Below are 137,623 nucleotides of genomic sequence, written 5' to 3' on the forward strand. Positions count from 1 at the left end.
GGATTGTGGCCGTGCACCCCGCTGCCATCTCGCCACCGTGTGTCGGCGTCCTTCTGCCATCCTCGTGCTGAGCGGAAGCCCGTGGGAAACAGTCTGGTCGGCTGCCAGCGCTTACGGCTTCCACTTTGGGACACAGCTCTCCTCTGTCCCTTCAGGACCTCGCATCTCACTGGAGGGACATGGCCACCCTGGAAGCCTCCGAAGCCCCGGACCCCGCCCCCCTGCAGATGGCCCCAGACGTGGACACCAGCCACTTGCCTACAGGGGCCTCTCGCCCAGAGGAAGCCCGACCTGACTCCTGTCTTCATCCTGTTACAAACACAAAATTCAACTGAGGAAACCTTATTGCTTCATTCGACAAGCTGCGAACTGGGAAGCTCCCGGGGGCTACAGAAAAGGAAAGGTTTTCGAAGGCAGCAAGGGAGTAAATGAGATCGTTTCAGGCAAGGTCACGGCCCTCTGCGGGGCGAAAGGGTCTTATTAGGTAGGTCAACCACCGGGCTGACCCGGGCTTCCAGACTGACTGCATCCCTGGGAAGGCTGGCCCTGCAGTTAGGGTGGAGATGAAGCCCTGGCTCGGTGACGAGGGCAGCCCAAGGATGCCCCCTGGGGCCTGCGGTTTTCCTGTGACAGGACCTTCGCTCACACTGTCCTCTGCCCGAGTCTGTCCTTACCCCGTGTTTGCCTGTGGCGGCCACTGAGTGAGAAGGAAAACTCTGCCTTCTGGGTACTGGAGCAGCGTCAAACCCTCCACGAAAAGACCAAGTAGCAGATACCAGGCTTCGATGACACCACGGCCTCGGTCACAATGACTCGGGCTGTCCTCGTGTGCAGAGTAGTGTAGACGGCTCACGGATACGTGTGGCCGTGTTCCAACAAGAGTGTCTACAGATCCTGAAGTCTGGATTGCATAGAAATTCCGTGTGCCTGGAATATTCTTCTTCGTTTGGTCTTTTCAACCATCTCTCAACGTGAGAACGACTTCAGCACGTCCGCGCGGACAGGACGGGGGCAGGAGGGCTCCAGCGGGGGGTGTGCTTTGTCAGCCCCAGGGCTGGAGGAAGGCGCAGTGGAGTGAGGACACAGGACAGGAGTGCGGGTGTCCAGCCACCCAAGACTAGAAGGTGCCCATGAAACTTCTGAAAATGTCCCAGACCCCCAAAATTACCCGTCTAAGTCTTCTGATGCTTTAGGACCCATCTTGCTAACAGATGCACAAAATAAATGGAGACACAGTTCCGGCCTCCGGCGGCTGGACGCTGAGGGGCCGAGTGTGGTTCCCCCAGAAGGAGCCGGTGGGGCCTCTCGCAGGGACTGCCACCGCCACAGCAAGGCAAAACAAACGTCCAACGCTAGTTTGGCTTTTTGCCTTTTTCCATAAAAGTGACAATTCTCTTCAGATTTCTTTTGGTTAATTAAAATGGGTACTAAGGCAGGTCTTTGGTAAAAGCAAAGTGGCCTATTGACAACTTTTATTTATTTATTTATTTTGAAGATATGTTTATTTACTTGACAGAGAGAGCACAGGCAAGGGAAGTGGCTGGCTCTCCGCTGAGCAGGGAGCCCAACGCAGGGGCTCGATCCCAGGACCCTGGGATTGCTGAGGGAGCAGAAGGCAGGCTGAGGACAAATCACAAGCTGACACCCTGTCCCCACCCATCCCCCTCCCACACTCCTGGGTGGCATCAGTGTGATATTCCTCCTGGAATGCCTTGCTATCAATGTCTTGCCAGAGGGAAAAGAACCTGAACTTGACAATGGCACGGCCTCCAGTATACTGCAGTCTTCTTTAACACACACAAATCCTTTTGAAACCTTCCTTTTCTTCACCTCCCGATTCCCAAGTATAGAGTCAGCCACAGCTTACAACCCCGGCCCATCAGCTCTTCCCGCCCGCCGGTCTGTCCTGGATCCTTAATAAAACCATCTTTTCCCACCAAAGACGCCTCAGAACTTCTTCTTGGTCGTCGGCTCCAGACTTCACCCCACCAAGCCTCACATATATTCGAAAACCCCACCCTGTGGTCCGGAACATCCGGCTATCAGTCTTCGCATCTAGACTCTGAGCCTCGGTGGGGACTTGGCGAGAACTTTCTCTCCTCTTCTCTGCTCTCATTCCGGGGGCCCTTCAAGGAGGACAGTCCTACTGCTACGCTTGCGTGTCGATGGCTCAGACCGTAATCCTCTAGTCCTTGGCTACTCTACGGGAAGAAGAAAGCCTTGCCATTTGGCTGGAAGTCAGTACCCTGGCCAGGATGGTAATAAGACCCAGAAACTTGATGCCCTCTTTTTACTCCTGTCAGTATACAAAATTGTCTGTCTTGGGCACGGGACAGCCACCAAAGTCATCAGGACGGCTGCCCATCTTAAGACTCTCGTGTGAGGTTTCCTCCTGATTGATTTAATCTGATGCCCTCCCCATTCCTGGTCTAGCTGCTTCTGGCCGCGGGACCTCCACGGACAGCCGCTAAAACCAGTAGCTGAGGGAACTAAAACCCAGCCAGGGGCTGTTCCCTAGGGAAGTTGGCTACAAGGACTACGTGTGTTGGAATGTCGCTTAGACCATGATGGATTTTTATCTTCACTGGTTTTCATCAGTGTCCTCTGCCAACTACTTAAATTAAAAAATTGGGTAATTTCCCCTTGTAAAACTTTTCTAGTATTCTCCATTAAAAATAGCAGGTTCTTTAAGGCAAGGTAAAATAAGGCGTGACCTTCACGGCATGACCTTCAAGGCCTGGTCGTTCCGTCCATATGGCAGAACCCATCATCATCTAGGAGGCGATGGGTAAGTGGAGATAGAGCAGGCCTCCGTCCTACAGGGGCCTTTAATGGCTGCAGTGATCATAGCGATTTTGTTCAGGGGGATGCCTTGGATCACTTTGATACCAGGAACCTCTGATATATCCTGTGTATGGATCACCACCTGGGAGTCAGGGGGGGTTTTCTAGGTAATGGACTTCCTTTAGCCTTCAGTGCCCAAGGAATCTCCCTTAAGATGCCTTTTAACCTACTGTAAACAATTCAGATTGAAAAATTTAGGAAAGGAATGATCCCCTGTCACACTGCATGGCCTCCGTGGGATCTGTAGTTAGCACTCCTGTGGGAAAGAGGATAAATGGGCCCAGGGTGACTTCATTGCACATACCTAGGCCTTCATTTCTCTATGATGTGGGAAACAAAGGGAGAAGAAAAACGATTGAATTTCTTTACCACCTACAGCCCATTGATAAGTCCTTGAAAGAGGCAGAGTGACCCCACTCTACGGACTCAACTCCTAATACTCTGCTAAAAGCAAAAGACAATCCTAGCCCAAGACTGCCTCCCACCCCCAGGATCTTGTAAGTTTACTTTAACATAAAAATTGCCTTAGAAATGTCCTTTATCTCTAAGTTCCCCAAGATACAATTTGGCAATCACCCCCCGGGCATATGGCCTATGGATATACATCTGAAGGGTCTCATGACTAAGGTTTCATTAGACGGTAATAAATGACCTTTTCCCAGCAATAGCGAACCCCCTCAAGGTCCTGGAAACCTCACTTCCAAAATTCCTTAGAGACTTAGGCTCTACCTAATCCCCTCCCAACTTGAAAGTGTATGACCCCGTGCAGCCCTTTCTGCCTACAGGTCCTGTCCCTGTATTTTTAATAAAACCACCTTCTTGCACCAAAGATGCCTTGAGAATTTTTCTTGACCATCCACTTCAAACCCTAATCCTTTGCCTACATCACTCTATACCAGGAACCCCACTTAAGGGCCTCTTGCACAATGTGCTTGCCTGAAGGTGTCAGTCAAGGTGTGGGCAAGTAAACTCTCCTGAGGTGTTGGGTGATAGTTATCTAAACAGGCCTCCTCCGAGTGAACCCCAGTTGCTGGAGGAAACACAGACCATTCCTGGCAACGGGGACTCTGACTCTCTCGCTGTTCCTCCCAACAGATGGGGGGACTTCTCCCTCATTAATTTCCCAGGTTAAAGGCCACAACTGGAGCCAACTGTGGTTAGTCTTCCTTGGACAGGGACGTCAAGGAATATTCCCAAGCAGCTGTGGAATCTCCCTTTGTGTTGGGGGAAATTTCCTGTCTTCTCCGGCGGACGTGATGCCTGTTCCCCCCTCAACTGGCGGGAAAACATGGCGTCCACTCCTCTGTTGGAGCAGATGAGCTCTAAAACCCAGAACTTTGCCTCTTCTGCCTCCCCCTCCCCCATCTCCTGATTCTGCCCCACCTTGGGTGTGGCCTGCATAACTGGCTTCTAGACAGTCCTGCTTGCCCCCTGCACCCTCCCCTCACCGTCAGGGAACAGGAAGGACCGCCTGAGACAGAAGGCCGCCCACTCCTCACATTTCCCCGCCAGAGTCTCAGGTGAAACAAAACAAAACAAAAAAACACCAATGGGGAACTAATTGATTGGCTTTTAGGTGGGCCCAGATGGAGCTGTTTCAGCATTTAAATTAATTTAAGTTTGTTGGTTTAAGATAGACCTGTCTTCAAAGTTACCAGCCTCAAAGGTGAAGCGTTCATTCTGTTGGCGTTTACTAGTGGGTCGAACCAGCTCCTGTTTTCTCCACTGCAGTTTGTCAGTGAAAAGAGGACTTGGAGTGATGCCTAATCTTGTTTGACTCAAAGTTTTCAGGGGTGATTGTTGAGATAGCTTTCAAAGTCTTTGGTAACCTGAAACGTTAAAGTTTTGCCAGGATAATACGTGTGATTGAATTTGTGGGACATTTAGGTCTTCTCCAAATAGGATAAAGTGTTAAAGCCTTGAGTACTGGACATACGTTTGTGCTCTTGACAGCTTATTGCAATAAACTCAGGATAAAAAAAAAAAAAAAAACACCTCAGGATGTTTGAGTCTGTTGATAAACATGCTTTGTGCTTAACTGACTCACCAAGTTGACTTCTAAGAATCCTGGTGTGACCATTGACAATTCGTTACTACTTAGTTTTCATTGGAGACAGGCTTCTAAGACTGCAAAATTCTGCTAAATGTTATTAAGACCAATGGAAATAAGGGAAACAAGTCTGTAGAAAAGGAAATATGAAAGAAATAAGGAATGGGAGTGCATTTGTGTTGAAGGTAAAAGGAAATAATTGTTTCCTAAATAAGACGGTTGTTTGGAGAGAAATGGCTTGGGACAAAATCTGAATGCAAAAGGGAGTTGTAGAAGGTTTGTGCAGGGCAATCTTTGGAAAGGAATTTTAGGTGTGGCAGAACCGACTAAGATTAGAATAAAAGGATTTTAAAATTACGGAAGCATAAGATTAAAATTCTCTCTCAGTTCAAAAGACGTGGGAATTTTCTAGAGTCTGTTGGTCTGCTTTTTTTTTTTTTTTTTTTTTTTTTTTTTTTTTTTTAGATTTATTTATTTATTTGACAGAGAGAGAGATCACAAGTAGGCAGAGAGGCAGGCAGAGAGAGGAAGGGAAGCAGGCTCCCCGCTGAGCAGAGAGCCCGATGTGGGACTCGATCCCAGGACCCTGAGATCATGACCTGAGCCGAAGGCAGCGGCTTAACCCACTGAGCCACCCAGGCGCCCCTGGTCTGCTCTTGATAAAATGTAAACAAAGGGTTTTTTTCCTCTTTCATCTGCTGGGAAAACCAGTTTCTATGTTTTGTCTTTATCAGGTCTTCAATTACTCAGTTAAAACGTCTCAGTGTTAACAACTATAACCCTATGTATTTGTCCTTGGAATCTCTTCTTGCCACCTTGGTTGAGTAAAAATAAATTTTGAGTTTTGTTAGGATCTGTAATCCTATGTAGGCATGTGCTATAACTTTCCAAAGTTTTAACTAACTTTCCAAGATTTAAATTATAGATGAAGTCTTTGAACTCATTAGGCCTCTATATTTGTAATGTTCGATTAATCTGGAAGGACTGTTTAACAGATGATAAGCCTTAGGTTACATTTGGGTAAGTGCCCTGTTCTAGAGATGATAGGCAGTTCCTAAAGTTTTAATATGTTCCGTATAAGACCATTAATATTCTGATTATTAAAGGGCTGTGCATCACAGAACTGCCCGGATTTCTTTGTCAGTCATGTTGTTACCTCATCAGATCCTAAACCATGTCCATTTTTTAGTCTTTTGCCATTAACAGTTACTGTTCCATCTTCAAGGAAATTTTTTTAAAGATTTTATTTATTTACTTGACACACACAGAGAGAGAAAGAGACGGAAGACAAGCAGAGGGAGTGGGAGAGGGAGAAGCAGGCTCCCCACTGAGCAGGGAGCCCGACACAGGGCTCCATCCCAGGACCCTGAGATCATGATCCAAGCTGAAGGCAGATGCCTAAGGATGGAGCAACCCAGGCGCCCCAAGGAAATTCTTAAAAAGGATTTTTGACAAATGCATTTTCTTAAAATAGTTAAGATCCTAAAACTGAAATGGGTAAGAGCTTCCAGAATGAACCAAAGCTGCATTCAAACTAAACAAGAAATAGTAACATGGGACTATGTGAATTGGGAAAAATGATTATAGTTTTGTGGGTTTTTTTTTTTTTTTTAGAGATTTATTTATTTATTTATTTGACAGACAGAGATCATTTGTAGGCAGAGTGGCAGGCAGAGAAAGAGAAGCAGGCTCCCTGCTGAGCAGAGAGCCCGATGTGGGGCTCTATCCCAGAACATTGGGATCATGACCTGAGCCGAAGGCAGACACCCAGCAGCTGAGCCACTCAGGCACCCCTAAAAGTGGACTTGTTTAGTAAAACTAATTTGTCTTTATTTGGCTATCTTTGGAAATGAGGGCTATTTTAAAGAGAAAAATCATGTTTCAGTAACCCACCTTTGTGGATGTTATATCCCATTTCTGATTGTCCTTAAATGTAAAAGCTAGACAACTTGAGGTAAACTTCAGAGAAATTACCACAATAGCTCATGTATGGACAACCTTCTTACTTGTTATTCTGTGGGGATAATAACAGGACCCTAATGGGCATAGGATTATTTAAACAGATTAAAAAAGTGGATTTGATTCCCCAATAATTGTATACTTCAACTAGTACCTTGACCCATTCTGTGTGGTTGGGATGACAAAAATTTTCCTTAAAAGCCAGGGCATACCCCACTCTATGGAGTTAACTATGGACTTGAGATAATGGATGACCCCACTTTATTTGTGACTGGATTAGATGGTACACTTGGGGGTGCCCTTATCTCTTGAAACAAGTCTTCTCCCACTTGCCAGTGATTCCTTGTAATTAGGATATTGTCAAGGCTAGACCTCAAACAAAGAGGGCTTCTTGATGGTTTTATCTCTCATATATATATATATATATATTTCTTTTTAAAGATATATATATATATATATATATATATATTTCTTTTTAAAGATTTTATTTTTATTTGACAGAGAGAGATCACAAGTAGACGGAGAAGCAGGCAGAGAGAGAGGGAAGCAGGCTCCCTGCTGAGCAGAGAGCCCGATGCGGGGCTCGATCCCAGGGCCCTAAGATCGTGACCTGACCCTAAGGCAGAGCCTTGACCCACTGAGTCACCCAGGTGCCCCCTGAAGCCATCTCTATTGATGTGCAATTGCAAACAAAGGTTTTAGCCAACCATACCATAACCCTCCTAGTAAAAGGATACCACCAATGGATGATAGGAAGCTGACTTTTTTTTGTTTTTTAAGATTTTATTTATTTATTTGACAGAGATCACAAGTAGTCAGAGAGGCAGGCAGGGAGAGAGAGGAGGAAGCAGGCTCTCTGTGGAGCAGAGAGCCCAACGTGGGGCTCGATCCCAGGACCCTGGGATCATGACCCAAGCTGAAGGCAGAGGCTTTAACCCACTGAGCCACCCAGGCACCCAGGGAGGCTGACTTATTAAATGCCAGTCTACACTATAGATACGCCTGAATCAGTACTTAAAACCTGTCGAACTTTAAACCCAGCTGCCTTATGCCCGGACCTGATCATCGTAACTTCTGCAGAGCATCACTCATAGGAGGTGATGATGCTGCTTGTTTTAGTCAACTAGATCTAAAAGATTCCCCTATTGGGGTGCCTCCGGGCTTGGAGGATGATTATGGTCAACTATTAAGTGTGTCTTTCTTGGACTTCTCATTCTTACGGCCATATTAATCTTAACGTATTGTCTTTGATATCTCTCCATGGGGTGCGAGACCCCATCCCTACAGTGACTTCATGACACATGACACTTACCTTGAGAACCTTGGCTTCAGCTCTCTCCCCCTTTCCTAACTCCCTGGTGCATTCCCCTGCTGAGCAGTGCTGACCCATAGGGAGGGACATCTCTATACTCCTACTCAGCAGGAAGAGGTTACAGAAGATAAGACCTTCCACCTTCACAGCCTTAAAGATTTAAGGGCCAAAACTGTTTAAGGGGGACATGATGAGGGAGCAGAAGGCTGGCTGAGGACAAAATACAAGCTGAGGGGTGCCTGGGTGGCTCAGCGGGTTAAAGCCTCTGCCTTCCGCTCGGGTCGTGATCTCAGGGTCCTGGGATCGAGCCCTGCATCAGGCTCTCTGCTCCGCCGGCAGTCTGCTTCCTCCCCTCTCTCTGCCTGCCTCTCTGCCTGCTTGTGATTTCTGTCTGTCAAGTAAATAAATAAAATCTTAAAAAAAAAAAAAAAAAAAACAACACAAGCTGACACCCTGTCAGCCGCCCCCCACACCACTCCTGGGTGGCATCTGTGTGATTCATGCAAGAAGCTCCCAACTATTTCACTGTTAATGCCTTGCTAGAGGGAAAACAACCTGAACCGGACAATGGCAAGGCCTCCAGTATCCCGAGTCTTCTTTAACAAACAAAAATCCTTTCGAAACCTCCCTTTTCCTCTCCCAACTCCCAAGAATATAATCAGCTACGGCTCACAGCCCCTCTTTCTGCCCACAGGTCCATCCCTGGGCTTTAGTAAAATCACCATTTTGCACCAAAGCCATCTCGAGAATTTCTTCTTGGTCGTTGGCTCTGGATCTCATCCCACTGAACCTCAACCGTATTCCAAAACCCCATCAGGAGCATGACCTGAGCCAAAGGCCGACGCTTAGCAGACCGCTTCCCGACTGAGCCTCTGGGCGCCCCCTACTGCAAACTTTCATAAAAGCAGGGACACCTGTATGCAAACTGTCCGCCTGTGAAAGAAGGTGTCCCCAGAGAGAAATAATCAACAGCTGCGACCTTCTTGCCAGCTTTCAGAGTATTTATGGAGCCAAGTGTGTGGGATCAGGCTTCCCTCCCCACCTTCTCTGGACTCCTCCCTGCTGTGCCTCACAGCCCTCAGAGGCCGCCACCCCCGTCGGAGAAGGGGCTCCAGGTCTGCAGAGATCCACCTCCCTTGCCCCTTGCTCAGGGGGCGCCCTCCTGTCCCAGGGGCAGGGAACCCTCCCCCTGCATGCCTCCCTCCCCCTGCACGCTCTGCAGAGAAATGGCATCACACAGGCCTGCTTTCTGGTTTATCTGTTTTCTTCTCTCTGCCAGCGACTCCAGCGAGCCCCTGGGGAGTACAAGGTGGCCAGGGTTGTCCTGCTGACGGCTGCCTGCTCGCACCCAGTGCAAGGCCTGATGTGTGAAGGGAAAGCCCCGGCCGGGCCGCACAGCAGTCCTGGGGAAGGGGCACAGCACCCGGCAGACCCGCGAGGACTGGCAGGCTCTGTGAGCTCAGGAATGGCACGTACGCACCCAGTGTTCTTGTTTCTGCATTTCAAACTGGCACCACATGGTTAAAGATGAACGGTAGCACTCCTACTGTAATTTTAAATCTTCTCTGCTTACAGTGACATTAAAGAGCAAATGAACACAAAGGGGAGCAGGGAAGAAGGAAACTGCTCTCTGTCAGTGCCTCCACATTTTCGTTGCTGCTTGCTGACAGTGGGACCAGGATGACGTAGGAAGCCCCGTCCCTGGGGCAGGAGGATTGAAGTCTGGAAAGTGGCTGCTGGAGGCAACACTTGACCTGGGTCTTGAAATGCATAGGAGTCTCCAGGCAGAGCAGGCCATCTGAAAAGAGCAGAAGGAAAAGCAAAGCTTCTACCTGGGCGTATAGACACGTGTCTTTGCCTGCCCACTGCGCGATCCTGGAATTCGTAAGAAACGCGTGCTTTGTCTTCATCCACAGTGTCTGGCCCACAGCTCCCAAATCTTGGGGTCTCCTGGCCGATAAGAGCATTGGGAGTGTCTTTGTTATAATGTTTGGTCCCCTATCCTCAGTTCCTAGGGTCACTTCAAAGCCATAAAGATGAAATTGTTGGCTAATGAGCCCCTTTCCACCCCGAGTGGGTTCTGTTGACGAGATGACCTTCGGGAGGCACATAAGGATAGGCTGACGCCCCGGGAGCCGACCATGTGATTAGAGGGTTGGAAGTTTCTGTTTGGAGGAGGATGGGGCTGGAGGTTGAATCAGTCACCAATAGCCAATGCACTGATCAATTATGCTTGGGTGAGGGAGCCTCCATAAAAGCCCCCAGAGGAGGTGACTTGGAGAGCTTCTGTGTGGGTGAGCCACAACACATCTGTGTGTCCCTATGCCCAGCCACAGACTCCACGAGGACAGAAGCTCTCCTTACTTCTTATTGCCTATGTCTTCATCTGGCTGTTGCTTTCTATCCTGTAAGATCCTTTGTAACAAACTAGTAATCTAGTGAGTAAATGGGTTTGCCAAGTTTCTGTGAGCTGCTTTAGCAAAATAATCCACCCCAAGGAGGGGGGTGTGGGAAGCTCTGATTTATAGCCCTTTGGTCTGGAGCGCAGGCGAGAGCCTGGACATGTGATGGGCAGCTGAAGGGGGGCCAGTTTTATGGGACTGAGCCCTTGACCTGTGGAGCCTGGGGTGTCTCTGGGTAGACGGTGTCAGAATTGAATTTAATTGTAGGATAGCCCAGTGGTGCAGTTGGAAAACTTCCCCCACAACGCAGCTTTGGAATTGGTACAAGATTATTAGCTGCCGTAACCAAACATTTAACAAAATCTCATAGACCAGGTGGCTTCAGCAACAGAAGTTTATTTCCTCAGAGTTCTGACGGCTAGGAGTTCCAAGATCCAGGTGCCAGCATGGCTGGTATCTGGTGAGAACCCTCTTCCCTTGTAGGTGACCGTGTTTCACTGTATCCTCACGTGGTGGGAAGAGAGAGACAGACAGAGGTCTCTGGTGTATCTTCTCACAGAAGCTCATTCCATCATGAGTCATACTCAAGACCTCATCTAAGCCCAGTTATCTCCCAAATGCCTCCTCTCCAAATACCATCACGCTGGGAGTTAGGGCATCACTATATGAATTCAAGGGCACGATCCAGTCCATAGCAACATGAAGGAAATGTTTGGGGAACAGTGAGTAGGTCTGTAGAGTGAGAATAGGTACTGAGTAGATTGAAGTGAGAACAAAACCAGTGTCAGGTTGTAAGTGTTCGACACTGTGCTAAGATTTAAACTTCATGTAGGAAATTCAAACCCTTGAAGTACAATCAGATGTGTTTTAGAATGAAGCTCTAACAAGTACTACCTGGTGTTCTAAAAACTGATATAATAGTAATGATTGTAAAATAATATTCTGGTAAAAATCAGGAACTGTACCTGCTGGATGGTTTAGTTAGACTGTTACAGCAGCAATCTGAAAACTGGACCTATGATCTATAGGTGCTGGGAAGGTATATCTGGAAAACCCGTGAGGACCACGCTTAATAATCCGGGGAATCCAGGAAGGTCATCATGTACAACATTAACATGTAGGCACTGTAGCTTTCATAATATAAATAACATTTAATACGTGAAACATTCCATTTACAAGAGTGACTAAAAATATAGTATCTAATAGGAAACTTAGCAAAAATGTACAAGACTGTGTAGTAAAGGACGAAGATCAGGAGGCGTGGGGTGTTCGAACCCAGCACATTTCAAAGAAAACAATGGCCCTTGACTGGCTTTTGGCAGACGACAGACCTGCAATCAATTTCCTGGGCACAAGGCTCGAGTGAGTTTTGCCTGCGTTGTCACTTGTCATTACAGGGAGGATTAAGTGCTGTCTCTGGGACTTCTCTGAAACAGAACAACTGGAAACTGCCATCTGTTTTTTCCTGGACTCCCCCTGGGTATTTTTTTTTTTTCTTCGCTGATTTTAATCTGTATTCATTGGCTGTAATAATTTGTAACTGTGATATAACAGTTTCGCTGGGTCCTGTAAGTCCTTTTAGCAAATCATCAGAACCAAGGGTGCTCTCGGGACCCCGTGACACAGTTGGTGTCCTAAGTGGGGTTTGCTGCATTGATCCTGACTTACGGCAATGGGAAGAAAAGGAAGTGGGAAATGGAAGTGCGAGTTTCCTCTCTGGTATTCCGGTAGCTACCGAATCACCCAAGCTGTGAAACAGTAGCTATGCTGTGATCAACTACTAGACGTAAACGTTACCAATGTAATTAAGACTGATAGTCCCAGCTCCTGAGAAGCTGCCTCCCTCGATATGTAAGGGAATCCAGAACACCAAGAAACAAGCTAAATACACAAACTCTTCGGTGGTTGTCAGCATGGAGAGTGGGTGGTCCTTTCTGAAGGCCTGACAAGATGGCAAAAGTGGAGCAGAAGAAGAACTTGCATCTTTTACAAGTTCACCTACCACGGCCTGGACCTCGGCCAGCTGCTGGACGTGAACCCATGCAGGGGATCCAACTGTCGTGCACCCCCAGTGGTGGCAGGGGCTGAGCTGGGGCTTACAGAGGAACCAGCACTCATGCTAAAGCACCTGTCCAAGGCTGAGAAGGTGACTCCCCTCAAGGAGAAGCCTGAGGTGGTTAAGACATACCTGTGGGACATAACCATCCTGCCAGGGATGGTGGTCAGCATGGTGGGTGTCGATAAATACATAAAATCTTTTTTTCAAAATTTTTAAATTTTTTCAAAAGATTTTGTTTTTATTTATTTGACAGACAGAGATCACAAGTAGGCAGAGAGGCAGGCAGAGAGAGAAGGGGAAGCAGGCTCCCCGCTGAGCAGAGAGCCCCATGCAGGGTTCGATCCCAGGACCCTGAGATCATGACCTGAGCTGAAGGCAAAGGCTTTAACCCACTGACCTACCCAGGCGCCTCAATACATAAAATCTTTTTTAAAAATTACTAAGACTTATTTTGTGTCCCTTTGCTGATGCTAATCAGTAGCCTCTTGCTGTAATACACACTACCCAGGTGCGTAACAGTGTTTCCTTCCGAATCCTTGAACTTGAATGTGGTCACGGGGACAGGACAGAACAACACATGAACAAATGGGAAACTACCAAGTTCTTGGACAGGAAGACTCAAAAGAATAAAAATGCCAAGTCCCTCTGAGTTATTTCCTAGGGTAACTCTGCTCTAGTAAATGTGCCATTAGGAATCACTGTTGTTGTTATTATCATTTTAAACCAGCAAAGATGATCTTAAAATCTAAATTGGGGGGGCGCCTGGGTGGCTCAGTGGGTTAAAGCCTCTGCCTTCGGCTCGGGTCATGATCCCAGGGTCCTGGGATCGAGCCCCACATCGGGCTCTCTGCTCAGCGGGGAGCCTGCTTCCTCCTCTCTCTCTCTGTCTGCTTCTCTGCTTACTTGTAATCTCTGCCTGTCAAATAAATAAACAAAATCTTTTAAAAAAAAATCTAAATTGGGGGCTGGAGAGGGGAAGAGAGAGTAGCCAGGATATTTTGAAAACAAAACAAAACAAAACAAAACCAGCAACTGGGGACCTCAGGTATTAAAACGCAGTGTAACGCTTAGTACTGAAAACAGTGTGGAAATGATCTATAAATAGACAGCCACATGGCACAGAATAAAAAGTCAGAAAATAGTCTCAGATACATATAGAATTTACAATGTGATGACGGTTGCATTTCAAATCCATATGCTTCTAGGAAAATGATCCATTTTTAGGAAAAAAAGAGTGAATCCATATATCACACATAGAGGCTACATTATAAATGAATCTAACATTTCAATGAAAAAAAAAATCATAAACCTTACTGGGCTATGACTTGGAGTGGATACAATTTTTCAAACGATGACATAAAGCCCAGAATCTCTGAACAGAAATGCTCGCTACCATTAAAGTGGCTCCATTAAAGTGGAAAACTACTTTGGTAAACATCCCATAAACAAACTCAAAAGACAAATGACAAACTTGGAAAATGTGCAACTTATTTTATAATTAAGGGGCTATATCTTTAATATATAAAGAGTTCCTATAAATCAATGAAGACTAATACCCAACAGAAAACTGGGCAAAGGGCATGGATGTTTTCAGTGCCTGAGTGGTTTGCTTTGCTTGCATTTGCCATGCTGCATGCAACCCGTTGTCCAAGGAGGGTGAGAGAGAGTTTTGAGGCCAACTTGAAACCATTCTGCAGCCTCGTGTCAATCATAGCTGATTTGCATCTGTCTGCTTAGCACAGACGATGTCCACTAAACCACAGGTGATCTTCAAACCTATACGCGAGCAAGGAAGACTTGCTGTGAACCCAGGAGCTGGGGAGGCCTGTTAATCAGCGATACCGCAGCCGGAGCTGACGAACGCACCTGTGAGAACACATTATGAGAATTCATGCAGCATTTTTTGTTTCTTTCTACAAGCAGTAGATCGAAAACTTCAATGTCCACCAAGAAGTGACTGGATTAATTAATTATGACACATCCATAAATGGGCTTGTCTGCAACAAAAAAAGAGTGAAGAAGCTCCATGGTTACTGACACTGAAAGTTCCCCAGGACACCTGCTGATTATCTGTGTGAAAAAGGTAAAGTGGAAATGAAAAATCATATCAATTTGTGTATAGGCTAAGATAATCTCTGGAAAAATAAAGTAATAGCTGGTGTTTCCTGATGGAGGGGATGGAAGCCTGGTGAATAGGGAGATATGAAGACTCAAGTAAATGGAGGTTGAAAAATAAATCTGCTAGTCGACAAACTTATTTGTTAGTAAGTTATGAGAAAATCAGAACTGACAAGACAAAGGAGAATTCTTTCAGAGTGCGCCTTTAAAAAAATTAAAACAGAATTTGAAGCAAATCATCTACTTGATTAATTTTGCAATCTCCATGTACAAATGCCTCTAGCTTTGATAAGTATCTGTTCAGCAAACTCTGGTGTTCAATCAGAATAATATCGTACATGAGTCAAAGCCTATTTATTGAGAAATGACGAAGCAACTTAGTGACAAAGAGTTTGTGCGGGTTTGTTCTTTGTTATCTAGTTTCTCGAGGTGGGAGTTTAGATCACTGATTCCAACGTTTCTTCGTTTCAGACATAAGCAATCAGTGCTATAAATTCACACACGAACGCTGCTTTACCAGCATCCAACATTTTGAGGTGAATTTTTATTTTCTTTCATTTCAAGATGTTTTCTCATTTCCCTTGAGATTTTTTCTTTGACCCATGGATTATTTAGAGGTTGGGTTGTTTTGTTTGAAAGTGTTGGAGACTTTCCATTTATCTTTCTGTTACTGATTTCTAGTTTATTTTCATTGTGGTCTGAGATAATCTTTTGTATTATTTCAAATCTTAAAAAAAGGTCTAAAGGCTTGTTTTGTGACTCAGGGTAAGGTTTATCTTTGTGAATGTTCCGTGTGCACTTGAAAAGATGTGTGTATCTGTTCTGGGGAGGACTGTCCCATAGATGTTGACTGGTTCCAGTTGGTTGATGGTATTGGTTGTTTCCTCCATATCTTTGCTGATCTTCTGATACTAGTTGTATCTATTACTGAGTGAAGAATGCTGGATTCTCCAACTATAATCCTGGATTCGTCTAGTTCTCCTTTCAGTTCCATCATATTTTGGTTCTATATTTTGAAACCCTAGTGTTAAGTCTATGTGCATTTAGGATTGCTACATATTGAAGTGGATTTTTTTTTTAACCTTATGTCTTTATCCTGGTAGTTCTGTTTGCTCTGAAGTCTATTTTTTAATTTTTTTTAAGATTTTATTTATTTATTTGACAGAGAGAGATCACAAGCAGGCAGAGAGGGGAGAGGACTGTCCTGCCTTTTAGGCTCGGGTTGACACAGGGGACGCGTCCTGGAGCTGGACAGTTGCCTGGATGTTTTCAAATGCAGCAGATAAATGTTTGGAACTGACGTATTTCTGCCATTTCTCATGTGCTGTAGGAACACCATGCTGCCCCAACCTCAGCCAAAGACACATTTTCATTGCTGGGGTTGAACAAAAAAGTCAGCTGTGGGTTTAAGGCCCTGGGATGGCGTTACCTGGTGGCACCTGCATGGGGGCGCCTGCTGGGCCGCACTTGGGGCTGACTCCAGGAATTGTGGCTGTGCCAGATTGGGAGGGGGCCTTTCTCTGAGAGGCAGTGGGGTGAGAGTTTTGGATGAAAAGATCTGGATCTGGATGACATGCAGCCACTTTGGGAAGCGCTGGCAGGCTGGTGGTCCTGTCTTCCCGGCCTCTTCCATCACGGCAGCACGGAAAGAAGGGACGCCTGGGTCCCGGGCATCTTTGCAGAGGGGCTCCACGGTCCCCACGGCAGCCTCCTCCCACTCTGCCGCACACCCTGCCCACTAGTTAATGCCACGTGACACACACCCGTCAGTGCTTTGGGAGCTGATGACGCGGCGTTCTTGCTAGACCACAAGCCTGGGTTTCTATCTGCACATTTCCCGGCCCAGGAAAGGCCACATCAGGACATTTGGGGCTGTCTCCAGAGGACAGGACAATGGGTCCAGCATTTCCTGGGCACCAAGAGCCTCACCCTGGCTGTGGTCTCCTATCTCTGTTGCTGCAGGCTTGTCACCACATGTAGGCACGTGTGTATGTGTGTGTCCCTCAATGACCAGTCCAACAGCTGGCCTAGGGTGAGCTCCCCATGTCTAGTAGGGCCCTGTATCTGCCACACACATATCACAGACAGCCTCACACACATGCAGCATCACACACAGCATCACACAACCTCACACACACAGAACATCACACACAAACACACACAGCCTCACACACACAGCCTTATACACAGAAGATCACACACACATATCACACGCACATCACACACTCACCACACACACAGCAGCACACACAACCTCACACACACAGCATCACACACACTCACACACACAGCATCCCTCACACCGCCTGCAAACAAAGACCTCTGGAAGCAGATGTGCGCTCCCTGATAGCTCCCTAGGTCTGTGCCCAGCCTGCACACCACAGAAGGGGGCTCACCATGGTGACAGAGTATTTCAAATGCCCTGTTAGGTCAGGACCTTCTGAAAAGTCTGGAAGTGGGAGTGTGGGGGGCAGAGTGTCGAGACCAATCTGCACCCTCTCCCAGCTGGCCTGGGCTCCTCTTCCACCCATGGCCATCAGGACCCTAGGCTCCGGTCCCAGGGCGCCTGCCGCCTAGCCCAGCCTTGTTGCCATGGGGACGGTGGGCATCCGGGCTGCTCCCCGCCCTCCAGCGGGCTGGGGAGCCTGGGGCTTTGTCGGGGCTAGAGAAGAAAGGGGCTGCCTGCAGGCACCGCCCCGCCTGAGGGAGGTCTGAGCTGGAGGCAGGGCCGGTGTGTCCCGCCCCCGCTGGTGCCACCGGAGGCCTCACCCTGGACTGCCCAGATCAGCGGGGTGGCAGGGGTGGCAGGGTCTCCTCCAGCCCCAGGATCCTGGCTCTGCCTGTTTGCGTGCTTTCCCAGGGAAGCGGTGAGTACGTTGGGGTCTGGAGAAGCCAGGCTTCCCCGGTTCAGGTGGAGCTACAGCCCTGGGGGGTCACTTCCCGGGTTCCTCGGGCACTGTGCGTCCCCGAGGGGGGGAGGGGCGGGCAGGCAGGACAGCACGCCTCTGTGTGATTTCAGGAGGAGGCTTCCCGGTTGCAGGCGGGGTCCCCATCACCCCTCAGCGCCCAGGTCCGCGTCTGCCGGGAGTCGTCCAGGATGTTGGCTGGACTGAGGCGTGGGGTTGGAGCTGTCCCCCGACCTGCGGTGTCTGGGTTTCCCCACACTGCTCTTCCCACACCTTTTGAAACAGGCGGGAGGAGAGCCCGGTGTGGGCTTTAGAAATGCCGTTGCCTGAGGTTGCCTCAGGAACGCAGACCCCATTTCAAATGCTGGATTGTCTTTTTTTAGAACAATTTTGGAGAGCAGTTTTCGGTTCACAGCTCTGGAAGTGGAGGGAAGTACAGATTTCCCATGCGCCCCGGAGCCACGCTGCCGTCTCTGGGGCTGGCAGCACCCTCTTCGGAGGGACACTTGTCACAGGTGGCGAGCCTGCCCCGACCTGCATCATCACCCAGAACCCACACCGTATCGGAGTCACTCCTGTGGGCGTGTCCTGGGCTTGGGACAGAGGCCTCATGACACGCGTCTGTATTTACTTCCCTCGGAGCCCTCATGCCCCGGCAGCCACGAACCCCAGGCTTTCTCCAGAATGTCACACAGTTGGGAGCAAACAGGGTGTCGCCTTGCTGATGTGCATTTAATTTCCCAGCGATTTCCTTTCTCTCTCTCTTGCTTTCATTAGGAAAATCAGCCTAGCGTGGCCAGGGCACCAGAGTAGTGTGCGTTCCCAAGTCCCTGGGGATGCCAGGCTGTCCCTGGCTCTTTGGTGGTACGGATCAGGACACTAGATGACTAGGGCGACATCCCAGGTTGGTGTCGAGTGAACAGAACGAGTGTGCGGACGCGCACTCAGAGTCCATTGCAAACTACCACAGGACACACACCGAGCCTCAGAGTTTGTGCAGAAAGTGGAGCGTGTCTCTGCGGGGGTTCCAGCCGGTGGGGCGGCTGGGGCTGCTGGCTTTGGACACAGGGCCTCCTCTGGGCTGGGCGCAGAGACTCCCTCGGGCAGAGCAGGGCTGGAGCCTGTGTTCTCATCCGCACCACAGTGGTCATGAGGGCTCCTTCTTGGTGGTCTTGCTCTGTGACCTCAGCCTGCCCCTGGTGGGGCCTCGCCCTGCTCTGGGCACAGGGAATAGAGCGGCTCATATATGTCTGGGGGCTCCAGGCAGGACACGGGACCGTGTCCCCAGCTGTCCAGTGGGGCTTGCTGGGGATGAAAGGAGCCAAAGGGTGTCCTCTGTGCTGTGCGTCCCCGTCCGACTGCAGTGGCTGCCGGGGCAACAGGGACACCTCCCAAAGCTCGTGGACACCAGTTCTACCTCAACCCCACAGCTTGGGGCCAGTCTGGGGTCTCCCACTTTCCCCCGGACGTGTGGTGAGGGGCCCCCAGGGTCCTTCACGCTGCATGTGAGAGACCCTTGAACAGACGGGGCTGGGGCACGCCCATAGCTCAGTAGTCCCAGCCCACTCGGGCCTCCTGCCGTCTGTGTATGTTCGTGTGTGCATATGTGTACACGTGAGTGTGCACAGGGGCCAGTGTGACCCATGACCCTCCCTGTCTGTGTCTGTGTGGGTGCATGTGAGTGTGCACAGGGGCCGGTGTGTCCAATGAGAGGCTGGGCACCTGTGTGGGCAGCGATCTGCTCCAGAGGGACTGAGGGTGTCTCATCCCCCGGGCACTGCTGCCAGGCCCCAGACCTAGTGCTGCAGCCCAGGGCGGTGGATCCACCCTCCTGCCTGCTCGCCTGAGGCTCCTGCACCTATAGCCAGAGTTCAAATCCCCAGTCGCACTCCACTAACTGACCAGCCGGCACCGAGCTCTCCTAAACCACCTACTGACCCACTGACTTCCTTTTTATATACCTCGCTCCCTACCTCTTCGCTGCCTTGTTCCAGAAGGGACCTGGTTCAGCTCAAGTATGCAGGAATAGAGAAGCAGGTGAATATAAGGGAGAGCTGTGTATTGCCAGGCAGAACTTGTGGGTGGCTGGTGAAGTCCCCAGGTGGGAGTCTGGGACTGAGGGCCATGGGGGTTCTGGATGTGGGCTGTCTCTTCCCCGTTGTGTTAGAAGAGCCCCCTCCTCAGCTCCAGATCAGCCCTTGTGAGGTGTGGGAGCCTGTGAGCAGAACTGAGGAGCCCGGGGGTGGGGGGAAGGGCAGGGTAGTGTGGTCAGGAACCCCTAAGTGACCTGGGGACAGCTCAAGGACAGAGCTGCCCTGCCCCGCCCTGGGACACGGGAAGGGCGCGTCCATTCCAGGTGGCAGCCGTGGCCGTCAGCCCAGAGTTGCACACCCCAGGCCCAGCCCGGCTCCTGCTCTGCTGGGGCTGCTCAGCCCCTGAAGGGCTATCCTCCAGCCGTCCCTCTGTCCCTTGGGTCCCCTGCAGGAACAGCCTAGCAGGGAGGTGAGCCACAAGGAGGCCTTCGCATTGGAGGGAATCCCCATGGGTTTTTAGAGCTCCAGCTGGGGCTTTTAGAATGAGGTTGCTGCCGACAGACCTGATAAATGAGAGTGGCCTTTTGTTTCCCAGTAATTAATTTCCAGTAAGCCCCTCCCCCTTCCCTTCCCCTCCTCCCCCTTTCTCGCGGTGCTGGGGCTGCAGCAATCAGATTCCCACCCTTCCTGGCCTGGAAGAAGCAGGGCTGTGGAGTCTATACCTCTGATCACTTGGGAGCTAACACTGAGCTAACGCCTAATGGGATAGGGCGGGGCGCATCTTGTACTGCTCCAGGCCGACCTGGGAGAAACCCAGGGTTTGCTTCTGGACGGCTTCCATAAGGGAAGATTGCAGTAGGCGAGTCAAGCGAGCATGCGGAAGTTATGTCTATAGTGCATGTAGCCTGTGAAGTCTGCCGCCAGGTGTGTCTAAAGAAACTTTGTTCAAAAAAGAAAAGAAACAATGTTGGTACTTAAATTAGAAACACTCTGTTGTTGAAAACTACTAACCATCATCTGAGCTTTCGGGGAGTCATGATCTTTTTGCTTGTGGAGGGTCTTGCCTGATGTTGATCTGCGGACCCATCAGGGTGGTACCGGCTGTGGCCATTTCTGAAAATAAGACAACCCTGAAGCTTGCCGCATGGATTGACTCTTCTTTCGAGAATGATTTCTCTGTAGCCTGTGAAGCCGTTTGATAGCATTTTACCAACAGTAGAACTTCATTTTTTTTTTTTTTGAAGATTTTATTTTTTTATTTGACACAAAAGAGAGAGAGAGAGTGGAAGGGGCAGAGGGAGAAGCAGACTCCCCTCCGAGCAGGGAGACCGATGCAGGGCTCGATTCCAGGACTCTGGGATCATGACCTCAGCTGAAAGCAGACGTGTAACCGACTGAGCCACCAGGCGCCCAGTAGAACTTCTTTCAAAACTGGAGTCCATCCTCTCTAACCCTGCTGCTGCATTACAGCTACGTGCCTGTGATATTCTAAATCCTCTGCTGTCATTTCCACAGTCTTCATGGCATCTTCACCAGGTGTAGATTCCATCTCAAGAAACCACTTTCTTTTCTCATCCATAAGAAGCAAGTCCTCGTCTGTTCAAGTCTGATCACGGGATTCTAGCAGTTCAGTCCTGTCTTCAGGCCGCACTTCTGATCCTGCTTCTCCTGCTGTTTCCCCACATCTGCAGTGACTTCCTCCACCGCAATCTTGAACCCCTCAAAGCCACCCATGAGGGCTGGTATCAACTTCTTCCAAATTCCTGTTGAGTTTGATAGTTTGAGCTCTTCCCATGAGTCATGAATATTAATGGTGAATCCTTTCCTGAATGTTTTTGACTGATTCTGCCCAGATCCATCTGAGAATTCAGTATCTATGGCCGCTAGAGTCTTACTAAAGGTATTTCTGAAAGAACAAGACTTGCAAGTCAGCATTACCTCTTGATTCATGGACTGCAGGGTGAATGTTGTGTTAGCAGGCATGAAAGCAGCATTAATCTTTTTTTTAAAAAATATTTTATTTATTTATTTATTTGACAGACAGAGATCACAAATAGGCAGAGAGGCAGGCAGAGAGAGAGGGGGAAGCAGGCTCCCCACTGAGCAGAGAGCCCGATGCGGGACTCGATCCCAGGACCCTGGAGCATGACCTGAGCCGAAGGCAGCCACCCAGGTGCCCCTAAAACAACATTAATCTTATTCCTCTCCATCAGAACCTTGGGTGACCAGGTGCAATGCCATGTAGCAGTAATATTTTGCAAGCAATCTTTTTTTTCCTGAGCAGTAAGTCTCAAGAGTGGGCTTAAAATATTCCATCAACCGTATGGTAAATAGCTGTGCTGTCCGCCAGGCTCTGTTGTTCCGTTGAAAGAGCATAGGCGGAGGAGATTAGCATGGTTGCTAAGGGCTGCTTTTCAGAATGAGCAATGGGCACTGGCTTCCGCTTCAAGTCACCAGCTGCGTCAGCCTCTCTGGAGAAAGTCAGCCTGTCCTTGGAACTTTTGAAGCCAGGTGTTGATGTCTTTCTCACCATGAAAGTCCTAGGTGGCATCTTCCAATGGAAGACTGCTGCGTCCGTATTGAAAACCTGTTGCTTTGTGTGAGCACCTTTGTGAATTGTCTCAGCCGGATGCTCGGGATCCCTTGCTACGGCTTCTCCATCGGCGCTCGCCGCTTCACCTTGCGCTTGTATGTTACAGAGACGCTTCTTGCCTCCCCCCGCTGACTTCCGCCAGCTCCCAACTTGACTTCCACAGCTTCCTCAGCTCCTCAGCCTGCACAGAACTGAAGAGTCGGGGCCTTGCTCCGGGGGAGGCTTTGGGCGAAGGGAATGTCGTGGCTGGTTTGAGCTTCCCTCCAGACCGGTCAGACTCACAGCATGTCAGCAGGGAGGCTGTTTCATTCTCTTATGTGTTCACTGGGGTAGCACTGGCGATGTCCTTCGAGAACGTTTCCTTTGCAGTCATAACGGGGCCTACTTTTTGGCACAAGAGGCCTAGCTTTTGGCCTGTCTTGGGTGTCAACAAGGCCTTCCTCACGCAGCTGAATCATTTCTAGTTTCGATGGAAAGTGAGACATGTGCGACTCTTACTTTCACGTGAACACTTAGAGGCCCTGGTAGGGTTATCAGCTGGGAATAGGGAGGCCCGAGGAGAAGGAGAGAGATGGGGGAAGGGCCCGTCCGTGGAGCGGTCAGAGCACACACGACATCGGTTGAGTTCCCCGTCTTATATGGCACAGCTGCGGTGGCCCCAGATTACAGCGGTGATATGGAAGATCACCGATCACAGATCACCGTAACAAATGTGATAATAACAATCACGTTTGAAATATTTTAAGAGTTCCCAAAAAGCGACACAGAGACATGATGTGAGCAAATGCTGTTGGAAAAATGGCGCCAGCAGACTGGGTCCAGGCAGGATTGCTACAAACCTTGCATTTGTAAGCAATGCTGTCCTTAAAACAAGGTGGACCACAGTGAATTTTTTCTTACAGGGTGGAAAAAAAGCCACAGACCCAGCATCCCCCTCTGTGGCTGGCGTCAGAGTGGTTACAGGTCAGGGATCACTTCCACTTGAGGCCGATGTCCGGTTCCCAAGGTCCCCTGTAACTGTCCTACTCCGTGGGCAAAGCTGTCAGACACCACCCTGTCTCAGGGTCAGAGGTCACTGGGGCTCTGCCAAGGCAAACCCAAAAGGCTGCTTTCAGGTGCTGTGACTAAGCCATCAAGTATTTTTAGAGAAGTTCTGCTTTTGTTTTGCTTAAATAAGGAGGTACCGTGAGTGCTCCCCCGTGGGACCCTCCCTGCTCTCACGCTGGCATCTGACACACCCCAAGCCAGGTGTGGCACGGACGGCTGTCTGCGGTCATCTGGGTCACCCGGCCGTCCTCGGAGCTGCTTGACCCACGGCAACATTCAAGGCGGTGCCCAACCTAGGGAAGGTTTTCGGTCTTTGAACAGAATCCAGTTTCAGTTTAAAGGAAACTAGAGAACTTTTTGCAAAAGTGTGTTTTCAGAAAGCAAAATTACACTCCGTGTCCTTTCCTTTTGGGTTTCTTAACCACATTTCCCCCCTCAGAGAAATGTAGGACAGCTAAGTAGAAATTAAATTTTCCATATATAAACAGACATGGAGACAGCTGGCTCTGAGGCAGTTGCGAGAGGCTTGGAATCTCAGATGAGCTATGGAGGAGATGTTATCCTCTTATTTTAAAATAAGTCGACTTTTCTCCCAATTGCAAATATAATAAATGTTCTTTGTAAAAATGTGTATAGTACCGAGAAGCATGGAGAGGAAAGCGAACACCCCCAGAAGCTCAGGGCCCAGAGCTGGAAGGTCATGGGTCTGAGGCTGTGCGCAGCGGGTCCCTGCTCCTTCCCTGGCTCTTGTCTGGGGCTGGCAGTCCAGGGGCAGTCCCGGGGCCCCCATCCAAAGCCCGTGGGGTCCCACCCTGCCTCCTGCCCGGCTCTTGCCCAGCTTGTGGAGAAGATGTCAGCACTGGACACTGTCCCACCCTGACCTGCCCAGTGCCCCCAGTACCCCACTGACCTGAGAGCCAGGAGCAGGCAGCTCCTTGGTCCTCATGTGCCACGTGCTTTCAGAGCCAGTGCGGCATGGCCGCTGACCAACTGCATGAGGCTCTGGCACCTCTGAACCCTGGTGTCCTCGTCGGTAACAGGACTCTCACGGCCAGGGCTCCCACTGGCCCTCCAGGCTCTGCACCCCCCTTGCCCCGTGCCCCTCCTTACTCTGAACCCCCTGCTGCCTACTCACCTCTCGCTGCCCTGCGCCCCTGCCCCCCCACCGCTGCCCTGTGCCCCCCTCACTGCCAGCTCACCTCCTGCCGCCCTGTGCACCCCCGCCAGCTACCCGAGCCCCTTCCAGCTGCCGTGTGCCCCCCGCCCTGCGCACCGCCCTCCCCTGCTGCACTGCGCACTGTGCCAGTGGCCACCGTCCTGGTGGCGTCCTCTGCCGGGTCCTGCTTCACCTCCTTAGACACACCTTCCCCTTCTGGAAATGGGGCAAAGGAATGGTCCTGAGGCTGTTCCTCATTTTCTCTGTTTCTGTGTGGACATGGGGGCAGCGAGGCCAGGTCCAGATGGCGCAGGGAGGGGAGCAGAGGGCGCCGGAGGGCGGGGACGGCCAGCCTGCGCCCCAGAGCCGGGTGTGCCCAGTGAGGGAACAGAGAGAGGCGGGCGGGTCTTGTGGGGGAGCTCCGCGGCCTGGGGTCTCTGCTGCTTCCGCTTCTGGTTGTGGGGAGGATCCCAGAACTGCTGGTTCCCCGGGGAAGTTCACTGCTTCTCGTAAGAGTCAAGGGACTCTGTCGGCCTTTTATTTATTTATTTATTTAATGAAGCTTTTGCCTTTGCAGCAACTAACTGTAGGCTCACACGCAGCTCTGAGAACCCCGCGGAGATGGTGTACCTCTGCCCAGCCTTCTCCGGCGGGGACACGGTGAGGGTGGCATAGTGCAGAACTGTAGCGCCCCGGCCAGGGCGGGGAGGTCTGCAGGGGGCAGGGCAGGGTCCCCTCCCGTGCCCCTGCGGGCGGCGGACCTGCACCCTGTGAGTACACTTGGGTCATTTCAAGAAAGCTCAGCATGTGGAATTCGGAACGTTTTCAAACTGGCTTTTCCAGTCGGTGTTCATCTTAGGCGACTCACCCAGACGGTGGTGTCCGTCTCCTTCCTCTCCAGCGCCGACTGTGTCTGGGATGTGGCCGTGCCACGGTGGGTCCTGCACCCCTCGAAGGCCATCGGGTTGTTTGCCCTGCATGTCTGTGTGCGGGTCTCTGTGTGAACGCAGGCTGTACTTCTGGGGGACACACGCCAGGTCCCCTGTGCGTCCGGGGGTGGTCCAGCGTGTCCTAAAAGTACTCGCCCAGCTCCTCCCAGGGAGGCTGTCCCACCTGAGTGCTGGGTCTGAGTGGCCCCATTTCAGTGCATCCTGGAGGAGGCCGGTGGGTAGCCCTTCTTCCTGTCTGCCCACCCGGCAGGTGTGAGGGGAGCTCCTCACTGCGAGACTGGCTCGCGTCTGTCAACTGTCTTGTGAGTGGCTCTTGCTCTTGGTGTCCTATCTAAAAACCCTACCCCACAGATCCCACAAGTTGTTTCCTAATTTTTTCTTGTTGAAGTTTCCTGGTTTACATTTTACATTTAAATCTATGATCCGTTTTGAGCTGGTATCCGTGTTGGGCATGTGGTCTAGGTCGGGCTCCTTGGCTGCCTGGGGATGTCCCATTGCCCCAATGCCATCCGTGGAAAGGCTGTTTTTCCTCTCTTTGCACCTTTGGTAACCACTCCTGCCCTTGGTGGGCTCCTGCTGGGTCCCCATTGTGTCCTGTTCACCTCTGGATCTGTCCCCTCAGCACCACCCCATGCCCTTTGCTGGGGCGACAGAGGCATGGTCCCTCCTGGTCAGGCTGCCTCCCTTCCCCAGGGACCTCTGTTCTTCACATACATTCAGGAATGAGCTTGTCTGAGATCCACAAAAAGCCTTGCTGGGGCTTTGACAGAAATGGTATTAAGCTCATAGATCATTTGTGAGAGAAAGGACATCTTTCTGTCATTTCTCTCAAATCTTTCCATCACATCGTCAGTCTATAAACATGAACACAATATATTTTTCTTGGACCTTTATTTCCTCAGTGTGTTGAAGTTTTCAGCATGTGAACTTAATAAATGTTTTGTTGGATTTACATTTGAGGCTCCTTTTTAAAAATTTTTTTTAAAATTTTCTAGCGTGAATGGCATTGTGTTTCTTAGTTTTTGGTGTCTGCATTTTAACCATTCAAGCAGTTTTGATCTTATATCTGAACTGCCAGATTCACTTGTTAACTCTAGTGGTGTTTTTGTGGATTCTCGGGATTTACTTTGTAGACAGTCGTGTCATCTGCAAATACGGACACTTCTCTTCCTTCCGTTTGCTCTGCGTGCATTTTCATTCCTCGCTTTGCCTTACTGCATAGCTGGAACATCCGGCACTCTGATGAGCGAGGACAAGGATGTTACGGGATAAATTGCATCTCCCCAAAATTCGTATGCTGAAATCCTAAACCTCAGTGCCCCAGAACGTGACCTCATTTAGAGACGGAACTCTTAAAGAGGTAAATTAGTTAAAATGAGGTCATAGGTGTGGGCTCTGATCCAGTGGGACTGGCGTCCTTCTAAGAAGAGGAGGTGAGGGGGCGCCTGGGTGGCTCAGTGGGTTAAGCCTCTGCCTTCGGCTCAGGTCATGATCTCAGGTTCCTGGGATCAAGCCCCGCATCAGGCTCTCTGCTCAGCGGGGAGCCTGCTCCCCCCCCCCTCTCTCTGCCTGCCTCTCTGCCTACTTGTGATCTCTGTCTCTCTCTCTGTCAAAAAAAAAAAAAAAATCTTAAAAAAAAAAAAAAAAGAAGAGGAGGTGAGGACAGACACACACCGAGGGACGCCCACATGAGGACCTGGGGAGAAGGTGGCCTGTTGCCCAGGTCAGGTGAGAGGCCTTGAAGGAAACCTGCCCTGCCCACTCCTGGATCTCAGACTTCTGGCCTTGAGGATGGGGCCAGGATGCATTTCTGCTATTGTTTCTATGGAGTTTTGTTACAGCAGCCGGAGCAAACCGATACTCCCGCCCCCAGGGCCACAGAGGTTGTGCTATTCCAACTTCCCGTGCTAGTTCTGCCCATTCTTTAACCCCATCTAGAGCAACCTGTTGCACCTGGCTTCCCTTGTGAGCTTCACCCACGTCCCTGGTACATCGGTCGCTGAGTAACCTTCTGTAGGACGAACATGGTTGCACACTTTGCTCAATCACTCTCCAGTTGGAGGATATCTGGGTCATTTTCAGTTTTGTGTTATGATGAGTCGGGTTGCTACAGACTGATGACCAGGTTTCTATGTGGACAGATGTTTTCTCTTCTCCTGGGGAGAACCCACAGGTGTGGAATTGCTGGTTCGCAGGCAGGTGTGTGCTTAACTTCATGAGGAAATGTCAGGTGGTTTTCTAAATCAGTTGTACAATTTTGCACCTGTCAGCACTGGGTCACTGACCCCTGCGTGCCCCATGTCCTTGTTGGCGCGCGATAGGCGTGGTGGTGTCTCAAGGTTGTACCTTACATCTCCCTCATGCGGGGGCTCGGGAGCACTTCCCTTGGAGCTCACTATCCCTTAAGAGAACTTTTGAAGTCCCTGGTCTAGTCTGTTCCTCCATTTATTTTTATTGGATTGTCTTTTTCTTTATTGAGTTGTAGGAATTTTTATATATTCTGTGCACACGTCCTTTGTCAGAGAGATGTCTTACAAACATTTCCTTCCCGTCCGCGGCTCTGGCTTTCATCTTTTTCACGGGGCCCCTGGATGAGCACGCGATTCTCCTGCTGATGAAGGGTGGTTTATCAAGTGTTTTTCTGTGGCTTTTAGGCCCGAGACATCTGCCTGCCTCGAGGGCGTGGGCGTTCCACCTGTGCATTTCTGGAAGCTCTAGAGTCCTGCTCACAGTTAAGACCTGGCTTCATTCCAAGTATGTTCGTGTGTGTGTGTGTGTGTGTGTGTGTGTGTTGAGTGATAGTTAAGGCTCACCTGTCTGGGTCATGTCCAGGTGCTACAGCACAGTCATGAAGGACTTTCCTCTCCCAGTGCCAAGTGCCGCTGCCTTTGTAAAATCCCGACCAGCCACACGCATGTGATCACACATCTGGACCCCCCCCCCCATTCTGTTCCACTGATGCATCTCTCTAACCCTGTGTGACACCACCTGTCTTGTTTGAACTTAATATGCTTTCATTATTATAGTAATTATCTTACTTAATAAATGAAATCATTTTACTTATTATAGAAACCCTGCCTGTGCTATCCTCCATTGTCAGACACTCATATCTCAGATCTTCCACTTTGCAAATACAGCTGTACTGTGGGACTAAGGATGGATGAGTGGAGGGGCGGCAGGGGCAAGGGTGTGAGCATCTCGTGTCTGCTCTGTTTCCGTCCAGCCTCCAGGTCGCTGTCCACAAGGTGCAGGGAGAGGGGTGCTCCTCAGCCACTGTCAGCTCCTTTTCACTCCTTTCTTCTTCTGGGAGTAGCAGTGCTCCCACCCCGTACTCCCACCCCGTGCCCCTCTGCTCCTTGTGCTCCCTTCTGTCTTCATCCTCCCCTGTGCTTGCTCGTGCTCCCTCCTGTCCTCACTCTGCCCCATGCTCCCTCTGCTCCTCTGTGTTGTGCCTGTGGAGCCCCAGCCTATATCTTGGCTCTGTGCTGGCTTTGCCATGGGGCAAAGCCATGAGAAGAAGTGGAATTTTAAAATTTGTGTCTTCATCATGGTCATATAAAAATTATTAAATTTAGGGGCCCCTGGGTGGCTCAGGGGGTTAAAGCCTCTGCCTTCGGCTCAGGTCATGATCCCAGGTCCTGGGATTGAGCCCCACTTTGGGCTCTGCTCAGCAGGGAGCCTGCTTCCCTCCACCCCCGCCTGCCTCTCTGCCTGCTTGTGATCTCTGTCTGTCAAATAAATAAATAAAAATCTTAAAAAAAATTATTAAATTTAAAAGTAGACAATATAGTTACATGGTTAAAAAAACAAAAAGATCCAAGAGGGCTCTCACTCCCACCCTGGCTCCATCCATAAGATAGCCATTTTAAACAGTTTTTAAATCTTTCAAACTTATGGAAAAGATGCAGGAATTCATTTATCAAGCGTCAATAATTTGCCCTGTTTGTGCTTCCCCCACGTAGAGAGGGAGGCACGTTTTCCCAGAAGAGCTGGCAGAGCTCAGAACTAGAACGTCTGGCGGCCCGGTGCTTCATCCGATTCTAGTGACTGGCTGTGTCTGCCCATGAGGAGGTCTGGCCACTCTGCCCATTAGGTGCTTCTCTGTGCTGAGCGGGAACCACGTGGTAGACCCACTGGCTCCCTCCAGGTGGGCCTTGGTTGTTTCCAGCCTTGCTCCTACCTGCCCTGGTGCAGGAACCACCTGGCACCTTGCTGTTGTGCACCTGGGCAAGTATGACCAGCACCAGTTTCCAGAGTGATGAGTGCTGGGTCAAAGGGCAGATGTCCCCTTCTTTCCCATCGCCATCCTGTGGAAGGGTCTTTGCTAACCTGGTGGGGAGAGAGGGCACTTGGGTGTGGACTGTAGCTGTCTCATCACGTGTGTGTGGCCACTTAGATTTCCTTTCCTGCGAGCTAGCTCTTCCTGACCTTGGCCCTGAGCTATCAGTTTCCGGATCGTTCCTCAACCCACTCATCCCTCACTCTGCAACCAGACTCAATGACAGAGGGGACTCATCCAATGGGGGCCAGCCATCGGAATCTTAAAAACACAAAACCAAGCCATTTTGCAACAAAACCAAGTGTGGGTTGAGTCGAGGCAGCCCCACGCATGTAAACATCAGACAGACTGCTCTGTGTCTGGGGACTGTCTTTACCACCCTCTGTTCCTTGCGCCGCCTCAGTGGTCACCGAGGAGACAGGGCGCTTTCCAGGACGTGAAATGCTGGAAGAAACAAGATTCTGAGAGAAGCAACGTGGCTCATGGTCCCACACAGGATTACTCCATCCATGGAAACACCAAGTGTTGGACTTAAAAGCCTTTGATTCTGGAATAATTCTACATGTGCAGACAAGTTGCGGAGACGGTGCAGAGGGTCCCTTCTCCCCATGTCGGCACCCACATAACTGGCTCCACTGGCCCAGAAGCAAGCTGGCAGAATACCACAGACTACAGACCATCGGCACCCGATCTGGGATACAACAATGTGTTCAGTAAACATGGAATTTTATTGGTGTTTATGCCTAGAACGCTACCAAAAGGCAGAAGAGAGAATTTGGTTATCTTGATATGTTCTGTTTCCAAAGAAATAAACACTTTAATTCTCTATGTGTTTAAGGAGGGGCCAGGCTGGAAGGAGCACATGGCTCCTGTGGCTCCTGTGGTGCGGGGCTGGGTCCTGTGGCCCTGCCTGCTGCTGGGGAGGCCAGGGGCCGGCACACGTGGTCATGCCGTTCTCCAGGAGCAAGTGGGAGCCATATCACTGTCCCAGGGTCTTGCGCTCAAAGGAGTGCCGAGGAAACAGTGACGAGGGACCATGTTATGCTGCTTAATATTCTATATGATGGAAACGCTTGTTCTTGGCAAGTGTGTTCCTTGTTGGACAGCGCCACTGCCCAGGTGGACTTGTCCCCTGCCCGATGCGGTCCAGCCGGGCTGCACCCCACTCCACTTTTAGTCCATCACCTTTTGGGTCATGACATCTGAGCTGCCGCCTCCTGAGGCCATTTCTGCGCAACGGGACTCTGGGCCCGGGACCTCAGGTCTCGGTGGGGTCTCGTCGCCAGTCTCCTGGCTCAGGGATGTCAGCGGGCAAGGGCCATGCTGGGGAAAGGTGTCAGGTGCGGCTCTTGCCCACTGGAGCGGGAGGCTCCTGGAGGGGCCACCACCTGCCACAGGCCAGGCCCTTGTTCCTTGCATCCTGTCTCCTTTCCATTTTATGACAGAGGACTGCGGCCCTGAGGGTTCTCAGCTCAAGAGCCCGGATGTGAGCCCAGGTACCTGGGACACCAGCCACCATCCTGTCACCTGCCAGTGGGGCAGTTTGGAGTCCTCTGCGGTGGCTGGAGGCCAGAGGGTAGGCGCTGTGCATGCTCACCGGGGTCCTCACGTCCCCGGAGGGAGGTGCACCTATGTCCGTGCACACGGCGCTACGCCTGTGACCTGTCCGTCCCCGACTTCCTCATAGACTTCCTCAAATCTGGGGTTAAGAGGAGGACTATCTGGAGGTGAAGTGAGTAGTGTCAACAGCCTGATCCCCTCGCCCCCAGAGAGCCGAGCACAGGAGCATCTTTGCTGTGCGGACACCCCCGGCGAGCGCGTGGAGAAGCCTCCACTGTGTGCCCTGGGGTGGGGTGGGGGGGATACGGACTCTGGTACGGACTTCCTCATACTTGTGTGTTCCTTGTGTGTGAGGCGCTGCCCTGGGGGGACTCTATGGGGACCCCCTGCCAGCAACAAGGCCACCAAGGTCCAAAGAAATCCCTTGTTTCTAAAGAAGCGTGCAGGTCGGGACCAAGTGGCCGCTGCTGGAACCAATGCAAGAGCTCACGCTCTGAGCTTTGTAGGGTTCGGCGTCTTTGTGCATTTATCTTCCTGGGGGTCGCGGAGCTGCCCCGTGACAACGGTGCTCTTCTGACCATGCGTGGGCCCCCTCTCAGCTAGGGGACCCCGCTGCTCAGGCCTGCTGGGCCCCCTGAGGGTCTCAGTGTTGTGTGCCCACAGGTCTGTGCAGCCCACGAGGCGAGGTGGAGGGGGCCGGCAGCGGCCTCCATCGCCTCCACCCCCAGACAGGAGCCGTTAAACCACCACAGGCCGTGGTGCAGAGGCTCACGGGGGCCTGGACGGCTCTCCAGCCAGTCTGGCTGCATTTTCACAGAAGAGGCAGCTGGGGAACCAGTGAACTTGGGCGTGTGACGATGCGGAAATGTGAAGCCGCCGTCTTTGGTGACCTGTGTTGCAAAACCAGCAAAAGGAAGTCGTGTTTTGCTGTTGCCTGAAGTCAGCCCCGGGCAGAAGCGCACGCTTCCAGGGAAGGCAGGTGAGTGGTGCTAGCTCCGGGGTCTTTGCCAGCCACCAGAGCCTGTGTTGATCCTCCAGGGGCCACTTTTGGGGACAAGGATGCTCTGAGCAGGACCGGCTTGGGGTGGTGGCTCCAAGGCTGGAAGCCATGCAGTGGTGGGTGAGTGGCACGTCCATGCTCCTTTGGCTCTCGGGTGCCCCTGGCTTGATTTGTGAAGAGCCAGCAGCAAGCATGCCATCGGCCGGGACAGCACTGGCTGTCGTCTGGGGTGCCTGGGACTCCTGCTAAGATGACCTGAGCCCCGGAGGGGCCGGGGTCTGAGGCTGACCCACATCAGGGTGACCCCCATGTGGGCCCAGCCTGTGCACCTGTCACCGAGGCCCTGGGCAATGTGGGTCTTCCATTACCTGGGCTGAGGAAGGGTGAGTGGTCCACATGGTAGCTAGGGGGCTAGGCCTTTCCACAAAATGTGTGTTTTTGGAAGGTTCCTCTGCAGTCAGATACGGTCGAGACACTGATGGGGCTTGGCTGCAGTGGTTACCGGGAAGGAGGACACCTTGGGATGCTGATGACACCGACTCCGGGGCATGGGGGCGTCCTGGGTGGCAGCGGGGCGGAGCCAGATACCACTGTGTTCTGTAGAGTCGGGGGGTGTGCTCAGGGGCACAGCTGTACCCAGAGCACTTGGCTCCTGGGACCCTTGGGGCTTGCAGGCAACTGGCTGAGTGCTTGGCCACTCCTGAAGGAGAGAAGACAGAGAGAGCTCTGGGCCTTGGCCTGCACACTGCCCAGCTGGGCTCCACTCAGACCCTCAGAGCCTGACAGTTCGCTGGGGCCAGGCGGGGCGGGGCGGGGCCAGTGCTCAGGGAGGAAGTGGTTTGGCTCCAGCTGGGTGTTTACAGGAGGCCAGAGGCCCTGGTTCCGCTCCTTGGGTTTGACGTCAGTCTCCCCACAAAGGCCAGCACCTCCGAAAGTTCAGGGGCCCCAGAGCTGGACAGGACTGTGTGCTCTGACACACAGAGGCCTGATCCTTGGTTAGTCTGCGAAGGCCAGAGCTCAGATGGGGGGCTAACGGAGGCCTTGAGGACACATGGGGCTTTGGTGTCCTGAGCCCAAGAGCCCAGGGACTCAGAACAGTGACGGGGTGCAGCTGCTGGTCTCAGCTGGGAGCCTAGGAGCACCGGCCTCTCCACATCCTTCTAGGTGGGCTCTCATGACCCCCACTGACAGATGAGCAGAATGAGGCACCTCAGTAAAGGGGGTGATGTGGAAGTCAGACTGTGGGACAGATGTGAAACCAGCCCTGAATGGAGCATCACTCACTTGCACGGTCCCCTGGGCCCACAGCTGGGAGACCCATCCTGGCTCCAACCCCCGCGTTCTACCTCCTCCGTCTCCAGGTCCATGTCTCCATTCGGCTGGGCTGATTCTCCTTTGCCCTGCGTCCTCTCTCTGTCTGGGACGCTGTTCCCTCTGCCTGGGACGGTGTTCCCCCCTGCCTGAGACACTGCTCCATCCGTCTGGGACGCTATTCCCTCCATCTGGGGTCGCACGTATGGTGGTGATGGTTGGTCACCAGATAGGCATGCAATGAGGAGGGCGGGATTAACCTTCCAGTTGGCTCTGGGGGTTCCGATGGGCCCCCATGAAACCCATGCATGCCCAGGACCTGTGGCTATAGCCCCTACAAGTGTGCGGGTTTGGGAGCTTGCACCTGCGGCCTGGTCTCCCTTTCCTGCAATAACCTAGTAGGTCACTGTGCAGTCCAATGAGACCTATACTCGCGGGGAGGCATCCCCCAGGGCGGCAGTGAGAGTGACCCCAGGAGGGGGTCAGGGGGCAGCAGTGGAAGTGTACGGGCGGAGCTCCCCACAACCCCCTGGCACTGACCCCTGGGGTGGGCAGCGCCAGGCTGCATGCACACAGGCCAGCCCTGGGAGCAGGGTCAGGATCTCTGTGCAACTGGGAACTTTTGGAAGGTTCTTGTCTGGTCATTTCACTCGGTCTTCTGGTGAACATCTTAGACTTAAGCAAAGGTGAAGTTGTGGGGGGAGCCCGGGGCACCAGCAGTCAGCCTGGGACCCCTGCCTGAGGCCGAACAGTAGGTCCCCCAGCAGGTCTCCAGGGCTTCGCGGGCCCACCCAGAAGCAGCTGGGGCTGCGGCACAGCTGGTTATCGTGCGGGGACCTGCGTGTCCACAGCAGACAGTGATGCCGTGCCTATATTTACAGTCCAGGTGATGGCGAAATAAACGCAGAATCGGAAATACAAATAAAGCACACGAGAATGCGAGTGCTCACCGTAGAAAATAAAATTAGGAAGAAAAGAAGAGCATTAAGTAAATGTAAACGTGAAAAGATTAAGTGGAAGCAGCTCAGGCGGTCAGTTTTGCAGGCCCACCGGGTCCGTGCACGTGCTGTCCTGCGTGCTGTGAACCCTCATGCCATGCAGCCTGCGTGCGGTGCAGCACTGCGCGGTACGTCCTTTGCGCTGTGCACCTGTGCGCCGTGCAGCCCCATGCGCATGCGTCCTGCGTGCCGTGCAGTCCTGTGCACATGCATCCTGCGTGGCCTGTGGCCCTGTGTTGTCCTGTGCGCCTGTGGCAGCTCTTCTGTCATAGCTTCTTGAGGAGACGCAGTGCATTTCCAGGCTTGCTGTCTGGGAGCCTCTGGTAAGCTAGCGTTGAGCACACAGAGTAAGTACTGTGCCCTGGCGCGGCCTCACCAGGTCCTGCAGGATGGAGCCAGTGACAGGGACCTGGGAGCTTTCGGCTGTGTCAGTGGCTGAAGCCCACCAGCCTGGCAAGCTGTCCTGGCGGTGTAGGTCTGCTGGGCGGCCAAACACGTAGGATGTGGGCAGTTCGGGACCAGGACTGTGCCTGCCTCAGGCTCTGGGAACATTTGCAGGGCAGTTATGTCCGTTTTAGGCAGGAGAAAACTGAGGCTCAGCAAGTACAACTTGTCCCTGTGGCCTGGCTGGTGAGTGGTAGCAGCCCATCACTCTGGGGCAAAGCCTCAGGCCAGCTGCTCGACCACCTCCTACATCCACACAGGAGGACCCATGATGCCCCTGTTCGCTCTGGGGAGGGGGGCACGTGGCGGTGCCACATGGAGCACGGGCTGCAGTCTGTCTCCTTGGAGTCTGTGTCAGGTCGGCAACCCCCTGGGGTCTGTGTCAGCGCCCCTCCCCACCCCAGTCCCTGCTCTGTTCGAGCCCCACCCCCTCAAGGGCCTGGTCCTCGTCAGAACGTGTGTCTCAGGGGGGCACCAGGGGTTTCCAGGGTGTGCAGAGGAACGGCCAGGGCCCAGGCAGGCAGTAAGTTCTAGGCATTTCAATCACCGCTGTCTTAGCCGTCAATCACACAATTTCTGATGAGAATTTTCTAAAACACACTCTTTTTTTAAGCTGTTTATTGATGGTAGAGTACATGTAACGTAAAATTTGTCATCCAAACAACTTTTAAGTGTCCACTGGCGGTAAGTGTTTGCACGTGGTGCCGCCGTCCTCACTGTCTGTCTCCAGAATGTTCTATCTCCACAAACTGAGACTGCGTCATTAAACACTACTGCCCCCCAGCCCCCGGCGCCGCCATCCACTCTCTGTCTCTGTGATTTGATGACTCCAGGGACCTCACACGGTGTCTGTCCTTCTGGGACGGGCACTCAGCCTCGTGTCCTCAAGGCCCGTCCATGCTGTGGCAGGTGTCAGGATGTCTTCCGTCTTGAGGGCTGAGGAATGTTCCATCACCAGTATGTCCGCGAGCTGTATATGCGTCCCCTGCCCCGGCTGCTGGGGCTGCATCCCCCACTAAGCCCCCCACCCACTGCTGTGAGGACAGCTGCTGCAGTCGGGGGGGGGGTGCGTTGTGCATGTATCTATTCAAGTCTCTGCTTTCAGTTCTTTTGCGAGAAGAGCATTCTTGAGGACCGGGTGTTGGGATTCAGTATTGGAAAGACAGCCGCATCTCTAAGAAAAGGTGCAGCCCCCCCAGGAGCCCCCACCAGGGCCATCCCGCCCACAGGCTGCTGCCCACATGGGCATCCCAGCGCCACAGGGGTCGGGAGCGTTTATATCCTTTTTGGTTTTCTATAACTTCTAAGTTTACTAAAATGGACGGCTCACTCCATCGGCTGTTGAAGGCGTGGTAACTTTAAGCGATGGTGCGAGCTGTTGAGGGCATCCCAGCACGCGGGGATGGTGCTGCGTGGGTCTGCCTCCTTTTTTCTGTGCTCAGCATGCCCTGCAGCCTGTCCCCAGGTCCCGCCGACCCCGACCGCATCCCAGAGCACATGGCACCCCACCGTCAGTGCCCATCTCCATGTGCTCAGCAGACAGGGTGGAGACCCCAGGCTGAGGCCCCAGGACAAAGGTTCTGCTTCTGGAGCCGGACCCTGGAGTGCAACAGCTCCGGGTCACAAGCCTTTCTCACTGCTGCATGGCCTCGTGGATTCCATAGCCTTGTCTCCCCGCCTGGACCTGTGTGGAGGTACCGCAGGTACCCCTGGTGTATTTTCAGGCTCGTTCAGGTGACCTGTTGCATGGGAGCCACCACTCGAGCGCGGTGGGGAGAGAGCAGCCCCACTGAGCACTGTCCTCTCGCACAGTCCTGAGGCTGGTGCTGATCAGGGTGGGACAGTTTCCGAGGCCAGCCGGAGGTGGCTGCTGTCAGTAGGAACCATACAGGGAGCCAGGTGCCAGGCAGCAAGAGACAGGAGAGTGTTATTTCTAGTCTATGTGCTGCTGAAGCGAGCACAGGAGGGTGGTATTTCTAGCGGGGGTTCCCGTGTTGCTCCCAAGGAGGGGACAGCTGGCAGCGGGTGGGGTGGGGCCATGCTTGGCCTTGTGGTCCATGCGCAGGAGCCTCCCTGCCTGTCTCGGGCAGCCACCGGGCAGTGTCAGGGCTCCAAAGCCACTTACATGGTCCAAACACCCTGGACGTTTAATTTCTCCATCTTTTTCGAGCACCCGAACCTCCCCCAGGCTCAGTGTTAGGGCTTTGATGCTGGACGGTGGCACCCTTGGGTGTCAGGGGCCCTGAGCCCTGGCTGTGTCCTGCCGTGTTTGTACCTCCCCGGCAGTTGGGAGCTCAGCTAGGTGACTCAGCGTTTCTAAGGTGAGAGCCAGGGCTGGGTAGAGAAGGCTGACCACAGCTCCGGAGTTCCTGTGCTCACACCCACCCCCACACTGGCCCTGGATGTGGCAGTGTGAACCAGGATCAGCCTTGGCTTCCTTGTCTGAAACACAGGACGTCACCCCCCTTGGTGTCTGTGAGCGAGTATCCAGAGGTGCTGAGTACAGCTCCCGGCACATGGTGTGTGTGTGTGCGTGTGTGTTACAGAAGCATGTGTGTAGGTGTGAGCATGTGTACATTTGTGTGTTCCCTTCCCGGAGCCCCCTGTGCCCCTGTGCGGTGCAGAGGGCAGGTGGGAACTGGGCTGACCTTCCCTGGTGCTGACCTTGGACTTGGAAAAGCAGCAGGGAGACCAATCCCAAGGTGAACAAGGCCCTGGGCTGCATCCCACGCTTTCCTGAATCAGATTGGGGGAGCAGTGGTCTCTGCTGTACCCCACACTCTGCTCCCTGTGGGATATCTTTATGTTGAACTTCGGGCTTTCCCGTCTGACTGAGCTGGTTCTGCCACCCTTGGAAGAAGAGCTGGTCATGGCTCAAGGTCTCCAGGGGATGGGTGCACCCCAGTCCTCTGGATGAGAATGACCCTGTGGGCATGAGGGCTGCCAAAGCTTCCCCAGGCTATGGGGTACCACCTGTGCTCTGCCTGACCCCCGTCCCTTCTGTAAAATTGGCACTTGTGCGGAGGGTCCTGGGTGGCTCAGTGGGTTGAGCATCTGTGTTCCACTCCAGTCGTGATCTCAGGATCCTGGGACTGAGCCCCATGGCTTGGCAGGGAGCCTGCTCCTCCTTCTCCCTCTGTCCCTCCCCCTGCTTCTGTGCTTGCTCTTCTTGAGCTCTCTCTCTCCAATAAGTAAATGAAATCTTTTAAAAAATGGCACTCAGGGAATGTCAGCTGGGTAAGTTGGCTCATGCCTGAGGCATCGCCGTCTGTGCTGTGTACTGTGACAGAGGACGGCACACATGCAGAGTGCGGACCCGAGGTGCGACACGTGTGTGTACCCGTGATGCAGTCTCCCTGGTCAACACAGCGAGCCCGTCTGTGGTCTGTGACCACAGGCTCACATGCATCTCCTGGAACTCTGTGCAGCCGGAAAGGCGGGTGTGTACCTGGTCTTGGGCGGGTGGGCATCTGCCGCGCTCAGGGCTCAGCGTTCTGCAGGGCCTTCTCGTGTCCCCAGCATTTGCTAGAATTCACCCTGGAGCCTTTGGAGCCTGGAGCTTTCTGTGTGGAAAACTACTTACAGACATTTCTCGTGCTCGGTGTTGGTTGAGACCCTTGGCTCTGTGGGTTTACGACTTCCGTTGACGCAGGAATGCTGTGGTCTGTATTCCGCAAACACTTCCCGCCACTCCCCTGTCCGGAGTCCGGTTACGCCTCTGTTTGCTGCGGGACGTTCGCTCACATCGCTCTGTCCGTCTGTGTGTGCTTCAGTGTGGATGGTTCTGTCGCTGAGACCTGCTCGTTGTCGACAGCGTCCGGACGTCCCTCTCCCGCAGGCCTCGAGCTCTCGCTGGAGGCTTTCCCCTCTGGAGGCTAGAGGTGCGGCTGCCCTGGCTCGAGCTGCTCTTGAACGCCGTTAGGGAAGCCGTGACACTGCTAGGAAGCAGGTGGGCATCCTGGGACCTGAGCAGAGCTCCCCATGCGGTGGACCAACTCCCCCACCGGTGGGGCCCAGCTCTGCCCTGCCTGTGCCTGGCCACTGCTGTTCCCCCAGCGGCTCCCGCTCAGTCTGACGGTGCCCTCCCATGTGTGCCAACCATCTTCAGGGACCCTGCAGGCCTCAGCCCCCTGACAGGGCTCTCCTGTCCGTGCTCTGCCCGTGACCTCTACCTCCTTGGTCTCCTGTCCTGTCCCTGGGGTCCACGTGGGGCTGGATCCATGCAGGGGTGGGAAGCGAGGAGGGCGCACCGCTCTGGTTTCCACCTGCTGGGGACGCTGTGCTTCGCTGTGTGGTGGGGGGTGACCAGAAGCAGGACTCCCGGGGGTTGCCAACGCTATCCCCTGGGGCCAGACACCGCATTTGACACACACAGGCTGAGCGTGGGGCCCGCATTCAGGGCTCTGTCGTGTCTGCATGCTGGGACCTTGGGTTTAACCTCCTGTGCTATGACAGGAATGCAGTAAAGCGAGTATTTTCTGTTTCAAAACCTTCATGTTTCTCCCCATGAAGCTCATCAGGAACAGGGCAGGGGCCCGTGGTGCATGTGCCTGCTGCTCTGGCTTTGGGGCCACCCAGAGAAAGGTCCAGCCCTGAGCAGTCTGGCCCCACGGGAAGGGGGCTGTGCGGCAGGTGTCGTAGGCGGAGTCCGCCGTCCCAACGTGGAGGCAGCATGCCCGGAGGTCTTCCTGCGGGCGAGGCACCGAGGGGCAGGCTCTGGGCACCGTTATGGCTCTGTGTGAGGGCGAGACGGATGGTTCTTCAGCCTGGTTTGCGAGGGAGGAGGGAGCGTGTGCAGAAGCTGTGGGCTGCTAGGCTGGTCGTGGGTGTGGACCCTGGACACCTGTGTTTGCAGGTGTCAGGAGGGAGCTTGGTGGGGGCGGGAGGTGCCCTCTGGCCCTCTGCACCCTGGGTGAGACCCTACCTCCCCCAGGAAGGGCACCACAGGTGGGGATGGTCAGTTCTGGCCTGGAGGTTTGGGCCAGACCCCCAGAGTTGTCCCCATGTTCTGGCAGGAAGCCACGTGCTCCATCTGCCTGTGGCCCACGACCTGTCCAGGGCTGGCCATGCTGGGCGGGGCCACGGAGGTGCCCTTCCACCTTCTGCCGTTGGAGCGCCTTGACACCCGGCCACCGCGGGTGCCGGTGAAGGCAGCTTTCATGCTCCTGTCGTGTTGTTTCAGGACCCCTGTGTCAAACCTGCTGGACAGGAAGGAGATTTGCAGCCAGCATCCCAACCCCACTCACGCTTCCCGCCTGAGGCAGCCGACCCAGACCCCGCACACGGCCCGCAGGGAGCCGGGTGTGGAGCCCTCCCTGGAGACCAGGGTGTCAGGTGAGTGGAGTCAAAGGAAGGTTCTGGGGAATGTCGATCTCCCCTGGCCTTGTCCCCCTGGACGCTCCCACAATGGTTCTCGCCTCTCCCGTGAGGGTGTCCAGGAGAGGCAGGCCGTGAAAGCAGCCAGCGGCTCCAGGGCGCTTTGTGGGGGGGTGGGGTGGCATCTGGGACAAAGCCCTGGCCTCCCTGGGCCCGGGTCTCTGGACGATGTGGGTCACAGGGACGCCACAGAGGGGGCCGCTCGGAACCACATCCCCGGGGCGGAGCGCGCAGATGACCGGTCCGCGGCGCTCACCGCGGCTATTTCCGTGGGTGTTGTGCGGCAGGGGCTTCAGCTGTGGGATTCCTTCCCTCCGTCTTCCCCGTCTTACCTCCCTCTTCTCTGCCCTCTCTGTCTCTTTTCTTTTCTTTTTCTTTTTTTTAACATAGAAAAAATTTACTTATTTTTAAAATAAAATGCTTTCCATTTGCCATTCCGCAAAGGCCTGTCTGGACAGGACCCAGCTGGAGCTGTGTGGGCTGCCCCCACACGGCCCTTCTCTGGGTGGCCATACCGGGGGCTGCACTCGGGGCTGCGTGCAGGGGCTGGTCCGTGCCTGGCTGGCACTGACCCTGCTCATTTCCCCCCACAGGCAGCCCTCCGGCCAGCTCCCCCTGGAGCTCAGGGAGCTCCGCTGTGACAATGGAGTCAGGAAGGGGGGGCTCAACAGCCCAGCCCCCCATTGCTGCCTTGGGGGAGCTGAACTCTGGGCCTGGCTGCTCCTCCCCGGAGCTCTCAAGGGCAGACCCAGGGAAGCTCCAGGCACTGCCACTCGGACCTAGAGCCCACGGCAAGGACTCTGACCCTGGGAGCCCCGGCAGCCCAGCTGCTGCAGGGGATGGCCCCCTGGATACAGGCCCCTCGGGGGAGCTGGATGGTGGTGCTAAGCTCCCCAACCGGGACAGCGGGATCGACAGCCCCTCCTGCAGCGTGGCTAATGAGCAGTTCCCCTGCGGGGAGGGCAGCGAGGCTGGCCAGGGCCCCACAGTCCTGGGGCCACAGCTGGACGGAGCCCCAGAAGGCAAGGCCCTGCAGGAGGTGGCCGACAGCGACGTGGGCGAAGGCAGCGGTGAGGAGCCCGACCCGGAGAACAGCCCCCCAGGGGACCTTGCCGACCCGGCCAAGGTAGGCCGCCCTCACGTCCTGGGGTGGCAGGGGCTCTTCTGAGGCTTCATGAGGTCAGAGAGGCCCGGTGGTGGGTCAGCGGGGAGGGCAGGGGCTCCGGCTCCCCATGTGACGACCTCACTCCCAAGCCTAGGTCCCACGTCCTCAGCAGGGTGCAGGGGCCCCACCCCCAGGACTCTGGCCATAGGTCTCAGTGCTCACAGAGCCACCACCACACCCTCTGTCAGGGCTGGCTGCCCACCTTTGCAGAGCCCCTGTGTTATGACCAGGGAACCAAGGGTCACCATGGGGCGTGGCAGGGGCGGGAAAGGAGCAGGCGTCCCGGGGAGCAGATGTGCCCACGCCGTCGTGGGTTCGCTGTGAGGGAGCCCCTTTGCGTCCCGACAGCACCCTGGGCTCTGGGGTCTGCCCTGGGGTACGTGGGGACGAGGAAATGAAGCAGAGGGTCCGGCCCAGAGACACGGCCTGAGCAACAGGGTCCCGCAAGCGTCATAGGAGGCGCCCGATCTACTGGCCTGGTGGGGACAGTCCTGGCTAAAGGGCCCTGTGACAGAAGACAGGCCTCGCAGACGAAGGACAGCTTTGTGCCCGCACTGTAGTGAGCCAGCTTCAAGAGAGCAGGCGGCTGGGAGTCACGTTTGAACCTAGGTTTTGTTATTACTCAGGTATGGAAACACCGAGAGGTCAGGGTGCGTCGGCCATTGAAAAGATAGTTCAGCTCCTTGCTTGCGGTTCATACGAGGATGAGCAGGCCAGGCCCCGGGGCCACACGGGAAGCACCAGAGTGGGTCAGGAGGCAGAGGGGGTGGAAACTGCGCAAGGGCCTGTCTTGTTCCTGTGGGAGGGAACAGGTGACGCAGGGTGAGCAGGTTTAGGACTGGCAAGCCTGAATGACCTGGCGCTGCACAGAGGCTTCCACGGTGTGTGGCACCTGGTTCTGAGTGACCAGGGCCGGGGGGCCCGTGAGAGCCCACGGAGGTGCTGGCGTGGCTCTGCAGGGGCCGGTGGGCATGAAAGGCACAGCGCGTGGGTCGACAAGAACCCGAGATGTGCAGACGCCCTACAACGTAGAAACTGAGTGATGTGGTTACTACGTGCCACACCATCGGTGGCTCTCAAGGCGTGCTCAGGGGGAGCTCCGCTGGCCTGCCGTCTCCCAGGTAGTGAGGGGCAGGTGCTCACCCCAGGCCTGCTCCCCGCCTGCCCACGCAGGCTCTGGGGGACGGCCCAGGCCTTCATGTCTGCAATACGGATGTGCCAACCTTTCTGGGTCTATGTGCTCGGTCAGGCCCTGGCCTGTCCTCAGGGTGACCCTATGCCTCGCGTCCCCCACCCAGGTAGCGGAGGTCAGCCTTCGTCCTGTGGTGGAAGTCCCATTTACTGGTGGTTTTGTCACAGGGGGACAGTGAATGTTGTCAGAGGCTGCTTCTGCAGCGATGCAGGTCATCACAAGTGTTTCTCACGGGTGTTGAGTCTCAGAATAAACCTCCCCTGGTTCTGGTGTCCAATGCTCTTCTGTACCGTTGAGTCGGGTTTGCTGGTGTCCTGTCAAGGACTTCTGCATCAGTCTTCGCCAGGGTCGTTTATCTCCAGGGTCCTCGGAAGGTCTTTGCCTTGCTTTGGTGTCAGGGCAGTGTTGGCCTCAGAGCTCAGACATGTTGTCTCCTTGTCAGTGTTTTGGAAGCACTTGAGAGAGATTGGTATTAATTTTCCAGTGAACCCAACTGGTTCCAGGCTTTTCTTTGTTGGCAAGTTTTTCATTGCATATTCAATCCACTTACTCCTTCTTGGTCATTCAGATTTCCTATTTCCTCATGTCTTCAGGCTTGGTGTGTTTCTAGGAATTTATCCGTTGGTCTGGGCTGCCCAGTTTGCTGGAGTGTAACCGTTCACTTCAGTCTCTCATGATCCTTTTTATTTCTGTGATGTTGGTTGTAATAGTTCCTCGTTTATTTCTAATATTACTTCTTTGTGTCTATATCTTAGTTAATTTGGCTAAGGTTTTGTGAATTTTGTTGATCTCTCCAAAAAACAACTCGAGTTGATTGATTTTTTCCATTGTTTTTCTATTCTCTGTTTCATTTATCTCTGATCTGATCTCGGTTATTTCCTTCCTTCTGACTGCTCTGGGTTTAGTGCATTCTCTTTCTAATCTCTTGAAGTGTGAAGTTACATCGTTGATTTGAGATCTTTCTTCCTTTTTCACACACACACATTTACAGCAGCGTTTGCTGCGTCCTAAGTTTTGGTGTTTGTATTTTCATTTTAATTTGTTTCAAGCTATTTTCTAATTTCCTTTGTGACTTCTTCAATTCTTCTTGAAGACCGTGTTGTTTAATTTCTACCTATCCGTGGGTTTCCCAATTTTTCTTGTGCTGTTGATTTCTAGTTTCATTCTACTGTGACTGGAAAAAATACTTTATGTGATTTCAATCTGAAGTTTGTTAATGCTTGTTTTGGGGTCTGATATATAGACCATCATGGAGAATGTTCCATGTGCACTTGGGAAGAATGTGCCTTCTCCTGCTGGGTGAGGGGTCTGCGTCTGTATGTCTGTTCACACTCTTGTTTTCGGTCTACGTGTCCTGCCCAGTGTTGAAAATGCAGCACTGAAGTCTCCTACAATGCCATGCTGCTGTTTCCCCTTTAATTCTGTCAAAGTGTGCTTTCATATATTTAGGACTTATGAGGTTTGGTGCATAGATATTTGTTTAAACTTTTTTTTTTAAGTCTTTTTATTAATTTAAGTCCTTTCTGCACCAAACATGGGGCTCAAACTCAGGACCCCGAGATCAAGAGTTCACACTTTTTCTTTCTCCCTTTCTTTCTTTCTTTCTTTCTTTCTTTCTTTCTTTCTTTCTTTCTTTCTTTCTTTCAAGATTTTATTTATTTATTTGACAGACAGAGATCACAAGTAGGCAGAGAGGCAGGCAGAGAGAGAGGGGGAAGCAGGCTTCCTGCTGAGCAGAGAGCCCGATGCGGGACTCCATCCCAGGACCCTGAGATCATGACCCGAGCTGAAGGCAGAGGCTTAACCCACTGAACCACCCAGGCACCCCAAGAGTCCCACACTCTTTCAGCCTGTCAGGCGCCCCTGGTGCATAAATATTTCTAATTGTTTTATCTTCTCAGAAAGTTGGTGCTTTTATCATCATATGATGTTCCTCATTATATCTGGTAGCAGTTTCTTATTTACAGTCTGTTTCGTCTGATATCAGTGTGGCCACTCCTGTTCTCTTTGGAGAAGAGTCCGTCTGCATGCCCCATCTTACCCATCCTCCACTTCAGCCTGTGTGTGTGTCCTTAAATCTAAGGTGTTTTGTGCACAGCATGTGGTCAGACGCTGTTTTTTAAATCCATTCAGCCAATCCATGTCTTTTGATTAGGGATTTAATCCATTTATGTTTAAAATAATTATAGGGAGGGATCATTGCTATTTTGATAGTTGTTTTCCACACATCTTGTGGCTTTTTTGTCCCTCTCTTAGAGTCTGCCTTATTTTTTACTGAATTTTTGTAATGGTATATTTTGATTCCTTTCTCATTTCCATTCATGTATATTCTATAGATATTTTGCTTGTGGTTACCATTGTAATTACATAAAGCCCCTTGAAGTTAGAGCCTTCTGTCTTGCACACGGCTGGCCTGTTTCCAGGACTTTCAAACTCTCGTCTGGGTCATGTCAGCACTCCCAGTTGGACAGACAGAAGCCAGCAGTCCCTTGGGCAGCCCCCAGATGTGTCAGAGCCCTGGATGTGAGGCTCACTGTCTCATTTCCATCCGGAGCGGGACCTCCAGCCTAGGTTCTACATTCCACGTGGGCCATGCTCTGCTGCCTGGGGAGGGACACGAAAGGGTGTGCCGGATGCTGCCTGGTTTCCCCATTTGCTGGAATCTCTTCTTGGTTTTACCGTGATGTGGAGCGATAGCTTCTCAGCTCTCCTCTGGGTTCTCACAGAGGGATTCCGCTCCATACGTTGTCGGCACCATGTCTCTGGGGAAAGGAGGAGGGCCTGTAGCATTCTAGTCTGCCGTCTTGCTGACAGCAGGCCACAAAATATTTTGATGTGGCTGCTGTAGCTGCTCTGTGGTCAAGGTCTCAGGAGGGCAGAGTTGTATCTGGGATGGTTAGGGGGGTTGGCAGGAGCTGTTGTGCCTTCCCCAGAAACCTTCCTGAGAAGTCCATCTGTGAGAACTGAGCCCCTTGGCCCAGCGCTAGTGGCCTCTTCTGGCCCCCAGGCCCCCTGGTTACCCCCAATGTCAGACCCGCCTCCCCAGGGACCTGTGGTTCCTCTCTCTGCAGTGCTCTGAGCCCCCGAAGCTGCTCCACATCGCCCAGGAGCTCCTGCACACCGAGGAGACCTATGTACGGCGGCTGTACCTGCTGGACCAGGTAGCCCCCCAGGGCTGGGGTCCTGCCTCTGTGGGCTGCCGGTTTCAGAGGCTGCTGAAAGGGCTGGCTGGCCCTTCCAGCTGGAGTATGAGGGCCTTCACACTGAAACTCAGGCCACTGTGAGTCTCCTCCACAAACTCCTCCTTTTTGCTGTCTGAGCCTGGGGCTCTGGGGCCAAGGTCCTGTCCCGTCACCTAGTTGGAGGGGTTCTTCCTGGCAGCTGCATTATCTGAGCATGGAAAGGGGCTCTGGGAAGTTTGCTGTGCCCAGAGCAGCCCGGGTTTATGAGCACAGGAAGTAAACCTCTGGTGGACACCCAGAGTTCTGCCAGGTATCGGGTCCATGTGTAGCTCACAGAGCTGAGAAAGGAAATCCAGACCCTCCAGCTCCCTTGAGAGGTGGGCAGAGGCGGGACAGCAAGTCCACATCAGCAGAGGACTGTGTCTGCCTCCCCCGCAGTCCTTAGCCATCAGTGAGCTGGCTTTAAAACCATAGGTCTGAGCCCGTTTGATGAAGCGGAGGTTCGTTAAGAAAACAGGAGCCCCTCCCCCCAGCTCAGCACCCACTCTACGGGCCTCTGTACCCCCAGGTTTTCTGCACCCAGCTGACAGAAGCCGGTATCCCTTCGGAGGTCACCACGGGCATCTTCTCCAACATCTCGTCCATCTATCGCTTCCATGGGCACTTCCTCCTCCCCGAGCTGCAGACGCGGATCACGCAGGAGTGGTGAGTGTGGCCCCGGGTTCCTGGCCACTGGGCCACGGCAGCTGCGCGGATTCTCGTGGCCAGCCTCTCCGTGCAGAGCCTGTGTGCCCGAGAGACATGCAGGCACGGGGCAGGGTGGGGGGCTGTCTCGCAGGCCCTGGCTCCTTCCCTGCACGGGCCTGGGGCAGCGCTGGCCCACAGCGTCCCCACGCCTCCGCTGCTTCGTCTGCGCTTGAAAGCTCCTTTAATCCCTATTCAGGCTCTGTGGGGTCTGTGAACACCAAACGGCAAGTAAACGGACCTAGCAGTTTTGTTTTCCCTCCTTTGCTTTGGAGACTGAGGTGTTCCCCCTCCCAGGGCACTTTGGATCCTCCGACTGCCCCCAGGGGCTATCCTTCTGTCCCTCTGCCACATCTGCTTGTTCTTCGTGGAGCGCCGGCTCAACTCTGAGTCTGGAAAGTAAAACATCACAGGCGTGGCCCTGCACCTGCCACTGTCCACTTTGCGTGCGTCCCTTACTCTTCCCGGCGCTGCTGCTTTGCTCTGGGCTGTCTGCTGTTTCCTCTCTTCTCCCGCCTGGCTTTGAGCGCCCGGTCTCCTGGGGCATTGGGCTCGTCGGGAGCTCCGCCCCTTGGCTCCCCGAAAGCCCCTTCTCCAGCAGCAGCCAGGCGAGTGAGGGTGCAGGGGCCAGGAGCCTTGACTCACGGGCATCCCCTCAGTTGCCCAGCCCAGGGAGGGCCCCTGTTTGCAGGTCTTCATGAGGAGCTCATTCCCCCTGCAGAGCAGGTCATACTGTGTCCCTAAGGCCATCAGATTAAAGCTTGGGGCCCAGCTGACCTTCTGTCCACAGTCCACACTTGCTAAAAATGGGTTTTCTCCTTGAGACCCCAGAGAGACTTCTTGTGCACAGACCGCAGGGAAGAAGGCCCACCAGCCCGCCACCGCCAGGGACGGTGACCAGAGCGCATTCTCGTGATGCCACCCTGGTGGCTTTGTGCTCACGCCTCCTTGCTTTTTGATGACGTCTTAGGGTCACTTCCCCTTAGAACTGTGGTTCAAAGGTTAAAGACTATGGGTATATTTTACGCTTCTTGAAATTTATTTTCAAATCCCTGTCTGTGCCGGGTTTATTATTAACCTGCTGCTTTCCAATGAGACTGTCAGCGTCCACTCATCCCATTGTTCCTGAAGTTTGCTCCGCTAAGGGGTGACATGGGGCCTCACAGATTCTCTCTGATGAGGGCCTGCCATTTGAGCGGTCGCGTCCCCACTGGCACCCCTGGCCTGGAGCAGCGATCCTGTGTCCGCACAGCTGGAGAGCCCACGGGATCCTCTCGTGTACCTCCATGTAACACGTGGTTCCCCCCTACAAGGTACCAGGGAGGAAAAGTAAGGCTCAGAGAGGGTGACCAGTTTGCCCACCATCCCTCAGCGTTGGGAGTCGGGCCATTACCCCGTGGACTCCGGGTGACGTCCCCGTCCCACGCTGGCCCCTCTGATGACCTCTCTCCCCCCACAAAGGGACACGAACCCCCGGCTCGGGGACATCCTGCAGAAGCTGGCCCCGTTTCTCAAGATGTACGGCGAGTACGTCAAGAACTTTGACCGGGCCATGGAGCTGGTGAGCGCCTGGACCCAGCGCTCCCCGGTGTTCAAAGACGTAGTCCACCGCATCCAGGTAGGCCCGCGGCCGGCACACGCGGGGGTCGCGGAAGCGTGGGGAGACCCTGGGACTCTGCGTCCCTGCTCTGCTGAATCACTCGGGGACACGAGTCCTGTCGTCCTTTCAGGCAACGGGGAGCGCCTCCGAGAGGGTGTGTGGTCTGTCTGGTCACTGTCGTTGGGTGGACTCTGGATCCCAATGCGACTGTGACTCCTGCCTCTCTCCCTCCTCCCTCCGTGAACCTGCCGGCCTGTGGGACCTGCTCATCCCCTGCTTTCTCTCTTCCCGCAAACAGCCCCTTCCCAGCTCTTCAGTGTTGTTTTCCTTATCAGTTTGCCAGGCTTTTACACATTAAGAATGTCTTTTATTATCTGTCCTGTATCTTACAAGTTATTTTCCCCATTGATTTTTTTTTTAAAGATTTTATTTATTTATTTGTCAGAGAGAGAACGAGCGCGAGCGAGCACAGACAGACAGAGTGACAGGCAGAGTCAGAGGGAGAAGCAGGCTCCCCGCGGAGCAAGGAGCCCGATGTGGGACTCGATCCCATGACGCTGGGGTCATGACCTGAGCTGAAGGCAGCTGCTCAAGCAACTGAGCCACCCAGGCGTCCCTCCCCATTGGTTTTTATTTATTTATTTTTTGTTTGTTTTCTTTTGTTTTTTTGTTTTTAAAGATTTTATTTATTTATCAGAGAGAGAGGGAGAGAGAGGGAGCACAGGCAGACAGAATGGCAGGCAGAGGCAGAGGGAGAAGCAGGCTCCCTGCTGAGCAAGGAGCCCGATGTGGGACTCGATCCCAGGACGCTGGGATCATGACCTGAGCCGAAGGCAGCTGCTTAACCAACTGAGCCACCCAGGCGTCCCCCCATTGATTTTTATTTACAACATTGTTTACTAAACAAAATTTTTAGTTTTTAAGGAGCCACATCTACCAGTTTCTTTATTAAAGTGAAGTTTTTAAAAAAGATTTTTAAATTAAAAACAACTTTTTTAAAAGATTTTATTTATTTATCTGAAAGAGAGAAGCAGGCTTTCTGCTGAGCAGGAAGCCCGATGCGGAGCTCAGTCCTGGGACTCTGGGATCATGACCTGAACTGAAGGCAGATGCTTAACTGACGGAGACACCCAGGCGCTCCACATTCACCAGTTTTTAAATAAAATAATGGTTTTTTTTTTTATGTTTTTAAATAATGGTTCTAAAAATCTTCAAAGTAATGCTTATAAATGTATTTCCTATCTCATGATTAGATAACTTTTTTTCCTAATGTTATGTCTTTGTTTAAAAAAATTAGAATTGCTATTCCAGAATAGTTTCCCGGTGGGTTGTGGTGTGAGGTAAGAGTCCAGTTTTCTTTCTGTGAATAGTTAGCTACTTGTCCCAATATCCTGTGTACCCTGAGCACCACGCTTGAATGTCACATACCGCATTTGTGCACACACACCAGACACACATGTGTGTGCCTATGTGCATTCCCACAGACACACGTTCCTCCTTCTGCGTTTCCCCCTCGGGTCACCCAGGATTTCCTAGTGTGGAGTCCTAGATGCCTCTGTGTCCCTGCCCACCGAGGACAGTTCCAGTGCTTCCTCCTTTAGCTCCCTCACCCCTGGTCTGGGCCGGCCCCGCTGTGTGCACAGACCACCCCCTCCAGCCTCCCAGGCTGTGCCCATGGCCGAGCCCCAGCCCTGAGTGACCAGCAGGACCTCGCACTGCCTGTGTCAGCACCACTGGCCAGAGCACTGGGAGGCTGGCAGTCGAGGCAGGTACAGGTGTGGGGGCCATGCGCTCCTGCTGGGGCACGAGGTGCACTGTGGTTTCCTCTCCCAGAAAGCATGTGCCCCCCCAAAGTGTGTCCCTCATGTCTTTAGGAAGTTTCTTGCAGGGAGATACTTTGGAATTCTGTGAATGTCCGGTTCCTGGTCACCCCTGATTAGCCTCCCTGAGAAGGGTTGTTTCTGTGATAGCTGCCAACGGCGCTCCTTGGGCCCTGTCATGTCAAGGGCACTTGGAGCTCCTTCAGGCTGGAGGCTGTTCTCTTGTGAGCCCTGAGTGGCCCGGGTGGCAGGCGGGGAGCAGGGGAACAGCGTAGCCCCCAGCAAACTCAGGGGGAAGGCTGGGGCATCTTAACCAAGGAGCACATGCCTGGGCACCTGCAGGGAGTGGAGGCAGACAGCAAAGGCAGGGCCCCCAGTGGGACAGCACTGAGGTGGCAGAGGTGCGGTGCAGGGACTGAGGGCCAGGGTGGGGGGGCAGGGCACGAGGCCTGAGCACCCACCCCTGCACTAAGGGTCGCACTTCCATCAGAGCACACAGCCACACGCAGAGCAGCTTCTAGGCAGGGCCGCAGGTCCCCCGTCATAGTTGGGAGTCCAGTCCCCCCTGGTGTCCAGGGAGGGAAGAAGAGGCCAAGCCCCCGGCACCCGAGTGAGCAATCATGTAAGTGAACGTGGGGTCGGGAGGGAAGCCTTCCCGCAAGGATGAGTTCTTTCCCCTGAGGACCTTTATAAAAGCCTGCACGGGGGTCTGGGTCCTTGCTCCATTGTTCAAACTCTCCAGGCCTCGGTTTACCCTGCTGTAATGTAGTCTGCAGTCAACAGAGTCCAGGTGCCATGGAGGCCAGAAAGGGGGGCCAGGTCCACACATGTTTCTGCGGGTGCCACGTGCTGCCTCTCTCCCCCACAGAAGCAGGAGGTGTGTGGGAACCTGACGCTGCAGCACCACATGCTGGAGCCCGTGCAGAGGGTCCCCCGCTACCAGCTGCTGCTCAAGGACTATCTGAAGAGGCTCCCAGGAGATGCCCCCGATCGGAAGGACGCAGAAAGTGAGCCCAGCAGCCACCAGGCCACGTGGGAGCTGGGGCCCCTGCTGGGAACCCACAGGGAGAGAGGAGAGAAGGATAGACAGGGACAGGGACAGAGCGGGGCAGATGGCCCAGTGCTCCCTAAGCACATCTCAGGAAGTAACTGCAAGGGAGAAACTGCCCTGCCCCCACTGCCCTTAGAGGGGGGACCCTGGTTCTGGGGAGGGAGCTGCTGATGCTGGCAGAGGTCAGGCCCCAGGAAGGGCCTCATGGGGCTGGGGGCGGCTTGGGGAGTGGGATGCCAGCCCCAGCAGACCTCCTCACCAAACGGAGTGTGTCTGCAGGGCCCAACCCAGGGCCTGGTCTCCTGAGCAGCCTCGGCCTCCACAGGGAAGGGTGGGAGCAGGGCAGCCCCTGGAAAGGCGGCAGGCGCCCTGCAGCCTGACTCTGCGTCTTCCTCCTGCAGGGTCCTTAGAGCTCATCTCCACCGCTGCCAACCACTCCAACGCTGCCATTCGGAAAATGGTGAGTGTGGAGCTCGTGGAGGATGCCCGAGGGCCCCGCAGCAGGCACACCCCGCATGGACAGGGGCTCCGTCACAGGACAGACAGGCCTGCCGGTTCCTAACTCTACGACCCCATCTCAGCCGGTGCCTGTCTCCACCAGCCGCTGTAACAAAATCCCACAGACTGACTCGGGCCACACTGTGTATCTCGCAGCTGGGTGCCAGCACCTTCTGTCCCTGGCTTCTGAGCAGCCAGAGCGTATTGTCTGGTGTCTCATCAGGGTTGTGACCCCATCATGGGGCGCCCACCCCCAAGACCATGACTTCTTCTAAGCTTCACCTCCTGAGGGCCCCGCCTCGGGACACAGCGCAGAGGTGGAGGGGACAGTGTCCCCTGTTGTTGTCCCCCTGCTGTTGTAACACCTCCAAAGCCCATGGTCTGTGGATCAGGGAGTTCTCTGTGGGTGGCCCTGTCCCTTGTGTGGCCTGCACGGTGCCTTGGCAGAATTTCTAAGTCCTTGCTCAGGACTACAGATCAGGAGAATCCAGACTCCTGACTTTCCTGAGAAACCCTGGAAGTCCCACGCCCCAGCCTGTGCCTTCAGCCCTTCTCCAGGCCGCCACAGTCCCCACCCACCCTGTGTCTCCCAATCCTCAGATCTGTTTATTTTCACACAGGCACTGCTGTTTTTTGAGAGGGAAAAAAAGGTGAAATATCTGTTTGACCCCACGTCTCTCAGTCATGAGAAGTGAGAGGCAGCGACTTGTTTTAGCATGGCTGTTGCTATGTGCGGCCCAGTGCTGTGTCCTCCGTAGGTGCCTGTCCCCAGGTTTGCTCTGGGGCCCCAGGACAGACCAGCCAGAGATTAGGCCCATGGTGGGTGGGGTATCCACTGCAACCCAAACAGGTCATGGTTTACTCTGGGTCCTTTCTGTCAAACGCCCCTTTCCACCTCCCCACGACTAAATCTGGTGGAGGCGAAAGACGTGCTTCTCAGAGCTCTGCGGTCGTGAGCTCACACAGGGCCTATGGATATTTAGGGAAGCCCCTCTTGGGTTTCATCTCTGAGGGGTGCGGACAAGGCCTGAGACCTCACCCCAGGCCTTCCCACCTGCAGCACACCTGTAGTGCTTCTCTCTCCTGGTCTGCTGAGGCCTCTGCCCACCAGGTGTGATAGCTGGGGGCTCTGGCATTGGGTCCAGGTCTTATCCCAGGCCATGGCCTTAGGGAGTGATCAGTGTGTGCTTGTAGGAGCCTCTTCGCACGCCCGCTGGTCCCCACCCCCCTCAGCCTGGACCGCTGCCCAGGCTTCTCCCAGCTGCCCCACCTGCTGTATACTCAGTTTCTGATCCACACTTCCCCAGCTCAGAGCTTCCTGTGGGGAACCTGTCTTGTTGCTCTGTGCTCAGAATCCTCTAGCCTGCTGTTGCTCGCAAGGTGACACCAGCTAGCCCATGTGCACACCTGGCCCCCTAGGACATGGCAGGTGTACCCTCCCCTAGTCCAGGCGGGGTGCACACCCAGCCCCCTAGTACATGCAAGGCCCTTTGGCACTGCCCTGCCTGCTTTTGCTTACGCTCCATGCCAACTCCCCTTTCTGGACCCACACGCACATCGACCACCTGTGTCTTGACCAGAGGTGAAAGGGCTAGCCAGACTAGCCTGCTTACAGGCTGTGTAGGCCGAGACTGGCCAGGTGTGAGGGCAGCAGCCGCGGTGGCATAGCAAGCCCAGGCTCTGGGATGTAGACTGATGTTACTGCAAGCCCATCTCTTCCAGCCTTCTGCTGCATTCTTTCCTCGGGGGGCTGGTAGCAACTGGTCAAGGACAGTGGCTTCTGGGCTCAGAGCTGGGGCCACAGGCTGACACCCCTTTCCTATCACACCCCAGGGGCACTGGTTGGCCGCTGACCACCCAGCCAGTCTTGAGGCCAGAGGGAGAGGACCTGCAGACTGGCAGAGGTCTGGTCATGAGGGCACAGGGAACCAGGCAGGGTCACCACAGGCAGTAATGACTCCGGGGCAAGAGCAGCAACAGCTTGAAATATCTCCTCTGACTGCAGAAGGGCCATCCTGGTTCTCTAGCGGCTCACTGGGTTTGTCCATAGCCCAGTTTCCTGGTCCGTAAATAGGGGATAAAATGGCCCCTACCTCCTGGGGTAATGCGGGAACTAAATGAACTGATACCTGCCTTGCGTGTGGGCATAGCCTGGCCCGCGGCAGTGGTGGTAGCGGCTCTCTGGGGGCGAACATGGGTCCATCCCTCACTGCCCAGCCTCGGCGTCACCCCGCATTTTCCGGCCCACCCCATTATCACGAGGCTCGTTGCCCGGTCTTGGGTTCCCTGATTCCGGGCCATGCTTGCAGGGCGGGATCCCCTCACCCCGGGGTCCCCCTGCGGCCGCCGCGGGCCTGAGCCCTGTGTCTCGCACAGGAGAAAATGCACAAGCTCCTGGAGGTGTACGAGCGACTGGGTGGGGAGGAGGACATCGTCAACCCCGCCAACGAGCTGATCAAGGAGGGTCCGATCCAGAAGCTGTCGGCCAAGAACGGCACCGCGCAGGACCGCCACCTCTTCCTGGTCAGGCCCCGCCCCGCCCCACGGCCCCGCCCCGCCCCACGGCCCCGCCCCGCCCCACGGCCCCGCCCCGCCCCGCCCCGCCCCAGGGCCCCTATCCTGCGAGGCCAGAACCACGCCCCACCACGCCCCTTTAGCACAGGGCCACGCCTTTCCCAAAGAGCCGTGCTCAGCCGCATCTGCCGCGCCCCTGTCCACCACCCGCTTCCCCAGAGCCACGCCCAGTCCCGACTGCCGAGCTCCCTCACCCCGGGAGCCACGCCCTTGCCCTCCCCACCCTTCACCAGAGCCGCGTCCATTCCTGTCTGTCACGCACCTTCACCACGACAGCCACCCCCCTTCGCCAGGGAGCCACGCCCTGCCCAGCCTCGCTGCAGAGCCGTGCCTCCCGCCTCCTCTCTGTCGAGGCTCCTTTGTTGGGGTGACACCCCTCACCCTGTCCCTGTCTCGATTGCAGTTCAACAGCATGATCCTTTACTGTGTGCCCAAACTGCGGCTCATGGGCCAGAAGTTCAGTGTCCGGGAGAAGATGGACATTTCGGGCCTCCAGGTGGGTAAGCCGTGCCCTCTCACCTGTTCCCCTGGCAGGGCGCTGGACGAGGTGGGGACACTGGGCTCTGGCTGCTGGAGGGTCACCACTGCACCCTTTTCAAGCTTCATCTCTGTCTGTGACCCACGTGTGGCCTGGGCATTTCTGAGTGCCACTCAGCCTGGCGTTGTGCATGGACCCCGTTCCCATACTTGGCTTACCCACCCGGGCGCTGCTGCCCTGTCCGTGCAGGATGAAGGCCTGGGCCAGCCTCCGTCCCTGTGAGGTTGGTGCTCAGAGCCTCATTTACAGACTTGAAGGCGAAGCTTGGGGTGAAAGTGGACGGGGTGCCCTCCCTGCGCAGTCCCTGGTCCCCTGGTCCCATGCACTGTCCGCTCCCGCGCCGGCTTGAAGTCGGGATGATGTGCTGCAGGCTCAGGGGCTGGACGACGCGTGGTCCTTGCCGCCCCTTAGGGCCTCAGCCTCTCCACGTCTCCTGCTTGGGGGCCACAGAGCAGGACGCTGCGCCCCCTCCTGTGGGGAGGGCTCTGAGTTAACCCCCACTCCACAAATACCGACTGGATCAAGTACTCAGTCAGTATTCACATGTGAAGGTGGGCCCTAGGGATACAAGAAAAAATACTTCTTATTTTGAAATTCTTTGAGCCCCAGCTCAAGAAACATCATTAAAATTAAAAACTACTGGAAAAAAATCTTTTTTCATAGTTAGAAGAAATGATTCTCCTAGGTGTTTTATGTAAGAAATTAGTGGTGGGTGGGTAACTAAATGTGCTAACACAGAAACCCTTAACTTTGGGGCGTTTGGGAAATTCCTGCTCTGAGGCCTGATTCAGTCCGACTCTGGCTGGGCCCGCTTCCCCCTACAGCCAGGCTGCGGTGCTGAGAGTCGGGGGCCTGAGGGCCACATCCAGCAGTGTCTTGGGGGTGGGGTGTCGGGGATGGGGGGTGGCTTCCCACCATAGGGGCTGGTGGATCAGAGACCCCTGCAGAGCGGTAGAGAGCCTCGTGGCCCTTTTAAGATTCCCATTCCTCTCTCAGGGGCCTTCAGGTGCCGTAGTGGGAAAGCTTCCGTTTGTGTGGGGCGGGCGGCTGACTTGCTGGGAAGCCCGGCAGTCGGGAGGGTTTGGCCGGCACCATTCCAAGTGCCGAGGATGAGAGGTCCTAGCTCTCCTTCACGGACCAGCTCCCCCAGTGTCCCGCCCACTGGGTCGCCTGTGCCCCCTCCTCAAGAAAGACCTCTGTGTCTGAGAGCACAGGGCTGCCCCTCCGGGCCCGCTAAGCAACCGGTTATTTTGTTATGCCCTTGGCCTCTAGGTGCAGGATATCGTCAAGCCAAATGCGGCGCCCACGTTCATCATAACGGGAAGGAGACGGTGCCTGGAGCTGCAGACTCGGTATGGGTGGCCGACCCGGCGCCTGCTGTTGTGACTCAACACTTCGGCTGTTGGCTCCTTTTTCTAAACAGGATAACCTTGGGATATGTTGGTTTTGGTTCATCATAATCACTGATTTGTGGCTTAAAATGTAACAGTTTCGAAGGGAAGTCGATGAAAGTTGAGCCTCGGCCTTCTTCCCCCGCCCAGCAGATGTTCTCAGTCACCTCTGAGGAGCCTTTCCCAGACTTCTGTGTGCATGAACGTGTCCCGAGTTTGTAAAACCACACGCAGCTATTTACTGTCTAGCCCATTCCGCTTCTTGCCTTTTTCACTTAATTTGCCAGACAGCATCCCATACCCGAGCCTCGTTTCCAGAAGCAGTGTAGTTCTCCATCACGATCGCCCGACCCATTCCTGCTCCCAGGCACCCGGGCTCCTTCCGGGAGCCGTGGCAAAGGTGCTGCACTCAGCATTCTCATGCCTGTTTAGGGCATATTTGTCCTTCTGTCCATTAGAAAGTTTAGTGAAGAGCTGCTGATCAAAGGGTAGCACATCTGCTTTAAGTTTTGGGGGCCATTGTCTCCCCCCCCCAGTGATTGGGGCCAGGCTTGTGCTCTCACTGGGGGAATGTGTGGGAGATCCCATCTCTCATTTCCTCCAGTGATGTGAGATCTTGGTAAGTACCCATTGTGGTCCTAGGAGGTGTTGATTTACATCCCTTGTAGAGGGGCCTGCAGACAGCACCTGACAACACCTGACCCTACCTGGATATACCTGGACACACCTGACTCCCCTAGCCATACCTGCCTCCACCTGATCACACCTGACCCACCTGGACACACCTGACTCCACACCTGCCCCCACCTGATCACACCTGGCCCACCTGGCCACCCTTGACTGCACACCTGCCCCCCTCCCCCATTGCATCTGACCCTGCCTGCCCACAGTGTACCAGGCACTCAAGGACTGTCTTCCAGGCCTTGAGCTGCACTTGGAAGCTCTGAGCAGCTCAGCTGTGTGCCCCAGGGTTGAGAGGAGTGTGGAGGTTAATCGTGTTTAAGGCCAGGTTAATAAGATACTGTGTTTGTTTTTGTAGGACAGAAGAGGAGAAAAAAGAGTGGATTCAGGTGAAGCTCCTAAAATTTTAAAGTAATCAGGTGACCAAATTCTTGCACAGTATGGCCATTTAATGCTGAAACAAGGGATGGAGTGGCCCTGTGACTCCCCAGGCTTTGTCCGTCCCTCTGATGAAGTACCCTCGCTAAGTCCCTTCAGATGCTGCCAGCCTGTCAGTCCGTTCAGTTGCTTAGCTGCAGTAAATATGCCGGTGCGAAGGGCTGGGGGCGGGCAGGTGGGGGTTCCTCCCCCAGGGTGTGGATCTGCACTGTCTGGGGGGCCCAAGGGGACCCTCACCCTCTCCCCACTGCCAGCCAGCAGGAGCAGCAGGTTACATGGGATGAGCAGTTGGCCTTAGAGGGTGGGGGCCTGAGGGTGGTCAGCCAGGCAGGGAGCTGGTCAGTGTCCTGGGGCAGCCAGAGCAGACTTGGCTCGAAGGACACAGGGAACAGAGACCAAAGTCCACCAAGGCGAAGGTCAGAGCAGAGGCTGAGGCAAGGATCCTGGTATAGCATCAACTGGGAAGGGCTGTGGCTTCTAGAATTCGTAGGAGAGAAAGCTGGGCAAGGAGAGAAAAAGGAAATGGGAACAGATGTGAGGGGGACAGGCCAATGCAGGAAACAGAGCCGTGTCTGCCGGTCCACCTGGGGTGTCCGGGAAGCATCCGCAGCAGTTTGGAACGCTGTGGGAGGCACCAGCCGCGTGCAGGGTGGGCCTGGGACTTGTGTCCGGTCAGCTGGGGACATGCGTGACCGTAGGACCTATCTGTGGGGACAGAGGCATGCTGGGTCCTGCCCTCGAGGACGAGCTTGCTGATGGCCCTCGTTCTCTGGTTTTTGTGTCAGGTCATTGAGGCCACCATCGAGAGGCACAAGCAGAACAGCCAGACCTTCAAGGCCTTCAGCGGCTCCTTTGGCCAAGAGGAGGACCCATCCCTCCCTCCAGATTCCCCTGTGAGCCCCAGTGTCCTAGGGACAAGGGAGGGACCGGGGGGGGGGGTGCCCCAGGCCCCTTGAGGAAGGGCTGGCATCTCCGAGGGAAGCTGGTCCCCATACGCTCCCTGTGCCAAGGGCCAGTGGCTGGCAGGCAGGTGTCACTCCCTGCCTGTCCTTTGCTGAGTGCCAGCTCGGGGGCCAGGCCTCACGAGGGGCAGGCAGGAAGAATGGGCCTGCATGAAGCCACATGTGAGGTGGGCTTGGGATCTTATCCATGCGGGCAGCTCATTAACCCCATACAGAGCCACCCTGGGGCCAAGGGGAGCCAGGAGGCAGGGGCCCTGCCCAGGGCCAGTTGGGGGAAGTCGGCTGCAGCTGCCCACTGGGAGTCCGATGGGGACCAGAGCCCCCTCCTGTAGGCACAACCGCCCTTGCCTTTCGAGTGAGGGTCCTCACGCCCACCTCCTGCCAGAGGTGCTCTTAAAACCAAGGATACCCGGCCCAGCCCAGCCCAGCAGCCCCGTGTCCCCAGCACCAGGCCTGGCACTCTCCTCACGGCCTTATCGGCCACTCAGCATTTGCATCCATTTATCTTGCTGTCTAAATATATTTTAGAAGAAAACGTTGCATCTCTCCCAGGCTTCTTTAAACAGAGGCCTCGTGGACTCAGAACTATGTCTGTGGTTACAGCAGTACCCGAGGAGCCAGGCTGCCCAGGCCCTAGAAGGCCTGAGGGTGGAGGTGGAACCCAGGGCCGCGTCCTGCCGGTGACACGATGGCACGGGGCGGGGCGGGGGGGGCTGCTGCAGGCTCCAGGGGCATCCCACACTGGCCCAGGGAGGAGTATGTCCCCAAAGTCCCAGCAAACACTGACCCTGTGGCCAAATGGAAGGGCTGGGCGTGCTGTTGGTGGTCAGTGCTGCGCTGGTGTCTGCGCGTGGCCAGGCATCCTCGCTCATGCTGGCTGTCTCTGTTCCCTCCAGGTGGTGGGCTCCAGCTCAGAGGGGCCGGCAGTGGCAGCCAGCGGTGGAGGGGGTACAGCAGGGGTGAGTGACCCCCCCCAGCTTTGGCAGGGGCAGGAGGTAGAGGGCAAGGTCAGCCAGGGGGCTCGCCAGGGTGGGGGCCAGACCAGGGGGCTCTCCAGGGTGGGGGCCAGACCAGGGGGCTCTCCAGGGTGGGGGCCAGACCAGGGAGCCCTCAGGGTGAGGTCAGACCGTGGAGCCCTCTGGGGGGGGGGGGGGTCAGACCAGGGAACCCTCTGGGGCAAGGTCCATGGGTGAGCCACCCCCACGTGAGCTGAGTCCCCACAGTGATAGTCTCTGGCTGGGTTGGGAGGGGGCTGAGGGTGCCTGCTGGGACCCCCGCGTCTATTAGGTCCGTTGGGTGGTCACGGCACTGTGCTCTTTACCTTGTGGAAAGTATGTGATTAAAACAACTTAAAGTTGTGCCTGATCCATAGGCCGCTCGGCCATCCGAAGAGGGACGGTCAGCCCCTGACCCTGGGAGTCGAGGCCCCAGGAGGATGGAGGGAGGTCCTTCCTAGGCGGTGGTGCCCAAAACCCTCCCCCACGCTGCTCACCTTCTCTCCACCTGCGTGGTGCATCCAGGGAGGGGGCTGGGCAGCCTATGTCTATGTCCCCCCAGCAGGGGCAGGTTGTGGACATGCTAGAGCCCCTCCTCTCTGCCAGTTGCGTGGGGATTAGTGGGAGGATGTTGGGTGCCTGGCCTGTCCGGGCGTCCAGGGCAGGCGAGCACGGTTATCAACTGGCCCACCAGTTGTGAGCCCTGCTGACAGCTGTGCCCCAAGACACCAGGGGAGGGTGACCCCCTGCAAGCTGCCAGGGGATGCTCCTGGACAGACTTGGTGGGGAAGGGCTGGAGGCCACGCTGCGGCTGTCTGCCTGAGTCCCGGCCTGAGCCCTAGGCATGGATCTTATCCATGTGGGCAGCTCATTAACCCCATACAGAGCCACCGTGGGGCAAACCCTGGGTTTGCTCCTGAGTCCCCCACTCTGTCTGACCTGTCAGCCTCTCTCTCCCTCTCCCACGCCCTCACCTCCCAGGCCCCAGTACCCCAGCGGGTGCTGCTTGTCCATCAGCCTGGAACTGCTAGTGAGTCTCCTGAATTCAACATCAAGGCCCAGAGCTTACCCAGTGAGGTTGTGCTGCCCTTGGGGGTTGGTCGTTGTTCTGGGCAGCCCCACTTTAGACAGAAGTTTGATGGGCAGGCCTAGCCTCTGCTCCAAACCCTGCATTGGGAAGGGGGCCCTGGAAGTGGCTTTTGGGGGGTAGCCATTGTCTCCTTGGCCACAGGGAGCAGGGTTCCCAACATGAGCTGGATTTTTAGTAAGCGTAATTCGTCTCCAGCCTTGGCCCACGCTGGGAGGCCTGGGTCAGGTGCCCCCAGACACCACAGCGCCCACCCCATGCTAGAGCAGAACCTGGGCCCCCAGCGTAGGTCCTTGGGCTCCCGGGCACTGGGAACACCTTGAGAAGCTTTGAGGGAAGGATGGAGCATTTGGGGGACATGATGGGTGTAGGGGCCAAAGGACAGGAGGAACCCCCCCCCCCCCCCCCGCCTTATTCAAGCGATGCAGCTGCCTCGTGGCTCTGGGGAACAGAATATGGTTCCCAGTAGTTAGTGTCATTGAGGCCAGCAGCATGGAAATGGCATGGACAATGAGAGAGGGATGGTCTTGTCACAGCCCATGAACCCCCAAGGGGATTCCTCGCCCTCCTGGCCCTCTCTCCTCTCACTCTACCCTGCCGCAGGGTCTTTGCACCTGCCCAGGGCCCACAACGCACAAACACAGTCACAGACAGTGGCCCCAGGCTTTTCTCACCGGTGTGTCCTGTGAACAGAGATGTTAGTGGATCTGGGGTAGCTCAGTGTGAGGTAAAGGTCTGGCTGTATAGGGTCTGAGACCTGCTCAGTGTGCGTTAGTGGAAGGTGCTCAAAATGAGTTTTCAGTCTGACACCAAAAGACTGGTCCTTGCTGCAGATTTAAGCTTTTTCTTAGCACACTCAGAGAGGAAGGTAAATCCCCATGTGGCTGCTGGTCTCTTTCCCTGAGCCCTGGTGTCCTCAAACACACGGTTCTGCAAGCACCCCTTTCCTAAGAGGAGCTCAGCCCAGGCCAGGAAGTTTCACAAGGTGGCTGCTCGGCAGAAGTCATGTAGCTCTTCACAGAGAGGCTTTCTGGGGCTCAGGCTTGCAGGGGGACATGGGCACCCCTCCCAGAGGCCGAGCCAGGTCCCGTCCAACCACATGGCCACGACCTTAGGGTGCACAAAGCTAGCGCTGCCCTTCTGCTCCAAGGCCATGCTCTGGGGTCCTGGACAGAGCTGCCCACAGGGAGCAGAGGGGCCAGGCAGGGCCTGTGTCCACAGTCTGCAGGACCCAGAGCCAGCTGGGAGGTGCCATCAGAGGCTGGTTGTCAAGCCGTCTTTGGGGCCCGAGTCTTACTTAAATGTTCCTCCTCCTTCTGTGCTGTGGAGCTAGAAACACCCAGATGAGTCAGAGTCTGCCCTGGGCAGAGATCACTGCCCGTGCCCCAGGACACTGGGTGCTTTGGGCGGAGACTCGCAGATTCCCCAGTTCTGTACCTGCCTGAGGACTTGGCCCGGGCCTTTCCATGTCCCGGCATCCAAGCAGAAGGCCTGAGCACCCCCTGCTGCAGAAATGACCTCCGTCCCACTGGCCTGCAGCCGGTGATCTTGGTGCCACACCCCAGCCCCACTGCAGCCACCTCCTCCATCCGTCCTGGGCCAGCCCTCTCCTCTGGCCCCCATCCATGCCTCTGTCCCCCCGGGACGCCCCCATGGCCGTCTGGTGTCAGTGACTTGTGGCTCTGGCCTTGGGCCCGGCTGCCCTGCTGTCGACCACTCCCACCTCCCAAGCCCTTGGGGTCCTCACCTGGAATACAGGGACAGTGGGACCACCCTGAGGGATGGTTGGGGGGTGGCTGCCGGGACATGGCAGACCTCAGGGACGGCCACGTTCCCCTTGTCTCTCCTTCCTTGCCCTGCGTGCCAGGCCCCAGGTGGCTCCCCTCCCATGTCTGGCCCTGCGCAGTCCTGAGATGGTCTCTGGGAGAGGAACCCCGAGTGGGGTGGAGAGAAGTGGGAACATAAGGGGAAACTGGCCAAGTCAGTTGGGATCCATATATGAGGGGCCTTAGGAGCCGTTGTCAACCCCACTGTACAGATGGGGACACTGAGGCTCAGGAAGGAGACCATCGTCCGTGGTCTCATGGCTAATGAAGGGCAGGGCGTGGGGGCTGGTCCCCACCTTGTACAACTCCTTCCCAGATGGGGAAACTGAGGCTCGGCTGACCACTCTGCTGAGCCCCCACCAAAGCCTCATGCTGTACCTGCTCCTGCCTGCCTGCTGCTTGTGTGAAAGCTCTTGTCTCCGTGGGGCTGGGGTCCTGGACAGGAGTGGGGCCGGGAGCAGAGCACACAGCCACCCACCCACCCCCACTCCCACACTGTTGTCCCAGGAGCCACTGGGTGGCGGCGAGGGGGCAGGGGGACCGTCTGCTTTCTGCTTGTTTACCGCGTTTCTTCCTCTTTTCTGAGATATTCTTGGTGAGCCGCCTGCTAGGAGGTCCCCGGCCCAGGCGGCCAGCAGGAGCGTCTGGCTGGGCTTCCCCGTCTCCTCTCTCTGCTCTTCCAACCCCTCTGCAGAAAGTCTGCTTTCTGCAGGAGCCGCTCTGCGGTTGGGTCCTTCTCCCTGAGCCGCGCCAGGGGCAGCTTTAAACTGCATCCCACTTGTGGCCTGGCCTCCTCCTCGTGTGCAGGGAGCCGCTCCCTTAGTTTAGTTTGGGACTAAACTAAAACAGTGAAATCAATAGTTTGACAAAGAGGGAAATAAGTGCCTGTTTGTAAAGACTAAGTGGGCGGAGGAAAGTGAGCCCCACCCCCGCGCTCCCACCCGGCCCCGTCTCTGCGGGGGCTCTGAGCTTCCCGCCTACCTGGCCCAACGTGTAGAAGGGCATTCATGGTGTCCTCATGACTTGTCTAAAGCTTGTTTAAGCTCTGTGACCCCAAACCATGTTGTTTCCTGACTTCCTGTTATTCCCCTTGTCAACTCCTGGGTGGGAGGACCAGACAGCTTGGCGGAGGGGAAAGGGAGCACAGCCCAACCCGCCCCTTGAGTGCTCAGGCGGGCCCAAGGCAGCCCCTGAGCCTCGGCGACTCTGGCCCGGGCGCCACAGGGCAGACCTTCTCCAGCATGGGCCCCACCTTTTCAGACCTACCGGGTCGGTCTGGGCAGAGTTCCAGACCCACCTAGAACGCATGCATGCTGGTGACCACAGGGCAGCCTGGGGAGCAGGGCTGGGTGGGGGCTGAGGCTACGACGCCCCAGCTTCGTTCCCTTCTGCGTTTTGCTCTGTGCACGTGCTGCCCATGTGCTCACGGAGTGGCCCCTGCATACTTGCCTCCCGCAGCCTGAGCCCAGGAGGGGGTCTGGTAAGACCAGACGTGACAAAGAGAAGCAGGGTTGCAGAAGCTGTGGTGAGACCTTCAACTCCATCACCAAGAGGAAGCATCGGTGCAAGCTGTGTGGCGCGGTGAGTGCAGGCACTCAGTCCTGGGGCCCCTGGACCATGGCGAGGTCTGGCGCCCTGGAGCGGACAGGCGATGTCCCGTCTGAAGTCAACACCAACCTCCTTTCTCTGGTCAGCTCTGGTGTCTGACCAACAGGGCTGTGGTTGAGAAAGGACCAGATTCAGAACCACAGAGCTCAGCTCTGGGTGGCCTGGGTTGAAGAGGAGGTGAGGGATGCCATGCCTGGGAGGAGGGAGAGAGCATGGGGGGCGGGGTGCAGCCGTTGGGGGAGCTGCCTCCTGCTACTTTGGTCCAGGTGCTCCAACGGTGGTAAAGGTTGAGTGGGCCTGGGGGATGTGAGGCTACCTTCAACTGGTACCCCAAGTGATTACCATCTCTATTTCTCCTCACAGAGGCCTCCAGAACCCTTTTCTTTTCTCTTGAGGATGGGCTTCTGAACTTGATACTGAAAGGGAAGATTATTCCTCATCAAAGGACTATTGTTGATTTACTTATTTCTAGCTTAAGTTATTAAAAAGGAATTTATGTTAGCAGGTGGGCTTTAGCATGGAGCTGTCTTAGAACTGGTTTTCCAAAGAGCTCCAGCAGATTGTGCCAGGTGTGGTGTTCATTGTCATGCCCTTGCATGAAACCTTGAGACACTGGGGGAAGGAGAGATAGAAGGATGAGTCCTCAAATGAATGGACAGATGGATAATGGATGGGTGTGTGAGTAGTGGGTCGATGGAGGATGGATGTGTGGATGGTTGGATGGATGGATGGAGGGATGGACAGGTGGATGGGTGGGTCTTCATCCATCTATTCACTAATCCAACCATCCATAAAAATAGAAATCACGGAAATTGCCAAGTCTTAGGGTAACTCCGTTTTCAATGTTTTTGGAGACTGGATATCCGTCTTCCACAGCAGCTCTTCCATCTTGCATTCACACAAATGATGCATAAGGGGTCGGTTCCTCCATGTCCTCACCAACATCCTCACCAATGCTGATTGCCTGTGTTTGGGGTACTAGCCATCCTGATAGGTGTGAGGCAATATCTGATATCTCACTGTGGATTGGGTTTGCATTTCCCTGGTGACTAGTGATGCTGAGCGTCATTCCATGTACCTGGTGCCTCTGCCCAATTTTCTTTCTGTGCACACAAACTGCGGGACCCTCTAGGAGAGGAGGCAAGTCCTGGATGGCCGATGGGGCCAGCACTGGGGTCCTTACCCTCTGATGAGGCTCCTGCGGAGAAGCCCTTCCCATCCCCATGCGGTGTCCCTCCTGGCCCTGCAGCCCCTCCGGTCTCTTCCTGGACAGACTTCTGTCCCCGGGGGCGGGGTCACAGGTGCCCTCTGCCTTGCAGGTCATCTGTGGGAAGTGTTCCGAGTTCAAGGCCGAGAATGGCAGGCAGAGCCGCGTCTGCCGAGAGTGTTTCCTGACGCAGCAGGCGGTACCTGAGAGCCCCAGCCCTGAGGCGGTACCCGAGGAGCCCAAGCACGGCACAGAGGTGGGTAGGCCGATGCTGGGAGCCTCGTGACGGGAGCCCCTGTCCCCAGTAGCCTCTGCAGTGCTCACAGCTGTTGGCTTGTGCCAGGACAGAGAGTGTGTGTGTGTGTGTGTGCACATGCTAGGTGTGTGGCGCATGTGTCCGCCATGTGCGTGCACGCAGTGTGCGTGTGTGTGGTGTGCATCACGTGTGTGGTGCACGGTGCATGTGTTCCGGGGAAGCCCACACAGCCCTTTCTCATGAGCCACACCCTGGTTCCAACTCTTCCATTTTTTCTTTATTTCTGGCCCAACGCCATTCATCGTCTCAGTCCCCTGGACGGTGCAGCCTGAAACACAGAGGCCCTTGCAGTGACCCTGGGGTGGGTCAGGCGGGCCCAGGCCCTTGTCCAGCACGTTCCCAGGAGGGAAGGCCTGCCCCCTCCCCATGAGGGTGACCCCTGCGGCGAGGCTGCCCCTGACCCACCCTTCATGTCTCCAGAACCCAGTGTCTGTGGACCCCCAGCCCAGCATGCTCTGCAGCTCCCTGCAGGTGTCGGACAGTGGTGTGGTGTGGAGTGAGGTGTGGGCCACCATCCCGGCGTCAGAACCCTTGGAGCTGGTGCTGCACCTGCAGAGAGACAGCCAGGTGTGTCCCCCACCTTTCCCCAGTCGTGCTAGGGGTTGTGCCCCAATTCTTAGCCTGGAGCCTAGGCGCACGGCGCCCAGAGGGGCCTGGGCCATGCTGTCTGGGACCAGCCCTGCTCAGTCCTGTGATCCTGGGGCCTTGGTTTCCACGGCTGCTCAGAGTCAGCCCTCTGCTGTCTGCCCGTGGGAAAGAGTGTTCTGTGGGCGGCAGAGGCCGGGATGCTGACGCAGCCCTTCCTTGCTGCAGGATGGCGGGCCGCCACGCACCATCCCCCTTGCCGGCTGCACAGTGAGCGTGTTGGACCCTGTGGAGAGGCCAGACAGCAGGCACGTGTGGCGGCTACAGCAGGCCCAGCAGACCTTGTACCTGAGCACCCCATCGGCGGACCTGCGGCAACAGTGGCTGGAAGCCCTGAGCGCGGCTGCCCGCGGGGACCCTGGCCTGGTGGCCCTGTGAGCTGAGCCTCGGCCCCGTGTCCTGGCTCTGTGGCCACCACAGTAGGGCCTGTGCCCACCTGGGAGGCTATGTGCAGGCGTGTGGGGTTCTCGGACTGCTGGCAGCGGACAAGCCACGGGACACTTGACCTTGGGGGACCTCTTTCTGAAGCAGAGGAAACAGGCCCATGTGGCCAGCGTGTGTCCAGGAAGAGCTGTGACAGCGTGGCCTGGAGCAGGGTGCAGGCCACCGTGCAGTGAGGGGCACCCAGCTCCGGAAGGCGGAAGGAGCGGCCTGGGGGCACCTGGGGACGCCGGGTGGAGGTCTGCAGCCTTGCTTTCCCTCCCCGCCACCCTGCCCCATCTGGACCGTGTGAGCTGAACTGTGACTGGCCTAGACTGCACTTTCCTGTTCTGCCCACGCCCAGAGCTGCTGCTGCAGCCCGCCTCCCTGTTTGAAGAGGCCGTCGCTGGGGGCATGTCTGCGGGACCTCCCTGAGAAACTCCGCAGAGTCCAGGGGAGGCCTGGCCCTGCATCACGTGGGGCCGAGATTTGCACCCGAGTCCCCTGGCCAGCAGCAGGCCATACTGGTCTGTGAAAATAAATGCTGGTGGCCAGTAGCCGGGCACAGCCTTAGGGTGGGGCCCCGAGGAGGGGAGAGCGGGGGACAGCCCAGTGAGGACTGCGGGGAGCAGGTCCCGCCGCTGTGAGGGGGTCCGTGAGGCGCCCAGCCGGCCCCTCTCCCTGGTCCAGTCCCTTCTCCTCTGACCTCTGCTCTTTGCACTCACTGAGCACCTCCTATGTCCGCAGGCCTAGTGGGTTCTTCTCAGGGTCGCCCTGTCCGGGACGTTCCCACGTGACAGCTGAGGAGACTGAGTCCTAGGAGGTCACCATGGGTCTCAGAACTCCAGACCTCAGGGGCAGCCAGGACTGACCCACTGGGTATGGGGCACTCCACTGGGGTCAGGTGTGGAACTAGGCCCCCCACAGCAGGAGCCCACCTGGGGTCCTCCTGGCCAGCCCCCTAGTGAGCTGTGTGGGACCTGTCCTCCTGCCCAGCAGGCTGGGGTCCCCATACACAGGTTTCCATGGTGACCTCAAAGGGGCCCTGCCCTCACCGGGCCAGCCCTGGGGTTGATCACCAGGATCCTTCAGTATGAAAGAGCGTGCTGCCCCCCGCAGTCGGCTGCAGTCCATGGGAGAGCCCGGGGCCAGCCGTGGGCCCTACAGGCTGTGGCTACAGCAGGGCTGGGAGACATGCCCCCACTGCCCATTCTGGACCGGGCTTTGAGGCTGTGCAGGAAGGAATTCCTCCCTGTGGAGCCACATCTCCTGCAGCGTGGGTGTTGGCAGATCGGTCAGAGGAGGGCAGGTCCCCTGGAGATGTGTAGGGAGCGCACACAGGCCAAGGGCAGGGCCGAGAGGGGCCAGCAGAGCAGGCTGGGGGCCACAGGGCCTGGCTCCAGGTCTCCCCAGCATCTCCTATGACACCATTGCTTTGAGAGGTGGGGGCCGTGAGGTGGACTTGGCAGTGTGGGTCAGTCGGGGGGTGCTGATGGAGACAGGGCTCCAGGTCCCCAGCAGGTCTCCAACAAGAGCCCGTGATGGGCGAGCCTGAGGCTGCCGCTTCTAACTGTTCAAGAGATGACTCGGGCAGAGCGTGAGGTCCCAGGGTGAGTGACGGTGTGCGCCCCAGGGGGCACGTGTCCCCAGGTCCTGGGCTCCTTCCCAACCCAACGGCCTGCCCTGGAGCCCAGGGTCTGGGCTCACTCTCCAGAGCACCCACAGAGGGCAGAGGCTCTTCGCTTCTCCACTGGCTTCTTCCTCGTCCTGCTGCTCCTCCTACTCCCTACCCAGCAGCCCCCGTGGTGCTGACACAGGACAATCCTTAGAAGCGGGGAAGGGAAGCCTGCCGGATGGGAGCACAGGCTGGGGTCTGGGCAGGCCCAGGGGTAGGAGTGAGGGGCCTGCCTGAGCGGTTCCCACAGGAGGAAGAGTGAGGACAAAGGGACAGGAGCTGGGGAGGTGAGTGCGCAGGGGCCTCTCCACACAGGTCCTGCATGGTGCTTGCAGCCCAGGCTCCAGTCAGGTGTTCCGGGGCCTGCTGCCCACCCCACCGCGGGAGCACGTGTCCTCACAAGGCCCAGAGCGGGTGCTGCTGGCATCCACAGCGGTCTTGGAAAGCGAATGGAGCCAGCCACTTGCTGAGAAGAATTACTACTCAGGGGCATCGTAGCCTTAGGGAAACAGGCCCAGAGAGGGAAATACACTTGCCCTGGGTCACAGAGCGAGCGCGGGTCTCGGCTGGTGGTCATTCCTTCACTCTTCATCCACTCGTTTGTACACTGGGCACGGCTCCCGTGTGCTGCCACTTGGATTTCTGACACGGGTGTCAGACGGCGCCCTGCAGACCCTGGACCTTGCACACATCCAGCCTCATTTTGTCCCCCACACCCCGCACTCAGGCCCCAACCTCACCATCCCCCCCGCCCCCACCCCCACTCTGGCCCCGCCTCCTTCCCACCTCCCCCAGGTCTTTTTTGAGACCCTGCTGGACGCACTCTACTGTTGGCTCGGGTATGTGCCGTTGTAGAACCTCTGTGCCCCTGGCAGTACACAGACTCCCAGGGCAGGATGTGGCAGCGACAATAGGTGCTTGGTGTCTGCCAGCAGCCATGGCGAAGGCTTAGGGACACTGTTCTTGGCATGTGGCCCCTGAGCACTTTGGGTCCGGAACCTTCATTTTACAGATGGGGAAACAGTGGCTCAGAGAGAAGCACTGGCTGCCTGAGGTTGTAAGGGCCTGGCACTCTCCGGGTCTCTGGGTCTCAGGGACAGAGCCGGTTCATCCTGGACATCTGGTCCTATTGCAGAGACTGGCACCTTGAGACCCAGAGGGGCCGCTGTGCCCCAGAACACTGAGGAGAGGCATTTGGGTCCTACTTGCAGGTCTGCTGTCCTCCACTCCCCCGCCCAGGGGACAGCAGCATACACACGGGCATGGCAGGGTCAAGCCCAGATCCCAGGCCTTGGGGAGCTCCAGCTTTGGCCACCACAGCTTCTCGAGGGGCTGGTCCTCCTCCTGGAGTCTGATGGTCCTGGCACTGGGCGTGCAGGGTGGGCTCGTCTCCCCCAGAGCTGCGTGCGGTGTGTCTGACGATGAGCTCGCTCTGGTGGAGCCTTCCTGGAGACCCAGCTGGCACCTGAGGCCAGTTGTATCCCGGACCCCCAAGGCCCATCCCTTTCAGACAAACCCCATCCTCACAGGGCTCCCCTGTGGGCAGGATCGGCTGGGGGTTACCTCAGATATCGGACATGGGGAGAACAGAGTCATGGAAGCCTCCCGGGACAGCACCTGAGACCCTCAAGCCCGCCCCCAGTGGGACCCTACCTCTCTGCATCCGGGTTTCCACCCAACGCCCTGGTACAGGAACTAGAGAGGTCTGTATGCACCAGGGGCCGGGGCCGGGGGACAGTGCGTGGTGCTCCAGAGGCATCCAGTCCAGGCTGGTCTACCTGTCAGCTTGGCATCTCCATTTTCCCCCAGCCATGACCCCTCAGAGGCTCTCTGTGGTCCTGAAGGGTTCCAGGTGGTCCCCAGGAGAGTCTGAAGGACCCCAGGGACTCCAGCCTTCCTGGAAGCAGCCACCTGATCCCTGGTCAAACAGCCTCATGCCTACTGCTGCTCCCAATTTATGAGGGGGAAACTGAGGGCCCAAGGAGGTGGACAGGGCTGGGACACGTTGTGGGGCGCAGCCAGGTGCCCACCCCACATTCTGCACATTCCATCCTGGGAAACCGGCCGCCTCCACCCTGCTGGCTCCGAGGCCTGCCCGGCCCGGCCTGGCCCCGCTGGCTGGCTGGACTTCTGGGCTCGGTGCCCGCCTGTGGGTGCAAAGTGCCAATGGAGGCTCCTGAGCCACAGCCCTGGTGCGGCCTACAGGCGCCCCTCCCGCTGTACGCGTTCAGGCCTCCCCAGACTGCCTGGCAACCCCGGTGGGAACATTGCTGACCAGCTCCCTCCTCCCTGGTCAGGGCTGGTCCCGGTGGCCTCCAGCATTGCACAGTGCAGGGGCCCAGAGGACCACACCAGGGCTGGGGAGCAGACCCATCTCGGACTTCCCCAAAGCAGCTGTGCGAGAATAAAGCCCGTGCAGCGAGCTTTCCCGCTCCCCGCTGCTCTGCCCACCCGGCGGCTGCTGTCTGTAGGGGCCGGCCAGTGGCCTCCACCGTGTCCTGCTTTGGCCCTGTCTCCCCACCTGAAGTCGGGCTGGCAGTGTCCCTGGGAAGAACAGAAGGGAGGGTCCCCTTTCCTGCCAAGGCCAGCACTGCCTGCTGTGACACGAGTCTCCATTCGACAGGGGCTCTGCTGCCCTGTGCCTTGTCAAAACCCGGAGAAGTGAATGACACCCCCAAAACACATCTGCCCCCAAAGGGGCACCAGGAAACTGGTGAGCAGCCCATCCTCTTCAAGAAAAAATAATGGGGTCATTCCCAAGGACCCCTGCTCCCCAGAGCAGGAAGTGCACGTGGTCCTCAGCCCAGAGCCCACAACATTCTCCCAAAACCTCACAGAAAGGGGCCATCATCCTCCCCTGCCCAGAGAGGGGTACACGACAGTTCAGCATGGGAGGGCGTGTCTTCAAGGAGTCCCCGGGAGCTCAGTGCAGGGTTACGCATCTTTGGGGGTTCCCAGGGAGCTCGGGGTGGGGGGCTGTGTCTTCGGCAGGTCCCCTGGAACTCAGAGTGGGGGGGCTGTGTCTTTGGGGGGGTCCCGGGGAGCTCAGGGTGGGGGGCTGCATCTTCAGGGGGTCCCTGGGAGCTCAGAGCACGGGTTTGTGTCACGTAAGGTTCTCTCAGTGGCAGATCTTGCCGTACAAGTTGAATGCAAGGAATTTACTCGGGAGGCTCCTAGGAAACCTGCTGCGGGGGGAGAACAAGCGGAGAAGGCGGGGGGGAGCAAGCCGACACAGGGGTCTTGGGTTGATTCATGTCCACCTAGAACCTCAAAATGTGATATTAGTTAAAGTAAGGATAGAGCAGACCGTAACCCCATAACTGGGTCTGTATCAGAAGAGAGGGCACTCCGGGACGGCCACGTGACAGCTCGGCGTCCTGGCGCACCCGAAGGCGGTGGAGAGCTGGACAGGCAGAGCGAGCAGGGTTGGAAGGTGCGCGAGGGTCCACCCCGCTGCCTCCAGAGGGAGTGTGGCCTGCCCACACCTTGACCCCAGGGTCCCGGCTTCCTGCACCAAGAGAGGATACATTTCTGTTGTTTTGATGAATTTAAGTTCTGTTGTTGGCCACTTTGTGGCAATGTGTTCTTCTCCAGGGATCTAGCCCTGACTTTGTGCTAGCAAATGCTGGGCCTCGGGAGTGGCTGAGGAGCTGGGAACTGGACGAGTTTGGGGCACGGGATGGAAGGTGACTCAATGTCCTCCAAGAGCTTCTTGGTAGAAACAGGGACGAGAAAGGCTCCTCTGGGGAGGGCGTTGGGGACTTGAGTGTGGCAGAGCCTGGCTGAACCACGCTCTCAGGTTGAGCACAAAGGAGACACTGGAAGGGACGAACTTGGATGTTTAGCTGAGGACATTTCCAAACAAAGCTGCTTGTAAATCCTGGGGGTGGGGGGGCAGGAGGCCAATGGGGGAGGGGCTGTTGGGCAAAAGGGAACCTGTCCAGATTGTTAAATTAGGTCTGAAGGGACACCGGCGGTGCCGTGGGAACCCCTGTTCCTGGAGAAATTGGGGGTGCACCCTCTCAGCCCAGCATCGGGACAGAGGTGGGGACCCCAGGCCAGGTCTGTGGGGGTTCTTGTCTGGTGGTGTGAACTCCCTGACGGAGTGCCCAGGGCCCCAGACAGCAGGGCTGCTGCCATGTGCCTAGAGGACAGAGTGAAGGGCTACAGAGGATTATTCTCGGGCCCTGAAGTCTCTGGCTGCTGCTTCTCCAGGCTTCAGACTTGCTTGGGACCAGCGACTCTGTCCTTCTGTCCATTCTCCTCTCCCTTTTGGAATGGGTTAAGACTCTGAGAGCTGGCAGGATGGGCGGGTATATTCTGAACATGAGACCAAAGGGACTTTTAAGGGGATCAGAGGGCAGAGTGTGGTGGGTTGAAGAAATTCCCCCCAAATCCACATCCACCTGAAACATCAGAATGTGACATAATTTGGAAATAAGATCTTTGCGGATGGAGTTAAGAGGAGGTCCCTGTGACGGGTGTCCCTGTAGGAAGAGGAAGAAGATACCCAAAGGTGGAGGGCAGAGCCGGGCACAGTGCCAGCGCAGTCCACAGACAAGGAACGGCGAGTGCTCTCCGGTGGTCCAAGCCCGCTAGTCTGTAGCTTTTTGCTGTGGTGGCCTCAGGACGCTGACACAGGGCATGGTGTGGAGCCACTCTGGTCTGGAGGTAACTGGAGCATGGCCTCTCTCCCAAGCCCCAGGGGCATACCAGGGGCTGGCGGCTGCCGTGGTCGGGAGCAGCACATGGCCTGGGGAGTGCAGGCATCTCTGTGCTGGGGTGTCCGGGGCTGGGGGCCAGGCTGGCATGACGAGACTCTGAGGAGAGGTCAGGGGCAGGGCCGCTTCGTTAGGACATGGGCCCGTCCATGCTTGAGGATCAGTAACTTCTCCCAGAAAGAGTGAGGAAGGGAGGGAAGAGCCGTGCCAGGTGAGGGGGCAGCGGTCGCTCAGATCTCCAGGACGGAGAACGTCTGCTGTTCCCACCACTTGCCCAGGGACCTCACGTAGACAGGACTGGGGAGCGCTGTGTCCTTGTCTCAGAGTGACCCTGTGTCATGTTGGTGCTGTGTGGCCGCTCCTGTTCCGCTGGAGAGCCCCGTGGCACAGCTCCCTCGAGGCAGGGGGACTGTCCCCTCAGGGCCATCCTGCTCCAGGGGCCAGCAAACCACGTGCACACAGCACATGTGGGGGCAGCACGGGGGCTCCCGGGAGGGCTTGGCAGGAGGCAGACAGGAAAACATGGCAAGAGCTAGTCCTGTGGTGTCTGTGGAAGGTAGCTGGCAACTATGGGAAGCAGGCCTAGGACGGGCTGTTTGAGTAATCTCAGTGCGCTCTGGGCGTGGCGGCTAGTTGTCTGGTGCCCGGCCTGGGGTGACTAGGGCAGGTGGATGCCCCCCCCCACTCTAGCCCACCCTTTAAGGTGGGGGTGGCTCTGCATGGGCTGGTTTGCAGGTGAGGCAGCCCCAGGGCGTCCTTTACCATCTCCAGGCAATGGTGAGCCCTGGGAGTCTCTCCAGGCTCAGCGGTGGCCCATCCCAGCTTCAGATCACAGAAAATGAAAGACCATAAGAAAGGGCCCCAGGGGAAGCCTCAGGCACTGCGGGGCTTGGCTGAGGAGGTGTGGTGGGCACAGGCAGCTTCTATCCAAAGCACCCCAGCAGCTTCAGGGTCTGAGCTCAAGGTTGCTGATTTCAAAGGCCAAGGTCATTGATGACCTGGGCCGGAGGTCCAGCAGGTGAGCGGAGAGAAAGAACAGACAGGGGATTTGCCCAAGGCATCCCCAACATTACCCGCGTGGGCGAGCAATCCTCCGCGGGCTCTGCAGACCGCTGGTACTGGCTGCCCTGGGCCTGGTCCGTGCTGCATGTACAGCCACAGAGATGAGCTGCATGTGGTCCCCACACTCCTGGTGGAATCTGCTTGTGGTCTCCCCAGCTCAGCCCTGGTCAGCAGGGAGGCCTTCCTGGAGGAGATGACACCTGTGCTGAGTATGAAAGTGCTGGGTAAGATGGGAGAAAAGTCAGTGTTACAGAGGGCTTTCCTCCTGGGCCCTGTGGACCTGGGAGATCATGGAGGCTGGTGGTAAGAGCAGCCAGGTGGCACTCCATGGTGGGATGGGTTGACATGAGAGATGGGAAGGGCTCACCAGGGACTGGTCAGCCTAATCACCCCTTTAAGTCTGGCTTACAGAGGCGGTGGCTGCCTCCTACAGGACCTGGGAACATCCAGCCCTCTGAAGTCTGCGGCAGCATGCTCTGCATGAAGGATCACCGTGCTCAGTTGAGCAGGTTGTCCACTGTACAAGGGTCCCAGTGAGCATGTAGCCGCACTGAGATCCAGCCTGCGCTCACCATCTAGCCTTCACCAGCTGGGTGAGCCTCAAAATCCCCCGGCCCTCCCTGAGCCCCACAGAGGAGCTGGGAACAAGGTGGTCTCCAGTGATCTTAGGAGCATAGGGTGCAGGGGACGAGGGAGATACGAGTGCAGCAAAACCCAGGATGGCCACGTGAACTTGGACCCACTCAGGCTGAGAGGGGTCTGAAGAGAAGGAAAATCCACGTGCACCATCGGCAGGACCGCAGGCGCTCAAGAGTTGACCTGGTCTCTGCTCTCGGGCTTTGCCCACATGCCGGTGGAGGGCAGCAGGACAGCCTGAGGCTCAACGGTGGACTGCACATTCCTGTGAAGTCTAGAAGTACAGGGAAGCTCCCGGGACACGGGAGTGTCCCCTCCAGGACTGACACCATGCGCTGCTCCCCCCGGGATCTCCTCTGTGTGCACCTGCTTGTGCATGTCTGCTCCAGCAGACCTCCGAGGCATCACACCCGCCTATGGGGTCTGAATCTGATGCTACTCTCCGCTCGGGAGCAGGCTGCTGGAGTGCAGGTGGCCTGGCAGACACACAAGCAGGGTCTGGGACAAGCTGCCCCAGGGCCCGGACTCCCACGTGGCTCTCAAATTTGCCAAGGATCACAGCACTGAAAGACAAGGTCTGTCTGCATTCCTGGAACCCGAGCTCTACGGCTGCTTGAAGAACAGAGTAAAACAGAAGAGAACTTCCACGCTTAGGCTGAGAGAAATGGGCGATGTGCACTTCCTGTCTTCTGGGAGCCAACTCAGGCAGCCTTGGGGAGAGGCATGGAGCCCGAAGGGCGAGCCCTCTGCAGATGGGCCTCGATGGCAGACTCAGGAGCAGAAATGACTGTGGCCCTTGTAAGCAGTATCCCCTGCTTACGGCAGCAGGATCCAGGAGCCCTGGTCCTCGTGCACTTCTGCCTGGCCACAGCAACTGGCCCAGGGACAAATGAGCCCATGGTCCAGAGCATCCCTGGGCAGTGGCGTCGGGATGCTGGGAGGGCAGGACCCAGAACCACAAGGGCCTTTCTCAGAAGTCCTCAACTCTGCCCCTGGGCTGACACTGGGATTCTCTCTTTTGTAGCCGACTAGGGCAGCCCTTTAGCAAACTGTGCGGCTGGAAAGCCCGAGCCTCAGTTTCTCACCCATAAAGCAAAGGCAGCCAAGTTCTCGAGATGGTCATTGGACAGCGTGGCTGTCGGCATGGAGAGTAAGGGGGCGAGAGCGGGTGCACAGCCCCTTCCCGCTCTGCTATCTGGTGGACCTGCTTCTGCTGTGATGACACAGAGCCCCTCCTACCAGCCCCGAGTGTGGGCCTCCCATGCTGGACATGCTCAGAGGCACTGCACATCTTGTCGGCCCTCAGCCCAGGTAGGAGGAGTGCTAGCACACCCATTATGCTGGTGAGCAAACAGAGGCACAGAGAGCTGGACAGTTAGTCCCTGGCCCCTGGGCCTTGGCATGAAGGTCTGGGTGAGCAGTGTCGCTAGGGGCAGACCCTTCCCTCCAGGCCCCAGGGTCCCCATCTGTGAAATGAGAGCTGTCCCAGTACCTGCTTGGGGCCAGGGCTCCCTGATCTGTCCATTTGGATGGCCTTGGCCAGATTCCAAGGCCCCATGAGGGGCCACCCTTAGGACTCCTTAGGCCTGGGCCTCCGAAGTGCCTGCAGGAGAGCGCTTGGGGGAGGTGGAGACCAGACTGGAGGCCAGAGAGGGGCAGGGCTCACCCAAGGCCTCCCACTGAGCAACAAGGGGGCCTGTCCTGGGGAGCCAGCTGGGAGCGTGGGGGGCAGGCTCTCACACTTCTCTGGTGACTGGGGACTCACTGGGCAGGTGCAGGGCTCAAAGAGGCTTAGCCGGCTCATGGGCGCTAAGCCCCTAGATTGCCCTTGACCCTCCTGTGCACTTGCTACTGCTCCAGTTGCTGGGGAGCAATGGGGGCTGTGAACACAAGTCTCCGCCCCCAGCAGGGCCCAGAACCCTCTCATCCAGGTGCGTGGCCCTGGATGGGACAGTCCCTTTCCCTGTGCCTCAGTTTGCCTATCTGTAAACAAGGGTTCTCACCCATCTTTTTACCGTGGGACCTGGACTATCTTGTGAATTCATGCAGTCGTTACAGGACCCTTAATATTAAATGTTTTACTATTCTCCTGTTTTCAGATTAAATGGATCCATGCTTGTTGCAGAAACTTCAGATGGCACAAAAAAGAGTGAAGAAGCAGGAAATAGTGGCCTGCAGCCCAGAGGTGGGGAGCAGCCCCGCAGGCCATGTCCCTCTCGTGTCCGCTGTGTCCCTGTGTAGGTCTGGCGCCTGGGAGGGGCTGGTGGGATCTTGTCTGTGAATCTACCACCTGCTTCACCCTCCAGGGAAGCATGGGGCCCTGCGGCCTGTCTCCCGGCAGGAGATGGGGCAGATGCCTTGCTGCGTCATCCCCGAACCATCGCTGTGAACCTGTGGGTGGCAGATCAATAACACTTGAGGAACCCACCCCCTCCCTCCTGAGAGGCCAGGCAAGCTGGCATGTTCAGGCTGCCCGTCAGGGAGGACAGCTGGGCAGTGACAGCTGGGCCCTGGCAGGCAGCGGGCTCCGGGCAGGGGCTCACCTGCGGAAGGGGACCGGGCTCTGCCTTCCTGTGGGGCAGCTGGAGGGCCCATGTGCACGGAAGGCATCATTGTGGGGCACGTCCTCCCCACACATTCAGCTCATTGGAGCTACAAGCCCACATTATTTTATTGAAAATTGCTTTAAGTAAAAAAAAAAAAAAAAAAAAAGGGCCAGCCCACGAGGCCACGTTGCTTCCCTAACTCTTACCATCTTGCAATGAACTTTCCAGACCTGGTCCATTGTCAGAGGTTTTTAGGATGGAAATCTCATGCTTCTTTTGAGTAGAAGCAAAACAATCAGGAATATTTAAAGAAAACAAAAAGCATTTAGCCCTTCTACAGTTACTATCCGATTTGAGGGAAACACACCAATAACCACCCCTGCCCCCCACTGGGCTTATGCACAGCTCCCCATACCCCAGGCCACCAGTGCCCATGGACACATCAGTCAACCTGGGACAGCCCTTCAGGAAAAGGGGACCCCCCCCACCAGGGTAGAGCCTCACCATCCCTTTGTTTCTGGCAGCATGTGTGTTGGCCCATTTTACAGACCAGAACACTGAGACCCTGGGCCTCAGACCCCTTTCCTCTCCCAAGTGCCTTTCCACAAAGTCATTCACGGCACAAATGTTCTAGCATACTGTCTGGTCCCAGCTGTAAACTGAGACGAGGAGCAGGTAATGGGGTACGGGCCAGAGAGGCCAAGGCTTTAATCAGTTCCTTAGGCTTCTGTGCTGGGCGCTTCTTGCCTCTCCAACAGCGGCCCACAAGTTCCTTCCTGGTCTCTTCCACAGGAATGAGGGGAAGCACAGTCCTCTCTGTTTTAGACACAATCCTGGCTTTGAGGTCACACACACAGAGATCAGCTTTGTAGGGGCAGGTAAGCAGGGAGGGCTTCCTGGAGGAGGCAGCCAGTGCCTGAGGGCAATGAGGCACCAGCTGGACCTGGTCCAGGCACTGCTCCCAGCCAGGACACCGAGAGGCAGGGGCAGGTGGGGCGGGGGTAAGTGCAAACTCCAGTGGGGCCTGTGTGGCCTCCTCTGTGGCACAACTCCATCACTGATCATGTCATAGCCTCTGAGGTCTCAGGAGGGTGACACAACATTCTCTGTCCCTCGGATGGGAACATTAAGGCCCAAGGCATGGCGGGAGACCGTCAGAGGTAAGGGGCTGAGGTTTCCGGCAGGGGTTGGCCCAGGCAATGGGTCTACCCAAAGCACTTGAGTTGAGCCAAGTGCTTTCCCTCCTAGGCCTCAGTTTCCCTTCCTGCACACAGTTAGTATGGCTGGGCTCTCCAAGAGGCCCCAGAATCAGTAGACAGAGCAGTTCAGCTCGTGACTCCTATAAGCTGTGGACTCCCTTCCAGAACCAACCCCAGGGCCTCCTGCTGCTTGTGGAGATGGCTTTGGTGGCATGTGTGTGCCCTGACCCATGATGAGGGACATGGTTTCCCATGGGAAATGGCAGAGGTCATGGGCCACCCTTAGCTGTCTACTGGTACAGAAGGAGGCCAGCACCACATACTTGAACACCCAGAACATGCAACCAAGCCACACACTGAGAAAAATGTCTGTCCCTGACCTTGATACCATCTGCTACAGCCTGAATTTTGTCCACCCACCCCCAAAATTTAAGGGCTGAAGTACTAACCCCTAGCAACCCAAACATGCTGTATTTGGAGACAGCATCTTTCTCCAGGTGACCAAGTTACAGGGAGGTCAAAAGGACTGATGTTACTCCAATAAGACTGGTGTTCCTATAAGAGGGGAAATTTGAGCACAGAGACAGAAATGTACAAAGGGACTGCCAGCCATGTGAAGTCTGGGATGGTGCTGCCACCAGCCAAGGAACTGTGGGAAGCTGGAGAGAGGCCTGAAACAGATCCTTCCTAGTGCCTTTTGGTGGGTGGGTGGGGCTCTGCTGACACTTGATTTTAGACTTCGGGCCCTCCAGAACCCCGAGAGCACATTGCTATTATCCTGGGCCTCAGTCCACGGCCGGGCCCCCCAGAACCCCGAGAGCACATTGCTATATCCTGGGCCTCAGTCCACGGCCCCTTGTTACAGCAGCCCCAGAAGACTTACACGCCCTAAGTGGCCAGGCTCAATTCGGCATTTTGGGGTCCTGGAGGCCAGCCCTCTGTGCAAGCCCTGGAGAAGGGCTAGGGGGCATCTGGAAGGGAATTCTAGGGCTCCAGTCCCCTGGCATGGCGTGGAGGAGGCCTGAGGACTCACCTGGCTTCCCGACATGGCAAATGGGAAACACCTGCTTAGTCAAGGGAATGGAAGAAACTCATCCTATGTGGTCCACAGTTCTGAAGTGGGGAGCGGATATTATGGGGCGAAAGCAACTCCCACCCAGGAGAAGGGTGTGCCCCTTACATATTCTACTGGGCTGGGAAAGCAAAGGTGCAGGGCAGTCCAGTGGGGGGCGGGGAGCTGCTCTGCTGAAATGCTACTCTGTGGTCCCAGGAGAACACTCACCTCTTTGCTGCCACCTGTTAGGCCCTTCCCAGCCAGTCCTGTCCACCTGGGCCAACTTCCCGGACTTCCTGAGTCAGCCACGGGACTTCTGGCTGTTCCTCAAGCTTCCAACCTCAGGACCTTTGCATCTGCTGTTCTTTCTGATAAAGCAGCTTCCGCCTTCTCTGCAGGGTGACAAGCCTGAGGGGCGACAAGCCTACTCAGGAGCGGCCTGAGCCACCCAGAGCCTCCTCAGATCCTGGGTCGATGTTAGGAGAGCCCCCTGGGCGGTTGCCAGGGCGGGCACAGGCGACTGAACTGGGCGGGATCTGGGGAAAGGAAGAGGCGGGCTGCAGCTCTGGACCCAGCCCGGTACCACGACCCAAAGTAGTTGAACTGGAGGGGCAGTTCCCCCTCATGTGTAGGTGGGGGTACAGCCAGAGCCCAGGGATCTGAATGTGCCCCCAGCACCCGGGGTTCCTCAGTGAAGACAACAACATCGAGCCCTAGCTAAGAGGGCCTGGCTCACGGTGACACAGATGGGGCAGCCACGTGCCCCTCACGGAGGACACCTGGCCTGGGAGACCGGGGTGTTCGGAGGGGCGGGAGCCGAGGGCAAAGCCCTTGCAAGGCCCTGGAGCCAGACTTCCTGCACAGCCACCTTGGCCCCTTGGGGGTTGGGGCTCCCGCGGGGCCGGCCACGCCCCCAAACCCGTGGGGCGGGGCCCCTGGAGGGTGTGTCCAGGGCTGCCCCGCCCCTCGGGCTTGGGCCCCCGCAGTCCCCGCAGAGCGCGGCGGAGCGCAGGGATGCCCACGGCAGCCGCGACCCCTCGCCGTAAGGCGAGGCCCGGGGAGCGTGCGGGGAACGAGGAGCCCGCCCCGGGGAACCGCACAGGTGAGCGCTGGGGCTGCGGGCCGCGAGTGGGGCTCTGCACCCATTTCACCGACAGGGAAGTCGAGAGGCGGGCGGCACGGCGGAGGCGGGGAGGGGGTGCGCACAGCCGTGGGGGCAGGAGTGCACAGCTGGGAGAAGGGGCGCACAGCCGGGCCCGGGACGGCCCCCAGCCCGACACCCGCCGGAGAACGAGCCTCCCCGACCCACTCCGCGGGCAGAGCCGGCGCCCCAGCAGAGCCGGAGTCCGGCTGCAGGCGGTCTGAAACCAGGCGGCCCGAAACCAGGCGGCGGCGCCCAGCCGCCCACCAGCCCAGGTGCGCGCCCTCTCCCCGTGCGGCGCCGGCTCCTGGCCGGCTGCTTACAGGGGAAGTCGGTGAGGCGGACGTGCGGAACCTGCCTCACTTTGCGGGGAGGTGCCGCTGCCCCCACCCCCCCACTTCACAGGTGGGGAAACTGAGCCTGGAGGGGAGGACGCCTGCCCGAGCTCCCGCGACTGCCGGGCCCCGCATGAGGTCCGGGGTCTCCGGAAGGAGGGAGGGCTGGCAGTTGGCTTACTTTGTGGTTGATTTCGAGAGTGTTTTGGTGAGGCTTCCCCGTCGTGCTTGGCTGGGGTGTAGGAGCTCCTCCGAAGGCGCAGGTTTGAACGCTGGCTTTGCTGCATGACTGCGTCTGAAGCCTAACCCTCCTAGAAGCAGCGGCAGATGTCCCAGAGCCTCCCTTTAGTGCGCGCTGCCCCTCCTCTTTGAGCCCGAGGGTCTCTGCACACCTGTGCCCCAGGCCAGGTGCGGGACGGGGCTCTTCCCACACGCGGAAGGTGGACCTGGAGGATCAGGCTGGCCCAGGTCCCATCCCCTGGGGGCAGCCCATTCAGGCCTAAAACAATGACATCTGCCACTGGGGGGCGGAGCACGGGTGGGCAGGTTCTTCTCAAATGGGGAAACTGAGGCTCAAGGAGGTAAGTTGCCTGCAGAGCAGAGGTGCTCGGCTTGGGGAGTGGGAGCTGAGACCTGCCCCGGCTGGGTGGGGGGTTATCTTCTTCGACCCCTCCCACCCCATCCTCTCCTGCATTTGGTGCTTTGCCACTGTTGCTGTGTTCCGTGGGGACCCTGTGGCTTTGTTGCCGCACTCCCGGGGAGGTGGGTGTTGACCAAGAAGGGGCTTGCACAAGCCGAACTTAGGACTAGGACCGAAGCCCTGATGTATTTGCATACAAAAGACTACTGAGAACTCTGCCTGGGGCAGTGGGGGGCAGGGGGGTTTCTTAGAGGCCAGTCCCTGCCCTCTGGCCAGCCCAGCCCGGCTCCACCCCTGCTTCTGATCAGCTACCGCTCAGCCCTCTCCTGGATGTGAGCCTGGGGAGGGGGCGCTCCCAGCCCATAGGAGTCCTACTCCTGCATTTGGGTTCGGAAGCCCCCTCTGACCTGGGATGCGTCTCTCTGACTCTCGCCTCAGTTTCCCCATGTGCATGGTATACCTGCCCCCATGCTTGTCGACGGGCTAGGTGGAGTTGGGGGGCCTGTGTGCCCCCCCCACCCCGGCATGGTCGTTCTGCTCTCAGATAACATGTCCATCCAGACTCCTCCATTCCCCTGCCCCGTGGCCTTGGTCTTTCGAGCTGTGGATTCCCTCTTGTTCCTGTGGGCTTGTGAAGGGATGTGGGGGGGATCTTTTGGAGACACTTTGGTGCTCCCTTAAACATAGCAGTGGGGGGTGTTTTTCCTGTAGTCGTAAAATGGACACATTGCTCTGTTCTCCTGAGACTAGGTGTTGAAGTCCAGCTGTGTCCTGGGGTCCGCATTCTTCCCGCATCACCCATGTGTGGCTGCTGAAGGGCAGGTCGGCGGGGAGAGGCTGGCTCAGAGCAGGAGCTTAAATTTTTGTGGAGTGGCTGCCTGGGTGCCCAGCCCACCACGGAGGCCACCCTTCCACTGCCCATGGCCCCCGCCGGCTCTGGCCCTCGTCCCAGAGCAGCTCCAGCAACTCCCTGATGGGGGAGATTGTATAGGACTGCAGGAGGGACACAGGGTTCCAGCAGCCGGAGGTGCCCCCACTCCCGGACCTTCTGGAAGGCCTTGAGGGAGGAGCCTGGGAAGGGGCAGCAGGAGGACCCAGGATGGTGAGGGCATGCCCTGGGCGTCACTCCTGCTGCCCTACTGCACAGCTGACCTCTGCCCTTTTCATGAAGGAGAGACTGAGGCCCAGGGGGAGTTGTGGGAATCCAGATGTGGCCTGTGTTCCCCTGCAAGGCCAGCTCGGCCTCCTGTCAGGTGTGGGCAGAGCCTCAATGTTCTCCCCTGAAAGAGTTGGAGTCAGCCTGGTTCTGCTCTGGAAGGCATTGTGTATTCTGCTGGTGTGAGGTCACCTGCCAGCCGCCAGGGGAATGCCGGGGTGACCTGGTCTCCACAGTGGCCAAGGTCCAGGCCCGCCCCCACCCCTCATGGGGAAAGGAGACGCACTCTGAGAGGGCGAGTGTCTTGCCTGAGGACATACAACCAGGGCTATGGGCCTCCCACGTGTGGCTGTCCCTCCTGCTGGGATCGTGGGGGTCCCACCCTCCATAGAACACCTGTGTGTGCGCAAGTCAGCCTTTTAAACTCTCCTCCTGGGGTTTCCCTTTCCATTTGAGGGAAACAGACTCAGAGCAAGAAGAGAGTCCCCTGCAGCAGAGGGACCCAGGCCCTTGGTTTGCTGGCCCTGAGGCTGGCCTCCCCATTTCCCGTGATCCTTTGGCAGAAGGGGGTAAGGTAACTTATTTACCTGGACCCCTGTGGGTGAGGTCAGGGTTTGAGGGTAGCATGGTCTCCAGGAAGAAGGATGAGAGGGGTGGGCCTGTGGTCCAAGGTTCCAGATAAAAGATTAACAAGAGAGGCTTGTTCTTCTCCCGCTGGCCATGCGGGCTGGGCTGGGGAAGTGCCAGGGTCAGGCCCTGCCCCCTTCCCGTGTGCGAGTCCAGCGCAGGTCTGTCCAGGGAGCCCACAGGTTTACTGTCCAGGGAGCCCACAGGTTTGGTTTGGGTTTGTGTCTTCTTTGCATCCAATCTATTTGCTGTGTTTTTCCTCCTTTAAGATGTATTTGAACATAGCAGAAAAGAGAGAGGGGTCATAAAGAGCCTGAGGAGCCAGGCGGCAAAGGCTGAGGGGTGCAGCTTCCAGTGTCTGGGCCAGTGGCAGGTGGAGGGCCGGCCTGGCCGCTGGTGTCTGTGTGGGTTTTCAGCAGGGAGGGGGAAAGATGGGATTTGCCTCTTAGACATCAAGGCAGGGGCTGTTGGTGGGGTAGTGAAGGGGTGGGGGGTGTCCTGGGGGGGCTCCAGGCTGGGCAGAGGCTGGGGATGCGGCCGCTGGAGCAGCTGGCCCAGCTGCCAGGCCTGGGTGACTCAGGACGTGTCAGGGGGCCGGGGGTGGGGGTGGTGCTGGGGTAGGTAGGTGTTTTGAATCCCCAGTGGCACCGTGCTGCCTCCCTGCTCTGGCCTGGCTGTGTGTCACCAGTGGAAAGGTCTTGTGGGGACCCTGCCAGTGGACCCCTGGGGTGCTGGGGTGGACCTCCGCTTCCTCATCTGGCAAATGGCAAATGGGCTCAGCCAGGGAAGGGATGTAGGAGAGCCCGTAGGAGCCTGGGGCTGGGAGGTTGGCTTGGGTACCACGGCCTGGAGGGTCAGAAGAGGCATTGTGCCCTCCCTGGGGAGAGTGTAAGTGAGCCCCAGGCATGGCTCTAAGGTTTCCATGGGGTGGTCCTCGTCATGACCCTGGGGGCAGGGCACCCAGTTTCGCAGATGGGGACATGGAGTCTGAGCAAGAACCTGGGTCTGGGAGACGGTGGAGCAGAGTCCTGCCCCATGGAGGGGGCCTGCGGTTTGGGGTCTTCCCCACAGAGCAGGACCACCCTCCTGCTTGTCCGCCTCCCGTACAGGCTCCGGGATCACAGAGGCTTGAGCGGCCAGCCTGGCCCCTCTGCAGGGTGGGCTGTGGGCAGGGCTCCTCATCCTCCCCTCACTTACCAGGATTATTTCCTCAGGCCTGGGTTTTTAAGTGTTCAAGCTGCACGCGTGCTGGTGGCACAACTCCCAGCCTCTGATGGGTCTGAGCTCCCGTCGCTGCTGGGAGATGCAGTGTCTGAGGCCCCAGGGCTGGGGTGGGGGCCAGGACTCTCCTGGAGCCCTGCTGCATGTTCACAGCGTGAGCCCCACATCCTTTTTCCCATCTTGCATTGGGTGCGCCATGGCGGACCTGCGGGTCAGCGCCACCCCCGCACTCTCCCATCCTCACTGCTGGGAGCACTTGGGGAGGAGCATTGCCGGGTGGTGAAAGCTAGGTTGGGTACCTTGGCCACCAGAACTGGCCACAGCTCAGGATGTGACTGTTGGTAGCGGGCCCTGCCCCCACCCTGTGCACATGCCAGGGCGCACTGTGTCCCAATGATAGTGGTGGTTTCCCTGCTGGGGCCTCGTTGTCTGGGGCAGGCCCCCTGCCCAGCCAGCTGCCACACTGACAGGTCCCAGGCGCAGAGAGGCAGAGTGACAGGGTCACCCAGCTGGTGTCACCCTTGCTGCCTTGATTCCCGGGGCCGGCAAAGCCCCAGGGGTAGGGGTCTAGAGGGCCACCTGGTTACATGCAGCCATGTCGCATGCTGGGGGCGCTCTCCCTGGGTCTTAAGTTATACTTAAGTATACTCAGACATACTCGCAGAGTTGAAGGGAGTTGTTATCACGCCTTCTAGCCTGACCCTGACTCTGGACCTTTTCTTGAGAAAGTTCTAGTTGTACAGACTGGGTGCTGGTGAGGGGGGTGGTGCAGACCAAGGCGAGCACCCCCGGAACTCAGCTGCCTTCCCTCCTTGAGGGCCAGGGCCTTGCAGGGCGGTACCAAGGAAGCCACTGAGCACAGAAGAATGCAGAAGTGACAGGTCTAAATTGGGGACTCGGAAGTGTTGGCTGCAGGGTGACCATGTGACCGGCCTGTGGCCTATCTACCCTTCCCAAACCCCCCTGCCCAGAAGGACTGCATGAGTCCAGGTCCACGGTCCTGGTGGCGGTCCCGGGCTTGGGCCTTCTTCCGTCTATTCATGAATGCATGGCCGGCTGTCGAGGGAGAGGTTGCTTAGTTCAGAGTTCACTCCGGAGTACGGGTGTGCGTCCCACTGGGCACCCCACAGGGTGGGTGCCAGGTCAGCGCCCTTCCACCCCCCACCCACCTTGGTAGGCTAGTCATTTTACCGTTGACCCTGCCAGCAGCCCAAAAACAATGCCTCACGTTTCAAATGTGCATTTCTTTGATTGACATAAGTCTTTTCCTGAAAGGTTTGGAGCTTTATTGAGAGAGCATTCATATCCGATGTGATTCATTCTTTGAAGTATACAGTATTTTTTTTTAAGATTTTATTTTTATTTATTTGACAGATAGAGATCACATGTAGGCAGAGAGGCAGGCAGAGAGAGAGGAGGAAGCAGGCCCCCTGCCGAGCAGAGGGCCCAATACGGGGCTCGATCCCAGGACCCTGAGATCATAACCAGAGCTGAAGGCAGAGGCTTTAACCCACTGAGCCACCCAGGCGCCCCTGAAGTATACAGTATTTAATGTGTCCGGCAGATCTGGGCAGCCCTCCCCACGGTCTGCCCCAGGACATTTTCGTCACCCCAGAAAGAAGCCATGCATGCCGCAGCAGTGTCTCTCCCGCCCTGGTTGATCCACTCTCTGCCTGAGGATTGGCCTCATGCAGGAGGTTCATAGAAATGCAGTCCAACCACGTGAGATTTTGTGGCCAACCGGGCCGCAGGGTGGTCAGCGCCTCTGTCCTTCGATATTCCCTGTGTGGCTTGTTCTGTGTGCCGTTTATCCGTTGATCAGCGGGTGGGCAGGAGGGCAGTTTCTAGGTTCCAGCTGTTGTGAACTGTGCTGCTGGGAACGTGTGTGTACAGGTCTATGTGGATGTGTTTTCCCCTCCCCGGTCTGTGGCTGAGCGGGGCGTGGCGGCATCACACGCTGACTGTCCACGTGCGTGCGGGGCCCCGCTAGGGCCACTGCGCGCCTGCCTTCCCGCCTGCTGTGCGGGGCTCGGGCTCCCACACCCCTGGTACACCTGTTCCCCTCTGTGTCACGGACAGATGCTTGTGGAGGAGAAGCAGCACCTCCGTGATCTGATTAGCGCTTTCCTGAAGGTGAAGGAAGCTGAGCATCTTGTCATGGCCGCTGGTACATCTGTAGAGAAATGTCTGTCCGATCCTGTGCCCACTTTTAGATTCAGGTCCCTTCTGTAATTCAGTATAATAATTTCTGCAGGGCACCTGGGTGACTCAGTCAGTGAAGCGTCTGCCTTCAGCTCTGGTCGTCTTGGGGTCCTGGGATCGAGCCGCCCATCAGGCTCCTTGCTCAGCCGGGAGTCTGCGGCCTCCCCTGCCTGCAGGTGAATAGTGTGGTCAGGCCCGGTTGCTGGAGCACTGTTCTGGTCCCACTGAACCATCCTGGCACCCTTGTTGAAACTCGCTTCACTGGGAATAGGAATTTATTTCTGGGCTCTCAGCTCTGCACTACTGGCCTCGATGTCTGTCCCTTTGTTACCGTAGCTTTGTGGAAACTTTTGAAAGTGTGAGTCCTCCAACTTTGTTCTTTTTCAAGATCATTTTTGTGTGGGCTGCTGGGTCTTCGGCAATTCCTTATGAATTTTTGGGCCAGCCCGTTGGTTTCTAGAAGGGCAGCAGCTGGGACTCTGGTAGAGGCCAGGCTGTGTGTGCGGCTGAGCGGAGGCGAACATCCGTCCCCTGGAGTCCGTCTCCCTGTCCGCAGGGAGGGTGGCTTCCCTTCATTCAGGAACTTTATTTCCACCAACAATGTCTTAGAGTTTTCCTGGTTTAAGTTTTGCCCTTATTTTGTTCAGTGTATCCTACAAAAGGAAGCGGGATTGACGTCTCCGTCTCACTCCCAGGCTGTTCACAGCCGCTGTGCTGAAGTATGGCAGATTTCCGTGTGTCGGTCATGCCTCCTGTGGCCCTATGGGAATTCTTATTTGTTTCTGTAGGTTTTTACTAGATTCCTGGGGGATTTTTCTAGATCCAAGATCATGTCATCGGATGAAGAAGTTTTGCTTCTTCCTTTTTGACATGAATGTCTTGTATTTAATTTTTTTTTAATATTTTTAAAAAAATAGGGAAGCAGGCTCCTTGCTGAGCAGAGAGCCTGATGTGGGACTCGATCCCAGGACCCTGAGATCACGACCTGAGCCGAAGGCAGAGGCTTTAACCCACTGAGCCACCCAGGCGCCCCTTGTATTTAATTTTTTTAACTGATTGCCCTGCCCCTGGTTTTTGAGGCATTTGTTTTTCTTTTCTGCTTGACCTGTACTTCTCTGTTGTGACTCTGGGCACTGTTGCTGATACATAAGGGCAGTCTGTGGGGAGAGACCCTCCTGCTATGCCGAGTGTTACTTCTGGGCCCCTCCCCATGGCGTCAGCCCCCTCCGCGAGATCGGCGTCCCCGCGGGAAAGTGGGGGTGAGGATTCCTCCCTGCTCTCCTCTGGGATGGCTGTGGGGGCTGAACCAGGCTGGGAGTGAGGGTCCTTCTTTTTTTTTTAGTTCCGTGAGGGTCCTTCTTGACCAGAACATTCTATCAGAGCTGCATTGCTGGTGGCAGTGACACTGGCGATGGTCATGTGCACACAGGAAGGCCAAGCACTGTCCGGCCTTGCCATGCCTCAGTTTCCCCATCTGTGAGGGAGTGATGGACTGCTCTGCTCATGGGAGCGAAGCACCCATTAGGTGCCCAGGGTGTCTCAGCTGATCCAGGAGTGAGCCATGCCCCTACGAAGTGCACAAAGCCTAAGGGCCCCTGGCTCACCTTCTCCCTCACACTGCAGCCTGTGGGCCCCCCCAGGTTCTCAGTGGCGCCGAGCACTTGCAGCCTGGCGGAGCAGAGTTAGGGGTGATAACCCCCACGTGGTTGATATTCAGGTATAACTTCAGACTCCCCCAAAAACCTTACCAATGCTGCTGCTTACTGCTCCCTGGTGACCGAAGCCTCACTGATCACACCACCAGCCACTAGACACGTGGCTTGTGTGTTAGGTGTGTTACGTACTGTGGTCCTACAGTAAAGGGAGCTGGAGAGAAGCAGACACTGGGAAAGTCACAGGGAAGGGAACTACGTGGACAGTTCTGTCCTGTAATGAGTCCAGCATCAGTGTACCCGAGCCGTTCAAACCACCTTCAGGGGTTGCCTGAATTTGCCTTTATTGTCGTCTGACACAAAGTTGTGTTTTCAACACTGTGGTCCTTGGAGCCTCCAGAGTTCGCTTACTGTGGGACCCGCTCTGCCTTTATCTGTGGTCACCGGTCTGATGGCTGCCACACACTTGCTAGCCTGGGCCGTGGGACCTTCTCCAGAGTGGCTAGTGGGGCTAGTGGGGCTTCTGCCTGCCAGCGTGGGGTCATCACACCGTCTCTCCTCTTTTCTTCCCTAGGCGTGTGCACACATGTACAGCCACCACCGAGGGGCACCCTCCAAGTCCTCCGTGGCAACGGCACTTCCGTGGGGACCATCATTGTGTTCCACTGCCCCTCAGGCCACCAGATGGTTGGGTCTGGCCTCCTCACCTGTGCCTGGAAGGGGAGTGTCGCTGAGTGGTCTTCAGTGACCCCCATGTGCAAATGTGAGTCCTGCTCCCCCGAAGCCACCCCCCAACTCAGCACCTGCGGGGGTGGGGGGCTGCCAATCCACGGCAGGGGTGCAGTGGGTACGGGTCAGTGTGGGGCCTCTGTGTAGGGTCTACTCCTGGTGCTGGCAGCCCAACAGCCCACGTGGGGCTCCATGTCTTCGTTTGCACTCAAGGCCCAGCAGCGGGGCCCCAGCTCTGCCCCTGAGGTGGCCGCTCACCTCCAAGAGGTCACTTGTACATTGGAACTAGCGCTCTGTCGTCTTTGAAGTGGGTGGCTACGTTTGTTCATTCATGTGTCCTCTTGTGCATGCACATGGCCCATCGTACTAGGAGGGTGCCCCGGGTTGTGTGTGCCACGGATCCTCGAACTGGGGGCACTGATGTTACCAGCTGGGTGAAGAGACGGCTTTCCAGTATTTGAGTTATATTTGTTGTACAGGGTGTTAATAACACCCAGCACAGCATTTCTCAAAGTGCGGTCACTTTTGTGTTGATGTATGTGCATCGGAGAGGGCTCTGTGGTCAACACAGGTGGGAAAATGCAGGAGTCATAGGCTGCAGCACTTCTCAGAGCCTTTAAAATGCTCATGTGCTGGATGAATGTCTTTGAAGGAGGGTGCCTGTCAGATTAGACTCCAGGAGACAGGAAACGCAAGAGAACAGGTTCACCAAGCTTTCTCTTGCCCATGGCCCCCAGGAAGGGCATCTCATGTGGCACCTCCTATAACAGGGACCCAGGCCTCTCTGGGCTGTGGCTCGGGGACATGGCCCAGGATGGAAGCAGCTGCTCCTGCCAGGCAGGGCAAGGAAGGCCCTCAGACAATGCTCCCCACCCTTCTCCTCACCCCACGGAGCGGAATGTGGACATGCAGCTGTAGGGGAGGCCGGGAGAAGACCTCTGTGTGGGTGGGCTGTGTCAGCTAGGGCAGGAGACGGGGATATGGGGTATGAGCAGTGTCTGTGGCGAGGGAGGATATGCAGTATTGCTCATACCGAGACCCCAGGCCTTGTTTTCCCAGAACACCCTTTAGAACCAAATAGAACCACCTCTCAGCACGTAGCTGGCCACATGGCTATTAAGTGGCAAAGGCCCTTTGACCCTGAGCACAGCCATTTTTCTTGCTTTTGAGCCCTTCCAGAAAGTGACGGCCCATAGGCCCTTGGAGGGTTGTGCTGGCTTGTGACCTTGTGGAAGCAGGCCATGGGCTGTATGTGGGCATCTGGGGCCCAGGCTGCAGTGTGTGGGCCAGCATTGACCTCGCTGTCAGAGCTGTTCCCAGTGTGCCACTCGGAGCTCCTATGCACCTTCAAAAACCCTGCCGAGACACCCCTTTCTTTTCTTTTTCTTTTTTTTTTTTTTTTAAGATTATTTATTTATTTGACAGAGAAGAGAGACAGCGAGAGAGGGAACACAAGCCGGGGGAGTGGGAGAGGGAGAAGCAGACCTCCTGCTGAGCAGGATGTGGGGCTCGATCCTAGGACTCTGGGGTCATGACCTGAGACGAAGCTGAGACGAAGGCAGATACTTAACTGAGTCACCCAGGCGCCCCAAGACACCCTTAGATGACAGAGTTCCCTGATAGCCCCACTCCAACAACATTATGCACAGAGCTTGGCCCCAGCCACCAGCACCTCCCTGCTCCCCTGCCATGGAACAGAGCTTGCTGAGAGCCTGGGCGAGCCCCGCGCAGGAAGTAGCCTTGTCTTCCTTGCAGCGGTGCCGCCATACGAGACCTTCGGCTTCAAGGTGGCCGTGATCGCCTCCATTGTCAGCTGTGCCATCATCCTGCTCATGTCCATGGCCTTCCTCACCTGCTGTCTCGTGCGGTGCATGAAGAGGAGTGAGCAGCCATCCGACAGGTACACTGGCCCCCACAGCCCCCGGGCCTCCCTGCTGCTGAGGGCTCTTCACGGGCCCCTGCCGTCTGTGCCGGGGCCTCCTGTAGGTATGTGGGGCTCCTGGGGCAGCCCTGGCTCCTCAGGGAGCCAAGCTGCAGAGCGTGGCCCCATGGCAGTGGGGGGCTCGGTATCCCATGCACATAGGGCTGGGCTGGGTGTCGCTTAGGCAGGGCTGGCTCACACCCCACTGTGCTGGGTGAGCAGGGCTGACCAGTGATAGGGAGTTTGGGCGCGCGGCCAGACGCTGGGCCACCGCCACCTTCACTGTACTATAGCTTTGCCTGTGTGTTTCTTATAAAATATTTACAGGGTGCGAGCTGCCATCTTAACCCTCCGCAGGGGTGCGGCTCGGGGCTCAGTGTGAGTGGCCCTTGGCACCCTCCGGCCCTAGAGCTTCCGGCTGCAGCGGCTGTCTCGCCGAGGTCTGGCATCTTGAGCATCCTTCCCCATCTCTCCCCAGGGCGACCCAGCTGTGGCTCCAGCTGAGAGCCGGGGACTTGGAGACAGTGCCGCCTGCCTACCTGGGCCTCAAGGGCGTGAACAACAGCAACAGTGGTGGCGGCAGTGGGGGGCCCGCAGGCCGTCCTGGCCAGGCCCACGACAACTACAGTTTCACTACGTGCGCATGGGGGGTGTTGAGGGGGGCGTTGAGGGGGCCACCGGGGTGAGGCGGGCCCCCAGCTCGGTCAGAATACCACCACCCCACACACTGCCCAGGCTTACCTGGACCTCAACTCCTGCCCCTGCACCAGTGGCCGGACGTCCTTCTCACCCAGGGTCCAGACCCTGTGCCAGATGCCTTTCTCCTGGGAATTCAGACCTGCAGAGGCATGAACTCCCTTCCCGAGGCCCCAGCAGGACTCCCTGTGTCTCCCCCTCCTGTCTCTCATGCTTCCTACATGCGTGCATGTGCTTTCTGAGCCGTCACAAGGATGTCCTCTTACACCCCGTCTCTGACTCGGGGAGTCCCGTCTCTGCATGTGGACTGCAAAGAAAGTACCTCCTAGTGTTGCTAGCTTTAAATGCATGCCTTCCTACCCCACGACAGGTGGCACCTGAGGCTGGGTTCCGGGCACCCTAAGTGGGATGGCCATTGCCATGTGCGGGCCCTGGGCCTGTGGTCCCACAGAGGTGGAATCCTGGGCCACCAGGCTTCTGCACAGCCCCATTTGGGCTGCGTCTCCGCGAGGGACCCCATGGTGGCATGTGTGCGGGTCACAGACACGGGTTGGGCGAGCATCCCATGGGCATGTGGGCTGCGGTCTCTACAAGGGACCATTCTCCTGTCTCCACGACCTCTGACCTAAGGCCTCAGGGTCCAGGGACGTTCCAGCCGGAACCAGTTACTGCCCTGGGATGACAGAATGGCCCCTAGGGTTTCGGTACACTCTGAATGAGCCCCCTTCCTCAGCACCACCCCCAAGTAGCCCCTTCCCACCCTTGGAGGGTGGGTACGCTGATTCTTGGATCACGTACCTCATACAGGTGAGGGGTCTGAGGCCCAGGCAGGGGCACCAGTGGAGGGACCTCCTCAGGCTTAAGGCAGTTCTGAGCCTGCTTAAGCCTACGGAAGGCCAGGCCCCAGGGGCCTATCATGAGGGCAGGGTGACACAGGTCCCCGCCCTTCCCCCAAGCCTTGCCTCTTTTTCCTGCAGGGACCTAGGTGAGGGCACCAGAGAGCTGGCTGGCATGGCCCGTGGCGTGGACAAGGACCCCTGGACCACCAGTTGTCCTGCGAGCTCACCCTGTGCCCAGGTGATGGTGCACGTGGCCGACCTGGGGCGCACCCCGCCTGCCCCCTGGCCCACTGCAGGAGTGTCCAGACAGCACATGGCCTACGTCCCGGGGTGACTGAGGCAGAGTCTGGAGCCTGCCCTTCACACAGGAGGACCAGGGACACCCCACCACCCAGCCACCTACCGTCTCAACCTGTGTCTAGCTTGTGATGGCTCAGTAAAACCAGCTTCCGGGGTTAGAGATCCCCCATGGAACTGAGCTGGGGACTCCAGAGCGTTGTCCTGTCCCAGGGGGGCCCCTCTGGAGCAGCTTTTATAGACAGGCGTCCTCTGAGCCATCACAGAGTTTCCGGAACCAGATGCAGCCTCCCCACCCAGCTGGCTCCTTTAAAGAGCCTGGGAGATGTTTTAAGCAAATCTTGTTTTGCATGGGGTCGGGGGAGAGAGAGCAAGGACTGAGCTGGGCACTGCTTCTGCTCTGTGCAAAGGTACCACAAGGGGAAAGGGGTGTGAAATAAACAGTTCTAACACTGGAGAAACAGAGGTAAAAATCACTGTCTCGATTTTCAGTCTCTCTCAAAAGACATAAAGCAGGTTTTACTCAAAGTGTAAAACAACTCTCTTTTCACTCCTGCTCAATGCTCTGGGCTTGGGGGGCTGTGCTGGGCAGCGTGGTCAGCCGCTGGCTGGCACCAGGCCACGTGGAGGCTGGCCGGCTCACACCTCTGGACACTGCAGCTGTCAGCAGAGACCTCACTGGTGGCGGCTGTCTCGTGTGGCCTGGGTCTCCTTGCATCCTGGTGGCCAGTGTCCATGATGAGTCCTGAGTGCAAGCCTTGCCTTTCAGGGGCCTGGGAAGTCATGCCAGTGCACGGCCGCTGCATCCCACCCAACGAGGAGGGCAGTGGGGCTCCCCTTCTGTGGGGGAGGAGGACCAGGCAGGGGTGGACGCCTTTAAAGCCATCCTGTTCCCCTAAAGCCCACAGCTGTCACAGCAGGTGTCAGAACACCCTTTCTTTTTAAGGCTGAACCCACCGTGTATCTATGCCACATCTGTATGTCCTTCCATCTGGCGGTGGACACTGGATGGCTTCTACCTCTCGGCTGCTGTGAACATGGGTGTGCAGACATCTGGGAGACCATGCTCTCAATTGTTTGGTGTATACAGAGGCTATTTTCAGATGGAGCAATCAGAAATCCCCACGCCCTCCTCAGCGATCATGTGGAGCTCTCCCTTGCTTCGGCCGGCCATCCACTCGGATGTCTGGCATGTTCCTTTTACGCTGCCACATAACCAGTGACCCCGAAATGTAGTGGCTCAGAAATAATTAGCACCTGTTACCGCTCTGTGTGAGGTGGGGGCAGGGTGGCTCTGGCTCAGGGTCTCGTGAGGCTGGGGCATTCTCTCAAGGCTTGCTGGGGCCAGGGACGCGCTTCTAGGACAGGTGCCAGCTCCTGGCTGTGGGTCTCAGCTCCTGCCGGCACAGGGTTCACTGCAGCGCGGCCTGAGTGTCCTCAGCACACGGGGACCGCTCCTCCTCTAGAGCAGGCGGCCCAGGAGGGGAGCCACAGTGCTCCTTACCACCCGGCCTCAGAGGGCACCTAGCTGACTCTGTCACCCGTCACCCTCGAACAGGCCAGCCTGATTTGCCATGGAATGAGATGGCAGAAGGGTGCGACCCGGGTTGGGAGGATGGTGGGGCCCCCTTGGGCATGGGCAGCCTCTCCAGGAGGTCTCTAGCCTCTTACACGCTTCATTTGGTTAATATCAGTGGAACCTCTGTTGGGGCAGGGCCCCCCTCTACCTTCCCTGTAATCTAGATCTGGGTGGGCCACGCAGCCGGCGTTCAGGAGATGTGTGTTACAGGAATGAGAGAGTGAAGGAATGAATGGTGGGCCTTGGTGGTGTGAGAACGTGGGAGAACGTCCTTGCTCCTCAGCATTCAGGCCCCTCATCACCCAGTCCCTTTGTATGGTCAGCTCCAGCCACACGGGCCACCCTTCATGGCACCCCACGCCCCTCCTGCCTCCAACCCGTCTTTGTTCAGCTCATGGAGTCAGGCTTTAAGTGCATTTCTGGAGTACCTGCTGGATGCCCGGCACCATGGCCAGGTGGGGCCCCATCCTTAAGAGCTGATGTTCTAGTGGGGAAATAGTAGGAAGTGCAGGGGAGCAGGACCAGAAGCCCGGGGAGGTGCCCTGTGGGGGGGTGGGCGGCCCTCTCCACTGGCAGGCCCACACAGGGCTTAGGATCTTGGATTGTGCTGCTTGGACCCATGAAATGTGAAGTTCTGGGCCTGGTCAGAATTGAGCGGCCCGCAAGTTGGATTCCTCCTTTACTGATGACAGGCGTGTTGACCCCCTTCTTTCGGACTCCTAGGACCTCTGTTAATTATGGATGTGAGCTGCCAGCACCCCCCACTTCTTTTTGCCTTGTGACTTTGCTGAGCTGTTGGGGCAGCGGCTGAGAAGAAACCTCAATAAGAAGGGGGTAGCAGGTGCAGTCACCACCTGGGGTGGGCGTCCCCCGCCCAGTTTAAAACTATTTACTTTCTGATCACATAAATCCTGCCATAGTGACTGAATTCAAAAGAAGCAAATGTCTGAGGCAGACGCGGAGTGGGGGTGGGAGGGGGTCAGAGCCAGTGCCTGCCTGAGGTCCAGGGACAGGTAGGGGACAATTTCAGTTTGCTCTCCGAAGCCTATGCAAGGGCGATCCTGTGTGCCATGTGAGACCCTCGCTGCTCAGGAGTGAGTGATGGTCCCCAGGACCACCGTCCTGCTGGCCCAAGGGCTCACTTTGCACCCTGATGGGTGCTGGAGTGAGCAAGCGGGGAAGACATTGTGCCTCCCCCAACCCCCCTCCCTGCCAGCCCTTTGATCTAGGGAGCCACGACCACCTGCTGCTCCAGCGGTGGGGACAGGGCTGGTCCTGTCCTGGGCTCCCAGCTGCTCCATGCACTCCTACTCAGCTCGCCTGAAGAGCATATCCAGAGGGCTCAGAGGTGCGGGTCTGTGCACACTGGGTGCAGGTCCCTTGGAGCCATTCTTGCACCGGGAGACCTGGCCTGGCAAGGGCTGCCGATGCTTTGGGCCTCAGTTTCTCCGATCAACCTGTAGCAGGAAGTGACGTGAAGGTGGAATGCTGGCGCTCACTAAAGGTGGGGAGTGCTTGGGAAACCCCGCAGTCCCATCCAGCCCCTGCTGGTATGGCGCTGACATTACTTCTAGAGGGAGAAACAACCGAGAGGTAAATGTAGGATCCATGGCAGTGTGCAGAAAGCGGAATAATGGGGGGTCAGACGGTGTCCCACTGGGAGGCCCCTGTGGGAGGAGCACCTGGGGCCCAGAGCTGGCTGGGAAACAGGCCTGCAAGAGGCCAGGAGGGACCCCAAGGAGCACCCATGACTCTCCTGCCCCTGGGGACCCTGCCCTTGCCATCCCTCAGCCTGGGACTCGGAGGGAAGCCCGAGGAATTCGCTAGTGTTTGGGGATAGGGCAACTCCTGAGCAGTGAATGGCAAAACCAGGCCCACGAGTTTTGGGATTTCCAATCCATTCCCTGGACACCCCCAGCACACTCACCCGTGATGGGCAGTCCTGGCTGTTTTACAGGGGGCAGCTGAGGCACAGGCGCGGTGGTGGTGGGGGTGGTGGTGCATGGGCCTCGGGGAGTGGAGCACCCTTGTGCTGAAGTGAACTCTGGGTCAGGCCCCGTGTGGCAGATTAGAGCTTCCGATGTAGAAAGGCCAGCACAGTCAAAGAAGGAACCAAGGAAGACCCAAACCCTGTCGCAGTGGCCATGTGAAGGCCCTCGGGTTCCTCCCCAGGCAGCTCTCCATCTCGTAGTTGGGAGCAGAGCTCATTCACCTTGGGGCTGTGGCTTTCTGAGCGGGAAAGAAAGAGCTGCGTGAGGTCGCCCATTTTACAGCTAGGGAAACTGAGGCTTAGGGCAAACAGCTCCTAGTCATGGTCACTGCCAGGCTGGTGTCCTCTTCTGCCGGCAGGGTCCTCGAGAGAGGCTTGCTTCACTCAGGTGACACGGTTATTTCTGGCTTCTCCCCTAAACCTCCTCCAGCCTGACCTGCCTGACCTTAAGTAAGTCACTTACTCTCGCAGAGCCTCAGTTTCCTCATTCCGGTAGTGGGGTCTGGTGGAGCGCGTCGGGGCTGCAAGCTGCGTCCGCGGCGCTGAGCCACCCGCTCTGGCGAGGAACAGGTGTGGGGCGGGGCCAGCACGGGCGGATCCATCGCGGGGCGGGGCCATCGTGGGCGGGGCCATCGTGGGCGGGGCCAGGAGGCGGGCGTCGGCTGCTATGGAGGGTGTGCCAGGTCTGGCGGCCGGGCTCGAATGAGGGGTGGGGTTCAGGGCTACCCTGGAAAGGAACGACGCGCGGCACTCAGGGGCGGAGCTAAGGACTTACGGGAATCCAGAACCTTACGCAGGTGTAAGCAAGGCTCAAGACTCCAGAAGGCCCTCGTAGCGGGCGGGGCGTGGTGGGGGCAGTGGGGGGCGTGGCTCAGGGCTACCGCAGTGACAACAAACGTCCGCGAGGGGGGGCTCAGTGGGGGCGGGGCGTAGAGCCCTGGCATTGGCGGAGAGGCTCCAGGAGCGCCCGGGATGGGCGGGTCGCAGTGAGGGGCGGGGCCGAAAACTCGGGACTGCGTCGGAGGCGGGACGTAGGGGGCGGAGCTTAAGGCCCTCGAGGGGACGCCGCAGACGCTAGGGGCGGAGTATAACGGGAAGGGGCGGGCTCAGTGAGGGCGGGTTTGGGCTGCGACCGGGACGCTGCGGACGCCGGAGAGAGGCCTGCGGGGAGGGGGGCGGGGCCCTCCGGGAAGGGGCGGGGCGAACCGAGACGGGCGGCGGTGAACCGACAGCCCGACCGGCGGACGGCGACGGGGGGACGGGCCGGGGCCGGCCGGGCGCGCGCCGTGCCGCCGCCATGACAGGTGAGCGCGGGCCGGGCGGGGGTCCTCCCTGCCGTTCCGGGTCGGGCGCACAGCTGCGGTGGCCCCCAGGGTCCGGTTCCCCGACGTTGTCCCGGCCGCAGCTGCTCGCGGGCGCGGCCGAGTGACCTTGGTTCGTGACCGCCTGCGGGTCGGCTGGCGAACGCCAGGCCGGGGGCCGTGGTCGGGGCTGGGAGGCCCGCGGGGGCGGGGCTGGAGCGCGCCCGTGGGCGGGGGAGGCGCTGGGGGTCGCGGCGGGCTGGCGCCGGGATCCTCCCGCACTGCTGTGAGGAGCTGCAGCCCCTCCAGCCTCAGCCACCTGACATCCAGAGGGGGCGTCCCGGTGGGACTCTGCGGTATCCCGGGACAGGCGCTTGGGGACAGACTCCGCCGGGTGCCCCTGCCCCCTCCAGCTGCTTTTCCCAGGATGGGGCTCCCTGCCAAGCCCCCGGAGCCTGTTTGGACTGGAGAACCCACTACGTTCTGGTCCCAGCTGAGCAGGGCCACCTTGCTTTGTGAAACTTTCTTGGTGGGAGACACCCGGTGATGTGTGGGGTGGCGGGGACCCCATGACAGCCTGATCCGGGAACGCTGTTGCTCCCACGTACCTCCTTCCCAAGGGCGGCACTCTTCCACCTCAGGGGGTGGTCCAGAAGTCCCCGTTGTCTCCTGTGCTCACTGGAGTCCCACAAGTAGGATTTCAGGGGCTGGAACCTGGTGTCTTCTAGGACCACAGTGTCCCAGCCTAGGTCAGAAGTGACCCTAGCTGCCTCCCATGCCCCTGTCATCTTCCTGGAACCTTTTTATTTGTGGCTGCTGCTTCCCAGCGCCTACACTCAGGTGGCTCCCATACAGAATTGCTGCAGGATATCCTGTCTGTGTGGAGGAGGAAATGAAGGCTCGGGTTGGACAGGTGCCGAGCCCCAGGCTGCCCGTGGGTGGTCAGTGGCAGAGGCAGAACTAGGCCTGGGTCCTGCCCAAGCCCTATCAAGGTCCTGTGGGAGCCTCCCCACCTGCCCCTTTCTCATAGCCAAGTCTGAGTGCTGAGCCTCTAGACATCCTTCCCATCACAGCCCTGCACTTTGGGGGTGGGGAACTGAGGCCCAGAGAATACAGGCCCTGGAGAGTCAAAAGGGCAGCCTTTGCAAGGCTGCAGGCATGAAGTCCCTGGCTCGCTGTCCCTGTGCACTGACGGGGCGTCTGCCTTGTGCTGCTTCTGGGGCCACCATGACAGGCTGCAGGATGAGCATTTCGACCCGATGTGTCGGGCCAGGGCCAGTGCCAGCCAGGTGTCACTACAGCTGTTCCTACTACTGTGGAACCCGGCCCTGCATTGTGGTGTGCTTTGGAGTGAGCCGTCTCAGCTCCACACCTGAGGCCAGGTCTGGCCCTGAAACAGGAGGGGCTTCTGGGAAGGACAGGAGCCGGGGTACTCAACAAGGTCTCCTCAGGGGAGGACAGCGAGCTGAGCACCACTTAGCCAGGGAGGAACCCCGGAACATATGTCCTCATCCTTGGGCAGGTGTCCCGGACAGTATGGTGCCATTGGGGGCTGCTCTGCAGGATGGCTCAGAGGCCTGGGGTGAGGGCAGGTGGGGCAGCTCCCACAGGGCCTTCAGTGCCAGGTGGGGGTAAGGAGTTGGGGGCGTCTGTGGTCTTGGCCCCAGCTGGCCACGAAGGTGGGGGAGGAGGGACTTGGCAAAAGAACCACAGTCCTGCTGGGTTTTGGCCCAGAACATTCACCTGTGTCTTATGAAAACTGTCAAGATTATCAATCAGGACCTGGGACCAAAGTCATTTTCTTACTGTGCTTTTTCATTCCTGGGTGTGGGCCTCTGGGTGTGGTTTATGTGCACAGCTTCCAGCCACCAGAGGAAGTGTGAGCCCCAGGCTTGCCACCATGCCAGGTGACTCATGCTGGTGGCTGCAGCAGGGGGAGCCAATGCAGCATGCAGGCCACAGTCCACAAGTAGCCCTGGACCTTGGGCCTTGGGGCTACATCCATTCATTGCAAAATTCTTTAGTGAGTGCCTACTGTGTTCCTGCCCTGTGCATACACTGCAGAGGCAGCACAGGGCAGAACAGTTTGGGGCCAGGCCAGGAACAGACTTGATGCAGCTTAATTGTACAGTTAATGAGTGTGATAATTAGATAAGTGGGAAGTCCGGATGTCAAGCGGTTGCCACAAAACCATGCGTGGGTCCAACCACCGTCCTCACTCCCTAGCTGGCTGTGGTCTTAGGCAGGTACCATATCTCTTTGCTATGCTTCAGTTTCCCCATCTGGAAATGGAGGTTGGTGGTCTTGCTAAAGTTGCAGAGCTGATGGAACGATGAAGGTATATGCCTGGAGTTTAGACTGCCTGGTCATGGGGCACACACCATGAACTGTGGCCACTGTCCTTAACACTTGAACCAGGGGGGCTGCAAGTGGTGAAGCTGCATGACCAGGGGATCCTTCCCATGTTCCGTGGCAGATCTTCTGGTGGCCCTGTGGGCAGCTTCCTCACCACAGTAGGGCTGCTGTTGAGTCTGTCTTCCAGGTAGACTTTCAGGGCCTAGAAGGAGTCAGAGGTTAGAAATACATATTTTTGAGGGGGGAAGACCAGCCTGGATGAGGTGGCGGTGGGAGAGAGAAGTGAGGAAGACACAGTCTGTTGAGTCGGCCCCATGGTGGCAATAAGGGAGAAGACCCTTCTTGTTCCCACATGATGACCCCGTTTGTTTGTTTGTTTGTTTTCTAAGTTTTTATTTATTTATTTATTTATTTGTCAGAAATCACAAGTAGGCGAGAGGCAGGCAGAGAGAGAGAGAGAGGAGGGAGCAGGCTCCCTGCTGAGCAGAGAGCCCAATGCAGGGCTCCATCCCAGGACCTTAGGATCATGACCTGAGCCGAAGGCAGAGGCTTTAACCCACTGAGCCACCCAGGCGTCCCAATGACCCCGTTTTTAAAAATCAACTTTATTGAGAGATTATTTACTCACAACAAGTGCACTTATTTTTAATGAATAATTTTATAAATTTTGACAAATGTATACATCCATAGAAATACCACCACAGGCCCAGTGAAGTCAAGTGTTTCTATCTCTCTAGAAAGGTCATTTATGCCCCTTCCCCGGTAACCGCACTGAACCCAGGGATTCATCTGCTTTCTTTACCTTCCATTTTTTTCTTTAAAATTTAACAATGGAGGGGTGTCTGGGTGGTTCAGTCATTAAGCGTCCACTTTTGGCTCAGGTGGTCCTGGGATCCAGCCCTGCACTGGGCTCCCTCCTCCAGGGGTGAGTCTGCTTCTCCCTGTCCCACTCCCCCTGCTTGTGTTCCCTCTCTCACTGTGTCTCTCTCTGACAAATAAATAAGTGAAATCTTTAAAAAAAAGAATAAAATTTAAGAATGGAATTTAACAAGTAGGATTTCTCTTTAATGTGTTTTATTTTTAGAGACTTTTTAGTTTACAGAAAATTGAGCAGATTGTATAGAGTCCCATATTCTTCCCCCCAACCCAATTTCCTTTGTTAATAATATTTTGCATTAATGTGGTGCATTTGTTACATATGATGAACCAATACTAATACACTGTTACTAATGTAAACCCGCAGTTTACATTCTAGTTCACGCCTGTGTTACATGTTCTATGACTTTTAAAAACTGCATAGTGTCCTATGTACACCACTACAGTATTCCACAGAATAGTTTCACTGCCCTAAAAATCCCTGGGCTCTCTCTGCCCATTCATCCCATGTCCTTGCCTTGGCCCTGGTAACCTCTGCTCTTTGTACCATCTCAGTAGTTTTGCATTTTCTGGAATATCATATAGTTAGTATGTTGCCTTTGCAGACCAGCTTCTTTCCCTTAGCAAGATGCATTGAAGTTTTCTCCTTGCTTTTCTGTGACTCCAGAGGTCTTTTCTTTTTATCCCTGAATTTTATAATAAAACTGATTAACAGAACCACCATTCAATTATGCATTCATATGTGTGTGTGTGTGTGTGTGTGTGTGTGTGTGTGTATTACTATGTATGGAAGATAAAACTGACTGGTTTACACATTTCATGGGCATCCTGTACATGGACAGTGTTGTGAAACCATCAGACCTCTGTGCTCCCAGAACTCTGTCTTCTCCCCAAGGGGAAACTATCTCCATTACACAGTGACTCCCTTATTCCCCTGCCCCCGGCTTCTGGTAATCACTGTTCTACTTTCTCCCTCTGGAATTTGCTATTCTATATATTTATTATATAAGTGGAATTGTAAGTGGAAATCATATACTATTTGTCTTTTGATGCCTTTATTTCACTTAGCATGTTTTCAGGGTTCCCTGGGTTGTAGCATCCACGTCTTTTTTTTTTTTAATATTTTTATTTATTTATTTTACAGAGAGCGATCACAAGTAGGCATAGAGGCAGGCAAAGAGAGAGAGGGGAGGAAGCAGGCTCCCTGCTGAGCAGAGAGCCCGATGCGGGACTCAATCCCAGGACCCTGAGATCATGACCTGAGCCGAAGGCAGCGGCTTAACCCACTGAGCCACCCAGGCACCCTAGCATCCACGTCTTAAAGGTGTTTTCCCTTTTCTGCCTGTGTCATATTCCACTGTGTGCATTTACATTTCATTTATCCATTCCTGTGTGTGTGGACTCTTGGGTTGTTTCTGCTTTTTGGCTGCTGTGAATAGTGCTGCTATGAACACGGGCGTGCGGGTGTGTGAGTCCCCACTTTCCGTTACTCGGATGGAGCTTATCTCCAGCAGTGGGATTGCTGGGTCGTGGGGTAAGTCTGTGTTTGACTTTCCTGTTCCACAGAGTGTCTGCCCCACGTTACAGTCCCCCAGTCCTGTTCATACAGGATGTACCCTGTCCTGAGTGTGGAGTGCTTTCTCATTGTGGTTCTATCTGCATTTCCCTCAGGATGATGACTGTTAGCATCTTGGCTTGTGCTCAGTAGTCCTCTTATGTCTTCTTTGGAGAACTGCCTGGTCAGGACCTGTGCCCATTTTTGAATTGTGTTATTTATGTTTTTTTGTTGTTGTTATGGAATGATAGGAGTTCTTTATATATTCTTTATATAAAGAACTTTGTATAAAGTTTCTTTATATATATATATTTACTTATCAGCTTATCTGTATAAGCTTTGCAAGTATTTTCTCCCATCCTGTGAGGTGTCTTTTCTTCACACCACCTCCCCTCACACCCTCAAAATAGGGTTTCCTTCTGTTTTATTCCATTGGTCTGTATATCTGTCCTTATGCTGGTATCACACTGTGTTGACCATTGTAGCATTGTAGTAAGTTTTGAAACCATTGTGAGTCTTCCAACTTTCTTCTTCTTTTTCAGGATGGTTTTTGCTATATAGGTCCCTTTTAGGATGAAAAACAAGAAACATCAATGGAATTTGGATAAGAATTACACTGACTCTATAGACTACTTTGGGAGCATTGTCATCTTCACAACGTTAAATCTTCCAATCCATGAACAGAGGGTATATTTTCATTTATTTGTATCTTTTAAAATTTCTTTCAGCAATGTTTTGAGTTTTCGGTGTACAGGTCTTTCACTTCCTTGGTTAAAATTTTTCCTAAGTATCTTATTCTTTCTGATGCCATTATAAATAGAATTGTTTTCTTATTTCCCTTTGTGGGTTGTTCGTTGTCAGTGTATAGAGATGCAACTGATTTTTGGGTATTGATTTTGTATCTTGCATCTTTGCTGAATTTGATGATTAATTTTGATCTTTAGGGATTTCTATATATAAAATCATGTCATCTGCAAAAACGAAATCGTATTGCTGCCTCCTTTTCATTCATTCAAGGATATAAGGATAACTTATATCCTTTTTTGGTCTGATTGCTCTGACTGGAACTCCCAGTGCTAGACTGATAGGAGCAGCAAGGGTGGGCATCTTGCTTGGGTTCTGGTCATAGGGGAAAAGCTTTCGGTCTGCCACCCACTGAGTATGATGGTCGCTGTGGGCGTGTCATACACGACCTTCATAATATTGAGGAAATTTTCTGCAGTTCTTAATTTATTGAATTTTTTTTCTTTAATCATGAAAGAGTATTGAATCTTGTCAAATGGCTTGAGATGATGGTGTGTGTGTATGTGTTTTACTTCATTCTGTTAATGTAATGTATTACACTGATGGATGATCCTATGTTAAACCATCCTGGTATTCTTTTTCTTTTCTTTTTCTTTTTTTTTTTTTTTTTTGAAGATTTTATTTATTTATTTGACAGACAGAAATCACAAGTAGGCAGAGAGGCAGGCAGAGAGAGAGAGAGGGAGGCAGGCTCCCTGCTGAGCAGAGAGCCCGGTGCGGGGCTTGATTCCAGGACCCTGGGATTGTGACCTGAGCCTAAGGCAGAGGCTTTAACCCACTGAGCCACCCAGGCGCCCTGAACCATCCTGATATTCTGCGGCATCACCTTTTTAATGTGCTGTTGAATTCAGTTTGCTAGTATTTTGTTGAGGATTTTGGGATCAGTATTTCTAAGAGATACTGGTCTGTAGTTGTCTTGTCTCCTTGTCTCATTCTGGTATCAGGGTAGTGCTGGCCTCATGGAATGAGGAAGTATTCCCTCCTCTCTGTTTTTGGAAAATTGTGGAAGTATTGGCATGTAAGTGTTTCATGGCATTCACCAGTGGCGCCATCTTGTTCTGGGCTTCCGTTGGTGAGGACAGTTTTGATTTCTAATTTAACCTCCTTGCTAGTGAGCGGTCCCTTCAGAGTTTCTCTGTATTTGTGTTTTTGGGAATTTGTCTACTTCATCTCGTTTGTCCAGTTTGTTGGTGCTCAAATTTTCATAGTATCTGTTTGTAATCTGTTTTATTTCTGTGTGATTGGTAGTCTTGTCCCTACTCTTATTTCTGATGTTAGTAACTTGAGTCTTTTTTCTTTGTGTGTCTAGCTGATGGTTTTTGTCAGTGTGTTGATCTTTCCAAAGATCATTGGAAAGTTTTCCCTTTTTTTCCCTATTTTCTATTGCATTTGTCTTTTCTCTAATCTTTGTTATTTCCTCTTTTCTGCTATTTTTGGTCTAGTTTGTTCTTTTCTTTCTGCTTCCTTAAGGTGTAACATTAAGGAAGGTTATTGATTGGAGATCTCTCTTTTCTTGTAAAATCTGTATTTATACCCTAAATGCCCTCCTCCCGTCTGCTTTCCTGGCACCCCTTAAGTTTTGGTGTGTTGTATTTTTATTTTCACTTGTCTCAAAGTATTTTCTTTTTCTTTTCTTTCTTTTTTTTTTTTTTTTAAAGATTTTATTTATTTATTTGACATACAGATCACAAGTAGGCAGAGAGGCAGGCAGGTGGGGGGGGTGGCGGGGAACAGGCTGCCCACTGAGCAGAGAGCCTGATGCAGGGCTCGATCCCAGGTCCCTGGGATCATGACCTGAGCCAAAGGCAGAGGCTTTCCACTGAGCCACCCAGGTGCCCCTCATGGTATTCTCTCATTTCCTTTGTGGTTTTTTCTTTCGCTCCATCGTTGTTTCACTTTCACTTGCAAATTTTCCAGTTTTCCTTCTGTTACTGATTTCTGGCCTTATTCCATGTGATCAGAAGAGATCCTTTGGGGGCACCGGGGTGGCTCAGTGGGTTAAAGCCTCTGCCTTCGGCTCCGGTCATGATCCCAAGGTCCTGGGATCGAGCCCCACATCGGGCTGTCTGCTCAGCAGGGAGCCTGCTTCCTCCTCTCTCTCTCTGCCTGCCTCTCAGCCTACTTGTGATTTCTGTATGTCAAATAAATAAATAAAATCTTTAAAAAAAAAAAAAAAAAGAAGAGATCCTTTGTATGATTTCAGTCTTTTAAAATGTATTATGACTTGTTTTGTAGCCAAATTTATTTTGCAGTCTGTCCCAGGGAATGTTCTGTGTGCACTTGAGAAGAATGTGTACAGGCCCACCTCAGAGCTATCGTGGGTTTGCTTCCAGACAATAAATAACTGTTCCACCACAGTAAAGCAGATACTGCAATCAAGTGAGTCCAGTGAATTTCCTGGTTCCCCAGTGCGTGTAAAAGTTACATTTACACTATATCGCTGTCTGTGAAGTTTGTAGTAGCGGATGTCTAACAAACAATGTATGTACCCTAATTAAAAATATTTTATTGCGAAAAATCCTAGTCATCTGATTTTTCAACAAGTCATAATCACTAATCACAGATCGCCATAACAATTAAAATAATAATGAAAAGTTTCAAAGAATGAAAAGTTTAAGTTGTGAGAATTAACAAAATGTGACACAGACATGAAGCAAAAGGTCACTGGTGGAAAAGGGTGCCGATAGACCTGCTCCACACAAGGTTGCTGCAGACCTTGGGTTTGTAGAAATGCGGCGCCTGCAAAGCACAGTGACATGCGATGTGCCTGTGCTGGTAGGTGGACTGTCCGTGTGTCCGTGTGTCTGTGTGTGTGAGCTGTGGTTGATTTATACTGCAGCTCAGCCCTGCAGTTCCCTTGTTCTGTTATTGAAATTGGGGTACCAACGTCTCTAACTATTCTTGTTACTCATTATTCCTAAACCTTTACTATTATCTGGGGGGCTCTGATATTTGGCAAATGTATGTGTTAGATGTTCCTGGCGAATCGACCCTTTTATTAACCGAGGGTGTACTTCTGTGTCTCTTGTGCCTGTCTGTGATGCAAAGCCCATCTTGCTTCCTGTCCGGGGAGCCCGTCTGCTCTTTCGGGCATCATTTGCTGCGACACCTGTTCTCCTGTGCTCATTCTCTGCCTGGTTGTGTCTTTGGATCTGAGTCTTTTGGAGCCAGCGTATGGTTGAATCATATTTTTTTCATCCTGAGAGGGAAAAGAACTCTGTTTCCCCTCTACTCCTACCCCAGAACTCATACTCCTGAGTACCCCTGACACTGCTTGCTGGTCACTGGATGTGTGGTTCCCCTCTATCGAGCAGCCCTCCAACACCAGCTGTGTGTCTCCCAGTTCGACTCATGTCCGACCCCGTCTCCCTGGGGATGGCCTCCGGTTCCATCTGGTGGAGGCTCGGTCCTGTACAGCACCCCCACTGCAGACACTGGTCCCCAGGCCAGCTGCCACCATACCTTTGATGGACTGGCTGTACCTCGAGGGTCCCATGACCCTGTTTTTGGTTCAGTCATTTGCTGCAGCTCACAGAGCCTGGGGAAACACTGTAGGCACTACGGGCAGTCAATTACACAGGATATTTGAAAGGATAAAAGTGACCCTCCACACAGGAGATGCTTGGGGCAAAGTATGTGGGAGGGACACACAGCTTCCTCGTCCACCTTCCCAGCTCCTCCAATGTGTTCAGCAACCTGGGAGCTCTCCAGACTCCAACGTTTTGGGTTTTTATGCAGAGTTTTTTTTTTTTTTTGTTTGTTTGTTTTTGTTTTTATGTAGGCACGATTAATTAAATCACTGACTTCACTGGCCTCCAGCCATGCCCCCCTCCCTAGAGCTCTGGGTTCTGTGGGACCGGAAGCTCCAGGCCTCCAACCCTGTGCTCAGCTTCACTGGCAACCAGCTCGCATCCTGTGGTTCTTTAGGGGCTTTCAAAAAATCACCCCATTCACACAAAGTCATTTGAGGCTGCAGGGGGCCTCTTTCAAACAACAAAAGGCACCCTTTCCCTTCCTGGCTCATCACTTAGGAAATTCCAAGGGTCTTAGGAGCTCTGTGCCAGGAATTGGGATGAACACCTAATATATATTTCTTTTTCTTTTTTTTTTTTAATAAGATTTTATTTATTTATTTCACAGACAAAGATCACAAGCAGGCAGAGAGAGGGGAGGAAGCAGGCTCCCTGCTGAGCAGAGAGCCCGATGCAATGGGATGCGGGGCTCCATCCCAGGACCCTGGGATCATGACCTGAGCTGAAGGCAGAGGCTTTAACCCACTGAGCCACCCAGGTGCCCCTATATATTTCTGACCCTAAATCACAGCATCACAAATCCATTTTGCCAATCTGTGTCTTTAATCTGTTTAAAGTAATTACAGTAATTAGTGGTAATGAATAACTCATTTCTGCCTTTTTGCTCTTTGTTTTCTGGTGTCTTAGAGGTTTCTTGTCCATCCATCTACTGTCTTCTTTCTTGTTTGGTTGACCTTCTGTAGTAACACATTTTTATTTCCTCTTGTCTATATTCTGTGGGTATTTTCTTTGTGGTTGTCATAAGAATTATGTGTAACATCCTCAAGCTATAACCGTCTAACTGAATGGAGAGCGAGTTCATTCCAGTCACATATACGCACTCCCCTCCTGTGCTGTGGGGTCTGCGCCCAGCCCCTAGCCATCGGCAGGGGGGACGGGCCACCACCGCTTAGGAGGCTGGTGCACGTGGTCAGGAGGTTGCTTCTATGGAATCGGGACTCTCCCCTAGGGATCCTGGGCCTCCCACCAACCACTGACCCACCTCTGGTCTTTAGAGGCCTGACGTTCTAAAGGGCATTCGTAATGCCAGAGAAGGTGCACAGTGCAGCTTTACGGATGGTCCTGAAAAAATCAACAAAGGGAAAAGCACCCCGGCCCACCGGTGGGCACATCCATGCCAGCACAGGCACCCCCAGCCCCCAGTACTCCTGTCCCTGAGATAGCCATGGTGAGAGCTGCTGGGCCTTCCAGGGGGACAGCGCACTTGGCCTCTCTGTCTTCTGCAGTGAGCTCTCGGGCATAGAAGAGGGGGGCAGAGTCTCCACTCTGCTTCTGAGCCCTCAGGACTGTTCCCGTGCACTAGTGCACCCCATCTCTAATGGGGGGTAGCAGGACAAGGGTGGGGATCCAGGCTGTGCGTAGCCCACACAGGTGGGATGTCAGCAGTTGTCCAGGTGCTCACAGCTGACGTGCCTCCAGGGGACCAGAGGCCACACCGTATGTGGTGTGGGGGACCAGCTGCCCCACCCCCGACCCCAGCCATGCTGACTCAGGCCCTCCGTGCCCCCTGCTGTTTCAGAGCAGACCTACTGTGACCGGCTGGTCCAGGACACACCTTTCCTGATGGGCCATGGACGCCTCAGTGAGCAGCAGGTGGACAGGATCATCCTCCAGCTGAACCGCTACTACCCCCAGATACTCAGCAACAAGGATGCGGAGAAGGTAATGGGCCCCCCCCCCGGGGGGGCTGGGAGGAAGCAAGCTTGGGGGCAGGGCAGGGCAGCTTGGAGGTGAAAGCCTGGCTCCTTGCAGGGACCTTGGGCCCAGAACATCAGCTCTGCAAACCTCTGTCTCTTCCTGTGTCATCGGGGCCTGCTGGCGGCCCTCCAGAGTTGCCGGGAGCACCCAGGAGACAGGACAGCATGCCGCCACACATGACAGGCCTAGGAGTGGCGTGAGGGGCAGGGGGCGAGGAGCGGGGCTGCTGGCCAGGCTCCACGCCAGGGCCACGGGGCTCTGCCCCTGCCTCTTGCAAAGGTTCACAAATGGACAAACATTCGGGGATGCCGAGGGAGAGTGGGTGCATTTTGCCTGCACTGCCCTTTCTCTGACTCCCCCTCAGGACAAGGGCTTTGGGGTGCAGGGCTCCCCTCCAGCTGGGTGACTGAGTGAGCCCTGCTCTTGGAGCTGCGGCCCTCGCCGCTGGTGCCGGGCAATGGTGCTGTATGCAGGGTTGTCCACAGGGTTCGGGGCCTCTCCTGGGGACAGCTGAAATCTCCATGGGCCCTGCTACTAGCTCAGAAGCTTAAGGTATAAAAGTTTACAGTAAGTTAAAAAGCATGGGTTAACTTTATACCTTATTATTATAGTTAAAAGTCTAGTATATTGGGTACAAATTTGAATTTGAAAAGTTTCAGACATTTATAGAGAAAAAGGGAGACTCCTGCCTCCGCCCAACCACACTCTTCTGTTCCTCATAGTTTCCGTGGCTCCTGCCAAATAATGCCTGTCTTTGCCTTGCAGTTTCTGGGCCAATTCTCATTCCAGGTGGAGGGGAATACTGCCACCAGGTGGCAGCAGCAGGCCACAGCCGCCAGGTCCCAGGGATCCAGGCCAAGTGCCCCAGTTCACTGACCTTTAGAACCATGCATTTCTCCATCAAACACATCAAAAGAGCTTGTTTTTTTTCTGCTTAACCCTTAGTTTTTATTTTTTATTTTTTAAATTTTAAAAAAGATTTTATTTATTTATTTGTCAGGGGAGTGGGGAGAGCAGAAGCATGGGGAGTGGCAGGCAGCAGGAGAAGCAGACTCCCCGCTGAGCAGGGAACCCCAAGTGGGACTCAGACCCAGGACGCTGAGATCATGACCTGAGCCGAAGGTAGCTGCTTAACTGACTGAGCCACCCAGGCGCCCCTTAACCCTGGGTTTTTAAAAACTTGAATCATATTCCTGTAGACCTTGAACTACTGGAAGTTACCACTTAGGCTATCCTCTCATTGTTTCCCTGTAAGGACCCTACCATTTGGGTTCATTACACCCTTTTTAGAAGTGAGGAAACAGAGTTGTAGGGGGTGAAGAGACTTGCCAAGGTCACACAGCAAGCCATCAGTTTCCAACAGTTGGAATCATGTCACCACTGTCCTTCTCGATGCTGTGTCTGGCCTCTGCGGGAGGGAGTGCAAGGCCCAGTGGCCATGCTGTGACCTCAGCATGCTGGGCTGAGACCCTGGGTAGTCTGGAGTGGTCAGTTGCTGCCTCCTCTAGGTGTTCTCAGCCCCCAGCCACCCTGGCCCTGCCCTTCAGCCTGACCTTCCCTTGCACCCTTTCCACCCCCAGTTCCGGAACCCCAAGGCGTCCCTGCGCGTGCGGCTCTGCGACCTCCTGGGTCATCTGCAGCGGAGCGGCGAGCGGGACTGCCAGGAGTTCTACCGGGCCCTGTACATCCACGCCCAGCCCCTGCACAGCCGTCTGCCCAGCCGGCTTGCCCTGCGTAAGTATGCCCAGCCTCTCACCCAGCGCCGTCTCCACAGTGGTCCCCAGAGAGAGGAGGCAGTGTTCAGATTCAGAGATCGTCATCTCTGTCTCTCTTGGGCCAGTGTTTGCGGAGAAGGTAGCATCTCATGCACGTGGCCCTGCCTTTCCCTCTGGCCCAAAGCACCGGGAATCCACAGGCTTCTGTTGCAAGCACCAGCCTTGAGTAAACGGTGCAGAAGCCGAGGCTGCCCCCACAACCAGGATGCCCAGGGGGATCCCTGCAGCGTGGGGTTTTTGTAGAACGGTCTGGGGCTCAGATGGTGGATCCAGGGCCCGTGTGTTGGTTTATAGGGTCTTGCCTGCATGCTCAGGAGGCGTGAGAGTCCCAAGCGACCCTCCAAGCTGCTGGGTTGGCGATAGGGGAGGCATGGGTGGGGATGGTAGCTCAGTCCTGAGGCCTCTGTGGCCTGGTCTCTTGGAGCAGGGGCTGCTGTCCCTCAGTCCTCTGATGTGAACCTGGAGGCCAAAGGGCAGGGTGGCTCACCCACTCACCCCAGGATGCTCAGCTGGGACCCAGGGCTAGTGTCCCTGACCTGAGGGTGGGCCGCAGGACTGGGCCCTGAGCTCTGGCCCAGGACCCATGTGTCATGCCAGCCACCGGGGGTGGGGGGCCCACTGCCTGGCTGGGAGTCATGCACCTTCTAGGCTCCAGGCCATTGGCAGGTGGCCGGTCGGGAAGTTCTGGGGAGAGCACACTCCCTGCCCTCGTGTGGACATCAGACTTGGGACAGGCAGGTGTTCATCCTGCATCTGCAGGGGACAATGGCCCTAACCCCATGGCCCTCAGGGTCTCAGGAAATGGACAGAAGGAAACCCAAAATTCAGGGTTCCATGAGGCTTGCCCCCAGTCCCCTCTCTGGTGCTGACCCCCCCAAGTCCGGCCCAGAAGACTGGGTGCCCCTACAGCCTGGTCCTGCCCAGCCAGGGCCCCCCAGGGTTGGGGGGAAGGAGCCTGAGCAGGCCCTTGGTTTCCGGTGGGCGGGGCAAACCCCTTCCTCTGGCCCACCCCCCACTAACCGAGCCCTATGATTTTGTTTCCAGAGAACTCAGATTGCACAGAGCTAGACTCAGGCACCGTGGGCCGCGAGCTCAGTGACAGGGGTAACCGCCTCCGCGTCCCCCACCCCCTCCCCCCCCAGGGCTCTGTCTCTGCCTCAGGGGCTGTTCCTTTCCAAGTCAGGCTTGGTCCTGACTTCCCGTTGCACGGGCCCCAGGGTGCTTGCTGGGGCGCCCCGTCCTCCAGACTCAGACAGCCACTTGCTCACTTGCCCCTTTTGTCCCCAGGACCCGTGGCCTTCCTGGCCTGCCTCGGCCTGGCCGCAGGACTGGCGCTCCTCGTCTACTGCTGCCCTCCAGGTGGGTACTGCCTGGCCAGGCCCAAGTACTGAGTCCCTGGCCTCCCCGTGCCTCAGTTTCCTTGCCTGTGCAGTGGAACAGTGGCGGGGCCCATCTCACAGGGCCCAGGAGGAAGAAGGAATGTGCCCTGGTTCTCAAGCCCACCACCCCCAGAGGGCGGGGAATGACATCCCCTGACAGGTGGCAGAGTGCAGCTGGGCTCTGGGGTTAGAAAGCCCTGTGCTCTGTGGGGCCTGGAGCAGGGCGCCCACCTCTGGCCCCTCTGTGGCTCAGCCCTGACAAATGGATGGGAGGCCCGTGGCCCCTCATGCCAGCGGCTGCCCCTTTCCTGCCACGCCAGGCCTATCACTGCCGTGCTTGGCAGGGACACCCCCGTCACGCGACTATAGGGCTAAGAAGGCCTGTTGGTGGCAGTTTCTGAAACCACCTTGTCTTCCAGACCCTAAGGTGCTGCCGGGGGCCCGGCGTGTCCTGGGCTTCTCCCCTGTCATCGTCGACAGGCACGTCAGCCGCTTCCTGCTGGCCTTCCTCACAGATGACCTGGGAGGGCTCTGACGACCCCCGCCTGCCCACCACTCACCAAAGAAGTCCCACCTGCCCGCCCAGGGGCCTGCCACTTCTTTTCTAAATGCTTGTTTTTCACTATTTATACTTTTTTAAAGAAAGTTGCCTTCGCCTGACGAAGGTGCTCAACAATATTAAACGTTGGAGTCTTGTCCTTTTTCTCAGGAGTATTTTCTAGATGATTCTGACCCTGAGGACGCCTGGTGTTCCACAACCAGCCCAGGGTCCAGGTCCTGCTCAGGCTGTCCACCTGGCCCCTGCGGCCCTCAGCGCCCACCCCCCCAACACCCCTCACACCCCTCACCCCCCCCACCGTCTCCGCCACGTGTTCCCTGTTCTCCCTCCCCTGCCCCTCCCCACAGCTTCTGTCCAGAGCACACATCTCCCGCTTCGAGCCCCTCTGCCGTTCCTTGCTTGGTGTGTCATTTGTCCCCACACCCGTTCCGTCCCATCCTGTCTCCTTTCCCAGCCCCAGGCCCAGGTGGGAAGGCTCGGTGGGGGCACTGCCCTGGGCCTCCGGGGGCACCAGCTGCACACCCCAAGAAGCCTCGGTGCCCACACATGTTCACTTCCTTCTACCCAGTGCCCCAGCAGGTGGGGGCTGCTTCTCTGCTTTCCTGAAGAGGAAACAGAGGTTACTTGGCCAGGAGAAGGGGGACCCAGCATGTGAGGGGGTCACCACTGTCTTCATTCCCTTTCCATGATGTGTCCCCATCCAGTCACCAGAGTGGACACCCCAGTCCTGGGCCCTACCTGGCCTTGCCAGCCCCTGTGTCCTGGGAATGGAGGCTCTCCCCACCAGGTTAGGACCCAGACTTAGTGGGTCTGGGCTGGGTCTGATGGATACAGCTCTAGGCAGAGCCTGGAAATGAGCACAAGATCTTGTCCCAGATTCCAAAAGCTCAGAGAAAAAAAGTCCACAGAACCTATTAGAACTTTTATTTTTTATTTTACTTTATTTTTTAAAGATTTTATTCATTTATTTGACAGGGAAAGATCACAAGTAGGCAGAGCAGCAGGCAGAGAGAGGGGGAAGCAGGCTCCCCACTGAGCAGAGAGCCCAATGCGGGGCTCGATCCCAGGACTCTGAGATCATGACCTGAGCTGAAGGCAGAGGCTTAATCCACTGAGCCACCCAGGCACCCCATGAACTTTTAGAGATGAAAAACATCATTGTGCCATCTGAGGTCCTGGCCTCTGGTTCCTCATGCTGCCTCTCAGCAGCCTGGGGTTTGACTGCACCCCATCCCTCATCCTCATCTTGGGGACCTAGGCTGTCCCCTCAACCAGGGTGTCTACACCCCTGTCTCACCTACCAGCCTCAGGCTCAGGATCCCAGTGTGGAAACTTCCCTCGTGGACATGGGAGGGTATGTGTGCAAGTTCAGGGGGGCCTGGTGCCCTACACTTGGCATCCAGCAGCATAGTCCCGAGGGCCCTGTAAGCCCACCAAGTTCCCAGTGCTGGGCTGTGTGTGCACCACCCGCCGGCAGGCAGGAGCTCTCGCACCGCACCCCCTCCAGGCGCCGCCACTTTCATTAGGGCCGCCAAGATGGGGCTTCCACACACGCTCCCTGCACACGCACACTCACACTCACAGCCACGCGCAAGAGGCGCACGTGCATCAGGCTCGGCTGGTCCCCCGAGGTCCCTCTCCCAATAGCCGCCCTGTCAGCTCCTGCCCTGACAGCCTCCTTTTGGGGAAACAAGCATATTTGTCAACCTAAGAATCACCATGAGTTTGCATTTTCCATGGGAGGTTTCCGGAGAGGCGGGGCCAGCCAGCTCTGGAAATGACAGCTGCTCGGGGGTCTCAGGGTGGCAGGGCACAGGGATGGAAACCGGCGGGGGCAGAGGAAGCAGCTCCAGGGCCCAGCGGCCCAGGCCCATGCAGCCGGCTCGGGCTAATGCACTCGTTCCCAGGTGCGCGTGGGCAAGTGAGGGCCGGGGGTAGGGAGAGCCCGGCGCAGGGGCCGTCTGCTGTGCCTGGAGGCCGCCGGACAGCATGGCCAACCGCTGGCTCAACACCCATGCGGCAGGCCCCGGGGGCTCCCAACTCAGAGCCTCAGTTTGCCCGTCTGTATAATGGGAACACTCCTGGGAGAACTGCAGCAGGCCTGGGACAGCATGGCTGTCAGCCAGAACTCTGTGAACTTAGCAGCTTGTGGGAAGGTGCCTCAGAGGCATATTTCTCTCCAGGAACCCCCATTGCGTGGAGCAAGTACAGTTGCTTGCACTTGGCTAGGAGGACGCAAGGGCCACGCTGAGCCACTGGGCCAAATGGAGCGCCCACAGCTTTGCCCCCCACAGAGGTCCTCTTGACCTTGCTCAGGGCCCAGGTGAGGGACCCGTGAGCCTGCCCGTTCCCCAGCAGTCCCCCTCCCGGGCCTGGCTGGGGCTGGATTTCAGATCCCTTGCAGCCAGGTCCCCATGCGAACGGCTCCCGTCACTGCAGAGGCTGGACTGGGGGCTGCTGCCCCGCTGGCCCGCCACACCAGTGTCCTGGTCCCCACACCTGCTCTGGACTTGGAGCTCAGGGGTGGTGGAGCCTCTGGAGGTCAGTGGGCCCATGAGGGTCCTTGTCTGGTCTACAGCTACTCCACGTATCACGAGGGCGTGAGATGCCAATTCCCAGAGCAGATTTCTTCCCGGGCAGGTGCCTTGGGGTGTTCTCCATGCTTGTCGCACTTTCTGAGAGATGCAGCTGGGAAAAGGTGACAGACACACCCTGGTGAAGGTGACAGAGACACCTGGGTGAAGGTGGTGAGTGCGGGCATGGCTGGCTGCCAGGAGGGGAAAAGAGGCTTCGCAAGGGCTGTAATTTTAGCTCAGCTGGTAACACCTGCTATGTTGTGAACATTTGTGTCTCCAAAATCCACAATATTGAAACCTACCCCCCAAGGTGGTGGTGGTAGGACCTAGGGCCCCTGGGGGTCACCAGATCATGAGGGTGGCGCCCAAGATGGGATTAGTGACCTTACAAAAGGGGATCCAGAAGGCCTGCCACACGAGGCTACAGTGAGAAGAGGAAGCTGGTTCTCACCACACACCACACACCACACACCATACACCACACACCACACGGAATCTGCCGGTGCCTTGATCTCAGACTTCCAGCCTCCTGAAGTAAATGTCTGTCTGTACACGCCAGCCGAACCAAGACAACGCCTCGGAAGAAACATCCCAGAGATAAGACAGGCTTGGCAGGCCAGTGGTGGGAAAGGCTCCGCTGCCATCTGCCACCTGAGACCTGTGAAGCCTCCACTCCTTAGGGCCCTGTGGTGGGGTTCCTTCCCCTGAGCAAGGGGTGGTCAGTGCCTGTCCCAGGTCTCAGGACCCAGCTGGTGAGCTGTGGCGGTCCCTCGGGGCAGGAAAGGCACCACAGGTCACAAACTCCCTGCTCCCCCTGCCCCAGCTGCTCTAGGCCCTCACCGTTCGTCCCTGTATCCTCACCTCCACACACCTACAACCGGAACCATTCACAGTCCAGGCCTGAGCACGCCGTGCCCACAGCTGGAACGCTCTTTCCTAAACCCCCATGGATTTAGCCTTCAGACTTCGGTAAAATGTTACTTCCTCCAAGCCCTTCCAAATACTACAGTGACAAGAATAGGTCCTCATCCTGGCCACAGTAGTGTGGGGATGCCACTTCCACCTCCAGAAGAGTGCAGGAGCTGGGAGAGGCTGCCTGGGGCGGAGCATAGTTGCCAAGATTAGATCTGTGGTGTGAGGAGGGTTAAGGAGAGTGAAATGATATGTGAGGAGGGTGTGCAGAAGTGTGAAGTGCGAGGTGACGTGGGGGGTGTGAGGAGTATATGAGGAGGTTGAGATGGATGTGAGGAGGGCGTCGTGAGGAGGAGTATGAGCAGGATGTGAAAAGGTGTGAGGGGGTATGAGGAAGTTGAGGAGGGTGTGAAGAAGTCAGGTGGCATGAGGAGGCGAAAGGAGGGTGTGAGGAGACATGACGAGTATATGAAGGGGTATGAGGAGGATGTTGGAAGCAAGTAGGAGGGCGTGGGAGGAGATCGAAGAGATGTGGTAGAGGAGGTATGAGGAGGGTGTGAGGAGGTGTGAGGAGAGTGTGACAGAGAGTGTTGGTGAAGAAGGGATCTTCTAGTGCAAGGAGTTTGGGCTCTAGATACCCTTGCCTTGGACGGATGTGGTTAGGGCCATGTGATTAGGGCTGGGTGAGGACACAGCCTGATGTTTGTGGGGCCGGAAATGGCATCTTGCACAACACAGCGCTCCCTCCTGGGAAAGGGTGGTGTTGACGGCAGGTGCAGTGTCCAGGCGAAGGTGCTGACGCGGCTGGATCCGGAGTTGTTATTTCCCGTTCCCCTGGGTCAGCATTCTTCGATGGGCTCAGCAGGGTCCTGTCCCCCAGGCCCCCTGAAAGCTCTGTTCAAGGCCAGGCCTGACCAGACCCCTGGATCGGCCTCCTGCTGGATTGGCCCTGGCACCCGCTGTCGCACAGATGGCAGCACTAGCCCTTCAGCACTAGCCACGTGGCCGCTGGGACCCTGATTCTTACCTCACCTGGAAGGGGCCGGGGCCAATCCCCCCACTGAGGGAGGGCCTGGCTGTGGTGGGGGCAGGTCCTGCTGCCCGGGGGCAGCCTCCTGGGGCCTCACACCTTACCTCACCCTTACCTCAGTACTTGAGAGAAAGAAAAAAAAAAAACAACAACATCAAAAACGTCAGCTCCCTGATTTTTAAAATGCCCGGGGAAATGCAGAATTCCACCCAAGTCAAGTCGGGTGGGAGAGGAGTTGCCGAGGGAAGGAGAAGCCGAGGAAGGAGAAGGCGGCAGCAGCCTGGTGGGGGAGGGGGACGGGCCTGACCCCGCAGCCAGCGGCACCCACCTGGTCCCAGCCTCACCCAGCCTCACCTCCTTGGGCCCCTGAGCCGCCCCTGGCCCTCCTCCTCTCAGGCGAGCGGCGCGGGGGCCTTGAAAGCTGCACCGGGGCCGAGGAACCGCCGCGTGAGGAGACCCAGAGGGCAGAGGTTCCGGGGAGAGATGGCGGGCGCCCTCGGCCTTCCACAGCGCGGAGTACTTCCCCTCACGGGGCCGCTGCCCAGGGATGACCCATCTGGCCCCGGGCCCCTGGCCCTCACCCACCCCACGGTCCTTGCCCAGCCGGCTCTCTCCGGGTAGGCAGCCCCCGCCGAGGGTCCGTCCGGGTCCGGGCACCGCCTCCGAGCTCCCGCTTCCCCAGGGCCCCGGTCTCCGCGTCTCCGGGCTCCTCCCGCCCCTCCCTCACTCGCGGGGTCTCGCTGTCCCCCCAGGGCTCTGTGGGCCCCGGTTGGCAGACACACACGCAGGGCCTGGCTCGGGAGGATGAGTGAGGAGGTCTGCGGCACATTTACTGAGCGCCAGCTGTATGCCAGACACGGTGCCAAGGACACAGGACACAGATGGTGGCGTCGAGCCTCAGGAGACTGGCAGGTGGGACCCCCGTCTCCGGGGGCAGCCCTGGCCTTCAGCCAGGCAGGGCAGCGGCGGGCAGGGCTCAGGCACGGGCCCGGCGGACGCCGTGGATGCTCACGCCAGCCCGGGCCACCGCAGGCAGAGCGAACCCACACGGCCTAGCGCGCCCAGCGGGGAGGGTCGGAAGCCCCTACGGGGGGCCTCAGAGCTGAGGCGACCCTGCGGATCGGCCCCCGTGCCAAGGTCCTGAGACGGAAACACATCTGCAGGGTCAGGGGCCAGAGTGGCTGCCGAGGCTCGTGCCTGGGAGCTGGTGGGTGGGGAGGCGGGGGGCACCCGGGCCAGCGGAGCAGGCTGTGGGGTCCGGGATGCACGGACTACGGCCACCATCTCTCGCTGTCCCCAGTGCCCCCGGCACCCGTGAAGGCCAGCCTGGCTTCGTGACCGGGGCTTGGTCCTCTGGGGTTCACCCCCCTGGCACATGCTGACACACTCCCTGTCCTGGCCAAAGGAGGAGCTGGGCCATCTGTTGGCCATGTCCCTGGCACTCCCCATGTGACTGCCGGCCGGCCCACAGCACCGGCCACAGGCCACCATGGGCAACACCAGGGGCGTGGTGCGGGGCGTCTTCCACCTGTGTCAGACCTGGGGCAGGACTGAGCCAGGGAACAGGCTGTCCGGGGCATGTGGGGCGGCCGAGGGGGAGAGGGGCAAGGGAGACAGGAGGGCCAGGTTGTGGGGACAGGTCACAGATGCGAGCCTGACTCACCACAGCTTTCTGGCAAAAGCCAAGTCAATGAAGGGGAGACCCGCTTACGGAAGCCAGAAGCGGGAGGGGTGGGCTCAGCGGCACCCCCATTCCCGAGTTGGTGACCTTCGCACCACCAGAGCCCAGGGCCGGCCACTGCGCAGGTCCACACCTGCCCCTGCTCGGCAGGGGCTCGCGCTCTTCAGCCCCCTGGGAACACGGCGGGGGGGGGGGGGTCCTCTGCCGGCTCCTTGCGCTTCTTCACGGGCCTTGTCCCACACGGGGCTCCCCTATACAAGCCCTCCTTGCAGGGCACGGAGGCGCTCGCCAGAGGGGAGGGCTGCCCTGGGGCCCCAGCTCCGTGCTAGCCGGCATTTCGCCACTGTGTTTCATCCGTTTCCCCAGGCTTTTTCTTGGAGTGTTTTGATGGAAATTTTTGAGGCGGAGGAGGGGCCCCAAGCGGAGAGAACCCCAAGCGAACTCTGGGTCCAGTGTGGAGTCTAAGATTGTGACCTGAGCTGAAATCAAGAGTTGGATGCTCGACCCACTGTGTCTCCCAGGTGCCTCTTTCCCGGAGGGTCTTAAGGCAAAGCGTGGCCCGTCTCAGCACGAGCACTTCTGTCATTGATCACTTTGTGCAAGCTGACCAGGGGGTCACCGAGCATCTCTAAGGAACTGCCCTGGGCTTAGAGCGCGGAGGGGCCCTGGAGCCATTAGGTACTCGACCTGGAACACCGGGTGAGGGTGTTGCCAGGTCAAGGGTGTGAGGGGTGGGGCCAGTGGGGGTCAGGACAGAGGGGCCAAGGGGGCAGAGAGCGAGGGGTCAGCCCCCGGAGGTTGCAGGTGTGGACTGAGAGAGCAGGGGGTTCCAGCCAGCGAGGGGACCCTCGAGACAGGCCCTTGCAGGTGTCCACCCCACACCAGCCCCCGTCCTCGGCCCCCTTGGCCCGATTGACCAGCAGCACTGGGCACCCCATGTGGGCCAAGGCTGTAGGCATTGGGGGGAGACTGTGGGCAGGAAACCTGAGTGCTGGAAATTTCCATGAGGTCAGGGGCTGTGGTGTGTGCCCCGAGTACACATGGGGGTGATGCTGCTCCCCAAGCTTATCCTGCACACTGTCCTTCCCTTGACCTCTGCAGTGGCGGTTCCAGGCCTTGGCTTCTGACCACAAAGCCACCAAAGTTGATGAGGGACCAGTGGCCTCATCACGCCCACGACAGAGCACCCCTGCCCGTCGTCCTGAACATGCCTACCTAAGCCCCAAAGCTGGAGCCGGGAGTGGGGTGGGCGGAGTTGACCCTGCTATGTGAGTCCGCGGGCTGCCTGGCAACACGCGCGCAGATCTGCAGTGTAGACGAGAGCGCTGGATCAGGCTGGTTTTCTGACCTGGTCATCATGTGCGGTCATGTCGGCGACCTCACTTCTGGGAGGCCCACACTGACCTTTCTGGCATTCGTCACTGTGTGTTGTCCCCAGGAGCCATGGCCGCCCTGGAAAACCCGGGTCCCGAGCAGCTCCAGGGCTGGGGGCCACGGCTGCGCCTCACAGAGCAAACAAGGGTGCGTGGTGTGAACAGTCTCTGTGGCTCTCCTGTGTGTCTCCAGTAACAAAAGATGCCGGCCTGGAGCGTCCAGAACCTGGTTTCTGCCTCAAACTCAGACTGACAGGCCAGGCACCGGCACCGCGAGAGCCCTCGGTCCCTGTGCAGGCGCCTCTGGTTGGGACTGCAGCCCCACGTTGGCCCAGCGGGTGGCCCTCACAGGCTGGGGGTCTGGGGACGTAATGCAGGGCCCAGGCCCAAGAGGGATAGAGATGCGTCAGCTTTATTGGTTGTTGGTTTAGAAATGCGGGGGCTCAGGCCCCTGAGGGGGGGCAGGGGCATGGCCCCGTCACTGCTGGTGGAAGGCGTGTACAGAGGCCGTGGCCAGCGGGGGCCAGCAGTCCCTGTCCCAGGTCAGGAGGCACAGACGCCAAGGGTCCCCAGCATGTGGCCTCGAAGTCCTCGTTGCGCTGGCGACACGGGGGTCTCCTTGTCACTTTGGAAACGTCCTGAGTCCAAGGCCGACTGGGACCCCTTGCCCACATCCTTGGGCTGCTGTGTGTCCGTGGTGACCACCACCCTGCCCCACTTGTCCCCTGGGCCATGCTCCAGGAGAATGGGCAGCCAAGGACAGAGCAGGACCTGCACTGGCCTGGGGTGGCCTAGCCATGGGCGGCTAGTCCTAGGACAGTCTAGTGGGGCCCGCCTGGGCTCTTGCGGTTGCCAGGAGTGCCCCCCATAGGGAGGTGGGCCTCAAGGGAGAGGCGGCTCCAGGATCTGGGTAGCTGTGGCCGGGTGCAATCCGGGGGCATCTGCCAAAAAGGGAGAGGAGGGGTGTGAGGGCCTCCAGCCCTACTGTGGTTACCAGACTTGAGCCTTGAGGCCACTATGACTCCAGAGGCAGAAGGGCCCAATTCTGATCTGGGCAAGCCTCAGTTTCCCTGCTCCGGTCAGTGTCAGGATTTAAAGGGGGGCCGTGGAGAGCAGAGGCTGGCGGGCTGATGGTCAGGGAGGGTCAGGACTGCGTCTGGGGGTACACAGTCGGCAATTAATAAACTGCCGGGTCACCATGCCCCGAGCATGGGAGTAGGCTGGCATCTGGAAGGTTCTACAGGGGACAGCCCTGACAATAAACCAGGGCCAGCAGCCAGGTAGCGAGTGGGAACCCAGGTGGGGCCAACAGCCATGGTGTGGGCAGAACAGACGCTCCCAGCCAGGCCACGTGCTGGCCCTGCTCAGGATCCTGCCTCATCACCTGCCGGCCATGCCAGAGCAGTGGGGTGTTCAGGCAGTGTCCCGCCTACTCGGCCGGGGTGCAGGGGGTGGGGGTGCTGGCGGGCTGTCTGTTAGCAGCGCCCACCCTCACTTGGGGGCAGGTTCGAGGCCATATGCACCTGTGGTGTGCAGCCCGGGGCCAGAGCCCCAGGTGCAGGACACATGCCACATGCTGTGCCTACAGCACTGGCCCTGGAGATGGCCAGGGGTTCCCCGGCCTCCCCGTAGCTCCTGCTCCCAAGGAGGGCAACCGTGAGTGGGTGCTCACCTCTCTGAGCAAGGACATGGGAGCTACATGGCTAAGAGTGCCCACCCTGTGAGGTCCAGACAGGACAGACGCCAGGCACAGAGGTCTGCTTGTGCTGGACAGTGGGGAGCCTGCCTTCTGCTCACCTGAACCCTACTGCCGGGGAGCCACATCCATCACGGGCTTCTGGACACCAAAGGCCGTGATGAAGATATTGACCACGACAATGATGAAAACCAGGCCGGTGGCCAGGTTGTTGAGGAAGTCCAGCTTGGCGTGCTTGGCCGGATTGTTGAGGTCGTACCTGACTGTGGGCACAAGGGAGCAGACAATGCACCGCGGCCCTGCAACCCTGGGGCTGCAGCCTCATGAGGGGTGAGAGCTGGGCCTGTGGCCTCAGCCCTGCAGCCGTGCTTCCACCAGCACAGAGCTGAGTGGCCCAGAACACCGTGGGAGCAGAGGAACCAGCCCTGGGGACAGGTCTGGACTGTAAGGCACACTGTGCTGAGCTCACGCAGGGAAGCCCCGTTCTGAGAGCCCATGTGCGGTGTCTGGCGATCTTCACATCTCCCCAAGGACCCGTCCTTATGCCCATCTTACGGATGGGGGAACTGAGGCCTGTGTACCTGCCCCAGGTCACAGAGCCAGTAGTGGAGGTAAGCCCTGACCCTCACCTCGGGGGCAGGACCACCATCCATTCCCTGGAGACTGCTGAGGGCTGTGTTTTTCTACATCCTCAGCTTGGGTGGGTGGAAGGACAGAGACATGCGGGGCCCTCTGAGGGCCACAGTGGGGAGCCACATCCTGACCACATGGCTGAGTGGGGCCTGTCAGGTGGTGAGCACCCTGTCCCGGGGGGTATGCAAGCAGCACCACCGGATCACGGGCAGGGTTGCCCCAGGGCCCACCCCCGGGACCCCAGCCCAGGCTCACACCAAGGAAGATGAGCAGCACGCCCACGCCAATCTGCAGCACGAGGGAGATGGAGATGAGGACCACCAGGGGGACGAAGAAGGCGAAGCTGGGGCCCTGCTCGATGACGGCCTTCAGCTGGGAAGCGTTGGCCATCAGCAGCGCGATGTCCAGCATGCTCTCCGCGGCGCTCTTCTTGTTGGCGTAATGGTTCACGTTGATGGGCCGGTTCCGGCCCCAGCGGGATGGCTGCGGGGAGGGGGCAGTCAGCCTGGGACGGGCAGGGCTGTGGGGCTCGGTGGGGCCTGCAGATCTGAGGCCCACACAGGGCTGCGGGACGCCCCTGGGAGTCAGGTCCCGGAGGAGAGGCTCAGCACACAAGCCACTTTGAGACGAGAAGGCCACCGTCCCCCGCCCTGGGTGGGGCCCGCTGGCGCCTTCCCTGCGTGCCTGGTGCCCCTGCGGCCCTCTAGTGGCCGCAGGCCAGGGAGGGAAAGGGTGAGCAGATGGGATGGTGTCGATGCAGGGCTACAGTCGAGCTTTGCTACTGCTTTTATTTTTACAAACAATTCTAAACCACTTGATTGAGGTGCCATCACCCCAGGAAAAGCTGGGCACGACGAAGGTAAACAGCCTGGAACCTCAGCATGCACACACGTGACACCCTGGCAGCTCCCAGGCCTCCGCTCCAGACGCCTCCTCCTGCCTTTTATTCAGTATTTGTGCGGCGGTCTGTCCCCACAGAGCCTCCAGGACTTGGAGCGGGGCGGGGCACTTCCTGCCGGGGCTTCCCAGCACCTCTGCCTGGGAACAGGGCCAGGCCTATGAGCCCGGCCGCTGGCCACGCCTCATGCCCTCCACACACCGCCCAGAGGTCACCGCCTCCAGGAAGCCCCTCTCTCCTGGGGTGCCAGCTGGGGGGAGGCAGGAGAAGGCCCTCCTCCCTCACTAGGCCTCCCCGTAACCCCTCAGCCCAGGCCCTCATGCACAGGAGTCACAGAGCCACCAGGCCCAGCCCTGTGGCCTCCCGGGGCACTCGGAGCTCGTGTTTCTACCCGTCATAAAAGATGCAGGCCTGGAAGGCAGGCTGCCCGGAGAGGGGCCGACACGGCAGGTGAGAGGCTCCCTCCACTTTGTATCTGGAAATCTCACCCCAGAAAATCCTGAACTCCAGGAGCAGGGGCGGGACAGGGTTCGCTCCAGCTGCCTGTCTTGTTAGACTTCAACGTAATGGAGAATAATGTGCCCAGGAGGAAGGGAGAATGCGCGTGCAGAACAGAGGCTGTGGGCCCTGCCCCGCCTTTCCTCAGCACCGCGGCTAAGCGGCAAATCCACTGGGTTTAAAATTCCAGACCCAACAGGGAAAGCCGGCTCCTGGGACCCAAACCCCAGCACTGCTTCTGGAATATTCCACCCACAGTCAAGTCCTGCTGGGGTCCCAACTTCCCATCAAGAGACATCAGGGCACGGCTGCTCCTCCACAGGGTCCCCGCGCAGGCACCAGGGGCCAGTGCTCCCACCGCCCGAGGCTGTCCCCGGCTCTGCTGCTGCACAGCTGCAGGGCTGGCCAAGCCTCGTTCTGTGTGCGCCCCTCTGAGGGGTGGGTGTCCGGGGTGCTGGCCTGCACTGGGCATGTGCTCCTAAGGTGCACAAAGCCAGAAGCACCAAGCCTTCCCTCAAGGCCACCACAGTACTCATCCTGGTCCCCAGGCCCGGAGAAAACAGCCAGGTGCACCACGCACACCCACACAAGCACGGGCACATAAATACAGTGCATGAGCAAACATAACCGTGTCTGCACGTATACACACGCACGAGCAAGCACATACAGGCACACCCAAGCACACATGTACGTACCCAGTACACGCACACACGCATGCACGTCTAGGCTCACGGTGCTGGCCTCTGCGGAGGAGGAGGAAGTTCCTTCCCTCTTGAGTCCCTCCAGACCCTTTGAGCCCTTCATAGACATGCACGTATGAATACAGAAGGACACTCGGTGCCCTGCGTCCCCGCTGTCCTCCGCTGGGTGCCCTCCTCCGGGGTGCCCCCCCCCACACACACACTGTGGGCAAACTGAGACTAGCAGGAAGCACCCAATCCAAAGCCAAGAGCAAGTGAGGTCTGCACTTGGAATGCAGGCCCGGGACTCAGAAGCCCCCTACAGAGGGGGTTGGGGTCAGGGCTGGCCTATGGGGGCTGTGTACTCGGAGGCACCCCTGGGCTCCAGCCGTGTGACCTCAGGACAGACAGCACCCTCTGAGCCTCAGTCTCCCGTGTGGGCCACAGGGCCAGGAGCACGCAACCCGTGAGGTTCTAGTGGGCCTAGCCTCTGCCTCGCAGACCTGGGGGACATGCCAGGGCCGGGGACACACGCCCCTCCTGGTGCAGGGCACTTCCTGCCACAGGACCATCTGCTTCCTGTTGAACCCGTGCAGTGATGGGGGCGCTGGCGGGAGTCCAGTCCTGGCCATGCGGCCTTGACAACGTGCTCCCCCGCAGCTGGCTTTTCTCCCTGTCCGTCAGCCCTAGGCCACACTAGGAAGCTTTGGTGCCCACAGAGTTCCCCACTAAGGGAGAGGGAGCACTAACCTCCCTTTCCACAGAGTCGGGGAGCCGCGGTTCAGGGGAGCTGCCCAGGGCAGAGCAGAGCCCCACAGCTGCCGAGGAGGGGCTTGGACCTACAGGGGGACTCTGGGGCCTGGGTGATGGCTGAGTCCCAGGGAAGCCCCGGTCCTGGGAAGCCCACCAGGGTGAGGTCAGAAGGTGGCTGGAGCCTTTGGCCTGAACTGACGGACTTCCCAGAGCTGTGCTGGGAACCGCCCCCAGAGGCCTCTGCCTGTGACCTGAGTAGTGCAGGGAACAAACACCCTGGTTAATGTGTTCCCAGGGCCTTCCCCAAACCTTGGTGGTGGTCCCAGGAGCTGGGTGAGCTCTGGATGTGTTCCCCTAAAAACCAGGAAGGTTCCCTGTGGGTAAAGAGCCAGAAGAGAGCAAGGAGGACCCCCTTGTGTGGACAGAAGCCTTGGGGTGGCTCTTCACAAGACCTAGCCCAGGGCCACTGTGCTGAGCGTCCTCAGCTTGGATGGGGAGGGGTTGAGACATATGTGAACCCAGATGTGCACCCGAGCAAGCACTGGGTTCTTGCCCCAGCTTAACAGATGCTGTAGTCCAGCAGTCCAGCCCCAGCCTGGATGGAAGGAGCTGGGGTGCCCACCCCAGCCTCCTGCTCCCCTGGGAGATGAGAGCTGAACTCGTGCAGGACCAAGGGGTTTCAGTTACGGATACTCTCTAATCCTGCCTGTTACTGACCCCAAACCCCACATAAGAGTGTGGGACAGGAACTCCTGCCCAGAGGCACCTTTGCGTTTTCAGGACAAGAGACAAAGGCCCCCACCAGATCCACAATGTCCATCAGCTGCCCGGCTAGGAGCTGGCGTGGCACTTCCACATGCACCTGTCTCTAGCACCCCTGAATCCCACAACCAGGCTCTCTGCCTCCGTTCCTTCATCTGCAAAATGGGCAGATGGAACTGACTGCAGGTGCGGAGGCCCCTCCATCTGCAGGAGCACAGCCAGCAAGGGCACACGGCCTCCCAAAACAGCCACACAGATCTGTAACCAAAACTCTGAAACAGGAGAAAGTAGAAACAGAGGAACGGCAGTGTGAGCTGAGCAGGACCCAGGACCCCGGATCCTGGCCCACCATAGCCCCTCCACTGGGGCGCAGCACATACCAGTGGGCCTCTGGGGAGGAACCTGAGAACTAGGAGGGTCTGGCAGGGCCTCAGTGTCCATCACCTGGCCCAGGAGAGTGGGCATGAGGCTGCCGCTCAGAGCTGGCGTGAAGGCCACCGGGCACGTGCCTGCCCTAAGTGGTCTCAGGATCCACGTCAGTGTCCCGGCAGGAAGTCTTGTTGGAGGGGTTTCCCGCAGCAGCTGGGCCGCAGGCTGGGTAGACCTACTTCCTGTGGGCTCAGCACTGGCCAGCAGTGACCCTGTGGCCACATCAGGGTGGCCTTTTAGAACTTAGCCAAGACCCTGCCAGAGCGTTCTAGATCTGCTAGGAAAGCAGAAGTGAGGAAAAGAGTGAACTTCCCTTGGGGAAGCTGAGTCTGCACAGCCCAGATGTGGCCCAGGAGCCACATTCCAGCTTGTCCAGCTCCCTCCCTGCTATGACCCTAGTGTCCACAGCAGGGCCAAGGCAGGTGTCTCCATGCCAAAATACAGCAGGCATGACACAGCCAAGGGCCACAGTAAAATTGATGTTTAGTACTTCTCCTGCCTCCAGCCACAAGCCCCTCCTGCAGGGAAGCTGGACAGCCTGGTCTCCGAGAAGTCCTGGGCGCACAGGTGTGTGGGGGGACACATGTGGGGTTCATCTGCTGTGGGGCTCTTCCTGGAGCCAGGCCACCCTGGAAGGTGAGCGACCTGCCCCACTGTGGCCCGCAGTGGGAGTCCTGAGACTGACAGGGGTCCTCAACCTGGGCCTCCCAGTCAGTCCCCCCACCTCAGGGGTGCCCCCGGGGATAGAGGACCAACCGAACCATCCACCTTGCCATCCAGCGCTCTCACTCTGGGTGGTAAGTCTGACGACCCCAGGAGTTTCCCTCACCCCAGCAAGACTTTCTTCCCACCCTGACCCTCACCCCCATCCACAGGGTCCCGCGACAGGGGAAGGTGCTGCCCCAAAGTCCTCTCCAGGAGTGGGTCCTGTACGGCGCGTAGTAATGGGATGACTGTGTGCCCAGCACACGGCTTAGCCCAGGAGGTCCTCACCATGCTCTCTGAGAAAGACACTGCTATCATCCTAGGTCACAGATGAGAAACTGAGACACAGAGTCACTGACTCAAAAACACAACAAGACAGGTCCTGAAGGTGGGAAGGGCAAGGCAGAGGCTGGGGGTGGTGTCAGGGCGTCCAGGCCCCAGGCAGCGGGAGCACTGGCCTTGAGGCTGCCCACCCTTCCTGGAGGAAAGTGAATGGAGAAACCCCTTACCACTACACTGGACCAGCATGCCACCCCCACCACCCCCGCCCTGCAGCACCCAGTGCACACGTCCCCAAGTGCAGGAACCCTCCTGATTCCACTATCAACCTCTCATAGGTGGAACTTAGCACTTTCCATTAGGGCTGGTCTCAAAGCTAAGACAGCAGCTCAGTGACAATGTGACAATGGAGCCACATCTCCCCAGGCTGGTCCCAGGGCCAACACAGTGACCCCACCTGACCTTCCTGGGCCCAAGATGCATGGGAGCCTGCCGGTGCATGGCCAAAGCCGAGGGGGACAGAACAGGCTTGGAGCCGAAGGCACAGCCACAGGTTGGGAGGTGAGCAGGATCTCTCCCTTCCAACCCACCTGCCCTATTTGTTACCTGACTTTCCCAAAGGCAAGCAGGGGCATTTTGTTTTCTCTTTTCCGACCGTGCACAAGAGGCCCTGAGAGGTGAGCCAGCCTCCCCAAGCACACACAGCCCTCAGCTCCAAAGTTCTTACATACCAGGGCAAGGCTGCATGAGGGCCTCCTCAGTCCTGGGTTTCCCCACCACGAAGTCAGGGACAAGTCCTGTGCCACCTGAGGGCTGTCAAGCTTTACTGAAGGGTCAGCACCGAGGCTGAGCCCCAGGAAGCTTCTGCCAAGAACAGGCAAGGATGGACAGGATTACTGCGTGGGGCCACCTGCACACAGGAGGACCTGTCCCTGCCACCTGTGCCTCACTCACCCCATGTGTCCTCCCACATTCGGGCAGCACTGCCCCAGTCTGGTTCCCACGGCTGAGAGACCTGGCATCCCTGCCCCCATCCCCAGGGGGTCAGAAAGTGAAAGAATGCTCAAAGTCAACAAGTCACCAGAGGACCATGCCCAGGACTGCACCACCTACAAAGGCTCTGGGGAAATTCTGGGCCCCGGGAAGAGGGCATGACACCCCCGGACAGGACCCCGGGGCGAAGGGGCGCAACCGCCTCTCAAGTGGAAGTTGGGACCACTGCCCGGGGGCCGGCGGTGGGGACAAGAGCGGGGGCCACAGCTGCCCCAGGTTCGCTACCGGGGCACGCAGCGGATAGTGCAGTCGCGGTGGACACGGCGGGTGACGTAACCGTCTGCCCGTTGCTGGCCTGGGGCCCGGAGGCTGGGATCCTGCGCGCCCGGGCGCGCAGCAGCGGGAGGAGATGCGGGGGCCGAAGTTAGAGCTTGGCGCGGAAGGCGGGGGAAGGTGGCGCCCAGGCCCCTCCACCGCGCGGCTCCGCGTGGGCGCCTCCCGGCCGGACCCTCGCCCCTGCCGGGGTGGCCGGAGCCCCGGGGCCACCGCTCGGACTGACGGCATGGGGCACGGGGACCCCGGCACCCCGCAGTGCGGAAGCGCCGCGCTGCCGGCCGGAGCCCCCAGGTGCCCGGGGAGCAGCCGGCGCAGGGCCCAGAGAGGGCGCGCGCCGGCCAAAATCGCACAGCGGCGCGGGCGGGGCGGGGCTTACCGAGGCGTCCGGGGAGCCAGGTGAGCCGGGGCGCAGGTCGCCGTTAAGTTCGTACTCCTCGGGGCCCGACTCCATGGTGCGGCCGCCGGAGCCACCTCGCTCCCGGCCAGAGCGCCGCCCGCGCCTGGGCCGCGGGGACCCGGCTGAGCGCCCGCCCCGGCCCGCCCCCCGGCCCGCCCCCGGACTCCGCCCCCGGCCCGCCCCACAGACCCCGGACTCCGCCCCCGACAGGGGCTGGCGGGCGGGACCCACAGGACCCCTCCTTCCGCGGTGAGGACAGCGGGGTCGATGCGGTTCCCCCAGGCCCCGGCCTCGCGCGGGCGGCACGTCCGGCTCTACCGCCGTCGTGAACACTTTTAATCCACGAAACGAGGCCAAGGGGCAGCCTTTCCAGGGCCACTTCGCAAACTTCTGGGCGCGCCAGGAAGGGGAGTGCGCCGCTGCCGCGGCATGGGTGTCCTCCCGGCGCCGCGAAGCCCGGGCGCCCGGCTCGCACCCTGGGCCCCCCAGCCTCTGAGCCTGGCGTCTTGCACGCCCGGGAGGGGAGGGGAGGCAGAGGGCGGTCGCCTCGGGTTGGGCCAATTTGGTGCGGGCCCCCGCCCTGTTGGCGCAGCCTCCGTGCCCCCTAGCGGGAGGCAGGACCCGACGCCTGGGGAGGCGCCCGGTGCCCAGGCGGGTCGCGGCGGGCGTCCAGAGCGCGTCGGCTCCCCCAGCCCTCGGCTGAGTTAGGCTCTGTTTCCCAGGGCGCCCGGCAAGACGCGGGCCGCTCCCAGACATCCGGAGCCAGGCTGGGGCCGCTGGGGCGGGAGGGGCCGGGCGTTACCTCCCGGCGCTGGTTTGCGAAGCTCGCGCCACTGTGTCCTCCGGTCCTGACCTCCGGCCAGGCCCAGCTGGTTTTTACCCTTCCCACTTCTGCCACAGTGTCTACTGATGTGTCCACCCGGGTACCGCTAGTATGCAGCGCGCACGGCCGCGGGCTGCTCTGGGGCATGCCGTGGTCCCTCTCACTGCCCAGCAGGGCCAGGTTGCGGGGACTCTGTAACCCTGAGCCATGGTAGCCCTGTGGGCTGGGGCAGGTGGCTGGACTTCTCAATTTCGACTCCCCTGAAGGGGAGTGGTCTTCTTAGGCCCTGCGGGCTGATCTCCCCCCCCCCCCCATAAACTGGCATCAGAGGTCAGCAGCAGTGCCCCAGGTCAGGCGGTAGGGCTGGAGGTTTGCGCATTCACCCTGACCATCATGGGTTGCCTACTGTAAGCCAGGCCCTCTTCCGGACTGAGGGGGCTGTAGCTGGAGCCCGGCTTGTGTGGCGGCCCTGCCTGGGGCCAGGGACATTACTGTTTGACAGCCTCGGGAAGTGGGCTCTCCCCCATCACCTAGCGAGGGAGGAAACAGGCGCAGCTGGGGAGAGACCCAGGAGGACAAGCTCAGAACCCCTGGGACAGTTGTGGGCCATCCAAACAGCAGACGGGTTGCTCCCCGAGCTCTGCATGGCCAGCAAGTGGGCACTGTGGGGTGGGGACCCAGGGCCTGCCTTGTTCAGGGTCCTGGCCACACTCCAGGCTGAGACGCCCCTCCCCCACGGGGTGCCTCACCCCTGCTGGGAGAGCAGTTTTATAAGTGAAACAGAAGGCATGGAAAATGCAAGTCACCCAGGGGCAGAAAAGGGATCTTCCACTAAACTGGGTCTGGAAACCTGCAGACCTTCCTCTCCTCCCTGGTGTGGGGAGCGGCAGCGCCCACTGGGTGGCGGCACCGCCTGCGGGCAGCTGTCCCAGAGTGTGCTGGTCTCTGAAGGAGCTGCCCACGGAACTGAAGCTTGGAGACGTGGCCAGTACCTCCGTCTCTCCCTCTGTCCTGCTTCAGGGGCTGTGAGCGGGACTCCGCAGTGCCGTGGGGGCAGGGCAGGTCTGGGCACAGCACCCATACCTGACTGCTGACACACAGCTGGAAACCCCGATTTTTAAATGTTAGCGCCTTTCACACAGAAGCGGTCCCCCCTCCCACCCAGGGGGCAGAGCTGGCTCCTATAGGGGCCAGAGACAGGGCAGCCAGGAGAGAGGGTCCTGAGGGGGCAGGGGAGGCTGGGGGGCAGGAGGAGAGAGAGGAGGGCACCCCCTCAGCAGGTGAGAGGGTCTTGCTGGGCCGCGTGGGGGCTGCAGGCGGAAGGCCGGGCGACACGGGGTTTCTCCTGCGGGCCCCAGAGCGGCTCAGAGCTGAGGTTCACCATTTGCTCCATCCCGAAGGAGGAAGTCGGGAAGGATTCTGGTGTCACAATTCAGCCTTTACACCTGGGGTTGTAGCCCCCCACAGTTCACCTTCCTGGGATCAGGATCGCAGCCAGACCTCCCCAGCTGGGGCCCCCCTCCAGGCCTGCCTCCCTGGAGAATCCCCAGGGAGGGACGTGCAGGCTCTGTTGTGTCATCCTCGCTGGCCTGGGCACTGTGAGTTTCCCAGACTGTTCCCAGCACAGACGTAAAGGGTTTCAGATCCTCCTGCAGAGACCAGCAGGAACAGCCAAGGCGGGTTCGGGATGCTGAACGGAGCTGTGGGTCCGTGGATGAGTGATGATGGGGCGTGTCCCCGCAGAGGGCGTGGGCCGGGCAGGAGTGGGCTGGCCAGGCTCCCGAAGAGAGACCCTGAGGCACCCAGGCAGCCCACACCTTCAGACGCACCTGCACACAGCGTGTCCATGGAGCTGTGTGGTTCGGGACATGCTTCTGTCTGACAAACGGGATGCTGTGAAGATGAAGGGTCCCAGCCCATTTGACACCAAGGACAGAGCCTAGGCTACCAGAGCAACATCCCTCCTGGTGAGGAGGGACCCCCTGCCCCCAGCCACTCCCAGAGCTGTGTCCCCACATTACCACAGGGAGAGCACAGTGCGTCACTCCGGGGCCCGGGAGGATGTGCATGCAGACAGGCCATGTTTCCTGAACAGGAGTCTTAGGAAGTCTCGGGCTCTCCGGCCCCTCTGTCTCTAAGAGGCATGGACCCTGCAGGTGGTGTTTCCATTTTCTGCAGGGAGGGGCCAGTGGGGCAAAGGTGGCATGGCACGCCCCATGCGACCCAGCTGAGTGAACCTGTGCTCGGTCCTGCCCCAGGAGGCCGGCTTTGCAGCCAGGAGCAGCTCCGGTTGCCACCAGGGCCCAGGCCGGCCCGCACATGCCTACCGCCAGGGAGAGCCACAGCACCGGCACACCCCAGCAGCCAGTGGTCTGTCGCCCACCTGGCGGCACGGTGACATGGCAGCGGGTGGGCCCAGGCTCTGTGCCTCCATCAGTTCCTTGCAGGGACCACAGCTCCCACTGGATGGGGGGTCAGAGCCAGGAGGTGGGAGTGGCCACTCCATGTCCAGAAGGTCAGAGGAAGGAGGCCAGGCTCGTAAGGAGCTTCTGTGCCATCACACCCACTTTAAAGACAGGAGAGGCGTGTGCCAAGGTCACATAGACATGCCCTGGCAGGGATGGTAATGGGCCAGGTAGTGTGACATGGGTACATACACAGGTGTCTGCACCGCCTCCCACAGTCCCCCAGAGAGACGTGACCCACCGAGGCTACCCAGTAAGATGCAGTGAGCCCCAGAGGACTCTGAACCCCAGAAATAAAGAGAGTGTCCACCATAATGGAGACACCAAGTTAGGGCCGTCCATGTTTGGGAATGTCAAAAAGCCATTAACAGAGTGAGTGGGTGGCAGGCTGGTCCGGAGGGACCCATCTAGTAGTGGAGAGAGCAGTGACAGGTGTCTTCCTCCTGAAGCCATGACCCCTCCTGAGAGCAGGGTGGGAATGACTTCATTTGTCGTCTCTGGGCATCTGTATCCAGCAAACCCCTTGTCCTGGGCAGCCAGGGCAAAGGTGGCAGGATCCGTGGTCACCCCCCACCCCGTTAGTTCTTCCCTTCCCCTCTATCACAGACTGCTGATTTTTAGCTCAGAAAATGGCTTCCCAGAAGAGAAGCTGCAATTCCCAGCTCTCCTGCAGCTAGAGGTGTCCTGTGGCTTGGTTCTGGCAGTGGAAGGGGATGTGCAACATCAGGGAAGGGACCTGAAATGGGGGGGAGGGGTGCCATTCCTTATTACTTCCTTCTGCTGCTGAGTGGAATACAGAAGTAATGGCCAGAGCTCCAGCAGCCACACGGGCCCATGAGGGGACCTTGGGCCTGAGAGTCTCACATAGCAGAGCTAAAGAAGGAGCCTGTGTCCCCAGTGCTTGGTGTACAGGTCTTCCCTGGGCTGCCCACCTCAAGACTACTTGGGTGTGAATAAGGGAAAAAAACTATCTTGTTGGGAGAGTCCCATAATTTTGGGGGGATTGTGATACTATTGATTTAGATCCTCTGTTTTTCATTAATAAATAGATTTTTTTCTTTAAACACAGAACATATAAGAGATTGAACCGCTTTCCCCACAATCCTATTTTGAAAATGTATATCAGATTATGTCACTGACCAGCTTAAATCCCTTTCTTCTTTTTAAAAAAATATTTATTTATTTAAAGAGATAAAACCCGAGAGAGAAAGCACGAGTCAAGCGGGCAGAGGGATCGGGAGATGCAGGCTCCCCGCTAAGCAAGGAGCCCGATGTGGGGCTCGATCCCAGGACCCTGGGATCATGACCTGAGCAGAAGGCAGACGCTTCACCAACTGAGCCCCCCAGGTGCACCACTTCTGAAATCTTCTTAAAAAAGCCTAGCTCCTGGGCCCCAAAGAGCTGAGATCCCTACCCTCTGCTCCCTTCAGCTTCCCCTCTGCCTTTCTGTTTATTCCATGGACTCTATGCTTGACGGTCTTTGTACTCCGCATTTACCCCACCGATCCTGCCTCCGTGTGGGTGGCTCTTTCCTGTGACCCGAACACAGACCTGATCGTCTGCTGGCCCTCGGCCCCCCTCACTCCATGCCCTGGGTCAGCTCCTGAAAGCACCTGCTCATTTATGCGCATGCTGTCAGCCTCCTCCCTCCCAGATGCAGCCCCCACCAACCCCACCCCAAACCCTCAGCCCAGCACCCTGCCCTGCTGGGCCCAGGGCGTGCCCTAGTCTTGTCTGCTCTCAGCCTGCAGGCATCCCTCAGCCTAGCTGGCTCGGCCCAGCCCGTGCTCCACAAACCACTAATGACAGAGCTGCTGGGCTCTAAATTCCTGGCCCTGACATTGACCTCTGACTCAGGCCCTCAAGCTGATGGGCCGCAGGTGACCGTGGGAGTGAGGATGACTGTCTGGAGTCCCGGCAGGTGGCCTGTGGTCTGGCGAAGGGACATCGCTGGGAGGTCAGGTCATATCTGGCTTCCTCCCACCTCTCCTGAAGGTCAGCTGCTGACCCTGGCCAGTCCAGGGAGCTGGCTGGGCTGAGGGCCCAACCACAGGCTGAGAGGAGCTCCTCTGGGCAGGCAGTAGCTCCTCCTTAGTAAATCAGGTCAGAGAAGAGCTACTGAGGGACCTGTGAGGCCCAGGCACACCCAGCCCGCCCCTCCCTTCCCTGCCTCCCCCTGCCTAGGGCCAGAGGCTTCTCATTCTCCAAGTCTGGGGGTCACCTCCTCTAGGAAGACTCTGGATATGCCCAGATCTCTCCTTGTCTCTCCCAGGGACACCCCTCCCCCCAATACACACACATTGAGGCTCACTGAGGCTCAGGGCAACTTCCATGATGCTCCTGCCATTGGGGTCCAAGGCTTGTGACCAGGATCCCACAGGTTATGACCAAGTGGAGACACCAGGAGGCCAAGGATGGAACTAGCAGGGGTTGCTAAGGGACCTGGGCTGGGGCCTTGGTGTACAATACCCATTCTACCATGGGGAAACTGAGGCCCCCAGCAAGCAGACTTGAACCCAGGTCTTCTGAGCCTACATCATCCTCCCCCCAGATGGGTGCTGGGAGCTACCTCGAGCCCATGGTGGGGCACACAGGTGTGCTCAGCTGACTCAGGGCCTTTCCTCTGGCCCACCTCAGACCCCACGCAGACCACAGCTTTGCTCTCCTCAGGGAAAGCAAATGCCCCAGGAGCTGCAGTGGGGAGGGGCTTTGGACCAAGGAAGCATGGATCCCTCCTGTTCCCGGTCCCTGCCCCAAGGCTCCCAAGCCTGCCCGACACGATGAGGTCCCCATGCAAACAGCTATCCTTGTCCTGCCTTTGGTTTGATCACCATCATGACCACTGAGGGACCTGGCTCTCTGGCCCACTGCCCAGTCCCAGAGAGGCTGCACAGCTGGTCTGGGGACCCCAGTGTGAGCCCCAAGGCGGGGACTTAAGTCAAGTCATGGATCGGACCGAGGGTCCCTGAAAAGGAGGGCTTTCTGAGCACTGCCTTGACCTCACACAGGCGCTGTCACCCATCACCCCTTAGCACGGGGTAAGTGTCCCTCTGTGTGGGAAAGTTAAGGCTTGTCGGTTGGTGTGTGTCATTTCGGGAGGGTAAAGCAGTTGTCACCAGCAAATGGGTGCCTGGAGGACCTTTCTCTAAAAACAGCCACAGAGCAGGGGGCCAGGCAGGAGCCGGTGGCCCTTTGCTCTCTGCCGGCCTTTGCAACACCCAGTCTGTGCTTCTCAGTCTGAACATGTTGGGCTCACATGCCCCTCTTCCACGCTTCCTTGGGCCCAGCTGGTTGGCTAGTCTTTGCTTCTTTCCTTGTCGTCAGCCGAGGCTGATCAGAAGGGTTACAAGCTGAGAAATTCCATTTTGATTCCACAGCGGCTCCTTCCTTCCTGAGGAGGGGTACAGAGGTGTGGGGGCAAAGCAGCCTGCACAGGAAGCAGGTGGGAGGCAGGTGTGCCCTGGTGGCTGGCAGTGGGGACAGCTGGCCCACCCCAGGGGCTCCTCCAAGGGCCACCGCTGCTCAGGGGCTGAACCACCAGACAGATGGGGCCCCAGTCACATAGTCAAGGCAGGTCCTAGAACCCGGATGTGCGTGTGGCCTGCTAGCCGCTCCATGGGGCTGATGGCCTGGGCAGCCTGAGGACGTTGTGCATGCTACAGAGAGGCTGCAGTCTTGGGGGAGGCTCCCCAAAGTGCCACGTGTCCTGTCCCTGGCTCTAGTGGCGTCCAGGCTGGCGGCAGGCCAGGCCCTGGCAGGCCCGTTGCTGGGCAGAGCCCAGGACAGCATGCAGCGGGCTCTCCTTGAGGGCATCTCACAAGTTGATGGAAACCCATCTAGCACAAAGGGGCATTTATCGGACTAGATGCTGTGTCTCCGCCTAAACGCAGGGAGGACAGAAATAGCCTTTCACAGGGCGCCAGCAGAGCGGGGCTCTCGGCTCGGAGGGTGTCCGTTTCCCAGCTCCTTCTCTGCGCTGGGCAACCTGTCCCTATTCATGGTGAGTCACTCACTGTGTCCTGGGCAGGGGACTCTTTGATCCCTCTCCTGCTGAAACTGTTGGGGGTGGGGGAGAGAGAGAGAGAGAGAGAGAGAAGGGGGGGAGGGTTGGGAGGGGAGGGAGAGGGAAGGAAAGGAAGACGGGGAGGGGGGGATGGGGGGCAGGAGGATGCAGCAGGGGCGGAGAGAGATGGGGAGGGAAGGGAGGAGGTGGGAGGGGCATGGGAAAGGGGGGAGGGGGAGGGGGAGAGAGAGAGGAGGGAGGGGGAGGGGGAGGAGGGAGAGACCGGAAACAGGGAAGCGGTTGGGTCAGGGGTCAGGGCGAAACAGGGAAGCGGTTGGGTCAGGGGTCAGGTTCGGTCAGGGCGCCGCCGTCTCAGTGATGCCCTGTGGCAGGAACACAGAGCTTAGAGCGCACCGGATGCTCTCGCTGACAGGCTCTGGTAAGGGGATAGCAGGTGGCCCGCAGGAAGAGACTTCTGTGTCCCTGAAAATGGCCGTTCTTCCCAGATGTTCAGCTTTGCTTGTGCTACTCCTCCTGCCTGTAATGTTTCTGGAAAAACGCACCAGTAAGCCACAAAGTCCCACTTGACACGTATAAAGAATTTTAGAAGCTTTAATGTGCTAAAACCAATGCTAGTAATGTTCTGAGGAAGCCGAGTAGCTCAGTTGCTACTAACAGAAAGTTTGAAGACTTAACTAATATAGGATTTTTCTCTCACACAGAACAAGCCTGGAATTGGGAAATCGAAGGCGAGGATGACTCCTCCACAGTGTTATTGGGGACTTTTCTTCTCTGCCTTGCGTAATGTGGAATTTCCATCCTCAGAGTAGCCTCATGGCCCAAGATGGCTGCTGGAGATCCCACCATCAGTGCAGGAAGGTTTAGGGGGCAAAAGGGGGCTGGTTGCCAGTTGTCTGTCTCCCCTTAAGGAACTTTGCAGGCGAATATCTACGTTCTGTTTCCATTTCACCAGCTCCCGCTTGCTCCAGGGTGGGCGGGGCAAACTGGCCCCCAGAATGAAACCAGTGCTCATTTCCTGAGGGATGTGTGGGATGTTTGCTTGCAGCCGGCTGGCACCGCTGAGTCCAACTGGCAGAGCCATGCAGGGGCTGAGCCCTGCTGGAAGGCACACAGGGCGTACCTACTGCGAGGACGCGGAACGCCCATGGCCTCCGCTCTGTCCATGTTTATCACTTTATCTCTGGGAACTCGAGGGGACAAACAACCTTTCGATGCACAAGCACATTCGTTGACCGCGATCAATAAACGTGACGATCGGAAATAAGCTTCTAACAGGGGCAACATGCAAACGCATTCTGTGACAGCCGCGTG

General features: G+C 56.9%; 4 protein-coding genes and 2 long non-coding RNA genes across 13 annotated transcripts; 3 read left to right on the top strand and 3 right to left on the bottom strand.

The window, feature by feature from the left end:
• The first annotated feature begins 17,465 nt into the window (after window positions 1–17,465).
• On the top strand, window positions 17,466–66,894 carry FGD3 (FYVE, RhoGEF and PH domain containing 3). Of its 4 annotated transcripts, none has more exons than XM_059141463.1 (18): window positions 17,466–17,611; window positions 40,204–40,355; window positions 40,991–41,523; window positions 45,826–45,915; window positions 46,505–46,641; window positions 48,142–48,298; window positions 50,969–51,107; window positions 51,553–51,611; window positions 54,026–54,172; window positions 54,627–54,719; window positions 56,034–56,113; window positions 57,192–57,222; window positions 58,057–58,164; window positions 59,130–59,192; window positions 63,600–63,722; window positions 65,069–65,212; window positions 65,693–65,839; window positions 66,086–66,894. In XM_059141463.1, exons 3-18 carry the CDS (start codon window positions 41,041–41,043, stop codon window positions 66,293–66,295), a joined length of 2,211 nt encoding a protein of 736 aa, XP_058997446.1. In that variant the 5' UTR covers window positions 17,466–17,611; window positions 40,204–40,355; window positions 40,991–41,040; the 3' UTR covers window positions 66,296–66,894. The 4 variants fall into 4 exon arrangements, with proteins under 4 accessions (XP_058997446.1, XP_058997444.1, XP_058997445.1 ...); XM_059141461.1 differs by lacking the exon at window positions 17,466–17,611 and adding an exon at window positions 32,093–32,247; XM_059141462.1 differs by lacking the exon at window positions 17,466–17,611 and adding an exon at window positions 38,831–38,970.
• A 4,190-nt stretch (window positions 66,895–71,084) lies between these two features.
• LOC131812414 (uncharacterized) lies at window positions 71,085–80,129 on the bottom strand. The gene is made up of 3 exons (XR_009346337.1): window positions 79,459–80,129; window positions 73,807–74,000; window positions 71,085–72,832 (listed from the first exon to the last, which is right to left on the bottom strand). It is a non-coding gene; the product is annotated as an uncharacterized LOC131812414 (long non-coding RNA).
• Window positions 80,130–80,175: 46 nt separating this feature from the next.
• SUSD3 (sushi domain containing 3) lies at window positions 80,176–93,147 on the top strand. Its single transcript, XM_059141916.1, has 5 exons — window positions 80,176–80,332; window positions 88,779–88,967; window positions 90,689–90,833; window positions 91,333–91,491; window positions 92,528–93,147. The coding sequence occupies exons 1-5, from the start codon at window positions 80,245–80,247 to the stop codon at window positions 92,721–92,723; spliced, it is 777 nt and encodes a 258-aa protein (XP_058997899.1). The 5' UTR covers window positions 80,176–80,244; the 3' UTR covers window positions 92,724–93,147.
• Window positions 93,148–93,228: 81 nt separating this feature from the next.
• LOC131812413 (uncharacterized) lies at window positions 93,229–98,400 on the bottom strand. Its single transcript, XR_009346336.1, has 3 exons — window positions 98,165–98,400; window positions 96,719–96,982; window positions 93,229–95,835 (listed from the first exon to the last, which is right to left on the bottom strand). It is a non-coding gene; the product is annotated as an uncharacterized LOC131812413 (long non-coding RNA).
• Window positions 97,410–112,513, top strand: CARD19 (caspase recruitment domain family member 19). 4 transcript variants are annotated; one of them, XM_059141919.1, is made up of 8 exons: window positions 97,453–97,559; window positions 101,932–102,111; window positions 102,885–103,029; window positions 108,478–108,620; window positions 110,237–110,390; window positions 111,476–111,535; window positions 111,719–111,790; window positions 112,230–112,513. In XM_059141919.1, the coding sequence occupies exons 4-8, from the start codon at window positions 108,522–108,524 to the stop codon at window positions 112,343–112,345; spliced, it is 501 nt and encodes a 166-aa protein (XP_058997902.1). In that variant the 5' UTR covers window positions 97,453–97,559; window positions 101,932–102,111; window positions 102,885–103,029; window positions 108,478–108,521; the 3' UTR covers window positions 112,346–112,513. The 4 variants fall into 4 exon arrangements, with proteins under 4 accessions (XP_058997900.1, XP_058997903.1, XP_058997901.1 ...); XM_059141918.1 differs by lacking the exon at window positions 101,932–102,111 and having other exon boundaries at window positions 97,442–97,559; XM_059141917.1 differs by lacking the exons at window positions 101,932–102,111; window positions 102,885–103,029 and having other exon boundaries at window positions 97,410–97,559.
• Window positions 112,514–120,813: 8,300 nt separating this feature from the next.
• NINJ1 (ninjurin 1) lies at window positions 120,814–129,138 on the bottom strand. Of its 2 annotated transcripts, XM_059142439.1 has the most exons (5): window positions 128,229–128,248; window positions 128,006–128,138; window positions 122,528–122,753; window positions 121,739–121,900; window positions 120,814–120,882 (listed from the first exon to the last, which is right to left on the bottom strand). In XM_059142439.1, exons 1-4 carry the CDS (start codon window positions 128,231–128,233, stop codon window positions 121,746–121,748), a joined length of 519 nt encoding a protein of 172 aa, XP_058998422.1. In that variant the 5' UTR covers window positions 128,234–128,248; the 3' UTR covers window positions 120,814–120,882; window positions 121,739–121,745. The 2 variants fall into 2 exon arrangements, with proteins under 2 accessions (XP_058998422.1, XP_058998423.1); XM_059142440.1 differs by lacking the exons at window positions 128,006–128,138; window positions 128,229–128,248 and adding an exon at window positions 128,980–129,138.
• Between the last annotated feature and the right edge of the window lie 8,485 nt (window positions 129,139–137,623).

Source organism: Mustela lutreola, chromosome 12 (genome assembly GCF_030435805.1).
Source record: "Mustela lutreola isolate mMusLut2 chromosome 12, mMusLut2.pri, whole genome shotgun sequence".
Classification (NCBI taxonomy): domain Eukaryota; kingdom Metazoa; phylum Chordata; class Mammalia; order Carnivora; family Mustelidae; genus Mustela; species Mustela lutreola.

Coding starts and splice junctions, on each gene's coding strand:
- FGD3 (XM_059141460.1), top strand. CDS start 39,566: ATGTGCCTGCTGCTCTGGCTTTGGGGCCACCCAGAGAAAGGTCCAGCC. Junction 65,213..65,692: donor AGCCCAAGCACGGCACAGAG/GTGGGTAGGCCG, acceptor TCATGTCTCCAG/AACCCAGTGTCTGTGGACCC. Junction 65,840..66,085: donor ACCTGCAGAGAGACAGCCAG/GTGTGTCCCCCA, acceptor TCCTTGCTGCAG/GATGGCGGGCCGCCACGCAC.
- SUSD3 (XM_059141916.1), top strand. CDS start 80,245: ATGCCCACGGCAGCCGCGACCCCTCGCCGTAAGGCGAGGCCCGGGGAG. Junction 88,968..90,688: donor AGTGACCCCCATGTGCAAAT/GTGAGTCCTGCT, acceptor TCTTCCTTGCAG/CGGTGCCGCCATACGAGACC. Junction 91,492..92,527: donor GACAACTACAGTTTCACTAC/GTGCGCATGGGG, acceptor TTTTTCCTGCAG/GGACCTAGGTGAGGGCACCA.
- CARD19 (XM_059141917.1), top strand. Junction 108,621..110,236: donor GCAACAAGGATGCGGAGAAG/GTAATGGGCCCC, acceptor TTCCACCCCCAG/TTCCGGAACCCCAAGGCGTC. Junction 110,391..111,475: donor GCCCAGCCGGCTTGCCCTGC/GTAAGTATGCCC, acceptor TTTTGTTTCCAG/AGAACTCAGATTGCACAGAG.
- NINJ1 (XM_059142439.1), bottom strand. Junction 122,754..128,005: donor CCTCATGCAGCCTTGCCCTG/GTATGTAAGAAC, acceptor CCCTCCCCGCAG/CCATCCCGCTGGGGCCGGAA. Junction 121,901..122,527: donor CGTGCTGCTCATCTTCCTTG/GTGTGAGCCTGG, acceptor TTGTGCCCACAG/TCAGGTACGACCTCAACAAT.